Source organism: Saccopteryx bilineata, chromosome 2 (assembly GCF_036850765.1).
Source record: "Saccopteryx bilineata isolate mSacBil1 chromosome 2, mSacBil1_pri_phased_curated, whole genome shotgun sequence".
NCBI lineage: Eukaryota > Metazoa > Chordata > Mammalia > Chiroptera > Emballonuridae > Saccopteryx > Saccopteryx bilineata.
The window spans coordinates 333192064-333333716 of NC_089491.1; the positions used below are offsets into that span (position 1 = coordinate 333192064).

General features: G+C 45.0%; 5 protein-coding genes, 2 non-coding genes and 1 pseudogene across 9 annotated transcripts; 5 read left to right on the top strand and 3 right to left on the bottom strand.

The window, feature by feature from the left end:
- Positions 1 to 14363: 14363 nt before the first annotated feature.
- Positions 14364 to 14439, bottom strand: TRNAP-GGG (transfer RNA proline (anticodon GGG)). The gene has a single exon. It is a non-coding gene; the product is annotated as a tRNA-Pro (tRNA).
- Positions 14440 to 25078: 10639 nt separating this feature from the next.
- Positions 25079 to 27117, top strand: HILPDA (hypoxia inducible lipid droplet associated). Its single transcript, XM_066262241.1, is given in 3 exon segments — positions 25079 to 25301; positions 26204 to 26428; positions 26431 to 27117. Coding segments are annotated over 2 exon segments (189 nt in total). The 5' UTR covers positions 25079 to 25301; positions 26204 to 26271; the 3' UTR covers positions 26463 to 27117.
- A 13381-nt stretch (positions 27118 to 40498) lies between these two features.
- On the top strand, positions 40499 to 61481 carry GARIN1A (golgi associated RAB2 interactor 1A). The gene is made up of 5 exons (XM_066254532.1): positions 40499 to 40651; positions 47233 to 47417; positions 51577 to 51826; positions 53897 to 54015; positions 61286 to 61481. Exons 1-5 carry the CDS (start codon positions 40499 to 40501, stop codon positions 61479 to 61481), a joined length of 903 nt encoding a protein of 300 aa, XP_066110629.1.
- A 14286-nt stretch (positions 61482 to 75767) lies between these two features.
- GARIN1B (golgi associated RAB2 interactor 1B) lies at positions 75768 to 90190 on the top strand. Of its 2 annotated transcripts, none has more exons than XM_066255254.1 (7): positions 75768 to 76013; positions 77092 to 77276; positions 78778 to 79030; positions 81649 to 81770; positions 85044 to 85087; positions 87940 to 88107; positions 89083 to 90190. In XM_066255254.1, exons 1-7 carry the CDS (start codon positions 75768 to 75770, stop codon positions 89094 to 89096), a joined length of 1032 nt encoding a protein of 343 aa, XP_066111351.1. In that variant the 3' UTR covers positions 89097 to 90190. The 2 variants fall into 2 exon arrangements, with proteins under 2 accessions (XP_066111351.1, XP_066111352.1); XM_066255255.1 differs by having other exon boundaries at positions 85050 to 85087.
- Positions 90191 to 94649: 4459 nt separating this feature from the next.
- LOC136322604 (Y-box-binding protein 1 pseudogene) lies at positions 94650 to 95638 on the bottom strand (annotated as a pseudogene).
- Positions 95639 to 98387: 2749 nt separating this feature from the next.
- On the top strand, positions 98388 to 124641 carry CALU (calumenin). 2 transcript variants are annotated; one of them, XM_066262242.1, is made up of 7 exons: positions 98388 to 98496; positions 109341 to 109572; positions 114669 to 114862; positions 118980 to 119146; positions 120136 to 120196; positions 120930 to 121129; positions 122268 to 124641. In XM_066262242.1, exons 2-7 carry the CDS (start codon positions 109352 to 109354, stop codon positions 122370 to 122372), a joined length of 948 nt encoding a protein of 315 aa, XP_066118339.1. In that variant the 5' UTR covers positions 98388 to 98496; positions 109341 to 109351; the 3' UTR covers positions 122373 to 124641. The 2 variants fall into 2 exon arrangements, with proteins under 2 accessions (XP_066118339.1, XP_066118340.1); XM_066262243.1 differs by lacking the exon at positions 114669 to 114862 and adding an exon at positions 114936 to 115129.
- Positions 124642 to 127306: 2665 nt separating this feature from the next.
- Positions 127307 to 130407, bottom strand: OPN1SW (opsin 1, short wave sensitive). The gene is made up of 5 exons (XM_066255256.1): positions 130053 to 130407; positions 129621 to 129789; positions 129107 to 129272; positions 128449 to 128688; positions 127307 to 127484 (listed from the first exon to the last, which is right to left on the bottom strand). The coding sequence occupies exons 1-5, from the start codon at positions 130405 to 130407 to the stop codon at positions 127365 to 127367; spliced, it is 1050 nt and encodes a 349-aa protein (XP_066111353.1). The 3' UTR covers positions 127307 to 127364.
- A 9637-nt stretch (positions 130408 to 140044) lies between these two features.
- Positions 140045 to 140116, top strand: TRNAP-AGG (transfer RNA proline (anticodon AGG)). The gene has a single exon. It is a non-coding gene; the product is annotated as a tRNA-Pro (tRNA).
- The last annotated feature ends 1537 nt before the right edge of the window (positions 140117 to 141653 follow it).

A 141653-nucleotide genomic window follows, 5' to 3' on the forward strand; every position in this document is an offset into this window, starting at 1 on the left:
CCTCTACAAGAAGCTCTATTTGGTTAATCTGAAATGACCATCTGTTGCATACAACCCCAATGCACTTCATTTCTCTATCAATGTTTTAACAAACTCCCCCAGCATCAACAGAGAGGGAAGTTTACTACAACAAATCAAAGAGGTGTGTGTGACACAATGATGCAGTTAATACAGTCAACATTTCATCAGCAAATATTTACTGAGCACTTACTATGTGCTAGGCACCATGTTTCACAGGCCTTCCTTAAGAACCCTGTGTTATGAGAGAAATGATGGAAGTGATTGATTAAAGGTCTCAGAGAGACCAACCTTTGTCTCTAACATCTGTCTTCCTGACCACTTGAAAGATTTAGCACTGATTTTACTTCTTCAAACCCCTATTAAGAGTAACGCATTCTGTGGTGGCGCAGTGGATAAAGTGTCGACCTGGAAATGCTGAGGTCGCCGATTTGAAACCCTGGGCTTGCCTGGTCAAGGCACATATGGGAGTTGATGCTTCCAGCTCCTCCCCCCTTCTCTCTCTCTCTCTCTCCTCTCTCTCTCTCTCTCTCTCTGTCTCTCCCTCTCCTCTCTAAAATGAATAAATAAAAAATATAAAATTTTTAAAAAATTAAAAAAAAAAAAGTAACGCATTCTGAATGGGTCAAGATTCTAGGTGACACAGACTAGATCTGATATCTAACAGCAGTAGGAATTTCATTATCTGATCAACTCATCGTCTAGGAGCCATAAAAGACTTCAGTGGATCTATGAACACTAAAAATTAAGTGTTTATCTGTGCATGTTTCCGCCCCGGAGTTCTAGTTCAGGTACTATAAGAACTAGATTATGAAGATAATCTTCCCAATTATGAAATACCTAGAACATAACAAAAAAGTTGTACTCATTTATTTATTTTTTGTGCCCTGACTGGGGATCAAACCCACAACCCTGGCATATTGGGTTGATGGTCTAACCAACTGAGCTACCTGGCCAAGTCAAAAAATGTTTTTCAAAAATGCATAGCAAAGCCTGACCAGGTAGATAGAGCGTATCTGGGATGCTGAGGTTGCAGGTTCAAAATCCTGAAGTCACCGGTTTGAGTGCGGGGTCACCAGCTTGAGCATGGGGTCACTAGCTTGAGCGTGGGGTCATAGACATGATCTGTATGGTCGGGTCGCTGGCCTGAGCCCAAAGATTGCTGGCTTGAGCCCAAGGTCACTGGCATGAACAAGGGGTCACTGGCTTGGCTGGAGCCCCTGGGTCAAGACACGTATGAGAAAGCAATTGATGAACAATTAAGGTGCCGCAACTATGAGTTGATGCTTCTCATCTCTATCTTCCTATCTGTCTGTCTTTCTCTCTCTCTCAAAACAAAAAAATGCTTAGCAGAGCCAAAAGGTAATAAAAAGGGGATGGGAAATCTACAGGGGCATCAGATTCTTCACAAACATGTAAAGATTCATGGCCACGTGAAGACAGAAGCAGAAATCAGAGGCATGTTGCCACAAGTCAAGGAATGTGTGGGGCTCCCAGAAGCTGGAAAAGACAAGGAAGGATTCTCTTCTAGGACCCTCAGAGAGAGCACGGTCCTGCTGACATCTGTGGACTCGGGCCTCCAGAACTATGGGAGAATAAACTTCCATTGTTTTAAGCCACCCAATCTGTTGTAAGTACTTTGTTATGGTAGCCCTAGGTCACTGATCCAGATTGGGTGGAGCTGTGTGTCCATAGGGGATGAAGAGGATTCCAACACGGACTGACATCATTTACACACTTGCAGGAACATGTTCAGGCTAACTCATTTTAGGACACCAGAAAGCTGTGTGGGATCATGAGGAAGGGGATGGGAACAAGGCAATGGGGAGGGGGAGGGGATAGTGCTGCTGGAACACTAGGCTTCTAGGGGTTGAGGACAGCTGGGGCCAGACCAGGGCTGAGCTGAGAGCCAAGGTCCAGGGGATGTCACGGGCCTTAGAAGAGAAGCTTTGTCATCAGAATTATCCAAGAAGTGACTTTGGGGGCAGGCCACGCTTCTGGATCCCCCAAAGGGAGAGGTTCTCACTCTTTCACACCCAGGACTTCATTAATTAGCTTTTATTCATGCATCCACATTTTAATTTTGTCTTCAAAAACAAATTGCCTATCAAGGGATTCTGGAATAGAGGGTGTCCTTTTGAGTGGGACACTTGAAATTATGTCACATAATAAATTAAAAATTAAAATTAAAAAAGGAGAGATTCTAATTATCAAGTGAGAACTAATAATTATTTATTCATTCACTTCAACATTAACTGTCTGCCAGATTTGTGTTACTAAAAGGTGCTAAAACCTAAAGGAGTTACATTCTCTATTCCTCAGCAATCTAAACTTAATGTTAAAATTAAATCACTTGACATTTCAGTTAGCCTAGCAACCCTACTTGAGAGGGAGTGTATGGGTTACATCAGCCTTTTTTTGAAATATTAAAAATAGTTCTGTGTAAAGCCAGTAGCTGTGGCCACCATCCCAGCTGCCTGGCCTGTGCAGGTTCACATTGGATTTGGACAGATGGTAATGAAACAATGGAGCCAAGAACTGGTGGACCATTACCTTTAATCCTAGCTTGCACCCGGCAGGCAAGTAAAAACACAGACTGGGCTCCAAAACCCACTCATTCAGTGCTCACAAAGCTACTGACTTATCCGAGTTTCCTAGAATCAAAGGTTTCTACCTCACTAGCCTTATTCACCTCTGTTCCCCATCTCCTTTTCCCTACACAAACTCTGTACAAACTGGCTTCTCCTTCAGCACTCCACCATCTTGGCTGCCTCTCCTCTCCTCCATGTGGCCTTTCTCTGCTCTGCTCTAGCATGGGCTCCTCCTAGAACATAATCACTCTTCTCCCGGAACAACATGATCTCTCTTCCTTTTAAAACCTTTTGGCGTGAAAGCCCTCCCCCAACACATATTAACATAATCACACCCATCCCAAGCAAGAAGAGTAACTAATATCACCTGGGCGACGGGCTTCCACGTGGGCAGCGCGATCTTTAACAAAGTGAGCATAATATATTTTATCTGCCCAACACTCTGGGAACCTTTTTAGTGTGAATAAGGCTGATTTCCTAATTCTGAAGGATGAACAGAGAGCAAAGTCTTTTAGTTTTCCAAGCTTGTGAGCCCTACACAAAGATTATAGACCCTACAATACAAATAAGAGCAAGATTCAATGCCAACTGCCATAGACTGTCATACCCAGAGGCAATAACAAACAAAATAAGGGGGGGAAAAAAGGATAATAAGGGTTGATAAAAATGCAGAGAAACTGGAACCTTTATAAATGGCCGATGGTAAAGTAAATGATGTCCCTGCTCCCAAGGAAAGTTGGCTAGTTCCTCTAGAAGTTACACACAGAATTACTGTATGATGCAGCAACTGTACACTAAAAGAGTGAACCGTATGGTATGTGAATTGTACCTATCTCCATGCACTGCCCATCTTTAAATGTTACCACTTTTAACTGTCTTTGATGTGTCTTTCCAAAGAAACACTACATATCTATAAATATATAGGTATATAGATATTATTTTTTGTGCCATTTAAAATTTTCATACAAAGGAATATTACTCTGGACATTTCATATAAATGAATTATGCAATACTATATCGCCTCTTGTGTCTGGCTTCTTTCACTTAGCATAATGTTTTCAAGGTTCATCCATATAGCATATATCAGAATTTCATTTCTTTTATGTCCAATTAATATTCCATTGTATGGATATACCACATTTTGTTCTTCCATGCATCAGTTGATGGATTTTTGGGTTGTTTCCTTTCTTTGGCCATTATGAATAGTGCTGAAATGAGTATTTGTGTACAGGTTTTTATACAAACATATATTTTCAATTCTCTTGGGCATGTAAGAGTGGTATCACTGGTTTACATGGTAATTCTATGCTCAGTATTTCAAGGAAAAGCCAAACTGTTTTCTAAAGTGGCTCCATTATCTTACAATCCTGCTAACAATACGTAGGATTCTAATTTGTCCACATTCTTTTTTTAACAACGCATTCTTTTTTTTATTGATATATTTTTTAGAGAGGAAAGGAGAGAGAGAAAAAACATCCATTTATTGTTCCACTTATTTATGGATTCATTGATTGATTCATGTATGTGCCTTGACTGGGAATCGAATCCGCAACTTTGGAGTATTAGGGTGACACTCTAACCAACTGAGTTGCCCAGCCAGGTCCACATTCTTGTCAAAACTTTTAATTATCTTTCTTTTTTATTTTAGCTCTCCTAGTGGTTGTGAAGTGGTATCTTATCATGATTTTGACTTGTCTTTTCTAATGACTAATGATGCTGAGCATCTTTTCATATGTATATTAGCTATTTGTTTATCTTTTTCAAAGAAATGTCTATTCAACTCCTTTGGCCCTTATTTTTCAAATTATAAAAAAAAAAGTTTATTTAGAAAGTTACAGAGGTAGCAGAAGTAAGCCAGCTGGGCTGCATGGGCTCAGGAAACAAGTCACAGAAGCAAAAGAAGGGCCCTTGGAGCTCAGGAGGGAGAGAGGCAAAGGTAACGCACCTGGGTGAAGAAGGAGGAAAGAAGGAAAATACATGGGTGTGGTCCAGAGAAGGAAAGTGTCTTCTCTGCCTGCTTTTTAAATTATTTTTATTTATTTATTCATTTTAGAGGAGAGAGAGAGACAGACAGACAGACAGAAGGGGGGCAGGAGCAGGAAGCTTCAACTCCCATATGTGCCTTGACTGGGGAAGCCCAGGGTTTTGAACTGGCAACCTCAGCATTCCAGGTCAACGCTTTATCCACTGTGTCACCACAGGTCAGGCTCTGCCTGTTTTCAAATTGAGTTATTTAGCCTGACTAGGCGGTGGCGCAGTGGTTAAAGCGTGGAACTGGGATGCAGAGGACCCAGGTTTGAGACCCCAAGGTCACCAGCTTGAGCACGGGCTCATCTGGTTTGAGTAAAGCTCACCAGCTTGGACCCAAGGTCACTGGCTTGAGCAAGAGGTTACTTGGTCTGCTGTAGCCCCCTGGTCAAGGCACATATGAAAAGCAATCAATGAACAACTAGAGTGTCGCAACAAAAAACTGATGATTGAGGCTTCTCATCTCTCTCTGTTCCTGTCTGTCTGTCCCTATCTATCCCTCTCTCTGACTCTTGCTCTGTCTCTGTAAAAAAAAAAATTAAATAAATAAATTGAGTTATTTATCCTTTATTGTTAAGTTGTACGAGTTTTTTATATATTCTGGATTCTTTATCAGGTACATGGTTTGCAAATATTTTCTCCCACCAAAAAATTAGGAAATAGGATTACTTTAACAGAGCACCCTCTTTGTGGAGAAGGGTTGTTCAGGTGTGCTGGCTTCTGGGAATGGGGGCGATGGATGACAACTTCCCTTCTTTCCTGCCTTGGAAGAAGTAAAGGAGCTGCAGGCAGTCCGTGTTGACTGTTTACTAGGTGATTCAACCAAAGAACCTGAACTTCCTGCAGTGACAAACCCAGCACACAGTTTTACGCACACAAAAATACCAATAGTCACATGCCCCTTCACCCCTTCACCCAGTGACCTGCACCAGGAGGCTGTGAAAGCCACATGTGCAGGCACTCTGTGGCACCAGGAGTCATGCTGACAATGAGAACATCAACAGGTTCAGAGCCACTGACAGTGCCAAGGCTCCTAGTGTACACACACCTGCCCAGATATACACATACCAATTCCAATGTGCATACTCAGAGCCCCCTGGGCTCTACACATCCTATTTCCTGCCAGCTCAGTCTTTCGAGTAGCCCCCATTTTGAAGGAGTTCCAAAGCCGCTGGTTTTCTTTGCTATGAGAGAAGGTTCTCCACATTCTTCTCCTCTTCCTTCTCCTTGGCTTCTCCATCTGCAGAGAGAGAAGAGGCAAGGGACAGTTATGTAAGCTCATGACAGCAGCCCGAGAACAGGAAGCTGCCAGAGGCCCATGAAAGCATTGAGTTATAGAATCTAATTCACTAGAAGGAATGTTCGAGCATCATGGAGCTCAGTCAGTTTAAGAGTGAGAAGCTTGAAGCTGGAGAGGGGAAGAGGTTTACCCATTGCTCTGGGTTGGGCAACAGTTGAGCTTGAGTTTGGTGATGTGGGTGGGAGAGGTAGAGAGGGTTCCGGTTCAGTCTAGGTAAAGGTTTTAATAAATTCAAGGGACTTACTGACCTTTAGTGTTTGTGAATGAGAAGAGATTGTGAGAAGAGATTGATCAAAAGATAACCACTGAGCATCTAGTTTGTACAAGGCACAGACTAAAGGGATAATACACATATATTTGGGGGGGCAGTGATAATATATATTTCTAAATCTTAAAGTAACTCTTCCTTTCAAAGTGATTACAATCTAAAGATGGAGATAAATGAATAAAATGTTTGTACTAACTTCTTTTTTTTTGTATTTTTCTGAAGTGAGAAGCAGGGAGGCAGAGAGATAGACTCCCACATGTGCCCAACCGGGATCTGCCCAGCATGCCCATCAGGGGGCGATGTTCTGCCCATCTGAGGTGTTGCTCCGCTGCAATCCAAGCCATTCTAGTGCCTGAGGAGGAGGCCATGGCTCCATCCTCAGCGCCGGGGCCAACTTTGCTCCAGTGGTGCCTTAGCTGTGGGAGGAGAAGAGAGAGATAGAGAGAAAGGAGAGGGGGAAGGTTGGAGACAGATGGGCACTTCTCCTGTGTGCCCTGGCTGGGAATTGAGCCCGGGACTTCCACATGCTGGGCTGACACTCTACCGCTGAGCCAACTGGCCAGGGCCTGTAGTAATTTTTAAAAACAGCACAGGAGGTTCTCTTGACAGAGCGTGCTTATTCACTGAGAGACTTGAACGTTGAATCTATGACATCAGGAAGTGATACTTCAATATGCAAAAGAACCAGCAGTTGGCTGGGGAGTTTCCCAGAGCCAAAGGAGAGAGCTGCCAGCCTGGGGTACCCAGTGGTTTCAGTTGCCTTTCAGGATTGTCAGAGGAGGGGTTGGTGGGCGCAGGGCTCAGGAGGGACTGGGGAGGGGAGGATTCTGCCTGAAGAGCCTTTCCTGGAAGCAGCTTCTGCCATTGTTTTTTTTTTTAATTGACTTTTAGAGAGACAGAGAGAGGAAGGGAAAGAGAGAGAGGGAAGCATCCATTTATTGTTCCGCGTACTTGTGCGTTCATTGGTCACTTTATGTATGTGCCCTGACCAGGAATGAAACCCGCAACCTTGGTGTTTCAGATGACATTCTAGCTAACCGGCCAGGGCAGCTCCTGCCCTTCTTGGCTAGGATCAGGGGCAACAGGGCAGCCCCTGTCCTGGGCAGCCCCTGTCCTCCACTAGCCAACTACAAGCACAACATGGAGTTAGTTGTCTGGCGGCTGAACTGTCTGTGCATCTGTATCGGGGAAAAAGGTGGCAGCAGACCAGGGAGAGGAAGACGGAGCCCCTATGTACCCACGCATATAAATATAGGGTATGTATGTGTAGCCACACACAGAAGGGGGGGAAGAAGGAATTGCAATTATGAGTGAAAACATCGCAGAAGTCAGGAGAACGCCATTGCCTCCCAAGCCTTCTACAGCAACTTCCACCTCCCTGAGAAGGCAGCAAGACACCTGCTTCCTCCTGCAGTTCCCACAGCCTCTTGCTAAACAGCACAAAGCTCCCTCCAGGGTTGGTGGGTCAGTGGGCCTGCCCCTCCCCATGCTCAGGGGCTCACTGTCTTCAGGACGAGAGCACCTAATGGCTTCCTCTAGGTCTCAGCATTGAATAGTTCATGGTTCCATGAAGGAAGGGGAGCAAAGTGTCAACACACAGGTTTATCCTAAACTGTTGGGTGAACCTGACTTTGTTGACAACATAGAAAAAGAAAACTCTCTTAAATACATGTTTTGAGTGAATTTCCCTTTTTTTTTTTTTTTTTTTTTTTTTTGCATTTTTCTGAAGCTGGAAACAGGGAGAGACAGTCAGACAGATTCCTGCATGCGCCCGACCGGGATCCACCCGGCACGCCCACCAGGGGGCGATGCTCTGTCCATCTGGGGCGTCGCCATGTTGCGACCAGAGCCACTCTAGTGCCTGAGGCAGAGGCCACAGAGTCATCCCCAGCGCCCGGGCCATCTTTGCTCCAATGGAGCCTTGGCTGTGGGAGGGGAAGAGAGAGACAGAGAGGAAGGTGCAGTGGAGGGGTGGAGAAGCAAATGGGCGCTTCTCCTGTGTGCCCTGGCCGGGAATCGAACCCGGGTCCTCCGCACGCTAGGCCGACGCTCTACTGCTGAGCCAACCGGCCAGGGCTGTGAATTTCCCTTTTGATTCTTATTACCTACAGAAGACAGAGGGCTAGAAAGTCCCCAGCCCTTATCGAGGTAAGGAAATGGGCTTCTCCCACCTGAATTCTTCCTAAACCTTAAAAAAAATTTTTTCTTTATACATTTTTAGAAAGGGAGAGAGTGGGGGGAAAGGAAGCATCAACTCCCATATGTGCCTTGACTGGGCAAGCCCAGGGATTTGAACCAGCTACCTCAGTGTTCTAGGTCAACGCATTATTCACTGTGCCACCACAGGTCATTCCTAAACCTTTTTATCAACATGTTTTCTTAGAAAATTCATTGATTTTTTTCTGTGTTTTTCACAACACATGCTCCTAATAGGAGATCTGAAACTATCAGATATTATAAAACTAATCCATAATCCACCACCCATCTTTAGAACTTCCATAGGCCCTCGAGGTGCCTACTCAGGGATGACCCCATCAAATTATAGCATTCCCACATCCCATATTAAATATTAACAAGTTGAGTTGAATTGTCTAGTTGATACAATGTCATATTTTGTAGAGTGTTTCATATATGTTTATTAATTTTAATTTTGCCTTTAAAATTTTTTTGAAGACAATACATTTTGCTTTCTGTATCTCAAAACTTTTGAAAGTCATCAAAAAGTCTGTAGGTCCCAGGAACTGGTGCCTGTTGTGACTAATGAATAAAGGGGTTCTGCCTAGTGAACAGTAATGTTAATATTGTTACTATTTAAGAGTGTAACTCTTTATATATATTTAAATGTGTATATTTTAAGTATATATGTTATATATTATACTATATATAATGTACTATATATAATAAAATAATTTATTTATCATGGTTAACTTATTTGGCCCATATCATTTTGAATACTGTTTTTTCTACTTTGCATTGTTTACCCAGCATTTCCCAAATGGAGCTTGGGGACAGAGGTCAGTGGTGCCATCTGGACTCACACCCATACACACCCACCTGCCACACTAGCTACAGCTTCTTAGAGCAGGTTCTGGAAACACACACCTCTGAGGAAGGAACCCTTAGGGAGAGTTCATTTCCCTCCACCCTGTATTTCACAGATAAGGAAACTGACGCCTGGAGGTCAGTGGTTAGTTAGTACCAGAAGCAGACTCAGAATTAAGGCCCCTGGCCCAGGTAGGGGTGACGAAGGCTATTTGCCTTGGCTGCCCTCTACCCGCCTTCTAGGGCATGCGCTGCCTGCCGTGGGCACCTTCCCAGGCACTGCGTATCGCCATGCCTTCCTTCCCACTCCCGCCTCCCACAGCAGCTGCTGCTCTTGACCCAATTTCCCCATCTACATACACTTGGTTGTTTCCCCTTCATTGCCTATCTGTTGTTACAATATTGCGCAAGCAATTAATTTACAAGACTTTAGTACATTTTCATTTCTTTTACTGTAAAAGTAACAGATGTGTATCTGTTGTTACAATGTTACACAAGCAATTAATTTACAAAATTTTAGTACATTTCCATTTCTTTTTCTTTGACTGTAAAAATAATAGATGTACATGAAAGAAAATTTTGGGGAGTGCAAAAGGAAGCTTTTAATCATATAACCATTTAAACAAGATAACCATTGTTAAATTGTTAAAAATAATGTTGCAAAAACAAATACAAGTAAAATAGACTCAATCACTGAGCAGCTTTTTTTTTTTTTTTTAAGATTTTATTTATTTATTTTAGAGAGAAGAGGGAGGGAGAGAGAGAGAAAGAGAAAGAGAGAGAGTAGGGGGTGAGGAGCAGGAAACATCAACTGCCATATGTGCTTTGACCAGGCAAGCCCAGGGTTTCAAACCCACGACCTCAGCATTCCAGGTCAACACTTTATCCACTGTGCCACCACAGGTCAGGTGAGCAGCTGCTTTTATATATATACACTAGAAAGCCCGGCGGTCATACGAAATGACCGCTGTTTTAGATATTATAAATTGTAATTAAAATGATTTGTGCAAAGGTGTCTGCTAATTCAAACTGAATTACCCAGGGCAGGCAGCGAGGACGCCCCTTTGCTTCCTGCCCCACGGGGTTTCCCCCTTCTACTTGCTTAATTGCTTAAAGTAGAGTGCAATGAAGGAAACCACTGGCGGTACATTTCTTAAGAGCCACCGCTAGCTCAATAAATAAAGGTGACTTAAATAATAAAATGTTAATTCACATGTCAAAGATCTCTTTGTACACAACATTTCTTGTGTACATCTTTCCATCATTTTTAAGCTCACCTTGCAGAGGACCATCAATTATTTTTAATTTTACGTCCGTTCTTTCACGAACTCTTGAACAGGCAACATAAAGTTGACCGTGTCCAAATGTAGGCTCAGGTAAAAAAATGCCAACATGCTTAAGCATTTGGCCCTGAGACTTATTGATGGTCATAGCAAAGGCAAGTTTTACAGGAAATTGTCTACGTCTCAATTGAAACGGCAACCCTGTTTGAGACGGAGCCAAATCAATTCTTGGAATGACATGTATTTCACCTTTAGAGGAGCCAGTCAAAGACTTAGCTATTATGACATTATTTTTCAATTGGAGAACCTCTAGTCTTGTATCATTGCAAAGACCCCTTCTGGTGTTAAGATTTCTTAACAGCATAATAATTGCTCCAATCTTTAACCTCAATTTGTGAGGTGGCATGCCAGAAGGAGGGACTATTTGAATGCCGTGGCAACTTCACCCCATTGGTTAGTACAGTTATGCAAGCAACCAATAAGCTATCGGTGACAAACAGATACTTAAGCCGCATATAATAAAGATATATATAAAATATCTCAGATTTTAAAAAATCTAGTAGTCATTCATTCAATAAATGTTTGTTGAGTGCCCACTATATGCCAAACACAGCGCTGAGTTGAGGTATATAGTTATTGGACAAAATCATCAAAGTCCTCAAGGAGCTACTTTTAGTGCAGCAAGATAGATGATTAATATATAAATATAAAATAGGTTTGCTGTTATTGAATACTACAAACTAAAAATGAAGCAGAATAACAAAGATGGAGGGGATAATAATTAGGAAAGCCTCCCTGAAAAATAACATTTGATCAAGGTCTAGAAGGGAGTAAAAGATGCATTCATTCATGCATCCATTCATTCAACAAATGTTTGTTGAAAATGGTCCAGACTGAGGATACAGCAGAGAATGAAAGAGACATTCCTTTCTGGGACACTGACCCACTCTTTCACTGCAGACACTGCTCTGTCCTACCCAAGAGCTTGAAGACTGAAAAATTTAGGAAGGGAAGGAAGAAGAAGGGCTACCCTAAACTTTTTAATAAAGGCTTAAAATATCTACAATGAATCAATATCTACCTTCCTCCCAAATAAGAAGTCTTGTTCAACTTTCTCTGCTTACCACTTTCATCTTAATTTAAATGTTTACCAACTCTTTTAGTTCATGCTGTTATTTTTACTTTCCCAAAGTAGTCAATATCATTAAAAATAGTTTTAAGTAGTCGTAATTTGTTTAGGTTAACTGTATGTTTTCTAAATGTTTTCTCACTATGTCTTCTTGCATCTCTCTATTTCCTTCTAGGTTCAGTTTTTTTTTCTTCTTAAGCACATGTTCTAACACTTTCCTTAGCAAGGGTCTGTAGTGGTTAACTCCTTGTTTTTGTCATCTGAAGATGTCTTTAATTTGCCCTTCTTTTAAAAGAATAGCGGCTTTATTCAGGTATAATTGACATACCAGCATCCACCCTTTTAAAGCGTACAATTCAGTGGTTTGGAGTATATTTACAGAGTTGTATAACCATCACCAGTGTCTAATTTTAGACCACTTTCATCATCTCAAAAAGAAACCTTGTACCCATTAGCTGTCACGTCCCATTCATTCCCCACTCCCTCCAGCCCCTGGCAGCTACTAACCTACTTTCTGTCTCTATAGACTTGCCTATTCAGGACTTTTCATATAAATGGAACCACACAATATATATCCCTTTTTGTCTTACATCTTTCACTTATTATTTTCAAGGTTCATCTGTATTGAAGCATGTATCAGTATTTTGTGTGTGTGTGTGTGTGTGTGTGTGTGTGTGTGTGGTGTGAGAGAGAGAGAGACAGAGAGAGGGATAGACAGACAGGAAGGGAGAGAGATGAGAAGCACCAATTCTTTGCTGTGGCACCTTAGTTGTACTTGATTGCTCTCTCATATATGCCTTGACCGGGGGGCTACAGCAGACCAAGTGAACCCTCGCTCAAGCCAGCGACCTTGGGCTTCAAACCAGTGACCTTTGGGCTCAAGCCAGCAACTATGGAGTCATGTCTATGATCCTACGCTGAAGCCAGAGACCCCAAGCTCAAGCCGGCAACCTCGGGGTTTCAAACCTGGGTCCTCTGCATCCCAGTGCAATGTTCTATCCAGTGCGCCACCACCTGGTCAGGCTTTTTTTTTTATATATAAATAAATTTTTATTTTAATGGGGTGACATCAATAAATCAGGGTACATATATTCAAAGAAAACATTTCCAGGTTATTTTGTCATTTAGTTCTGTTGCATACCCATCACCCAAAGAGAGATCGTCCTCCGTCACCCTCTATCCAGTTTTCTTTGTACCCCTCTCCCTCCCCCCTCCCTCCTTTCCTCCCCCCACCCCCCGTAACCACCACACTCCTGTCCATGTCTCTTAGTCTCGCTTTTATGTCCCACCAATGTATGGAATCCTGTAGTTCTTGTTTTTTTTCTGATTCACTTATTTCACTCTGCATAATGTTATCAAGATTCCACCATTCTGCTGTAAGTGATCCGATGTCATCATTTCTTCTAGCTGAATAGTATACCATGGTGTGTATGTGCCCCATCTTCTTTATCCAGTCTTCTAATTTTTTTACAGTGATTAAAAGCCTTTAAGCAAACTCTTGGCCTATACAGCAAGAATCCATAAAAGAGTAGTGTCCTTAACATGTTCACCAAGTCCAAGTTGGCCCCATCACCATGCCAGATCCCTGAAAAATGCAACCCAACCACAGTTCAGTCTGTTAGGAGCTGTCACAGGGAGCAGGAGCCCAGGAAAAGTCCACATCCAGAAAAAGTCCGCATGGCACTGAAATTGTTGTCACCATTCTATACTTTGCAGCTCATGTCCAAGTCCCAGTGACCGCTGCTTCTAGCTGGTAATGGTTCAGTCAGGCTTTGTTTGTTTGTTTGTTTGTTTTTGTTTTTTTTTTTTGTTTTATTTTTTTTTTCTGAAGCTGGAAACGGGGAGAGACAGTCAGACAGACTCCCGCATGCGCCCGACCGGGATCCACCCGACACGCCCACCAGGGGCGATGCTCTGCCCCTCCGGGGCGTCGCTCTGCCGCGACCAGAGCCACTCTAGCGCCTGGGGCAGAGGCCAAGGAGCCATCCCCAGCACCCGGGCCATCCTTGCTCCAATGGAGCCTTGGCTGCGGGAGGGGAAGAGAGAGACAGAGAGGAAGGAGGGGAGGGGGGTGGAGAAGCAAATGGGCGCTTCTCCTATGTGCCCTGGCCGGGAATCGAACCCGGGTCCCCCGCACGCCAGGCCGACGCTCTACCGCTGAGCCAACCGGCCAGGGCCCAGTCAGGCTTTTTTTTTTAATGGCTAAATAACATTTTGTTGTACCACATCTGTTTATCCATCATCAGTTAATGTACATTTGAGCTGTTTCTACTTTTTGGGGGCATTTTTGAATAAAGCTACTATGAATATTTGTGTACAAGTTTTTTTGTTTTTTTTTGGTTTTTTTATATTTTTCTGAAGCTGGAAATGGGGAGAGACAGTCAGACAGACTCCCGCATGTGCCCGACCGGGATCCACCCAGCACTCCCACCAGGGGCAACGCTCTGCCCACCAGGTGGTGATGCTCTGCCCCTCCGGGGCGTCGCTCTGCCGTGACCAGAGCCACTCCAGCGCCAGCGCCTGGGGCAGAGGCCAAGGAGCCATCCCCAGCGCCCAGGCCATCTTTGCTCCAATGGAGTCTCGGCTGCGAGAGGGGAAGAGAGAGACAGAGAGGAAGGAGGGGGTGGAAGGAGGGGGTGGAAGGAGGGGGTGGGGGTGGAAGGAGGGGGTGGGGGTGGAGAAGCAAATGGGCGCCTCTCCTGTGTGCCCTGGCCGGGAATCGAACCCGGGTCCCCCGCACCCCAGGCCGACGCTCTACCGCTGAGCCAACCGGCCAGGGCTATTTGTGTACAAGTTTTTGTGTGAATATATGTTTTCAGTTCTCTTGGAGATACACACACACACACACACACACACACACACACAGGAGTGGAAATGCCAGGTTATATGGTAACTCTATGTTTAACTTTTGAGGAGCTGTCAAACTGATTTGCATAGCAGCTGCACCATTTTACATTCCCAACAACAATGTATAAGGGTTTAATGTTCTCCACATCCTCAACAATGTTTATTTTCTTAAAAAATAGTGCCTGACCTGTGGTGGCACAGTGGATAAAGCGTCGACCTGGAACACAGAGGTTGCTGGATTGGAGCCCTGGGTTTGCCAGAGTAAGGCAACAAGCAAGCAATGAACAACTAAAAGTGAAGCAACTATACTTCCCACTCACTGCTCCTTTCTCATCTCTGTAAAATCAATAAATAAAATCTTTTTTTTTTAAATCAACCCTAGTGCATTGGAAGTGATATCTCATTTTGTATGTCCTATCTTGTGAGTTGTGTTTTTTTTGTTTTTTGGGTTTTTTTACCGAAACAAAGAGAGTCAGAGAGAAGGATAGATAGGGACAGACAGACAGGAACGGAGAGAGATAAGAAGCATCAATCATCAGTTTTTCAGTGCGACACCTTAGTTGTTCATTGATTGCTTTCTCATATGTGCCTTGACCGTGGGGCTACAGCAGACTGAGTAACCCCTTGCTCGAGCCAGTGACCTTGGGTCCAAGCTGGTGAGCTTTGCTCAAACCAGATGAGCCCGCACTCAAGCTGGCAACCTCGGGGTCTCGAACCTGGGTCCTCCACATCCCAGTCCGACGCTCTATCCACTGCGCCACCGCCTGGTCAGGCAATCTTGTGAGTTTTTTTAAACACAAACTATAGCATACTATGCACACATTATATACTTGCTTTTTTCACTTAACAACATATTGTAGATTGTGCGTTAGTGTGTGCAAACTGTTTCTTGGCCTGACCTGAGGTGGCGCAGTGGAGAAAGTGTCAACCTGGAATGCTGAGGTCGCCGCCGGTTCGAAACCCTGGGCTTGCCCAGTCAAGGCACATATGGGAGTTGATGCTTCCTGCTCCTCCACCTTCTCTCTCTCCCCCCTCCCCCTTCTCTAAAATGAATAAATAAAATCTTAAAAAAAAACACCAACTGTTTCTTTCCTTCTTTTTTTTTTTTAAACTGCTCATACTTTTGCTGGTTTTATAGTAACCCACTGTCGGAAGCCAATGAACAACTGCTGGCTGACAAGGTCACAGCAGAAGAGGATCCACACCTGCTGGCTGACAAGGTCACAGCAGAAGAAGATCCACAGCTGCTGGCTGACAAGGTCACAGCAGAAGAAGATCCACACCTGCTAGCTGACAAGGTCACAGCAGAAGAAGATCAACAACTGCTAGCTGACAAGGTCACAGCAGAAGAAGATCAACGGCTGCTGGTTGACAAAGTCACAGCAGAGAAGACCAATGGCTGCTGGTTGACAAAGTCACAGCAGTGAAGGTCAATGGCTGCTGGTTGACGAAGTCACAGCAGAGAAAAGGTACAACGATACTTCCCCCTTTGACCTTTTGAATTAATTTGGCCTTTTATCCCCCCTTTTCTGGGTGTGTGCTATCATTTATGGCACAGGGATAATAGCACCGTGCTTTCCCTGTAGATTCATAGTAATTTCTTTGGAAATGAGATAGAGGGTGTGATTTCCACAGAAAAGCCTATAAGCCCCTTTGCCTGGGCTCCTAGACATAAGAGGTTGGCTATGATATCCCTCAAAAAGGGTTAAGTTTGTAGGAGAATTCCTTCTTATTAATCATGTTAGAAAAAATAGATTGTGACTTATGAATAGGTAGGAAACAGTAACTATACACAGAAGCACCTTTCAGCCTTTAATTCATTATTTTACCTCCCTAGCCTTTTCATGTGGTAGAGAAACTTTCCTTTCTTCTTGCATACTTGACCTGCAGGTGATGGGACACTCTGAGAAAAATAAAGTTAGAACTTAACTAGTGTATGAATATAGTAGATAAATAAAATTTGACTAGACAATAGGACTTTAGGTAAGGTAGAGTTATTTATTAATCAGTACTGACCTTTTAGAAGTTTGTACCAATATTGTTATTGCTGTTCAAGTTATTGTATAACTGTACTTTGAATGACTTACCACCTGATTTATAGCTTGTACAATAGAAATGAATTAACTGTTACCTAGAAATATGCAACCATAGTGAAACAAAAACAATGGTTAATCAATGTATTCTGAATACCATGTGATTGTAACTTAGTGTGTGTGTATAAAAATAAAGCTAGACCAGCATTTGGCAGAGATGCCTGGCAGTAAATGCTAAAGAGAAAAAAGAATTCGGCTCTCTCATTCGATTCGCGCTGACGCCGTCTCTTCCTGTGGGACCCCTGGATTCCACCCAGGGCTGGACCCCGGCAACCCACTGTTACTATGTGCATGTGATAAATGCATAGTCCTGGTATTGGTAATTTATTTAACCAGTCCCCTGATGATAAGCTCTTCTGTTTGCTTCCAATCTTTTGCTATTAAACAGTGCTGTGACGATTGCCTCCCCATACTCCATTCTCTGCCTACAGGAGTCTGTCTGCCATGATCGATCATTTCCCAGAAGTGGGATGTTAAGATCAAGGGCATGTGCATCCTTTTATTTTTATAGATATTGTCAAATTGATTTCCATAGTTCTTTAAATGGACCTTGGACCCTAACATCAAATTGTGAAGATATTGTAATCTTAGTAATTCCTGTGTGGGCTGACAATGGAATCACTTCTTTTGAGGGTCTTGGGAACAGGGGCATGGCTCATAAAGAGCTCTGCGTGGTGGGCAGTTCCCCTGAAGAAAATTGAACCTGAAGAGGCTTTGTCTTAGTGCCCTATCTACCTTTTCTTTGTGCAACAGTGGGTACTCTATTGAAGATGTTGGGTAAGGTAATCATATTTTCCATTTATTTCTTCAATCCAACAATTATTTATTGAAAGCCTACTATGGGGTGCTAGATGAAATGAAATTAAACCAGACCAGACACTCCTGTCATCGACATTTTGGGACTTTTGAGAAGAAGCAGACATTGATGCCATTAAGGGTAAGGTAAAAATGGGGAGGAAAACGTATATCATGTTACAGGAGGCTGTGGCAGTGGTCTGAGAGTCAGCAAAGCATTCCCAGAGGAAACTTGTTTGATTTGAGATATGAAACATGGGTCCAAGACTAGATGAAGGGAAGTCTCTTTTTCCTTTGATGGGAAAGTGTGCTTAACAAATAAAGAAGGGAGGTAATACTACCTTCCTCATAGGGTTATTATGAGAATTAAGTTAAATAATATATGTGATGCATTTAGCAAAATGCTTGGCACGTGTCAGTTACTTGGTGCAGGCTTCCTCCCACCCCCTCTTCCATTCACTTACCGCGGCTGTTAAAGGTCCAGGTCCCCGAGCACTGCCAGCCTAGTTAGGTTCTTATTCTGTATTTTTCTCCCACCCAGTCCTCACTCTCCATAGTTTCTGGACTCCCAAGCCCTGCAGTACGCCGTCTACCTTAGGAGCAAATAAGATTATAACCACCTTTTTTATTTCGCCCTTAAACTATACTAAGTACTTCACATCCATTATTTAATTTAATCTTCATAATAATCTTCATAGGTAAGAATTATTATTATTATTTCAATTTTATAAATTAAAATAAGAAAAAACAAGGCAAGCAGATACCAAGGACACTTGTTTGATTTGAGATATGAAACATGGGTCCAAGACTAGATGAAGGGAAGTCTCTTTTTCCTTTGATGGGAAAGTGTGCTTAACAAATAAAGAAGGGAGGTAATACTACCTTCCTCATAGGGTTATTATGAGAATTAAGTTAAATAATATATGTGATGCATTTAGCAAAATGCTTGGCACGTGTCAGTTACTTCAAACTCTAGGCTGAGTTTGAAATTTTTTCTAATTTCTTTCTTTCTTTCTTTCTTTCTTTCTTTCTTTCTTTCTTTCTTTTTTTACAGAGACAGAGCGAGAGTCAGAGAGAGGGCTAGACAGGGACAGACAGACAGGAACAGAGAGAGATGAGAAGCATCAATCACCAGTTTTTCGTTGCGACACCTCAGTTGTTCATTGATTGCTTTCTCATATGTGCCTTGACTGTGGGCCTTCAGCAGACCGAGTAACCCCTTGCTCAAACCAGCGACTTTGGGTCCAAGCTGGTGAGCTTTTTTGCTCAAGTCAAATGAACCCGCACTCGAGCTGGTGACCTCTGGGTCTCAAACCTGAGTCCTCTGCATCCTAGTTCGATGCTCTATCTACCGCGTCACTGCCTGGTCAGGCCTAACTTCTTATTTTTAAAGAGATGAGAATCCTAAGATTTATTTATTTACTATTGATTTTAGAAAGAGAAAAGGGGAGAGAGAGATACATTGATTTGTTGTCCCACTTCATTGGTTGATTCATGTATGTGCCCTGAGGGGGACTGTATGGCCAGTAGGCGCGGCCACCATCACAGCAGCCCGGCCCATGCAGGTTCCCATTGGATTCGGACAGATGGTAATGAAACAACGGAGTCAAGAACTGGTGGGCCATTAGCTTTAATCCTAGCTTGCACTTGGAAGGCAAGTAAAAACACACACTGGGCTCCAAAACCCACTCATTCAGCACTCACAAAGCTACTGACTTATCCGAGTTTCCTAGAATCAAAGGTTTCTGGCTCACCAGACTTATTCACCTCTGTTCCCCATCTCCTTCCTTCTCCCTGCACAAACTCTGCACAAACTGGCTTCTCACTCAGCACTCCACCATCTTGGCTGCTTCTCCTGCTCTCCTCCACATGGCCTTTCTCTGCTCTGCTCTCTAATGCTAATCTCAGGAACCGAGAAAGCAAGTTCCCGGTCTGCCCCACTTTATAGTGCAGAAAACCTTTAATCCAATATACAAAATAGGGAAGTCTCTAATACAAAGTCACTTATCTGAGGCATGATGGAATTGCACCACCCCACATCAAAAAGGGTGGGAAAGCCTGACCAGGTGGTGGTGCAGTGAATACAGCTTCGGACTGGGATGCAGAAGACCCAGTGTAAAGCCAGGAGGCATGGCCAGGGCCACTGTCACAGCAGCCGCCTGGCCCATGCAGGTTCGCATTGGATTCGGACAGTCGGTAAAGAAACCATGGAGCCAAAAACTGGTGGGCCATAGCCTTTAATCCTACCTTGCACCCCGCGGGCAAGTAAAAATACACACTGGGCTCCAAAACCCCAGTCACATTCAGTGCTCACAAAGCTACTGATTTATCCGAGTTTCCTAGAATCAAAGGTTTCTAGCTCACCAGACTTATTCTCCTCAGTTCTCCATCTCCTTCCTTATCCCAGATACAAACTCTGTACAAACTGGCATCTCACTCAGCACTCCGCCATCTTGGCTGCTTTTCCTGGCCTTCTCCACGTGGCCTCCTCCCGCTGCTGGCTCTATTCTCTCTGCTCTCTCATGCTAACCTCAGGAACCAAGAGCACAAACTCCCGCTCCGTTCCCATTTTATAGTGTAGAAATCCAAACCCTTAATCCAATATACATAATGGGGAAGTCTCTAATACAAAATCACTTCTATGAGGCATGATAGGATTGTACCACCTCACACCAAAAAGGGTGGGACAGGCTTAATCCCAAAACCAAGCCTCAGGCTACAACAATTCTCAACACACATTAATATCACCTGGGCAACGGCCTCTTTAACAAAGTGAGCAGCCTGACCAGGTGGTGGCGCAGTGGATAGAGCGTCGGACTGGGATGCGGAAGGACCCAGGTTCAAGACCCCGAGGTCGCCAGCTTGAGCACGGGCTCATCTGGCTTGAGCAAAGAGCTCACCAGCTTGGACCCAAGGTCGCTGGCTCCAGCAGGGGGTTACTCAGTCTGCTGAAGGCCCATGGTCAAGGCACATGTGAGAAAGCAATCAATAAACAACTAAGAAGTCGCAACGCGCAACGAGGAACTGATGATTGATGCTTCTCATCTCTCTCCGTTCCTGTCTGTCTGTCCCTGTCTATCTCTGCCTCTGTAAAAAAAAACAAAAAACAAAGTGAGCATAATACATTTTATCTGCCCAACACCCAGGTTCGAGACCCCGAGGTCACCAGCTTGAGCATGGGCTCATCTGGTTTGAGCAAAAGCTCATGAGTTTGGACCTAAGGTCATTGGCTCGAGCAAGGGATTACTCAGTCTGCTGACGGCCCACGGTCAAGGCACATATGAGAAAGCAATCAATGAACAACTAAGGTGTCGCAACAAAAAACTAATGATTGATGCGTCTCATCTCTCTCTTTCCCTGTCTATTCCTCTCTCTGACTCTTTCTCTGTCTCTGTAAAAAAAAAAAAAAAAAGGTGGGAAAGGCTTACTCCTAAAACCAAGGCCTGGGTTACAAGGATCCTGCCTGCCCACAGCCCGCCCCCAACACACATTAATATCACCTGGGCGATGGGCTTCCATGTGGGCAGCGCCATCTTTAACAAAGTGAGCATTATATATTTTATCTGCCCAACAGGGACCAAACCCTCAACCTTGGCATATGGGAATGACATTCCAACCAACTGAGCCAACCGGCCAGGGCATCAACACTGATTAATTTCTAACCATTTTCCTACAGTGCCTTGGGTTGCTAGTTCTTTTTTAGGTCTTATTTACCCAACCAGGTAATAAGGTTCTTTAGGATAAGAACCTGCCTTTGTACTTTTTTTTTTTTTCAAAATATAGAAGATTTATTTAGAAAGTCACAGAGATAGAAGAAATGGAGTCATGAAACAAGTTACAGAGGCAAAAGAATTGCCCTTGGAATTAAGGAGAAAGGAAGAAACATGGAGGGGGGATGGGAAATTTAGGCCTCAAGGGATTAATTAACTTGGCCAAGGGAGAGGCAGAACAAGAATCTGCTGTAAGAAAGCCTCCTAATGTACTCAAAGATAACAGTCAATAATATTTGTTGTTAATAGATGGGAAAGCACAGGGCTATAATCACCCAAACCCTGGTTATCTCCGTCTGGCATGACCTTTAACAATGACAGTGAATGTGGGGAACAGGGAATTGTTGGAGAGGCACCTGTCTCTTTTTGAGCTGTGTGAAAATAAAAATTTAGAGCTCACAATGAGCAGAGCCCAAAAGGCTATTGTGAATTCCTGTAGTCACTCACTGAACACAGGCTACAAAGAGCAAAATCAGTCATTGGAAGTTTTGTGGTTGATGATACAGATAGTAACATTTATGGCATGTTTCCTATGTGTCAGGCTCTGTTCTCAGTTCTTTTTTTATATTTATTTATTTATTTATTTATTTATTTATTTATTTTTACAGAGACAGAGAGAGAGTCAGAGAGAGGGATAGTGTAAAGCCAGCAGGCAGGGCCAGGGCCACTATCACAGCGGCCACCTGGCCCATGCAGGTTCGTATTGGATTCGGACAGTCGGTAAAGAAACTATGGAGCCAAAAACTGGTGGGCCATAGCCTTTAATCCTAGCTTGCGCCCGGCGGGCAAGTAAAAATACACACTGGGCTCCAAAACCCAGTCACACTCTGCTCACAAAGCCACTGACTTATCCGAGTTTCCTAGAATCAAAGGTTTCTAGCTCACCAGCCTCATTCTCCTCAGTTCCCCATCTCCTTCCTTATCCCAGATACAAACTCTACACAAACTGGCATCTCACTCAGCACTCCACCATCTTGGCTGCTTCTCCTGGCCTCCTCCACGTGGCCTTTCTCTGCTCTCTTCTGCTCTCTCTTGCTAACCTCAGGAACCAAGCCCAGTCCCGTTTTGCCCCCACTTTATACTGTAGCTTCACAACCTCTAATCCAATATACAAAGTAGGGAAGTCTCTAATACAAAGTCACCTCTGAGGCATGATTGGATTGTACCACCCTACATCAAAAAGGGTGGGAAAGGCTTAATCCCAAAACCAAGCCCCAGGCTACAAGGATCCCCAACACACATTAATATCACCTAGGCGATGGCCTCCTTGTGTCATCTTTAACAAAGTGAGCATAATACATTTTATCTGCCCAAAAGATAGACAGGGACAGACAGGAACGGAGAGATGAGAAGCATCAATCATTAGTTTTTCGTTGCGCATTGCAACACCTTAATTGTTCATTGATTGCCCTCTTATACGTGCTGTAAAGCCAGTGGCCAGGGCCACCATCACAGCAGCTGCCTGGCCCATGCAGGTTCGCATTGGATTCGGACAGTCGGTAAAGAAACAACGGAGCCAAAAACTGATGGGCCATCATCTTTAATCCTAGCTTGCACCCGGTGGGCAAGTAAAAACACACACTGGGCTCCAAAACCCACTCACATTCAGTGCTCACAAAACTACTGACTTATCCGAGTTTCCTAGAATCAAAGGTTTCTAGCTCACCAGACTTACTCACCTCTGTTTCCCATCTCCTTCCTCCTTCCTGCACAAACTGGCTTCTCACTCAACACTCCGCCATCTTGGCTGCTTCTCCTGGCCTCCTCCACGTGGCCTTTCTCTGCTCTCTCCTCTAATGATAATCTCAGGAACCAAGAGCGTAAACTCCCGTTCTGCCCCCATTTTATAGTGTAGCTTTATAACCTTTAATCCAATATACAAAATAGGGAAGTCTCTAATACAAAGTCACTTCTCTGAGGCATGATTGGATTGTACCACCCCACACCAAAAAGGGTGGGAAAGGCTTAATCCCAAAACCAAGCCCCAGGCTACAAGGATTCTGCCTGCTCACAGCCAGCCCCCAACACACATTAATATCACTGGGCAACAACCTCCACATGGGCAGCGTCATCTTTAACAAAGTGAGCATAATACATTTTATCTGTCCAACACGTGCCTTGACCGCGGACCTTCAGCAGACCAAGTAACCCCTTGCTCGAGCCAGCGATCTTGGGCTCAAGCTGGTGAGCTTTTTGCTCAAACCAGATGAGCCCTCGCTCAAGCTGGTGACCTCGGGGTCTCGAACCTGGGTCTCCTGCATCCCAGTCCAACACTCTATCCACTGCGCCACTGCCTGGTCAGGCTGTTCTCAGTTCTTTATGTGAATTAATACATTTAATTTCCAGGTAAGGACTGTTATTATCCCATATAACAATTGAGGAAACTGAAGTACAGAACAGTTAAAGGATTGGGGTCATGTACACACAATACAATGTACAGGTGATGTGTTGTAGAACTGTGCACCTGAATACTGTATAATTTTGTAAGCCAGTGTCACCCCAATAAATTCAATTAAAAAAAGGGTGAAAGGATTTGCTCAAGGTCCCCAGCTAGCAAGTGGTGGCATTTGAGAAACCTGGATGTGATTTCAGAGCTTGGGCCTCTTCTAATAACAATGTGGAAAAAAAAAGTCGCTGAATCGAGCACAAAAACAGACGAAATTCTAGTGTAATGAAGAACCAAAAATTCCTGCGGGCTGAGTAGAAAAATTATTTTCAGGGTGCGTGTCTGCCTGTCGACACGTTTCCAACCCAAACTTTCTCCTTTCCCGGCCTCCCCACCCCCTCTGACAGATGACAGAGAGCCCGATTGTAGGGGAAAGGTCGCCTTCGCAATTTGGCTCCTCCCTTCCTGCTAGTTCAACTCCATTTCAACAGAGGCCTACAGAGCCTAGGGATATCCCATCCAACCCCGACATCCGGACACGCGAATTGCTGTCCTAGAGCTCAGGGCACCTGCCAAGAGTCACCTAGCCAGAGCTTTGGCGCTCCGGCTGCCCCGCCTGCTCCCAGGAGGCAGGCAGTGAAACCGCCGTCAGCCTTCCCTTCCACGGTGGCTTAAAGATTCTTTCCCAGGGGCCTCCCGACTCCTAGCGTCTCCCAGGACTCTAAGTTTTGAGAGCCGCCAGCCATTAGGTACTCTCACGGCAGAACGTCTAAAATTTAGGGCGGGAGTTGGGAGGGGAATGCTCAGTAAGGCGTTCCAGCTCCCAAATCTGGGTTTAAGGCTAGACTGGAAGGTTTTAGCTCTTCGGTTCGATCTGAAGGCGTTCTTAAAAATCTCCTATGGCCACATTTTAGATGAGGACACGGGCCCAATGTGTGCAAAGTGACGTTCATATGCAGTTAGGCGCGAACACCACGGCCGGATGAGAATTTCACATTTCCTTAAACAACGTGAGAAACTCCCACAGCAATCAGAATTTATTAAATTAATCCTAAGGATTTTGAATGAAGGGTGGAGGGTGGCATCCGGAATCTCGTTATCTCTAGGAAGTGAACCTCCTAGAAAGCCAGATCTTCAGTCCCTGGAATGGAGAACTTGAGGGGGGGGGGGGGGTCTGGTGCCCTCTGCCAATCTGCGCTCCGTTGAAGAACCCATCCTCCGCTGCCCGTACGTAGGTCAGCCCGTTCCATGTGAGGGCCCTTGGATTGGGGCAGGTCAGGTGTCTTCACCGATTTCGTATTTGGGGCGAGGAGAATGAACTTTCTGATTCCTTCCAAAGTTTTCCGCAGCAGCAAAAGCAGCCGAAATTAATAAACGCGCCTAGTCACTGCTGACCTCACTGACTCAGAGACGCACGGCTGTGTGTTTTCCAAAACAGCTCTGACCAAGCAAGCGCCCAGGGACAACCCCAGACCCCTACCGCCTTCGCCGGGGGCGGGGCCGCGTACACGCCGCAGAGTGCGTGCGTGCGGACGTGCAGGCCCGAGGACGCGTGCGCGGGCTCCAGGGCTGGAGCGCGACTATAAGTGGGCGGTGCGGGTGGCCTTTTTCTGCCACTTGCTGCTGACTTCGCTCGTCTTTTAGGCTTAGTCTGAGTTGCGACGTCGCGGTCTGGTTGGCCGACTTTCCTTACAGCTTCTGCACGACCTGCTGTTACAGCGAGCGAGCCACTCCGGCCCTTCTTCCTGGAGGTGAGCGGCACTCTGGGCTTCCCCCCATCCCCCATCCTCCAGCCTGCGTGCCGGGTCCGGGTCCGGGTCCCGGACTGTGGCCGAGCTTTCTGGAGCTTTCCTCCTCCCTCCGCCCGCCTCTGGGTCCCCACTTAGCCATCCGGCCCTGCTTTCTCCAGGTGTGGCCCTAACTAGAATCCATGTGGCCCACTCCATGTTCTCTAGTGCTGGGTTAGTCGCCCATGCCGTGCCCTCCCAAAGCCCTGCTAGCATCTCCTTCCTGTCAGGACACTTGGCGTGGTGTCTGTAACTGCCTGTGTTCTTGCCTGTCGCCTCAGACTGTTAAAGAAGGCGGGGTTCATGTCTCTAGGGTCCTCTGTGGCCCTGGTAACTTCCATGGTGCTTAACACATTGTGGGTCATCAGGGTATATTTGTTACTATGTGAACTTGATAGAGTTGACTCTCTTATTAGAATAATTTTGACCTTCAAAAAGTTTATGATTAACTCGAATGCGAATGAGATGTGAGGGAGACTTCCCAGGCAAGTTGCCTTCTCAAGGGCATGTTCTTATAGTCCTGCTCCCCCCAAAAGGGACTCGGTCTTTACCTAAGGAAGGTTTCTGGTCCCTGGACTGTGGCATAGAGACTTTGCGTTGCACCTGGCAGGAGAAGTACAGGTTTTACTTTAAAAAGATATAAAAGTTTTAAGGAATGCTCAAGAAAAGAAGCAAGACTGGCTTCTCAGCCATGCAGTTGACAGTGTTAATATACTTTAGCTTCTACTGTGGGAAAACAGCCATGGGTCGGTATATCCCTGGCTGGCTGGGCCTCGCGGGTAGCTCCATGGGAGGATATAAGGGCCAGGGCCAGGTGCATGCATATTCCAGAAGGTTCTAGACTAACCTTGCCTCTCTTTCTTCAGGATCCAGAGGCCTTGTGGAAGCAGAAGGCAGCTCTACTGCTCTACAAAGGAGTGGGAACCTTTCAGCTATGAAACATATATTAAACTTCTATCTCTTAGGTGGGGTGCTGACCCTACTTTCCATCTTTGTTAGACTGATGGAGACAGTGGAAGGCTTGCTGGAGAACCCATCCCCCCGGAGCGCCTGGATCACCAGAGGTCAGCTAGCCAGCGCGGAAGCCCCTAGAGCCTTCCAGAACATCCATCCAGAGGGGTGTGATAAGACCTCTCTCCACCGGCTATAAACTTGGAACACTGGCCTAAACCTATCCAACCATATGTCCCAGTTCGTGGGCAGGCAGGCTCAGCATCAGTGTTAGAGAACTAACTGTTACTAAGCCCTTGAAGGGCCCCTCCGTCTGGATGCTTCCTGCCCTGGAAAAAGAACCTGTTTAATCGTTGTCAGAGGGTTGCCTATGGCTGTGATTCCACTCATCTCTGCAGAATCTGCTCTGTGCCTTGTTGTCCTTGGCAACATGGCTCTGATCTCTCTCAGATGAGGGCTTGTGCTACAACTTAAGCTGTTGGGAGATGATGGTGTTTTCAGGCCTCCTTCCTTAACATCTGCCAAGAATTCCTTTGGACATGGATGGCTTATGGTCAGTTTCTTTGGTGTTCAATTTCTCTTTCATGTGAGTGCCTCTGTATGGGTAACATTAAAGAGGTGTGTGAGCTGGCTGCAGGGAGGGGGAAGATGGAGTATTAGGTATCCAGTTCTCATTGTTTTACATTTTTAAGTCCTTCCTCCAGCATCGTGTGCATTGGTCTGAAGGGGGACAGTGGGATGACAAACCCTGCTCAGGACATGGGCATTTTAGCCACTATGTGGCTTAAGTGAATTTTTCTAATGAAATAAAGTTGAATATACATTTTCACTATGTGTCATGTTGACTTTTGCCCTTCAAATTTGTGCATAGGGAAGTGTCTTAATTCATAGATCTGAGTTTTAACATCTTAAAACTTGGGAGAATGAAAGTGCTTAAAACACAAGGTAAATGCTGGGTTAGAGCATCATCCTGATATGCCAAGGTTGCACGTTCGGTCCCTGGTCAGGATACATACAAGAATTAACCAATGAATGCGTAAATAAGGAAAATGACAAATCGATGTTTCTTTCAATTCAAAACAAAACTAATACTTCTCACTCGCCTCTTTCTCTCCTCTCTCTCTGTAAAATCAATAAATAAAATCTTAAAAATAAAAAGGTAAATGAATCTCTGGATTTGGAGGTGGGGTAGCTGGATCTGCATAGTCTGAGTTTAGGCCAAGACCATTACAGTCCTTTTCACTGTGTGCATCTCCAAAGTTGCTTCTGTGAACTCTCAAGCTCACTAATTCCTATAGTCTTTCTAGATCCCTTGTGTGCTTGCAACCTAGCCAGTTTTCCTCTTAGCTCATCTTGTGGTGCTTTGTCAATAGCAACCAACAATATTCAAGCTGCTAAAATTCTGTTCTATGACTCTTCTTTTTAGATAAATTAGATTAAGGTTATGTCTTGTTTAGTTACTGCAGAAAACTATTTTACCAAATACTCTGCTACTATACAACATGGGTTGCTAACCTTCCTGCTTCCATTAAGATGTCTTTACTGCCTTCCAAATAACCTGACGTCACACACTAGGGTTTTATTTTTTTAATTTTTTTTTTTTTAGGGTTTTATTTTTTTAGATATGCAACACTCCTAGATTCCAATCTCTATCAGTCAAGGATACAGGTTAGTTATGCTGCAGCAATAATCCTAAAATCTCAATTTAAACAGCAGTTGCCTAGGGGTACACTCCCAGGAAGCAGAATGGGGATCTAATCAAGGGACTTCCCTTTGCCTTCATCACATCTGATGAGTGGAATATCATAATCACTAGTCTGTCGTGTCCCCCATTCTAACCCCCTTTCCCTTTATTGCATTTATCCTGTCCCTATCCCACTAGTATTAGATGTGTGGGAACACATGGCTTGTGTTTTTTTAGTTTGTAGATTTCTGTAAAGCCAGTAGCCACAGCCACTATCACAGCTGCCTGGCCCATGCAGGTTCGCATTTGATTCGGACAGACGGTAATGAAACAACAGAGCCAAGAACTGGTGGGCCATTAGCTTTAATCCTAGCTTGCACCCTAGCTTGCGGGCAAGAAATACACACAGTAGGAAAACACTTCCCTTTCCATTCAGGGCTCCCAAAGCCACTGACTAATCCAAGTTTTCCTAGGATCAAAGGTACCTCACCAGCCTTAACCTCTGTTCCCCATCTCCTTTTCTCTGCACAAACTGCACAAACTGGCTTCTCCTTCAGCACTCCGCCATCTTGGCTGCTTCTCCTCTGCTCCACATGGCCTTTCTCTGCTCTCCTCCAGCATGGGCTCCTCTGCCCCATTTTATAGTGTAGAAATCAAAACCTTTAATAAACAAGGAAGTCTCTGATACAAAGTCACTTATCTGAGGCATAATGGGATTCCTCATGAGAGTGCACCACCCCACATCATGCAACAGTCAAGAGTGTGGGGAAAAGCTTAGTTTTGAAAAGATCATAGTATTAAAAGGGTGGGAACGGCATAAAGACACTGCCTGCTTACAGCCTGTCCCCCACACTCAATGCAAACTATAAGTGAGCAAACATATCATATTTACAAACTTATTTGACCAACAATCTCCATCTCAAGCCACAGCTGAAACTGGTCTAGAAACTTGTGCATCACTCAAATTCCTGAAGTTGGTGTGGCTGAATGGAATTCTTGGGTTGTCTCCTTTGGGGGAGGCACAGAGGATATATTCCACCTGCAGGAGGGATAGTGAGTTGCATGATTATTGACTAGCTGGTTGTTGGGCAGATAAAATGTATTATGCTCACTTTGTTAAAGATTACGCTGCCCACGAGGAGGCCGTTGCCCAGGTGATATTAATGTGTGTTGGGGGCAGGCAGGATCATTGAGCCTGAGGCTTGGTTTTGGGATTAAGCCTCTCCCACCCTTTTTGATGTAGGGCAGTACAATCCAATCATGCCTCAGAGAAGTGACTTTGTATTAGAGACTTCCCTATTTTGTATATTGGATTAAAGGTTTTGATTTCTACACTATAAAATGGGGACAGAGCGGGAGCTTGCGCTCTTGGCTCCTGAGATTATCATTAGAGGAGAGAGCAGAGCAGAGAGCAGAAGGAGGCCACGTGGAGGAGGCCAGGAGAAGCAGCTAAGATGGCGGAGTACTGAGTGAGATGCCAGTTTGTGCAGAGTTTGTATCTGGGATAAGGAAGGAGATGAGGAACTGAGGAGAATAAGGCTGGTGAGCTAGAAACCTTTGATTCTAGGAAATTCGGATAAGTCAGTGGCTTTGTGAGCACTGAATGTGAGTGGGTTTTGGAGCCCAGTGTGTATTTTTTACTTGCCTGCCGGGTGCAAGCTAGAATTAAAGAAAATGGTCTATCAGTTTTTGGCTCCATTGTTTCTTTACCGACTGTCCGAATCCAATGCGAACCTGCATGGGCCAGGCTGCTTTGATGGTGGCCCTGGTGGCTGGCTTTATTACACTGGTCATTAGTGGTAGTCATTGATGTTCTCCAAATATTTCTCCCGTTTCCTTCCAGGCACACGATAGAATTGCATTCCCTGAGCACTTTGTTGTTAGATGGGTCCATGAATTAGTTCTGGCCAATGAGTATGAGTAGAAGTGACTTGTGTCAATTCTAGATTGGAGCATTTAAGCACTGGTTCAAAAACCTCTTTTTCCTTCCACCACAATGACCAGAAGTGCTCCAAATGAAACTGTTCCATGAGTGTAAGTCCTGTAGTAGGTAAAAGGCAGAAACCATGTAACAAACCAAAAACATGAGGCTAGTGTGTTCCAAAAGGAAACTTTATTTTAAAAGCGCCTGGGTGCAGGCGAGCTGAGACCAGCAAAGGAATGGAGCCAGCCCCAAGGGAGGAATGGGGCAGGAATTATATGGATTTGTCAAAGGGCCTTCGGCAAAGGCAGTTGCAAGATAACTTCTGCTTGTGGTTGGTAGTGGTGCCAGAGTTCCTTAAAATCTTTTGCACTCTAATCCAATTGTCCCTTATCAGCATCCAGCTGCAAAGGAGTTCTGAGCCAGATTACTGACTAGGCAAGTCCTTCTTCCTCCTTCAGGTCTGCAATGTTCTTAAGAAAGATGGTGTGGCTGAGTAGCCATTTTATCTATCAGTAGGCATGCCATGGACCAGATTCCTCAGCTGATCTTTGAATTAAAAATTTTTTTTTTACAGAGGCCTGACCTGTGGTGGCACAGTGGATGAAGCGTCGACCTGGAATGCTGAGGTTGCCGGTTCAAAACCCTGGGCCTGCCTGGTCAAGGCACATATGGGAGTTGATGCTTCCTGCTCCTCCCCCCTTCTCTCTCTCTCTCTCTTCTCTAAAATGAATAAATAAATAAATAATTTTTTTAAAAATAGAAAATTTTTTTTTACAGAGACAGAAAGACAGAGAGAGGGATAGATAGGGACAGACAGACAGACAGGACGGAGAGAGATGAAAAGCATCAATCATTAGTTTTTTGTTGTGATACCTTAGTTGTTCATTGATTGCTTTCTCATATGTGCCTTGACCGTGGGGCTACAGCAGACCTAGTAACCTGTATGGCCAGTGGCCAGGGCCACTATCACAGCAGCCTGGCCCATGCAGGTTCGCATTGGATTCAGATAGTCGGTAAAGAAACAACGGAGCCAAAAACTGGTGGACCATCATCTTTAATCCTAGCTTGCACCCAGCAGGCAAGTAAAAACACACACACTGGGCTCCAAAACCCACTCACATTCAGTGTTCACAAAGCTACTGACTTATCCGAGTTTCCTAGAATCAAAGGTTTCTAGCTCACCAGACTTATTCACCTCTGTTCCCCATCTCCTTCCTTCTCCCTGCACAAACTGGCTTCTCACTCAACACTTCGCCATCTTGGCTGCTTCTCCTGGCCTCCTCCACGTGGCCTTTCTCTGCTTTCCTCTCTGCTCTCTCCTCATATGTTAATCTCAGGAACCAAGAGAGCAAGCTCCCGTTCTGCCCCCATTTTATAGTATAGAAATCAAAACCTTTAATCCAATATACAAAATAGGGAAGTCTCTAATACAAAGTCACTTATCTGAGGCATGATGAGATTGTACCACCCCACATCAAAAAGGGTGAGAAAGGCTTAGTCCTAAAACCAAGCCCCAGGCTACAAGGATCCTGCCTGCCCACAGCCCACCCCCAACACACATCAGTATCACCTGGGCAATGGCTTCCATGTGGGCAGCGCCATCTTTAACAAAGTGAGCATAATATATTATCATAATATTTTATCTGCCCAACATAACCCCTTGCTTAAGCCAGCGACCTTGGGTCCAAGCTGGTGAGCTTTGCTCAAACTAGATGAGCCCGCGCTCAAGCTGGTGATCTCCGGGTCTTGAACCTGGGTCCTCCGCATCCCAGTCCAATGCTCTATCCACTGTGCCACCGTCTGATCAGGCCTCAGCTGATCTTTGATGAACATGCAGTGTAAGAGAGAAATAAACCCTTGTTGTGCTAAGCTGTTGAAATTTGGGCTTTTTTTGTGTGTGTGTGGCAGAGACAGAGAGTCAGAGAGAGAGAGACAGATATGGATAGATAGACAGGAAGGGAGAGAAATGAGAAACATCAATTTTTCGTTGCGGCTCCTTAGTTGTTCATTGATTGATTTCTCATATGTGCTTTGATTGGGGGGAGGGCTACAGCAGACCGAGTAACCCCTTGCTTGAGCCAGCGACCTTGGGCTCAAGCTGGTGAGCCTTGCTCAAACCAGATGAGCCCACGCTTAAGCTGGCAACCTCAGGGTCTCGAACCTGGGTCCTCCACATCCCAGTCCGAAGCTCAATCCACTGTACCACCACCTGGTGAGGCGAAATTTGGGGTGTAAAGCCAGTAGCCACAGCCACCATCATAGCCGCCTGGCCCATGCAGGTTCACATTAGATTCAGACGGATGGTAATGAAACAACGGAGCCAAGAACTGGTGGGCCATTAGTTCTAATCCTAGCTTGCACCCGGTGGGCAAGTAAAAACACACACTGGGCTCCAAAACCCACTCATTCAGCACTCACAAAGCTAATGACTTATACGAGTTTTCTAGAATCAAAGGTGTCTACCTCACCAGCCTCATTCACCTCTGTTCCCCATCTCCTTCTCTCTGCACAAACTCTGCACAAACTGGCTTCTCTTTCAGCACTCTACCATCTTGGCTGCTTCTCCTGGCCTCCTCCACATGGCCTTTTTCTAATGCTAATCTCAGGAACCAAGAGAGCAAGCTCCCGGTCTGCCCCATTTTATAGTGTAGAAATCAAAACCTTTAATCCAATATACAAACAAGGAAGTCTATGATACAAAATCATTTATCTGAGGTATAATGAGATTCCTCATGAGAGTGCACCATCCCACATTATACAATCTGTCAAGGGTGTGGGGAAAAGCTTATTCTTAAAACTAAGCTTTAGGCCAGGGGTCCCAAACTACGGCTCGCGGGCCACATGCGGCCCCCTGAGGCCATTTATCCGGCCCCCACCGCACTTCCGGAAGGGGCACCTCTTTCATTAGTGGTCAGTGAGAGAAGCATAGTTCCCATTGAAATACTGGTCAGTTTGTTGATTTAAATTTACTTGTTCTTTATTTTAAATATTGTATTTGTTCTCATTTTGTTTTTTTACTTTAAAATAAGATATGTGCAGTGTGCATAGGAATTTGTTCATAGTTTTTTTTATAGTCTGGCCCTCCAACAGTCTGAGGGACAGTGAACTGGCCCCCTGTGTAAAAAGTTTGGGGACCCCTGCTTTAGGCTATAATCACCCTACCTGCTTACAGCCTGTCCCCACACCCAATGCAAACTATAAGCGAGCAAACATATATATCATATTTACAAACTTATTTGACCAACATGGGGTTTTTTTGTTACTGCAGCATGACTTGGGCTATTCTGATTGATATATTACAGCACCTACAGTAACCAGACATTGACTAAGATATCTACCTACCTCAGATAACATACATAAGATAGAAGGGGAGAATCATGTAAACAAATAAATTACATTTTGTGGTTCTATGAGAGAATACATGTATAGGATAGTGGGTACGTAAAGTTATTTGTGGGCAAAAGGTGGAAGTTCAAGAAAAGCTTCTTAGAGGATCTGAATTTTAAAAAATGCATAGGTGGACTAATTCCACAGGAGTGGGATGGCACCAAGAAATTGCATTTCTGAGGAGCTCCTAGGGGTATTGCTCCTGCTGGTTCCCAGGCCACACATGGAAGAGGTGTTATCTTGCTCAGATGTCCTGGAACAAAATGGTGAAGAGCCTTGAGGACAACAGCTATGGCTCAGTTGGAGCGAGTTGGCCCCAGGTGCTGAGGATGGCTCCATGGCCTCTGCCTCAGGCACTAAGAAGAGCTCGGTTGCTGAGCAATGAAGCAGCACCCCAGATGGACAGAGCATCGCCCCCTAGTGGGTTTGCCAGGTGGATCCCAGTTGGGGCGCCTGTGGGAGAAACTGTCTCTGCCTCCCCTCCTCTCACTGAATAAAAAAAAAATTGGAAAAAAAAATGAATAGGTGGTCAAGTTAGGGAAGAGTTTCCCAGTAGAAAGATCAGTAAGCAAGGGCATGGAGGTGAGCCTACGTGTAGCACATTTAGAAAATTCCAAGTACAAATTTTAAATCTGTGTTGACTATTAACTTGAGGCCTTAATGCTGATGCTACCTTTTCATTTTACTGCAGAGGCAACAAGACTTGGTGACTTAGACAACATCACTGGTCAGTTCCCAGCATGCAGCCCTTCTTTCAGGATTTTTTTTCTTTTTCATGAACTCTTCAGAATGCAACATAACAAAATATAGCAATGATAAGATTTTCATGTGACCAGTGGTGGAGCAATGGATAGAGCATCCACTTGGAATGCTGAGGTCCCCAGTTCAAAACCATGAGGTCACCAGCTTGAGCGAAGGGTCATTGGCTTGAGCACAAGGTTGCTGGCTTGAGCAAGGGTCACTGACTCGGCTTGAGCCCCCCAGTCAAGGCACATATGAGAAACAATCAATGAAAACTAAAGTGAAGCAAATATGAATTGATGCTTCTCACTTTCCTCCCTGTCTCTCCCTTCTTGTCTCACTACCTCTCCCTCTCTCAAATCAATAAAAAAATATTTTAATGAATTGCCTTTATTATGCTATATACCTGAATCTAATACAAAACAATGTTGAATGCAAACTGTAATTGCAAAATTAAAAATTCACTGACTTTCAAAAATAATGATAATGATGATGATGAACATTTTACCCCTGAAGTAATTCCTATGTAGGCACAAGAGACACTTCCAGAACAAGGTTGTGAGAGGTTCCCCGCGAGGGGGAATCAGAGGCTGTGGGTCCCCCAGCCCTCCTCACCATTCTGGCCAGCTCACTTCTGTCTTGGCACAACCTTGGGAGGGTCATTTCTTCCTGTTCGCAGGGAGGTTGAGTGAGAGATGGAATACAGTACCATATTTCCCCATGTATAAAACTCACCCTTTTTTGAAAAATTTGGGGTCTAAAAACTGGGTGTGTCTTTTACAGTGGTTGTAGATTTTTTTTACTTGTGTTTTCTGCTTTTTTGTGCTTGTTGTCTTTGTGCTCATTGTTTAATAATGAATAAGACTTGAGTGCAGCCTGACCAGGCAGTGGCTCAGTGGATGGAGCATCGGTCTGGGATGCTGAGGACCCAGGTTTGAAGCCCCGAGGTTGTCAGCTTGAGTGCGGGCTCATCTGGTTTGAGCAAGGCTTGCCAGCTTGAGCCCAAAGTTGCTGGCTTGGGCAGGGAGTGGGTCAGTCGGTCTTCTGCCCCCCCTTCAGTCAAGGCAAATATGAGAAAGCAATCAATGAACAATTAAGGTACCACAACAAAGAATTGATTCTTCTCATCTCTCTCCCTTCCTGTCTGTCTGTCCCTATCTATCTCTCTGTCTCTTTCTGTCTCTGTCACAAAAATAAAAACTTGAGTTCAATAACTTTATGTAATACTTTTTTTTTTCAAATTTCAGGCCCCAAAATTAAGGTGCATCTTTTCTTTCTTTCTTTCTTTCTTTCTTTCTTTCTTTCTTTCTTTCTTTCTTTCTTTCTTTCTTCCTTTTATTTTATTTTTTTAAGGTGCATCTTATACATGGGAGCTGTAAGGTATTTTCTGCTGAGGAAGAAAGAAGGACATAGCCACCAAGTGTGGACAAGCTAAAGCTTTATTTAGAGCACTCCCGAGCGAGGTTCACTGGTCTGCAAGACAGGGGCCAGGGAAGTCGCGCAGCTTCTCCCTCCTGGGGGTAATTTATAGTGTTGGTAGGGTGGTGGTGGGTGGTGAAATTTCATTGTTTCATTGGCTGACAGACAGTTGTTCTTTTTCAAAATGCTCCTGGGCCGTTTCTTTTGATGGGCATGGGTGTGGCCGTTTCTTTTGGCGGTCATGGATGTGTGTGGTTCCTCATGTGACATTTCCCCATTGCCAACCAACCTCACATTTCGACCTTTTATGTTACATAGGGGTGCCACTATTCATCTGGCTACTTCCTGCTGGTTAAGAGGAAGGGAGGTCAGAAGGTGGTGGCTTTAAAGGAAGTCGCATATATGGGTATAGGAGCATTTGGTTGACCATGATTCGAGAAACCTCGCGGATGTGGCCCTGAAGAATCTAAGAGAAAGAGGAGCAAACATGAGTAATATGCTGATAATTAGAAGAGGACCTAGGATAGGGGCAACCCAGGTGAGGATGGGTGACTGCTATCAGGAGTTAAGTGGGTTGTAGGAAGAGAGATCCTTGCACAGTTTCTCTTGCAGATGGTTGAGGACATTGATGTTTTCTTCCATCAGGCCAGTCTCATTGATATAGTAACAGCATTGCTCCCTGCTTTAACTCACTCTGGAGGCAGGTTCCCAGTGGGAAGGAGTAACAGGAGGATCTGCAGGGCCCAAACTTTTGGTGAGCTGAAGACCGGTGGAGCCCAGTGGTTCTGACTGGCAGCGGTCCTGTACAGGGGCAAACTTGAGATGGGTAATTATGAGTTTAAGGCCCTGTTGATGATTCGCCAAAATAGGGAATTGGGTCTAGATGGGAATTGGGAGGGATTCTTTAAGCAGATGTGAACGGGTGGGTGGTGGGTAGCTATTATAGGGGTATAAGAATCCCAGACTTGAGGGTTGACAATATCTGGTGGAATAGGGGGTGCAACCAGGTTAGGGTAATCTGTGGTAGTGTAGGAGAGCCTTCAGCCAGGAGTGGTAGGAGTAAGTGGGAAGATATTGTCAGCTAGGTAGTGGCTCTGAGACTTTGTAGAATGTCCCTACCCAGAAGGGGTACAGAGTATGAGGGCATAACTAAGAAGGAGTGCAAAAAGAGGAGTCTGTCCAAACTGCATGTCAGGGGTGGCGTGTGAAGGGGAAAAGAAGAGGTCCCATCCACTCCCATAACTGAGACCTGTGAGGGAACTAGAGGTCCAGAGTGTGATGGTAAAACAGAGGCCAGGCGGTGGCGCAGTGGATAGAGCGTCGGACTGGGATGTGGAAGGACCCAGGTTCGAGACCCCGAGGTCGCCAGCTTGAGCGCGGGCTCAACTGGTTTGAGCAAAAGCTCACTGGCTTAGACCCAGGGTCGCTGACTCGAGCAGGGGGTTACTCCATCTGCTGAAGGCCCGCAGTCAGGGCACATATGGGAGGGCAATCAATAAACAACTAAGGTGTCGCAACAAAAAAAACTGATGATTGATGCTTCTCATCTCTTTCCGTTCCTGTCTGTCTGTCCCTATCTATCCCTCTCTCTGACTCTCTGTGTATCTGTAAAAATAAATAAATAAATAAATAAATAAATAAATAAATAAATAAATAAAATGAAAGGAACTTAAGAGGCATACCAACTGTCTGCAATGTGAGGTCCTTATTTAAAAAAACAAAAATGGAGAAAGTAGCCCCCGTTGTCCACAAGAAATGAGATGGACTTACCTGCTACCTGCAGTGTTACCCTGGGCTCGGCGAGGGTGATGGAGGTCTTTGAGTCCTGGCCGCGTCAGTCGTTCATGAGACCGAGAAGTTTGAGTGGTGGGCCTGCCTGGCTGGCTTGGCCTCCCATTTGGGTGGCTTGTCATCTGCGTGGAGACTCCGAGGTAGAGCCTGTTACCCGAAGGGGGTAATCGCTCCGCCAGTGACAGGACTGCTTGCAGTCAGGGCAGGGCCTAGTGGGCGGCCTCAAGCAGGGGCAGTGACGGGCCCAGTGACGCCCTTTGTCACATTTGAAGCAACCTCCTGGTGGGGTTCCTCTTTGCTGCCCAGACTTGAGTTGGGTACCTCCTGTGCCTTGCCCTGTTGATCTGCGGGCCTCAGGGCTGCCACAAGAGCCTGGGTTTGAAGCGTTACCTTTTGCTGCATGCGGGCATGGCGAGCAGCCTTGGCCTTTTCCTCCCGACCAGTAAAAATGCTATATTCATCATGTCTTGGATAGGGGCTTGGGGGCCCTCTTCCACCTTTTTAAGTTTCTTCTGAATGTCCAGGGCCGATTGGGAAATAAAGTGAGTATCAATACAGTGGCCCCGGCATTGGAGGCAGGGTCTAGATGGGTATGGAGGACCATAGCCTCAGTGAGGTGGTTCAAAAAGAGGGCCGGGTTTTCCTCAGGCCCTTGAGTGATTTCTCTCAATTTGTCATAGTTAACCTTCGTGCTGTGCTCTGCATGCCAGCTATGACACATTCAATCATTTGGTCTTGTCGTCTCCTATCTGTTTGTCCCGTCTGGTAATCCCAGTTGGGATCCGTGTGAGGGACCGCCTGTACCCCAACTGGCATTTTGTTGTTTCTGAGGTGAACCTGATCTGCATGAATCCGTGCTGCTATCTAGATTCGGTCCTGTTCATCAGGGATAAGGGTAGAAGACATAATAACATGGAGATCATGCCAAGGGAGGTCATATGCCTGAGTGAGATATTGGAATTCTTTGGTATAGGCCAGAGGTCGGGAACCTATGGCTTGCGAGCCAGATGTGGCTCTTTTGATGGCTGCATCTGGCTCACAGACAAATCTTTAATAAAAAATAATAATAACTTTAAAAATATAAAACATTCTCATGTATTACAATTCATTTTCTACCGCTCATGTTCATGGTTGCGGGTGGCTGGAGCCAATCACAGCTGTCCTCCGGGACAACACCAAATTTTTATTGGATAATGCGTAAGGTCCACGGGTTGTTGTATGGCTCTCACGGAATTACATTTTAAAATATGTGGCATTCATGGCTCTCTCAGCCAGAAAGTTTCCACTCTGGCCACCTCGCGGAGAGGGCAGAGAAGGTTGTCTCCCTCTGTGGCTCAGAGCGAGATCTGATGTGAGCACTGACAGGGGTGGAGAGAGAGGGACTGGTATCTGCAGGTCAATGAGAAACAGGATCCAGCAAAGGGAGAAGAGGACCCTGATAGGATGAAGGGGGTCCTGCAGGAGGGGGAGAGAGTTACTCAAGGGGGTCGGCGAAGGAGGAAAGATCGGGAGTGGAGGGTTTAGCTGAGGTTTCTATGTCTAAAAGGACCTGTGCCGTAGAGCAGGGAGCATAGAGATTAGGACAGGAGCGCATATACCAGAAGCCCTGAATGTAAGGGATCTCCAACCATTTCCCAGTTCTCTGACAATAGTTTCATAAATCGATGAGGGTATTAAAGTCGAAAGTCCCTTCAGGAGGCCACCTGGTCTGGTTATCCAGTTGGTATCATGGCCAGGCCACAGTGGAGAAAAAGATCAGTTTCTTCTTCTTTAGGGAGGGATCTATGTTTGAGAGATTCCGGATAAGGCACCTCAGGGGTGTTTGAGAGATTCTGGATAAGGCACCTCAGGGGTGTTTTTGAGCCAGGTTTACATTCCTGTGCTCCCATGGCCACCCTCAGCCTCGGGGTGATCAGAGATGAGAATTGGTGTTCTGCAACTCAATCTCTGGCCACCGGACAGTCAGGCAGAGTGGGAGTCTCCACGGGCACACATGCACTCAGAAAGGGTAGAAGGTCCCTGACGCAGCTGCAATTACGGGCAGGGAACCTCGGAGTCAGAAAGAACTGAGGGGAGGCCAGAGGCAGGGGACTTACCGCACCATGTGCCGAAGTGGGTGGGAGGTCAGAGGTCCTGGTCTTCCTCGGAAGGGAAGGGGAGAGGAGCGGCCCTTGAGGACTCAAGCTCCACCTGGGTTTCAGCACCAAAGGTAAGGTATTTTCCACCTAGGAAGAAAGAAGGACATAGACACCAAGTGTGGACAAGCCAAAGCTTTATTTATTTATTTATTTTGTATTTTTTCTGAAGCTGGAAACAGGGAGAGACAGTCGGACAGACTCCCGCATGCGCCCGACCGGGATCCACCTGGCACGCCCACCAGGGGCAACGCTCTGCACACCAGGGGGCGTCGCTCTGCCGTGACCAGAGCCACTCTAGCGCCTGGGGCAGAGGCCAAGAAGCCATCCCCAGCGCCCGGGCCATCTTTGCTCCAATGGAGCCTTGGCTGCGGGAGGGGAAAAGAGAGACAGAGAGGAAGGAGGGGGGAGGTGGAGAAGCAAATGGGCGCTTCTCCTGTGTGCCCTGGCCGGGAATCGAACCTGGGTCCCCCGCACGCCAGGCCAACGCTCTACCGCTGAGCCAACCGGCCAGGGCCAAGCCAAAGCTTTATTTAGAGCACTCCCAAGCGAGGTTCACTGGTCTGCAAGACAGGGGCCAGGGAAGTCGCGCAGCTTCCCCTGCCGGGGGCGGGGCGGGGCGGTAATTTATAGTGTTGGTAGGGTGGTGGTGGATGGCGAAATTTCATTGGCTGACAGACAGTTGTTCTTTTTCAAAATGCTCTGGGCCGTTTCTTTTGGTGGGCATGGGTGTGGCTGTTTCTTTTGATGGTCATGGATGTGTGTGGTTCCTCATGTGACCTTCTCCCATTGCCAACCAACCTCACGGTAGCATCTTATACATGGGGGACTATGGTAGGTTTCATTACCACTAGTTTGCAGTGAGTAAGAAAAGGGAGAGAAAAGCCTTGCTCCTCCCTCATTTTCCCTTCCTCTTCTTTTTTTTTTCTTTCCTATTGTTGCCATCACATTCCTGATGTCATTCCTGCCATTGTGAGCCAGCAGGCAGGCCCTCCCAGCCTGGGGACAGCCTATAAGTCAGCGGCTGTGGAGGAGGGGGGGAAGCAGTGGTCACATCAATACCTTGGAGTTGGGCTCGATCTGCGTGGAGCCCCAAGGATGTCCCCCAGCCCATTCTCCCCAAGAACCAATGAACAAAATTAGGGGCCTCCCTCCTGAGGTCAGGGAACCAGGCCCTGGAGTGGAACTTGGGGTGGAAGATGGCCTTCTTGGTCAACTGATTCATTCTCCAGAATTCAACCTATTCTCCCACTCGGCAGTGTTTGAAAGCAACTTTAACCAGGTACCTTTGTGCAGCTCAGAGCTAGCTCACTTTTCCCTTCCAAAGCATTTTCCCAGGGTTTGGTCCAAATGCTATGGCCTTTTAAAGCCCTGGGGAGGAAAAAGAAGCTATTCCAGCCAGAAGCCAGGTCTCAAGTTCACCTGTTTGTGCCTATAGCAATATGGGGCTTTCCTCACTCTCCTCCCCTTCTGGAATTTCTTCACACAGTCTCCCTTCCAGGACTTAGAAACCTGTGCTGGCTTCCTCTATCTGAGGATGGAGGAATAGAATTTTAATGCCATTCATCTTTTTCATACTACTATGTCCTTTTTTAAAAAAAAATTTTTTTAACTCATTAATTTTTGTTGGAATTCGTGGGAGTTCAAAAGACCAGAGTAACAGGCTTTATTAAAGGGAAGAAAGAAACCCTGCCGGGCACTTCGCCTGGAGAGAAGAGCACCGAAACAGACTCTGAGGCAAAAATTTATTAAGGTGGGGAGAGCTTTGAGCAAGTGTGCGTTGAGTCTGCAATTCTGGTATGCTCCCTTCTGCAGTCCTACGATTTCAGCTTCCTGGAACACTTCTCCTTGAGCAGTCGACTAGCTTCCTAGAACTGTCCTGCTTCAGGGGTGATAGTAAGTAAGCAAGGGTGAGGTCAGATAGACAAGCGGAACAGCAAAAGGGCAGTTGGAAGTTCTGGTGAATTCATGTATCTATCATTTCTCAACTCTGGTATGATAAAAGAAAAAAGAGGTGGCCCTGGCCGGTTGGCTCAGTGGTAGAGCGTCGGCCTGGCGTGCGGGGGACCCGGGTTCGATTCCCGGCCAGGGCACACAGGAGAAGCGCCCATTTGCTTCTCCACCCCCCCCCCTCCTTCCTCTCTGTCTCTCTCTTCCCCTCCTGCAGCCAAGGCTCCATTGGAGCAAAGATGGCCCCGGTCCTGGGGATGGCTCCTTGGCCTCTGCCCCAGGCGCTAGAGTGGCTCTGGTCACGGCAGAGCGAGGCCCCGGAGGGGCAGAGCATCGCCCCCTGGTGGGCGTGCCGGGTGGATCCCAGTTGGGCGCATGCGGGAGTCTGTCTGACTGTCTCTCCCCGTTTCCAGCTTCGGAAAAATACGAAAAAAAAAAAAAAAAAAAAAAAAGAAAAAAGAGGTGAGGAGAAGAAAAGGGTATGGGGTTCAGGAAGGAGGTTTGTCTCAGATCAGCCATCTTCTGGAGCTACTTCCTGCTGTTGTCCCTATTGGGGGCCTTCTTCGTGAACCTCTCCCTGGGGCAGTTGGAGTAGGGGTGTTTTTATAGAGTTCCAGATTTTTTGTTTTGCGAGGGTAGGTTTTAGGGTTGGTGTGTAGGGTTAGATAGATTTTTCCAGTTTTCTGATTGGCGAAGGTCTGCATGTGGTTCTGTAGGAAACTAGTGAACAAATGTAAGAGGTAGGGTTCAAAAGTTAGATAAGTAAATAGGAGAGTGTGTGGACTAATGAAAGGCAATAGTCAAGACACCCAGTTTATGTGAAACCACTGATTCCATGTTTAGGAATTCTTTGGGCTTCAGAGAGAGAGAGTTGGAATAAGACAGGAAGTGGCCAGTCCCCCTGCCCCTAGACCTACTTCTGCAGAGATTCCTAAAGCAACAGAAGAGGGATTACCTGTACAGCTCATTTGGTCCTTAGATTGACAGGTAGTGTACTAGGAACTGGAAGAGGCTTATGGGGTGGGATTAAGTTGATATTTGGGGTGAGATAGACTAGGGAAAATTTTTCTGTCTAGTTAGTTGGGAGACACATATAGGTGTTGGTCCCACATGAGTAGAAAGCACCTGATTAGGTGAGGTAGGTTGAGAGGTGAATAGAGAATAAAAGGACAAGAAGTCAGTTTTGTTTCTCTGTTTCTGAGCTCCAGATGGTCAGGGTGGAGGAAAGAGTCGCCCTTAGCAGCATTGGAAGTTGTCAGGATCACGGTGTGTCGATCTGTCCACGTGAAAGTCAGTCCTTGGGTGATGTACTGCTGGAAGCGCCTCTTGGACAGTCTTTGAACAGTTTGCTGAGTAACTTGTAAATCCTTAGGGAATTTACCCTTACTTACTTGTAAGTACTTAGGGAAAGGGTGGTTACATTTCTACACTTTGTAGTTAGAGTTTAAGTCCTAGTGACCACTGCTTCTAGCTGGAATTAGCAGCAGGTCCCAGCCTACAATAGGTATGGGGCATTGAGACAAGAGGAATAAAGGAGATATTATACATTAAATAAAGCAACAAAATCAGACTGTCAATACCCACAGTAGAGATCTTCGAGAGATAAATAAAACTCAAATATTTAGGCAAGGCATAGTAGATGGCCCTTGTGTTTACAAGAAATGAGATGAGCTTATCTGCTACTTGGAAGAAATACCTTAGGCTAGTGAAGTATGTCCCTGGGCCTTCCAGTGGCAATTCCCAGCATGCTGGGCAAGGTCAGGTCACAGGTAGCTGGAGCAGGGCTAGAAGAGACTGAACCTTCCCTCATGGAGCAAAGGGGCAGCTTACCTTCTTGTGTCCCTTTTTTCACAGCAATGATGTGTTCCTTGATGGGGCCGGGAAGCCTGGCAGGCTTCAGTTCAATGATTTTTCTCTTACTCTGGAGTAGGGCCCTGATGGAATTCTATGAAGCCCTTTAGGGTGCTGGAGCCTTTAAGAGCGTATGCCAAAAGCTGGTATTTCCTTACTTCTTTTGGGCATTATTTGCCTTTTCTGTTACTTCCTTGGTCATTATAGACCTTAAAAGCCATGCTCAGAAGATCTCACTGAGGGGCTTGACTAAGAGAGCAAAATTGGGAATCCAGTGTTTATAGAAGCCTATTAGACTGAGGAAAGAAAAGATTTGATCTGCAGTGGTAGGTGGTTGGAGACTGTGGAGGGTCCGAGTTCGATCTAGGGTGAGATTTCAGGTGGTGGGGGTTAAGGCAATGCCTAGATAGGCTACAGACTAGGAGTGAAGTTGAGCCTTACCAGAGAAGACGTGATATCCCTTCACAGCAAGGAAGTTAGGAAGGGTGGCCGTGTGTCTCCTTGAGGCAGGCAGGGAGGGGCTGCAGAGGAGTAAGTCATCTACATATTGTAAGAGAGTACTAGTTTTTTGTTTTTTTATTTAATAAATAAATTTTTATTAATTTTAATAGGGTTACATCAATAAATCAGGGTACATATATTCAAAGAAAACATGTCCAAGTTATCTTGTCATTCAATTCTGTTGCATACCAATCACCCAAAGTCAGATTGTCCTCCGTCACCCTCTATCTAGTTTTCTTTGTGCCCTTCCCCCTCCCCCTCCCCCTCTCCCTCCTTCCCTCCCATCTCCCCCTGTAATCACCACACTCTTGTCCATGTCTCTTAGTCTCATTTTTATGTCCCACCAATGTATGGAATCCTGCAGTTCTTGTTTTTTTCTGATTTACTTATTTCACTCCGTATAATGTTATCAAGATCCCACCATTTTGTTGTAAGTGATCCGATGTCATCATTTCTTATGGCTGAATAGTAAACCATGGTGTATATGTGCCACATCTTCTTTATCCAGTCTTCTACTTTTTTTTTTACAGTGATTAAAGCCTTTAAGCAAACTCTTGGCCAATACAGCAAGAATCCATAAAAGAGTAGTGTCCTTAACATGACAACAACTCCAGTGCCATGTGGACTTTTCCTGGATGTGGACTTTTCCTGGATTCCTGCTCCTTGTGACAGCTCCTAACAGACTGAACTGGGGTTGGGTTGCATTTTTCAGGGATTTGACATGGTGTTGGGGCCAACTAAGAGAGAACTAGTTTTGAGATTGCATGCTGATAAATCCTGAGCTAGTGCCTGCCCAAACAGGTGTGGGCTGTTTTTGATTCCCTGGGGTAAGACAGTCCATGTAAGTTGCTGGGCTGCATTAGTGTCCGGGTCAGTCCACGTGAATGCAAACAGAAAGTAAGAGTCAGGGTGTAGAGGAATGGTAAAGAAGGCATTTTTGAGGTTTAGGATTGTGAAGTGAGTGGTTGTGTTTGAGGATTGATTGTGTTTGAGGGAATGTGTGACAGTAACTTGTAGAGATTAAGGCTACAGATGGAGGGGAACTACTGCCTCATTAATTAGGTGTAAGTCTGGTATGAGGTGATAAGCTTCTGAAGGTTTTTGTTTGTTTGTTTTACAGGAACAGAGAGAGGTATAGATAGGGACAGACAGACAGGAACGGAGAGAGATGAGAAGCATCAATCATCAGTTTTTCATTGCAGTGCCTTAGTTATTCATTGATTGCTTTCTCAATGAACAACTATGTGCCTTGACTGCGGGCCTTCAGCAGACCAAGTAACCCCTTGCTCAAGCCAGTGACCTTGGGTCCAAGCTGGTGAGCTTCTTTTTTTTTTTTTTTTGCTCAAGCCAGATGAGCTCACACTCAAGCTGGCGACCTTGGGGTCTCGAACCTGGGTCCTTCCGCATCCCAGTCTGACACTCTATCCACTGCACCACCACCTGGTCAGGCGCCCCTGAAGTTTTTTGAACAGAAAGGATGAAGGTATTGCAGGGAGAGTCCGTGGAGATGAGTAAGCCTGGTTTAAGAGGCAGGTAATTATTGGTTTAAGGCCTTAGAAACAGACACAGTTAACGAAGAGAGGAAGCAGAAGGACAGACAGTGTGAACAGCTTTGATGGAAAGAAGGAAGGTCAGAATTTACAGCAGGAGGAGGAGGATTGGTGGTGGTGCCACGTGGTCAGAGGAGTCAAAAAGATTTAGAGCTCTGAGAAGAGGGGAGAGGACGAGGGGTAGTGGAAGGCCGGTGGGGTGGGGGGATGGGTCAAAGAAGAAAAAGAGACAGAGCCACCTGTCTGTAACTAGTGAAGAGAAGAGAGGGGGCTTTCTGGAGGGAAGAGAGATTTGCAGAGGGACCAGAGAGGGGTCCCAAGAAAGGGGTACCATCAGGGGTCAGGCAGGAAGGGAGAGTTGGGAGTCTGCGGAGAAGGAGAGATTAGGAGTGGAGGTTTTAGGTGAGGTTTCTTTGGCCAAAAACGGCCTGCATGTAGAACAAGCAGCACAGAAATTAAGGACAGGAGCAAAGGGAGAAGAAAGCCTGCATGTAAGGAATTTCTGGTGCCCTTCCCGTCCGGTGGCAGAAATTGTCAAGATCTCTTAGGATATTGTAATAATAATAGAAAGCAGCTTGGCTAGGCGCCCAGACTTTCAAGGAAGTCTGTAAAAGCTAGCCACTTGAAGTAGAAACCTCCCAAACTGTGAACCTCAGAGAGTAGGGTGAGTCCCAAAGGAGTAGAGGAGTAGTCTCTGAGGCTTGAGATTGGGAGGAGCCCATGTTCTGAGGGGAGTCTGGCTGGATGGTTTGGACTGAGAGGAGCCCACAGTAGAGGAGACTGGTGAGAGAAAGGGGTGTCCCCGCCTTCAGTCACAGTTCCAAGAGGAGAAAATCTCCATAGAGAGAGAGTCTCAGACAGGAGGTTGTCTCCCCAAGGCTGAGATCCTGGGACGTAGGAGAGTGGCCTGGCTATGTGCGCCTAGACTTTCGTAGAAGTCCATAAAGGAGTAGAGGCAGACCACTCGTAGATATGGGGTCTGAAGTCAAAACCATCTGACCAGGAAGGGGTGTTTTTAGAGAGAAATTTGGAGGCCAACTGGGGAAGGGAGAGAGAGAAACTCCTTACCTTTCTGGTCCAGCAGGGTTCAGGACAGGGTTAGACTGCCAGCCAATCAACCTACAATTACACATCCAAACAGAATCAGGGAGTAAGCCCGGGATGAGCTGCCGCTGCCTATTGCTTCCCTGGTTGTAAGTTTGGATGGCAAAGAGGGATCATCCAGGCAACCAGTACCCCATTCCGGGTTTCGGCACCAAATGTTGGAATCCATGGGAATCTGAAAAGACCAGAATAACAGGCTTTATTGAAAGGAAGAAAGAAACCCTGCCGGGCACTTCTCCCAGGGAGAAGAGCACCGAAACAGACTCTGAGGCAAAAATTTATTAAGGTGGGGAGAGCTTTGAGCAAGTGTGCGTTGAGTCAGCAATTCTGGTATGCTCCCTTCTGCAGTCCGACGATTTCGGCTTCCTGGAACGCTTCTCCTTGGGGCGGTCGACCAGCTTCCTAGAACTGTCCTGCTTCAGGGGCGATAGTAAGTAAGCAAGGGTGGGGTCAGATAGACAAGCGGAACAGCGAAAGGGCAGTTGGAAGTTCTGGTGAATTCATGTATCTATCAATTTTAATGGGAGAGAGAAGGACAATAACATCAATCTGTCACTGTATGAGCCCTGACCAGGGATGGATCGAAGTGGCAACCTCTGCGCTTTGGGACGATGCTATAACCAACGGAACTATCTGACCAGGGCTAGTGCATCCTTTTAAAGTTAGATGATGCAGAGGACACGAAGAAGAGCAATACAGCGTTACTATTGCCAACGAGTTTGTCTGTTTGGGGAGAGCCACAAAAAAGGGTAGTGCAGTCCATGGCCCAGTCCAGAGTGCCAAGTACATGTAGAATCACAGGTGCTCCAAGCTTGTCACCAAGTTGAAGTGCTGCTTTCTAGCACCTGTATCTTTCTTCTCTTGTCTTTTGCTTCTCTGACCCAAGTTACCTGGGACTGATTTCTAGGTCACTAAGCTCGGGAACTGGATGAATGTCTGTGAAGGGCCAACCACCGTGATCCTTGGGATAACCTCCTCAGTGGCCTCCTTGCCACTCCCCAACATACTCCTGATGGCCAATGTCACCTGGCCCCAAGGTCAATTTTCCACCTGCAGCACGCCTGACTGTGCTCCAATCATCACCCTCAGAAGGTAAAGAAAGGCCTTAGGGAGGGGCCAGAGGGGTGGAATGACAGACTGCATTGTTTCCCAGTTGGGCTTCAGATGAAAAGGAAGGACAGTGTTCCTTAGTGTACAAACTATGTAGAACCTCATTCATTCATTTGACAAGCATTTACTTAGTATTTATATATACCCCATATTGTGCTTGGTGCTGTGGGTAGAGTTACCAGTCTGTTTCAGCCTAGTTTTTGAGGATCTTGGCTTTCTTCTTTATTTTGTTGGTATAGACTTGGGGGAGTGTTTAAAAAAGAGCAAAGTATACGAAAATCAAATGGCATTAATGAGGTGTTGAGATTGAAAAAATAAAAAATATTGGATGTGCAGGAGACATCCACACTTCTTACTCAGCAGAGTTAATCAGGATACAGGGCAAAGGGGAAAGGAAATGGAGTCAGAAAACCTTAGTCCCAGTTCCTACTTAAGACCTATACATGCAGTTTGGACGGAATCCCCTTTTTGCACTCCTTCTTAGTTATGTCCTCTGAAAGGAAAGGGGCTTCCTCACTACCAAGGCCTCTCCTATAATCAATACTACTCTTATTTCTAACCATGTCTCTCACCTCAAGCTTGCCCCCAAGCAGGACCACTGGCAGTCGGAACCAGTGGACAAATCACTTAGCTTCTCTGAACCTCAGTTTCACAATCTGTAAAGTGGAATTAATAATATTTGTAAGGTATTTTTCCCCGCCAAGGAAGAAAGAAGGGTGTAGCCACGAAGTGTGGAATAATAAAAGCTTTATTTAGTACTGCGCTTCCCAGACGATATTCCCTGGTCTGGGGGACAAAGACCAGAGAAGTCGCATGGGGTGATCCGCGTGGGGGATATTTAAAGGGTCTGTAGGGTGGTCGAGCTAATATGACGTGGTGAAATCTCACTGGCTGGCAGATGGTTACTCTTTTCCCTAAGACTCCTGGGAAGTTTCTTTTGGCACGCATGGGTGTGGGTTGTTCTAGCCAAGTTCCCGGGTCTGGTTTCTCACGTGACCTTCCCCCATTGCTGACCACCTTACATTCTGACCTTTTGTGTTAAATAGGGGCACTGCTATTTGTCTGGCTACTTCCTGCTGGTTAGGGGCATCGTGTGTGGGGGGGTGGCTTTGAGGGGAGTTGGGAGGAACATCTGTTTGACCATGACTCGAGAAACTTCGTGGATGTGGTCCTGTAAGGATTTAAAAAAAAAAGAGGAGCAATAGGAGGATTTTTCACCAATAGGGTCCAGCCTTTTGGTGAGTCGGAGATGGGTAGGGCCCAGTGGTTCCGACTGCCAGTGGTCCTGCTTGGGGGCAAGCTTGAGGTGAGAGACATGGTTAGAAATAAGAGTAGTATTGATTATAGGAGAGGCCTTGGTAGTGAGGAAGCCCCTTTCCTTTCAGAGGACATAACTAAGAAGGAGTGCAAAAAGGGGATTCCGTCCAAACTGCATGTCAGGGGTGGCATGTGAAGGGGAAAAGCAGGGGTCCCATCCATTCCCATAACTGAGACCTGTGAGGGAACTAGAGGTCCAGAGTGTGATGGCAAAACAGAGAAGGTAGCCCCCGTGTCCACAAGAAATGAGATGGATTTACCCATTCCTGTAGCATTACCCTGGGGTTTGGTGAGGGTGATGTGGGTCTCCAAGTCCGGATCAGGTCAGTCGTCCATGAGGTCTAAGAGTTCGAGGGGTGGGCCCACCTGACTGGCTTGGTCTCCCATTTGGGTGGCTTGTCCTCCACATAGAGGTGCTGAGGAAAAGCCTGTTGCCTAAAAGGGGCAATTGTTCTGCCAGTGACCGAGCTGCTTGCAGTCAAGGAAGGGCTCAGTGGGCAGCTGCGGGCAGGGGCCCTGCCGGGACCAGTGACCCTGCTTGCCATATTTAAAGCAAGCTCCTGGTGGGGTTCCTCTTTGCGGCCCAGACTTGGGTTGGGCACCTCCTGTGCCCTGTTGCTCTGCCGGCTTCAGGGCTGCCATAAGAGCCTGGGTTTGGAGCGTTACCCTCTGCTGCATGTGGGCCTGGTGAACAGCCTCGACATTTTTCTACTAGTTGCACCCATTAAATACTTTAAATGCCATGTTCACAGGTCTTGGATAGGGGCTTGGGGGTTGAGAATAAGAGGAAGGGGGCTCCTGGGGAGCCCAGCACCCAGATCCAGCAGGAAATGCTGGAGCCAGAGGCAGGACAAAGCCAGGCCTTCCTGCAAGAAGACCAGGGTTGGGCCGTGGGGTCAGGAGAACTGCAAACTGGCATAAGGGCCAATGGCTGGCGGAGGGTGACCTGACGGAGGAGGGGCTTAAGAACACAGTGGAGAAGGGAGGGACCCCTGGCCAGCAGGGGAGGAGAAAGAGAGAGTGGTATTTGCAGGTGAATGAGAAACAGGATTCTGAGAAGGGAGGGCAGGGGGCTCCTGGAGGAAAGAGACCTGAGCAGAAGAGGTCCACAGAGGGACCAGAGAGGGGTCCTGAGAGAGAGGCACCCCTAGGGGTCAGGCAGGAGGGGGAGAGAGTTGGTAGTCAGCGAAGGAGGAAAGATTAGTAGTGGAGGGTTTAGGTGAGATTTCTCTGGCCAAAAAGGGCCTGCGTGGTAGAACAGGTAGCACAGAGATTAGGATGGGAGTGCAAATACTAGAAACCCTGAATATAAGGGATCTCCAACCAGTTCCCAGTTCTTTTGGCAATAGTTAAATTGGTGAGGATGTTAAAATCGAAAGTCCCTTCACGAGGCTACCTGGTCCCATTATCCAGTGGGTTCTGTGGCCTGGCCACAGCAGAGAACAGTTTCTTCTTCTTCTTTTTTTTTTTTTTTTACAGAGGCAGAGATAGAGACAGACAGACAGGAATGGAGAGAGATGAGAAGCATCAATCATCAGTTTCTCGTTGCGCATTGCGACTTCTTAATTGTTCATTGATTGCTTCCTCACATGTGCCTTGACCACGGGCCTTCAGCAGACCGAGTAACCCCCTGCTGGAGCCAGCGACCTTGGGTCTAAGCTGGTGAGCTCTTTGCTCAAGCCAGATGAGCCCGCGCTCAAGCTGGCGACCTCGGGGTCTCGAACCTGGGTCCTTCCGCATCCCAGTCCAATGCTCTATCCACTGCGCCACCAACTGGTCAGGCCAGTTTCTTCTTCTTTAGGGAGGGAGAGATTTTGGATAAGGCACTCCAGGAGTGTTTTTGGATTAGGTTTAGATTCCTGTGCCTCTATGGCCACCCTCAGTCCTCGAAGTGATCAGAGATGAGAATTGGTGTCCCGCAACTCAAGCTCTGGCCACTGGATGGTTAGGTAAAGTGGATGTGACCAGGACGTCTCCACAGGCACACATGCACTCCGAAAGGAAAGGAGGTCCTTGATACAGCTGCAGTTTTGGATAGGGAGTCTCCGCAGAAAGAACTGAGGGGAGTCCGGAGGCAGGGGACTTACCGCACCATGTGCTGAAGTGGGTGGAAAGTTGGAGATCCTGGTTCTTTCTCAGAGGGGAAGGGGAGAGGAGTGGTCCCTTGCGGACTTCAACTCCTCCTGGGTTTCGGCACCAAATATAAGATATTTTTCCCTGGCGAGGAAGAAGGAAGGGCGTAGCCATGAAGTATGGAATACTTTATTTAGTACAGCACTTCCCAGATGATATTCTCTGGTTCTGGGAACAGAGACCAGAGAAGTCGCATGGGGTGATTTGCATAGGGGATATTTAAAGGGTCTGTAGGGTGGTCGAGCTAATATGACGTGGTGAAATCTCACTGGCTGGCAGATGGTCGCTCTTTTCCCAAGGACTCTTGGGAAGTTTCTTTTGGTGTGCATGGGTGTGGGCGGTTCCAGCCAAGTTCCCAGGTCTGGTTTCTCACGTGACCTTCCCCCCTTGCCCACCACCTTACAATATTTATCTTTCTTTCATCAAAGGGTTGTTGTGAGAATTAAAAGAGATATTATATACCAGTTACCAGCTTTTGTTATTGATGTGGGCAGATTCTTGATAACTAATATCAAAGAAGAGTCAGACTTTGTAATAATTCAACTCTCAGACCACACGCCCTTTCTCCTCTGTGAATCCCCAAGCGTAAGTGAAAGCCCAGTGTGACTGAGCCGAGTTCTAGGGGGGCACAAGCACGGTTAATTCAGATCCTGGCCTCCTTCTCTATGAGCTTCTTCCTGATTGTGTCCAGGCTTCTCCCCCTGAAGTTTGTGGAGCTAAAAATCTGTGACCGGCTCCAACGCATCCTGCGGATGAGGACAGTGACTGAAAAAATCTACTACCTGAGGCTCCATGAAAAACACCCAGAGGCTGTGTTTCAATTCTGGATCCGCTTGGTGAGAATTCTTAAGAACGGTCTGTCCATCACCACCAAAGACCCGAGAATCCAGTTCACCCACTGCCTTGTGCCCAAGATGTCCAGTAGCACCATGGAAACAACAGTAAGTGGGGGCCCTTCTGCCACAGTCTCTAGGGAGGGGGAAATGGGGATTAGAGACACAGCACCTCCCCTTGTGAGGACTGATGAATATTAAAGTCTACTGTCCCGGAGGGCATGAGAAGACTTTGTTTTCAAGGGTCAATGATATGCACACACCAATCAAAGCAAATTCTTTTTTTTTTTTTTAATTTTTTTTTGTCAGATTGATATTACTATATTATCAATTTTTTTATTTTTTTATTGATTTTTAGAGTGAGAGGAGTGAGAGAGAGAGAGAGAGAAGGGGGGGAGCAGGAAGCATCAACTCCCACATGTGCCTTGACCAGGCAAGCCCAAGGTTTCGAACCAGCAACCTCAGCATTCCAGGTTGATGCTTTATCCCACTGCGCCACCACAGGTCAGGCAAAGCAAATTCTTTTATTGGAGTTTGTACTGCCTGTCACTGTTGCAGCCAATAAGTAGAGACAGGACTTGAATCTTTTGGGGTACTTTATTCAGATGGTCAGCAACCTCAGGAGATAGGGGGTTATATTCCCAAATTATGTCAACCCCCATCCCTAGCCAACCTCTTTCTAAAGGGAAGAAAAGGGTTTAGAATTTCAAGGGAGAGTTAAGCAGATCATAGTCAAAGTTAATTGGATCATCTGTCCTTGGAGTACAAAGGGTTTGCTTGCAGTCCCCTGGGGCACAAAGACCACTTGCAGGTCACCTGGGGCACAAAAATGTATTACTTGTAGATCTTGTTAAGTAGTCCTGTTCAGGTATTTTAGTCCATGGAACAAAGCTTTAACCATTAAACCCACTGACCATAACCAAAGACACCATTATTCAAGCTAAAATTTTAACTCTTGAGTTTCTCCTATCAGAGATATAAGGTACTTAAAAGAGTTTTGTTTTTTGCTCCCCCCCCCCAGTATCATAAAGGAATAATATTCACTGAAGAAAATCAGAACATTACAGAAAAATCACCCTCCATTTTGCTTCAGCCCCAACTTGGAACACTTTGGCTTATTTCTCTCTAGTGTTTCATTTTAAATTAATTTTTAAAAAAGATTTTAATTATTCATTTTAGAGAGAAAGAGAGAGAGAGGGAGAAAAAGTGAGAGAGAGAGAGAAGGGGGGAGCAGGAAGCATCAACTCCCGTATGTGCCTTGACAAGACAAGCCCAGGGTTTCAAACCAGCAACCTCAGCGTTCCAGGTGGATGCTTTATCCACTGCGAGTCAGACCTCAAATTAATTTTCAATTTATGTATTTGAGAACATCGAATATATATATACATTTTTGAATAGTGCTTTTTTCAATTTAGATTACATCATAAACATTTTTCCATTAAAATTTTTTATTTTTCACCTTGGCCAGATAGGTCAGTTGGTTAGAGCATTGTCCCTGTGCACAAAGGTTGCGGGTTCCATTCCCCATCAGGGCACATACAGGAACAGATTGATGTTCCTGTCTCTCTCCCTTCCTCTCTCTCTAAGAGAAAGGAAGCACATACAAGAATCAACTAATGCCCTGGCCGGTTGGCTCAGCGGTAGAGCGTCGGCCTGGCATGCAGGAGTCCCGGGTTCGATTCCTGGCCAGGGCACACAGGAGAAGCGCCCATCTGCTTCTCCACCCCTCCCCCTCTCCTTCCTCTCTGTCTCTCTCTTCCCCTCCCGCAGCCAAGGCTCCATTGGAGCAAAGATGGCCCGGGCACTGAGGATGGCTTCATGGCCTCTGCCTCAGGTGCTAGAATGGCTCTGGTTGCAGCAGAGCGACGCCCTAGATGGGCAGAGCATCGCCCCCTGGTGGGCGTGCCGGGTGGATCCCAATCGGGCGCATGCGGGAGTCTGTCTGACTGCCTCCCCGTTTCCAGCTTTGGAAAAATGAAAAAAAAAAAAAAAAAAGAATCAACTAATGATGCATGGATAAAGTGGAACAACAAATTGATGTTTCTCCCTCTCTCCTTTTCAATCAAATCAATAAAAATAAATAAGTAAAAACTTAATTCCTTCAAGGTCCTGGCCAGAGGGGGCCATAGAACTACCAGGAAGCAGACCTGGTTCTTTGACTATCGTTTCTCTCTGCAGCTTGAAAGCAGTCCTCAGCCATCCCCCCAGCCCAGCAAAAACTCCCTGCTGTTGGAAGCAGAGAAGACCAGTGGCAGTTTCTCATGTTTCTCCCAAAGGTCCCAGCCCACGGCAGACAGGTGGGTCCTCTGTGCACTGTGCATGCAGGGAGTTCCAGCGCTCCTCCCCACAGCATAGAGCCGGGGTGGGGTCTGTGACACTGGCTGCCAGCCTATCTCAGTGTGTCTTTTTTTCTTCCAGTTATTGCCATGACCTTCCTCTCGGTGTTATTGTAAGCCTGTCCTTGGAAACAGGGTGGGGCAGGGAGAGAAAACAGGGTCTGTGGCTAAGTGATTTGAATAGGCTAGGCAAACCTCAGTGTTTTTGTATGGATAGTGCCCAGTAGAAGGAATGAGGGTAAGCTAACGAAGCAAGTGCATGGAGTACATAGTGACTATCTCCAGCCTCACCTGTGGTGGCGCAGTGGATAAAGCATCGACCTGGAACACTGAGGTCGCCTGTTCAAAACCCTGGGCTTGCCTGGTCAAGGCACATATGGGAGTTGATGCTTCCTGCTCCTCCCCTCTTTCTCTCTCTCTCTCTCTCACTCTGTCTCTCCTCTCTAAAATGAATAAATTAAGAGAAATTAAAAAAAAAAAAGAGTGACTATCTCCATCCCCAACCCACAAGCGTTCCTTAAATAAGACAATGTTCTCTCTGCCTCATCTATCTCTTCTCTAAATTGGAGAGACAGTAAGACCATAACCACTGTTGGTTCCAAAGTTTTACTAATTTATTTTAATTTTTTAAAAGATTTTATTTATTCATTTTAGAGAGGAGAGAGAGAGAGAGAGAGAGAGAGAGAGAGAGAGAGAGAGAAGGGGGGAGGAGCAGGAAGCGTCAACTCCCATATGTGCCTTGACCGGGCAAGCCTGGGGTTTCAAACCACGACCTCATCATTCCAGGTTGATGCTTTATCCACTGTGCCACCATAGGTCAGGCCAAGTTTTACTGATTTACTAAGTAATTGCTGTAGATTCTTTCTGTAATAAGTGATTGAAACCCAAAGCAAGGCTGTGCAGTCAATATGTTGAACAAGTTCAACGTGTGGGCATCATCTGCATGTGAATTTATGTTTGTCTTCCTTTATAATTTTTTTCAGTGGGAGAAGTTTTCCTCTTGACCCCAAGTGAAGGCTGGTTCTCTGGGCAGGCTCCATAGCATATGGACTCCCTCTTAGACTATGAAAGGTCCTTTGGTCCCTTGAAATAGCAAAAGCAGCATCGGTTCTGAAATTTAAAAGCCCAGTGCCTAAAAATTATCCAAACTCTGAACTGATCATATCTCCCTTCCCTCAGCCTAGTTTCACGTTTAGATGGCCCCTTGTAGTGGGGCCTGGCTTGTCACTCCTCCTCTCCTGTTTCCTAACTTTAAAGCTGACTTTTTCTCTTAGGCACTTTCTTGGATTCTTGGCTTCCCCGACTGCAACTCTGGTGATGTTATAACATCTTTCGTTCATCTGGCCACCACCCCTCTTAGATCCCGGCTCTGCAGAGGTCTATGTCACCCAGGCACTAGTTGTCAAAGTCCCCTCATCCCTTAAGAGACTCCTCTTGGGTAAGGTTTACAATGGCTCCAGGCTGGTGCCCTCTCTCTTTCTCTCTCTCTCTCTCTCTCTCTCTCTCATGCTGTCTGTCTGCATCCAGTCCTCATGTGATATCCTCCCAGACTTTGGCTGGCCATTGGAGAGGAGGACCATGCCCCTAGGACACAGAAGCGACTTCACTTCACCACCAAAGAAACCTATTCTCCCATCTCTCCTGCCTTCCATGTTTCATGGGCAGGAATTGCACCCCTGCCTACCAGGTCTCCCAGTTCCCAGGGACCAGAGCTGAAGTTCTCTGGATGGTCCCAGGAAGCCCTTCTCTTTCAGCTCGAGGGGAAAGAGGCAGCAGCTCATACAAAGTACTCCACACAGCCTCTCTCTCATTGCTCTCAGCCTCACTCGGTACGGTGGTGGTCATGCCCACTCAGTTTTCCCAGGCCATCATCTTTCCTTTATATGTACTTTTCAGACTTTGTTTCTTTTTTCTTTCTAATTTCAAGATAACATTTTCTTGGCCCTGGCCAGTTGGCTCAGTGGTAGAGCATCGACCTGGTGTGCAGGAGTCCTGGGTTCGATTCCCAGCCAGGGCACACAGGAGAAGCGCCCATCTGCTTCTCCACCCCTCCTCCTCTCCTTCTTCTCTGTCTCTCTCTTCCCTTCCAGCAGCCGAGGCTCCATCAGAGCAAAGTTGGCTCGGGTGCTGAGGATAGCTCCATGGCCTCTGTCTCAGGTGCTAGAATGGCTCTGGTCTCAACAGAGCATCGCCCCCTGGTGGGCATGCCGGGTGGATCCCAGTCGGGCGCATGAGGGAGTCTGTCTGACTGCCTCCCTGTTTCCAACTTCAGAAAAATACAAAAAAATAAATAAATAAAATAAAATAAAAAAGATAACATTTTCTTGACTTGTAATGTAAAATTTTCTTCTTTGGGCACTCTGATTATTGTATGTTGGATCCTTTTTGTCTAATATATGTCATTTTCTCTTTTTTATTCTTTAAGCCCTCCTTTTTTTTTATCCCTCTATTTTTTTCTTTCTTTCTTTCTTTTTTTTTTTTTTTTTGACAGAGAGAGGAACAGACAGCAGATAGACAGGAAGGGAGATAGATGAATGAGAAGCATCAATTCTTTGTTGCATTGTTGCGTCTTCTTAGTTGTTCATTGATTGCTTTCTCATATGTGCCTTGACATGGGGGGGTGGCTACAGCAGACCGAGTGACCCCTTGCTCAAGCCAGCAACCTTGGGCTCAAGCACCACCACCTGGTCAGGCTCTATTTCTCTTGAGGCAAAACATACTTTGCTTGTTTGCTCAAGTGTTCTTTCTGGTTTAGGTTTTGTTTTGGAAGTAATTGTTTTTGGGGTTTTTTAAGGTCTGATTGTTTTCTCAGTTTTATCATCGCATTTATAAATATTTTAATTCTGACTTACGTTGTTCCTCCCTGTATCCTATCCTTTTCTTAATTTATTTGAGCTTCTTCCAAAATGTTCGGTTGCAGTTTGAATTTGTTTTCCAGTGCATCATCTTGTTTTTATTTTTTGCAGTACATCTTTTTTAGTATGCTTTCATTTTAAGGATTTTTTATACTTCATATATTTCCTTTTTCGAAGGTTTGATTGATTGATTTTAGACAGAGGAGAGAGAGAGAGAGAAGGACTAGCACGAGGGAGGAGTGGGAAGCATCAACTTGTAATGGTTGCTTCTCTTATGTGCCTTGACCAGGCAAGCCCGGGGTTTTGAACCCATTACCTCAGCTCATATCTTTCCTTATATGATTTTGTGTGAGGTTTGATTATGATCCTTTTCTGATGCAATTTATTTTTACATGAAATGCTTTTTCTGAACCTTTGGAAATGACAGGCGGGTCAGGGTAGCTTTCTGGTTTGGGCTCTCGTGCTCCCTCTTGTGTTGTTTTTGTGACGTGTGAATGACCTTCTGGGACTGTGTTCCTCTCTCTTATCTTTAGCTGACCTTGCTCTTTCCTGTGCCTCTTTTGTTCCCAGACTACGCAATTTGGAGTCCATTTCCAGTGGTTTTCCCCACTGTGAGGCTGTGTCCTGCAAGGGAGAGTATTCTAATGGTTTTGAGTGTTCATAAGGCACATTCTGCTCCAGTCCCTTCAGAATTTACCGGGGAAGGACAAACCCTTCGCCCTTCCTTCCAGTTTCCTTCTTCTTGAGTTGTCCTGCTGCACTTCCCACTGAGAACTGGTGGGAGGTTTAGGAGTGCTCCTGTTCTCAGGTACCTCAGATGCTCCATTGCCTCTCTCCGCTTCCTCTCACACAGACAAGGATACCATGTGCATCTTGGAGCTGTCTGTACCTGTCATTTTTATCGTGAGCTTATCTCAAACAGGTTTTTATCTCTGGGATTCACATTGGCCTGAATTGGGGGTGGAGGGGTGGCCCCAAAGAACCATTGTAAGTTTGCTTCTGTTAGTTAACTCAGAGATATTACTGACTTAGAAGAAATTTTTTTATATTAGTTTCTCAGCTTGGAAATTCTTGGACCATGTGTCAGACCTCGAACCAGCATGACTACAGGCCCCAAGATAAGAATTTTCAGAAGAGGTTTCCCTTTTGACTCAGAATCCAGGTTGAGAGAGATAAGTTTGTGGCACTGAGTGGATTTGTTTCTGGTGTACCCTTTGGCCTAGAACAGGGGTCCCCAAACTACAGCCCGCAGGCCTCATGCGGCCCCCTAGGCCATTTATCCGGCCCCCACCACACTTCCGGAAGGGGCACCTCTTTCATTGGTGGTCAGTGAGAGGAGCATAGTTCCCATTGAAATACTGGTCAGTTTGTTGATTTAAATTTACTTGTTCTTTATTTTAAATATTGTATTTGTTCCCGTTTTGTTTTTTTACTTTAAAATAAGATATGTGCAGTGTGCATAGGGATTTGTTCATAGTTTTTTTTATAGTCCGGCCCTCCAACGGTCTGAGGTACAGTGAACTGGCCCCCTGTGTAAAAAGTTTGGGGACCCCTGGCCTAGAAGGTGCTTTGCAAGTCCTGGATTTCTGCAAATATCTCAGTAAACTCCCCACCGGGCTAGGGCCCAAGATTTTATCTCCTGTGTCACTAACCCCCGGTTACCAAGACTGGTAAGTCCAGGCATGGCCAACATGCAGCCCGCGGACCGGATCCGGCCTGCGTAATGAGTTTATGCGGTCCGCGATTAAATTTTTAATATTCTCCACTACTTTAAAATCTCAGCTACTCAGAAGTAGAAGCATCTTTGATTATTGAAAATCGAGATATTTAAGAAGATAGTCATATGCGGGGAAGAATTCCGTGTGTGACTAATCTAGGGTTAACTTCCAATCGAATGGATTTGCGATACTTCTTTATTTTTTAAAAAAATTCCATTATAAAGATTTACAACTTTTGTACTCGTCTGTACTCGATATGAACTGTTTGACGTTTAGTGGTGATGTGAAACCCACATTCTTTTAGGCGGAGTTTGCCAGTGCTCACCCAAGGTCAAACAATTCATTATTTTTGTGGTCAAGCATGCTGAATCAAGTGGCATTGTAGCATGGACAATAGCTGCAGTTGATAACTGAAAACGTGTCCAAGCTGTTTGCAAAACGAAATAATTGTTTTATTTGTGATATTAAGCTCATTCTATTAATTAAATATTGTTTCAAATGATTGTGATACAGTTTGGATATTTATACGGTATGTAATTATATTTTTATTAAAATATATTTTTAGTTAAATAATATTGTATATTAAATTTTTTACTCACATTTATTCATAAACAAATTACATAATAAAAATTTTTTTACTTAAACGAATCGTTTTTGTATTTAACATTTTTTAATTTTAGTATTTCATCCAGCCTGTGAAAAAACCTTTCTTTCTAATCTGGCACAGGGGCAAAAACTGTTGGCCACGCCTGAGCAAGTCCCTCAGGTAGTCCCAGCTTCAGTGAACATTTCACTGGTCATTAATTTTTGGACTATAGGATTTTTTTTTTATTTTTTGTGAGTTCAACAATGCATTTAAGCCTGACCAGGTGGTGGCACAGTGGATAGAGCGTCGAACTGGAACGCGGAGGACCCAAGTTTGAGACCCTGAGGTCACCAGCTTGAGTGCAGGCTCATCTGGTTTGAGCAAAAGCTCACCAGCTTGAGCCCAAGGTCACTGACTTGAGCAAGGGGTCACTTGGTCTGCTGTTGCCTCCCCCCCGTCCCGTCAAGGCACATATGAGAAATCAATCAATAAACAAATAAGGAACCGAAACGAAGAATTGATGTTTCTCATCTCTCTCCCTTCCTGTCTGTCTGTCCCTATCTGTCCCTCTCTCTGACTCTCTTTGTCTCTGCCACAAAAAAAACAGACAAACAAACAAACAATGCATTTAAAAATAGGTTAACTATATATTTTAATCTAAATTTCCAGGTGTTTTGTGGCAAAGAGTTTTTCGTTGTTGTTTTTTATTTAACCACATTGACGGTCTCTAGCTAAATAATTTTTATTTTATTTTTTTAATTTTTAAATTATTTCACTTAAAAAAGCAACAACACTCTGGTCCTGGATGACAGCTTGGTTGGTTTGAGCATCGTCCCCATGCAGAGAGGTTGCTGGTTTGATCCCTGGTCAGGGCACACTCAGAAACAGATTGATGTTTCTGTCTCTTTCTCTTTTCTTTCCTCTCTAAGGTCAATAAATAATTTTTTTTAAATAAAATATATTTTAAAAAACAAACAAACTGCCTTGGCCAGGTTGTTCAGTTGGTTACAGTGTCATCCTGGTATACCAAGGTTGCAGGTTCGATCCCTGCTCAGGACACATACAAGTTAAGTTGTTATTATTTTGGAGAACTGTCTGCAGGTTTACTTTGTACTCCTGCTGAACCAAGGCAGGTTATAGTGGGCATCAGGCAGGTCCCAGGGGGTTCAGAGTCTGCCTTTGAATCATAAAACATTAGGTTCTCAGCACATAAAAGCAGCACTTAAGGTTTGGGGGTGTTGTCCGTCCTACTTCAGCAGAGCAGGCCTTAGCTCCAACCTCCTGCTTGTCCTTCACGCAAGTCGTTCTTCGCTACATCATACCATAAATATGTATTGTCGCTGCCAGGCATTTCCACATTCACGCCTGTGTTCAGGGAATTCATGCTGGAAAAGACAGTTTCAAAGCAGTTTTTAAGTTTTAAAATTTTTATTTTTTATTTATTTAATTCTTTTTTTTTATTTTATTTGTTTTTAGAGAGGAGAGAGAGAGGGAGAGAAAGAGACAGAGAAAGAGAAGGGGGGAGGAACTGGAAGCATCAACTCCCATATGTGCCTTGACCAGGCAAGCCCAGGGTTTCAAACCGGCGACCTCAGCATTTCCAGGTCGACACTTTATCCACTGCGCCACCACAGGTCAGGCTATTTATTTATTTTTTACAGAGACAAAGAGAGAGTCAGAGAGAGGGACAGACAGGGACAGACAGACAGGAATGGAGAGATGAGAAGCATCAATCATTAGTTTTTCATTGTGCATTGCAACTCCTTAGTTGTTCATTGATTGCTTTCTTATATGTGCCTTGACCGCGGGCCTTCAGCAGACCGAGTGACCCCTTGCATGAGCCAGCGACCTTGGGTTCAAGCTGGTGAGCTTTCGCTCAAACCAGATGAGCTCGCGCTCAAGCTGGCGACCTCAGGGTCTTAAACCTGGGTCCTTGGCATCCCAGTCTGACGCTCTATCCACTGCGCCACCACCTGGTCAGGCAAGTTTAAAAATTTTAAGTTAAATTTTTAACAATGTGTTCTTTTTCTTCTGTTGTTTTCAATGACGCCCAAATTCCTGGGTTCCAACAGAAACAGACATACTGCCACTGAAATCAAAGATTCCAACTGGTACAAGACATCCTTGTTAGTAGCATCTCCAGCCAATCTGAGTACACCCATGAGAGCCGCCTTGAGCCACAGCCTCTGGGAACAAGATAATCCAGATGAGTCCTTCCTTCAGGCTCCTTTAGCCAGTTCCCTAGGAGAGAACTTCTTGGGACCCTAACACCTAGCCAAACAAGGTGATCTTCCTGGCTTTAATCAGTGCACTGGTTACAACCTCCTATAATGCCCTTTTCCGCGGTGGACCAAATGACCATGGGAGAAGATGGTATTTAAACAATGTGTCTCTGTACTCCCACCAATAAACTTCCAATGAGTCCCTCATTGTTGTAGGTTGTGCTATGGTGGGGGTGGGGGTGGGGGTTCTAGGGGAAGGACTGATTAGGAGTAGGAGCTCACTCCTTGGGAAATAAGTGGGAAAAAGTTTCTCCCAAAGCAGCCAAGCAAAGGCAAGAAAGCCAGTCCAGAGAAAAGGAGCTGGTGAGAAATCCAACTTCCTCTGGCAAATAGGCAAACAGGCAGGGCTGCTGAGAAGGATGGATGCCAACTGGGAAATAAATACCTTTGTGTTGCTGCATTACCTCAAGCAAGAAGGTGAGCTCCTACTGCCCCACTGCAAAGCAGGAAGGCTTACCCGGGGCCATGCAAACTTTGGCTGCTAATGAAGCCATGGCTCTTCTTACCCAGAACCTAATGAAAGCAAATGGGAAGACACAGTATCTGCCTCTCAGGGTCAGGGCAGGGGCCTTGGCCAACCTCTGGACAAGTGGGAACACTTACCTGGAAAGCACTACCGCAACAGTGAGTAAGCATTTATCAAGTGTCTGCTAGGTATCAGACACTGCGCTCGATGCTGAGTATACCAGAAAGAACAAGACAAATGGACAGGTTTCCTGCCTTTAGGAAGGGTATGGGAGTGATATCGAACTCTATGTTAGAGATACAGGATGACCATTAAGGTTGACCTGATGTTCTTTGATCAACAAATGAAGAAACAACAAGTACTGGCAAGGATGTGGAGAAAAGGGAACCCTCCTGCATTGCTGGTGGGAATGCAGACTGGTGCAGCCACTGTGAAAAACAGTATGGAGATTCCTCAAAAAATTCAAAATGGAACTGCTTTTTGACCCAGCAATCCCACTTCTGAGAATATATCCTAAGAATCCCGAAATACTAATTTGAAAGAATATATGCACCCCTATGTTTATTGCAGCACTATTTACAATAGCCAACATCTGGAAGCAACCCGAGTGCCCATCAGTAGATGAGTGAATAAAAAAGTTATGGTTCATTTACACAATGGAATCCTACACAGCCATAAAAAGAAGAAAATCTTATCTTTTGCAACAGCATGGATGGACCTGAAGATTATTATGCTAAGTGAAATAAGCCAGTCAGAGAAGGAAAGATACTGTACGATCACACTTATATGTGGAGTCTAATGAACAAAATAAACTGACGAACAAAATAGGAACAGAGACACGGATGCATGTAATGCACTGACTGCTGTCAAAGGGGAGGGGATAGAGGAACTGAATGACAGAAGGCAAAGGGATCAAGCAAAGTAACACATAGACACAAACAACAGCGTGGTGATAGCCAGAAGGCAAAGGGGGTGGGAGGGAGGTGGAGGTGGGCAAAGCTGGGGGGTGGGATGGAAAGAGATTCTGCTCGGGACAATGGGCTCTAGATGCAGCATGCAGATGATGTTTTATTGAGTTGCGCACTTGAAACCTGTGGCCCAATAAATTCAATTAAAAAAATATTTGTTAAAAAAGATTGATATGATGTTTGAACCACTCGGTCTGCACAGCGAGGCTGGTCGACTTGCTTTCCTATGGTTCACCCTACAGATAGGAGAGTGATGGAGGGAGAAGGAACATGCCCCCCCCCCCCGGGCTGGGTGTAAGTCCTGGCTAGCTGGGGTCAGAAAAAACATCTGACCTGAGGAGATGCCTAATGTTTGTTGGGTTCTTCCTGCCTCGAATAAAAATAAAAACAAATCAGATTACCTTTTGGCATGTTACAATCAAGTAAGCTGAACATGGTTGGTGCTGGTGAGCGAGAAGCTGAACCTAGAAGAGGTTAGTGGTTTCCGGGTGGGTTTGGCCAGTGAGATGCCCAGAGAGGTGGCCAGAGGGAGAGAGGAAAGTGGGGTCCACTATTTCCTCCCTTTTAGTCACATAGGCTGGCTGTGTCCCTTAAAAGGAAACTGCTCCTCTCATGGTGGTCTCTTCTAGTCAACGCTCTTTCCTAGTTCCACTATCCAACCCCCACTGTTACCCTTCAGATCCACTCACTGAATGGACTTAGCTAACTGAGTGCTCCTTCCAGAATTTTTTATCCTTTTGTTTGTTTGTTTTGTTTTTTTTTGTTTTGTTTTTACAGAGACAGAGAGAGAGTCAGAGAGAGGGACAAACAGGCAGAGACAGACAGACAGGAAGGGAGAGAGATGAGAAGCATCAATCATTAGTTTTTCATTGTGACACCTTAGTTGTTCATTGATTGCTTTCTCATATGTGCCTTGACTGTGGGCCTTCAGCAGACCGAGTAACCCCTTGCTCAAGCCAGTGACCTTGGGTCCAAGCTGGTGAGCTTTGCTCAAACCAGATGAGCCCCCACTCAAGCTGGCGACCTTGGAGTCTTGAACCTGGGTCCTCCGCATCCCAGTCCGACGCTCTATCCACTGTGCCACCACCTAGTCAGGTCAGAATTTTGTATTTGTGTGTGTGTGTGGGGGGGTGTATTTTTCTGAAGTTGGAAACGGGGAGGCAGTCAGACAGACTCCCGCATGCGCCCAACTGGTATCTACCCGGCATGCCCACCAGGGGGCGATGCTCTGCCCATCTGGGGCGTCGCTCTGTTGCATCCAGAGCCATTCTAGCGCCTGAGGCAGAGGCCACAGAGCCATCCTCAGCACCCGGGCCAACTTTGCTCCAGTGGAGCCTTAGCTGCAGGAGGGGAAGAGAGAGACAGATAGGAAGGAGAGGGGGAGGGGTGGAGAAGCAGATGCGTGCTTCTCCTGTGTGCCCTGGCCAGGAATCGAACCCAGAACTCCTGCACTCCAGGCCGACGCTCTACCACTGAGCCAACCGGCCAGGGCCAGAATTTTGCATCTTGAGCAGAGTTGTCGCTCATCCCCACAAAGATGTGGTCGTGGGGGCAACATCCTGACCAGGTGGTTCCAGCTCTGTGACAGTTGGTGGACTTCTATCCATCTTATTGCTTCTCTTTTGGCTGGTTCCCCTAAATTTCAGTTGTTGTCAAGACCCCCAATAGTCTTCCAATAAGTTCTATTTGACTTGGGTTGGCCACTAACTTTTTGTGTTTACAACCATGAAATCTAGTTGATGTGGTGCTGTTCCCAGAAAAATGGATGCTGTGTTGGCAATCATGGCAACCATGAATATCTTATTGGTTTGTGTATTCGCCAGTGCTGGATCCTACTAGACACCCAATCAAAGTTTGTTAAATAAACCCATGTCTGCTATAGCCAGCTCTGATTGCCCCTGCATAGTCAACCCCACCCTCCAAAAAAGGAAAGAAACTACATTTCCCAGAGACCATTTCTTATATGAAAGTACCAACACATAAGGGATTGGTAAACCTTTTAACTGCCAATAAATACATCATTTAAAAGAGAAAAGAAACAAAGCATTGTTATCCAGAGTCAGTTAGAGCCCACCAGGATGTGACATTTGCAAAAAACAATCCCTCCCCAAACAATGTAAGAAGGCATCTTAAAGTTTCTGAAATGGAATTCAAAGACAATTCGTCAACAAATAACACCAAGATGGATCCACTTAAAATGTGTGATAGGGTTAAAGCTTCATGGATGTCCTTGTAAGTCAAGAGAAAAATAATAAACAGCTGATCAATTAAAATCCTAGTGGTGTTACCCTGGCTGGGTAGCTCAGTTGGTTAGTTGTTCCTATATGCCAAGGTTGCAGGTTCAATCCCCAATCAGGGCACATACAAGTCAATTAATGAATTTATAAATAAGTAGAATAACAAATTGATGTTTCTCTCTCCCTCACTCTCATCAATAAAATTAAAGAGGCCCTGGCTGGTTGGCTCAGCGGTAGAGCGTTGGCCTGGCGTGTGGGGGACCCGGGTTCGATTCCCGGCCAGGGCACATGGGAGAAGCGCCCATTTGCTTCTCCACACCCCCCCCTCCTTCCTCTCTGTCTCTCTCTTCCCCTCCTGCAGCCAAGGCTCCATTGGAGCAAAGATGGCCCGGGCGCTGGGGATGGTTCCTTGGCCTCTGCCCCAGGCGCTAGAGTGGCTCTGGTCTCAGCAGAGTGACGCCCGGAGGGGCAGAGCATCGCCCCCTGGTGGGCAGAGCATCGCCCCTGGTGGGCGTGCCAGGTGGATCCCGGTCAGGCGCATGCGGGAGTCTGACTGTCTCTCCCCATTTCCAGCTTCAGAAAAATACAAAAAGTAAATTAAAAAAAATTAAATTCCATAAAGGGTCAAGATAAAGCCAAGAATATGATATCAGAAGAGGGAAACAACCACAGAGGCTGATAAAGCTTCATAAAATTAGTATTTAGAATGAAATCTAAGTATAAATATTAAGGCTTAGGCCACTTACAGGAACTGTAGTTTGAAACAACCAGACATATAACAATCTGGGAATATTCCGAGAAGGGGCAGTTTGGGTTTTGCTCAGTGTCTGATTCCTGCCTGACTTAGGTTTAGTCAATTTCCCCATGAAGATTTAGGTTTTTAATTAAAATATCACTAAAAATTTAATTATCCCCAAACAAAACAGTTTTTGAGTATTAATAGCCGCAATAGTAACCAGAAACCTACCATGTGTCCAGGACAAAGAAATAGTCATAGATATTTTATTCTGAATTGCTTTTAAAGACTCCCTAAAATCTCCACAAAGTCTTCCATAAGGATGGAAAGGAATTTCTGTCACATCCATCCCTCCCCTCACTGCCATCGAAGGGTCGTATTTAGACGCAAGAATAATGTGGCCACTAGAGGTATGGGATTGTCACACACGCATGCTCGAGACATGCCATTTGTAAATGCTTTGCATTTTTAAAGTGTCTTCATATCTACAATTTAATGTGATTCTCCTAAGTGTGCGAGAGAGCTGTTGTTATGACCTATACTTCTGAAAACCCTGAGAAAGAAGATACCTACTAAAAAGGGCTTCCAGTGACTAGCAGACTGGTGCAACCAGAGGGGCTTGGCCCTAGGGCTGTGACACAGCCATGTTGTGTCACAATTGAGCTGTTTTGCACTGAATAAAGTTTCCTTTTTATTGCACCCCAAACTAGGGGTTCCTGTTGGTGGTGAATTAGCGCCAACAACCTTTGCTTGATACCTCACAGATGAGAAAAGTAAAATCCAGAACAACTTCGCATGGGCCTGAGGGCAATGCCATCAGGGCCTCTTCTCACAGAAGTCTGTCCCCATTGTGTACATTCCTGTCGGCCATCAACACTAACACTTGATTGCAGGCTCTGCCCAGCCAAAGGGTCCCAATACAGTCTCCGAGATCTGATTCTTTCACAAGCCTGAGTAAGCAGAGCAGTTAACTGCCACCAGGTGGCGCCACACAGCAACTGGACAGCCAATGAACGTATTGACTACACCGCCCAGGCCCTGGCTGAGCCAGCTAACCCCAAGGATTTTAATTAACTTCATAAAGTGCCACACCATCCCAATTGACTATTTGGTACCCCACTTATCAATGTATAGTGGAATTTTATTGTTTCTGACTAGCCGATTCAATAAACTTTAAGGGGATTTTTTGTTACTGTATTCTGAGTACAAGCTTGATTAGATTTCATTATGACTTCTAACAGTCATGCAAAAGCACATATATTGGAATATATCTTTTTATTATACTCCTTCCCTTTTATAATAGAGTTGGGCAACCTACTGACTCTTAACATGTATAGGTGGGTTATAATCACTGAATTTTATTTCAAAATTGTAAAAGAGGTGTTACAAAATATTTGTCATGAAAAGTTGAGACCCACTATATTGCAGTATTGACCTCCTGGATACTGCCCTCTGGACTTTGATGGGACATTTTAGCCTCCTTTGCCAAAAGTATGTCCACTGTCTTCTACTCCTGCCTCATACGGGACTGCTCCTGGAGGCTCCTTTGCACCTTCTCCTTAGCTCTCAAGGAAGCAGGTCCCAGAGAACATCACCTGTGCCCCAATACAATGCCCAAGTGCCTTTTTCCAGGGTTGTCATGAGATGTCAGTGAGATGGAAAAGGTAAAAGGTGATCATGGTTAATGGGATGCTTCTGTTAAACTGCCTCTTCAGCCTGGCCAGGTGGTAGTGCAGTGGACAGATCTTCAGGCTGGGATGCTGAGGACCCAGGTTCAAAACCCCAAGGTTGCCTTGGGCGTGAGCTCACCAGCTTGAGCCCAAGGTTGCTGGCTTGAGCAAGGGACCACTCGCTTTGTTGCAGCCCCTTGGTCAAGGCACATATGAGCAAGCAAGCAATGAACAACAATGCAGCAATGAAAAATTGACGCTTGTCGTTGCAACCTGTTTTTTCGTTGCAACCAACACTTCAGTTGTTCATTGATTGCTTTCTCATATGTGCCTTGACCGTGGGGCTACAGCAGACCGAGTAACCCCTTGCTCGAGCCAGCGACCTTGGGTCCAAGCTGGTGAGCTTTGCTCAAACCAGATGAGCCCATGCTCAAGCTGGCAATCCCGGGGGTCTCGAACCTGGGTCCTCTGCATCCCAGTCCGATGCTCTATCCACTGCGCCACCGCCTGGTCAGGCTGACACTTCTCATCTCTCTCACTTCCTGTCTATCTGTCCCTCTCTCTGTTTCTGTCACAAATAAATAAATAAATAAATAAAAAACAGCCCTGGCCAGTTGGCTCAGTGGTAGAGCATTGGCCTGGCGTGTGGAAGTCCCGAGTTGGATTCCCAGCCAGGGCACACAGGAGAAGTGACCATCTGCTTCTCCACCTTTCTCCCTCTCCTTTCTTTCTATCTCTCTCTTCCCCTCCCTCTCTCTCTCTTCCCCTCCCACATTGGAGCAAAGTTGGCCCGGGTGCTGAGAACGGCTCCATGGCCTCTGCCTCAGGCGCTAGAATGGCTTCGATTGCAGCAGAGCAACGCCCCAGAGGGTTCGAGCATCGCCCTCTGGTGGGCGTGCCTGGTGGATCCCGGCTGGGCGCATGCAGGAGTCCGTCTGTCTGCCTCTCCCCCACTTCTCACTTCGGAAAAATACAAAAAATAAAAAACAAACGGCCTCTCAAAATTAGCTGGGTTTGTATTTGTTACTTTAGTTAAATATGTGTCATAAATTTTTGTAGGCAATTTGAAAGAGTTTAATCAAAGTGGTTTCACGTACTAAATGAACGTTTTGATGAGAAGTCTTTTAGAGATCCTGATGCCCTGTTTATCATTAGGGAAGGTTATTCCTGGAGATGAGTACTGAGGTTTAGCTAGCTCTTCCCCTGGTAAGAGAACTAAAGCTTGGAGGTGGTCTTTTTGTAACAATCTGGAACGGAAGAAAGGCAGGCTGAGTGTGGGGAGGGGTGCCTCAAAAGATGTGGTTAAAGAAGTGTTAAGCAAGGTTAATCATCCAGGGAAGGGTGAAGAATGCAACAGAAGTTAACATGAGCAGAAGGGGTATTGAGAGGTAATAAAGATCCTGCAAGATTATTTTTTTTCAAAATGAAAAAGAGGCCCTGGCCGGTTGGCTCAGCGGAAGAGCATCAGCCTGGCGTGCGGGGGACCCGGGTTCGATTCCTGGCCAGGGCACATAGGAGAGGCGCCCATTTGCTCCCCCCCCCCCCACCTCCTTCTTGTCTGTCTCTCTCTTCCCCTCCCGCAGCCGGGCCTCCATTGGAGCAGGGATGGCCCGGGCGCTGGGGATGGCTCCTAGGCCTCTGCCCCGGGCGCTAGAGTGGCTCTGGTCGAGGCAGAGCGAAGCCCCCGAGGGGCAGAGCGTCGCCCCCTGGTGGGCAGAGCGTCGCCCCATGGTGGGCGTGCCGGGTGGATCCCGGTCGGGCGCATGCGGGACTCTGTCTGACTGTCTCTCCCCGTTTCCAGCTTCAGAAAAATACAAAAAAAAAAAGAAAGAAAAAGAAAGATTATTCTGTATTTACCGTGGATGCCAGAGGGTGTCTCTGTGACATAACCTCTTTGCAAAGGCTGATGATTATCTACCAATAGCCTTCATCCTTAAATAATAAATAGAATTCCCAAGTTTGGATTGGCTCATGGCCACCCAGCTAAAAGCTACAGTGCCCAGCTTCTTTTGTTGCTGGGTGTGGTCATATGACTGAATTCTGACCAATAGGATGTGAACAAAAAATGATTATGCCGTTTCCAGGCCACGCCCCTTAAAGAAATGCGTGTGCAGTCGTCTTCCCTTTCCCCTTCTCACTGGGCAGGTTACAAACATGATGGCAGGAGCTGGAACAGCCACCTTGGAACCCAGAGGTAGAAGCCATATGTTGAGAATGGCAGAGACACTACCAGCTCTGGACTACTATGTAAGAGAGAATCAAACTTCTGCTTTGTTTAAGTCACAGTATTTTGGGGTCTTTTGACGACCTGGACTATATTCTGAGTAATATAGCTTCATGCTATACCTATACCTAGAAGACAATACTTCTGCATGTGTTCTTATTTCAAATTTTATGTATTATGCTTTCCTTTTTAAATTTTAAATTGTTAGCTATTGGCTCATCTAATTTTCCTTTTTTCAAAAAACCAGCTTATAGATTTATTTATTCTCATGTAATTAGAGTTTTAAGATAAAGATAATTTTTTGCTAACTTCACCATTGAGTGAATTTCTAGCCATTTATGGAATTATTGAGTCATATCCTTTCCCCAGCAACATTCTTTCTACATTGTTCTATTGTCTTACATGCCATCTACAACTGCTGAAAAGGAGTCTGAGGCCAGTCTCATTTTATTATTCCCCTTGGTAGATTGTCTGCTTCTTCTAGCTGGATGTCTGTAGTAAGGGGCTTATTATCATAAGAGTTTGGAACTTTCTAAGACCTATTCTGGTCTCAGTGGCTTCTTTGCTCAGTTGACCTGGATTCCTGTTCATTTGCAAAATTGTGTCTTTTTGTTTCAGAAATGGTTTTTTTCTTTTATGTGTTTGATTACTTTTTCAATTCCATTTGTTCCCTCTTCATCAGGGACTCTACCTATCTGTTCGAGCAACATAAATATCTTACGTTCCTTCCAGTCCCTACATCACTCTGCCCTTCTTCACTGTGTTCTGTGTGATAGGCTCAAGCCTGTTACCCATGTCACTGACTCAGTTTCATGTCTACTTTACTTCCTATGAATTCTAATGTTGCTTTTAGATATTTCATGGGTTTTTCTTCTATTTATTTCCTTATCTTCCCAAATCTCTTTTCATCTAATTTTAGTATCTTTGATTTGTTTGTTTGTTTCATAGGGTTCTATATTGTATTTAATTTTTTTTTTGTATTTAATTTTCTTGAAGGGACACAAAAGACTCTTTTTAAAGACTTTATTAGCCTGACCAGGTAGTGGTGCAATGGATAGAGCGTCAAACTAGGATGCGGAGGTCACAGGTTGGAGACCCCGAGGTCGCCAGCTTGAGAGCGGGCTCATCTGGCTTGAGCAAAAAGCTCACCAGCTTGGACCCAAGGTCACTGGCTCAAGCAAGGGGTTACTCGATCTGCTGAAGGCCCACTGTCAAGGCACATATGAGAAAGCAATCAATGAACAACTAAGGTGTCGCAACAAAAAACTGATGATTGATGCTTCTCATCTCTCTCTTCGTTCCTGTCTGTCTCTATCTATCCCTCTCTCTGACTCTCTCTGTCCCTGTAGAAAAAAAAAGAAGACTTTATTATACCATATTTTTCTCTCCATAAGACACACTTTTTTCCCTCCAAAAGTGGAGGGGAAAATGCCCATGTGTCTTATGGAGCAAAAAATACAGTATTTTATTGAATATTTTAACACACCATTTGGTCCAGAATATTTTTTTCTTATTTTCCTTCTTAAAACCCTAGGTGTGTCTTAAGATCAGGTGCATCTTATGAAGCAAAAAATATGGCATTTCCTGAATTCATTTTTTTTATCTGATATGTATTTTTTATATGTATTTTCCTAAGTGACATTCTTTGGGATCCCATGGTAGCTTCATACTAAGAAATTGTGACTATTTTAATTCAAAAAATAATCACTTGTATCTAGCAGCCCTATAGATATAATTTCTGTTTCACAGGAAATATAGGTGCTAAAGAAGCAAGCTAAATACCACAAGGAATCAGCCAAGAAAATCTGGAAGGTGGGACATTCTGTAGGACAACTGACTCAATCACTTCCACTAGTAAGTGTCCTAAAAAAGGAACTGTACTAGATCAAAATAAACATGGGGGAATACGTAGTCCTGGGTTGGGTGTTGATTTGGATAAAGCATGTAAAGGAATAATTGGAGCCCTATCCAGTTGGCTCAGTGGTAGAGTGTTGGCCCAGCATGTGGACGTCCCAGGTTCAATTCCCAGTTAGGGCACACAGGAGAAGCACCCATCTGCTTCTTTGCTCCTCCCCCTCTTTTCTCTCTCTCTCTCTCCCTCTCTCCCCCTCCTACAACCATGGCTCTGTTGAAGCAAGTTGGCCCCAGGTGCTGAGGATGGCTCCATGGCCTTCTCCTCAGGCACTAAGAAGAGCTTCATTGCTCAGCAATGCCCCAGATGGGCAGCGCATCACCCCCTAGTGGCCTTGCTGGGTGAATTCCCCTCAGGGTGCATGCAGGAGTCAGTCAAGAATGTTGGCTGAATAAAACAGATTATAAAAGGTTATAAAACATTTTTTAGAGTATGATCTCATTTTGGTAATACACATAGGTGGTTGTTACGGTGATATTTTCTGGGAGGTAAGAATATGATGTTTGTTTTCTTATTCTTTTTAATTAATTAATTTTTTTAGAGAGAAAGAGTCAAGAAGGGAGAGGGAGAGGAATGAGAGAGTTGCGGCACGTTAGTTCTTCATTGATTGCTTCTCATACGTGCCTTGATCAGGGGGCTCAAGCCAAGCTAGTGACCCCTTGCTCAAGCCAGTGGCCTTAGGCTTAAGCCAGCAACCTTGGGATCATTTTGATGATCTTGTATTCAAGCCAGTGACACCACACTCAAGCTGATGAGCCATTGCTTAAGCTGGTGATGTCAGGGTTTCAAAACTAGAACTTTAGCATTCCAGGTCAACAGCTGAGGATGGCTCCATGGCCTCACTTTAGGTGCTAAAATAGCTTGGTTGCCAAGCAATGGAGCAACAGCCCCAGATGGGCAGAGCACCCTGGTAGGGAGCTTGCTGGGTGGATCCCAGTCGGGGTACATGTGGAAGTCTGTTTCTCTGCCTCCCCACTTCTCACTTTAGAAAAATAAAAAATAAAAATAAAAAAATTTTATTATATTTTTAAGTTTATTAATTTGAGAGAGAGAGAGAGAGAGAGAGAGAGAGAGAGACATTGATTTGTTGATCCACTTATTTATGCATTCATTTGTTGACTCTTATATGTGCCCTGACCGGGGATCAAACCCACAACTTTTGTGTATTGGGATGATACTCTAACCAACTGAGATACCAAGCCAGGGCTTTAAATTTTATTCTTTTATGTTACAGTATTTTTTATTGTGGTAAAATATACATCATAAAAAAGGTACTATAATAACCATTTTTAGGTTTACAGTTCAGTGGCATTACATACATTCACACTGTTGTGCAACCATCATTACAACCTATTTCCGGGACTTTGGCTTCTTTTCAAACCAAAACTATACCTGTTAAACAACTCTCAATTCTTCCTTCCCTCTTGTCTTTTTTAAAAAAATTAATCAATTTATTTATTTATTTTATTTTATTTATTTATTATTTTTGTATTTTTCTGAAGTGAGAAGGGGGGGCAGACACAGACTTCCACGTGCACCCGACTGGGATCCACCCGGCATGCCCACCAAGGGGTGATGCTCTGCCCATGTAGGGTGTTGCTCTGCTGCAACCTGAGCCACCCTAGCGCCTGAGGCAGAGGCCAAGGAGCCATCCTCAGTGCCTGGGCCAACTTTGCTCCAATGGAGCCTTGGCTGCAGGAGGGGAAGAGAGAGATAGAAAAAAGTAGAAGGGGCAGGGTGGAGAAACAGATGGGCGCTTCTCCTGTGTGCCCTGGCCTGGAATTGAACCCGGCTTCCACATGCCAGGCTGATGCTCTACTGCTGAGCCAACTGGCTAGGGCTTGTCTTTTCATTTTTAAAAGTCTCTAAAATTGTACAAGCTTTAAACACAAAACCTGGGTCCAGTCCCAATTGACGACCCTCAGATATGCTGGTCACTCCTGAGCAATCCTTGGAAATGATACCTGAGTTTCCCAAAGTGACTTTAGCTTCAAACCAACTGACAATCAACACAGTTGAGGAGACTGTCACCAAAATGTTCATCAACCAAATGTGCAAAAGACAAGAATTGTGGCAGCATCAACATCACTGAATTACATGGGAAGACAAAGGCAGTGAGTTTCTCATATTATTGGAATATATAGTTATACAACTTTCACCAGAAGCTAAACCTTTGTCATTCTTAGGGTCCTAATTTCTCATAACTTAACCATAATTTCTTTACTGCTTAGTATTATTGATAAATAGTACCGTCATTTCCTGTAAAATTAGTCCAGAAGAGTAGATAATAGTTTTATGTAATTGTATCAACTAGTTTTAAGCCTGGCTTAATATAACAGAAAACCCTAATTTATTTCTCTCATACTTAAAAGAAGTCAGGAGGCACACATTCAGACTAGTATGCTACTCTTGTGATCATCAAAGAACTGGAGCCCTTCTCCCTTGCTATGCTACCATCCTTAGCATCCTGCTCCATGACCCAAAGGGCTGCTCAAGCTCCAGCCATCAAGTCTGCATTCCAGTCAAAAGGAAAAAGCAAGGAGTGAAAGAGAGCATTCCTCCATCCTATAATAGTTCCTCACAGAAATCGCACCTAACACTTGAGCCTACATCTTTTTTTGCCAGAACATATTCGTGTATTCATTGCCATTGTATTTGTACTGTGCATTTCTGGGGTAATGTAAACCACAGGATGTGGTCTCTCACCCCCTCTTTAGAGAATGTTAGCATGGAGGGCATTTTTCCCACATGGTAAGCATGAGGAATGTGAGTGCAGAAGTTGCTTTACCAACCAGGGAGCTATTACAGGTGCTCGAGCAGGAGTACAATAGAAATGACCAGGTGAGCCGTGGCTGGGTAGCTCAGTTGGTTAGAGTGTCATCCTGATACACCAAGGCTGCAGGTTCAATCCCTGGTCAGGGCACATACAAGTACCAACCAATAAATGCATAAATAAGTAGAACAACAAGTCAATGTTTCTCTCTCATTCTAAAATTAATAAATATTTTTAAATAAAAAGAAAACAGAAAAAGCAACAACCAGATGAGGGGGACTGATGGACTCAGATGACCCCATGACCTCATGACCTTTCAGCCTTCTACCTGACTTAATAATGAAATACCAAAATAAATCTTCAAGCTTGTCCATTGCATATATTTGTTGTCAAATTGTTTTTTTAAATTGATCACATTTGACCTTGATGGTCAATACATTAATGAACTCTGAAACGTTGTCTAAATCAGGGTACAATTTCTCCCTGAAATGGACTTGAATAGTGGTCAGTCGGCTTGGTTCTTGGCCCCTGCTCTAGCCACCCCGGGACTTGGATTCTTTCTTCCTCTGGCTCAGGAATGAGGACACTGTCACTCTGAAAGAGGGAATGGCTTGCTGACCCAGCAGAGCTGCTCATCGAGGTTCTATTCGTCCCAGCTGGCACCACCACTAAGCCAGCCTCTGGGTAAGAAACCAATTATTCTACTGCTCCTTCAGTTTGACCTCCTGAGGGACATAGGCCTGTGGAAGTAACCAGCCGGCCGTAGCAGACAGAGGGGCACCTATAACTCCTTCCATAACCAGAAAAAGCTATTGCAGATACACCATGGTGTGTGGGGGCCACATTGTGCAAAGCATGGGAAGGCTGGGTTTTAAATAAACAGTCCTGAAAACTCTTTGGCAAGTGGGTTGCATTAAAAGGGAGCATTGAAAGGCAGGGAAGGTATTTTCCTCTTAGCAGCAGAAGGAGCTTCCCAACTGCCTTCTTTTCTTGCTTTCTGCCTGGCTCCCACCTTCTCAGAAAGTTCTGGGGGAGCCATGTCCTCGGGGTCCAAGGAGGGCTAGAGAATGTCAAGGCACGAACTAGCCAGCAAAGCACCCTAGAGGAAAAGGGAGGCCCCCTCTGCATTTCCCTTTCCTGCAGTCTTGTCCTGGTTTTTCATGACGTCATCCATTCATCATTGTGAGCTGATTGGCAGTCCCAGGCTTTGGGCAGCTGCCCAAGGCCAAAAGAGCAGAGAGAGATCCCAGGACAAATGTGCAGCAAGCCCCTGAGCATGTACGGAAATGTGGCCATCAGTTCCACCTAGAAAGACTTGGTGGAAATCGAAGACAGTAAAAGTCACAAGATCTTATCCAACTTTTTCTTCCCTGGATGCCTGGGAAGAATTCAGGGGCCTCTTGCCTGTGGATGGAGAACCAAACCCTGGAGTGGACCTGGGTGTGGAGGAGGGGCTGCTCTGCCAGATGGTTCATTCTCCAGAGTTCAACCTGTTTCCTGACTCCGTGGTGTTTGAAAGCAACTTTGTCCAGGTACTCCCGGAGTCACTCCGCTAGCGTCCCTTGATTCTTCTAAACCTGTTCCCAAGATGTGACCAGCTCCTGTCCCTGGAACGGGATGGAGTGCAGTGAGAGCAGAGGCAAGGAATGGTCACAGCCACCCCCACTTGACCCTGGCTTTGCAGAGCCCCAGGCACGGCTTCTCCTGCAGTAGTTGTCACCCCCAGTGAGAGAGGCCAGGTGCTCTCAGCTCTGAGTGGAGGACCAGGTATCAGAATCCAATTCACTTCCTCCTCCAGGCTGTCAGCCCAAAGCGGACGATCAGAGAGTCAGTGAAACTAGACGCCCTTTGAGGGTTTGGAACAGAAATGCCGATTTGTGAGAAAGCAGAAGTTGGACCCCCAGAGAGACCTGGGCACAGTGCAGTCCACTGCCTTCTCATCAGGGGGTATCACTGTGCAAGTGACCTGCGTACCCTGAACCTCAGTGTCTTCTGATGTGAAAGGGGTTGGGCTGACAGGAGGATTATATGCAATCATGGGAGGCAAAGACCTTAGTACAAGGGACCTCCAGTGCATTCTTATGCCCCGGCCCGGGCTCACAGACCTCGGGAGTTGCAAGGGACCTTGCAGTGCAAGGAAGGGCCCCTCAAAGAAGGGGGAAAGGGTGTTTTTCTAAGAAAAGCCAGGAAACAGTCTAGGGAGGATTCACGGAACTGTGACACATGCCAGGGAACTCCTGGGTCATAGTTCATGTGGGCAGCTGCTAACAGTGGGTAGTGTAAATACTCTGACAGTTGTTAACCAATCTAAGTTAAAACTGTGGTTCGTGGCTATGATTTTCCCTTCCAAAACCAGGGGACACTTAGCAGTGTCTGGAGATATTTTTTGGTTGTCACAGCTTGGCCGGGGTAGAGGGCAGCGCTATTGGCATCTTGAGTCAAGGGCAAGAATGCTGCTAAACTTCTTAGAAGGCACAGGACAGCTCCCACCCCAACAAAGAATTACCCTGCCCGCAGTGTGAATATTGCCAAAGGTGAGAACCTCTCAGCTGAAGCCATGCTGCTGCTTCTGCCAAATGCTCAGGCTCTGCCCATGGGGCTGTTTTGCAGGTTAAAAGGGGCAGGAACTGGATTGACATCTACAAAGCCTCCTACACCATGGCCCTCGGGGTGACCTCCTCTGTGCCCTGCCTGCCCCTTCCCAACATCCTCCTCATGGCCAGAGTCAGATGGTGCCAGGGGCAGAGCCAGACATGGAACAGACCATCTAGAGCCCCAAACATCATCCTGAAGAGGTAAGCAGCACTCATGGGAATGCAGGGCTAGCGGGGGGGGGGGGGGCGTGTGTATGTGTGCACGTGTGTGTGTGTGTGTGTGTGTGTGTTAATTGATTTTGTTAGAGAGAGAGAGAAACATCAATTTGTTGTTCCGTTTATACATTCTTGTGCATGCTCTGACCTGGGAACGAACCCACAATCTTGGCATATCGAGACAATGCTGCTCTTAACCTGGCCAACACAAAGGCTGATTTGTGACTAAACTCAAGGTGGGAGAAAGCAGAGAAGTCATCAGCAGTGACATTAATCTTTTTAGACCAACAGTAACCTGAGGCAGGGGGCACACTGGAAGCATCTTGGTCACGTGGGGTAAAGGGAGGCATTGTATGGACAGGGATGGGGATCCAGTCTACACGCTCCTTTTTCTTCTTTTTTTTTTTTTTTTTTATTGATTTTTTAATTGATTTTTAGAGAGAGGGGAGAGAGAGAGAAGGGGGAGGAGCAGGAAGCATCAACTCCCATATGTGCCTTGACCAGGCAAGCCCAGGGTTTCGAACCGGCAACCTCAGTGTTCCAGGTCGACGCTTTATCCCACTGCGCCACCACAGGTCAGGCAACACGCTCCTTTTTCTTCTTGCTGCACTTCCCCCACCCCGAATTCTTAGTGAATCTCTGCCAAGGCACAAGGAAGCAGTGCAACCCAGCAGAAGGAGCTCAGGTTGGTATACAACTAAAGAAACGCATATCATGCTTGAGTGGTAAGTTACTTGCTACATCTCAGTTTTCCTACCAATGAAATGAATGGAACTAGATATCATTAGAACCATAACATGTAGTGACATTATGCTTGTCTAAAATGAAACAGCCCTATTTAATGTTTAGGTCTCTTCAGGTAATCTGTACAATATTCAAGAATCTCTAGAATTTTCCAGAAATCCGGGTAAACCCTTCACGTCTTCTTATTGACTCAGTGATCAGCACCTCCATTATGTTTCATTATAGCAAGTACAGTCCAGCCCCCGCTGACTACTCTTCAACTTAAAGCCAGCTCCCCAAACCCTAGCTCCTTTGGGAAGAGAAATTGAGGCAATAGTGTCAATGACTGGACAAGCTGGACAGTGGAGCAACTCTGGCAGAGGAGGGGAGCTCCCTTTGTGCTATCAAGAAGGCAACTGAAAAACCCTTTGACCGCAGCTACCTCACCCCTAGGCTGTCTCTCTCAAGCGAGATTCTGGGACACCAGCATGAAAATCCTGGCAGGATGGGCGGAGGTTAAAATGCAGATTTCAGAGACACACCCCAGACCTAAAGAATCTGAGGAGTAGCTTCAGATGGTTGCATTTTAAACAACCTTTCAGGGTGAATAGACTCTCCCTAAAGTCTGAGCACTATTCTGCTAAGCACTCGTTTCTACCCCCCCCCCCACAAGCCTTGAAGGAGACACTCCTCAGTTTAACGAAGACAGGGTTGGACCAGAAGTAATGGGGTTGTCAATGTGTGTCTTCTCTCCTACCTCCAGGATTCTCCCGTTGAAGTTCGTGGAGCTCCAAGTCTGTGACCAGCTGCAGCGCATCCTGCGGTTAAGGACGGTCACAGAGAAGATCTACTATCTAAGACTCCACTCTGACCATCCCGAGACCGTCTTCCATTGCTGGATCCGACTCGTTCAAATTCTGCAGAAGGGCCTGTCCTTCACCACCAAAGACCCTAGGATTCTTGTCACTCATTGTCTGGTGCCCAGTAAGAGCTGCAGCCCCTCAAGAGACTCTGAGGTAAGGGGGCACCATCGCCACCTCCAGCCAAGGCCAGAGCTGAGGGGTAGAGTTTAGGTGGGTTGGTATGTGAACACCGTGTGAAGATGATCCCTGCCTTTTATTGAAGTATAATGTACAACCAACGGGAAGAGTCACCCATTGTAAGTGTATATATAATTCAACACTTCCAGTAAATGTATAGAGTTGTGCAACCATCACCACAATCCAGTTTTAGAGCATTTCCATCACCCTAAAAAAATTCCCTTGTACCCAATTGCCATCATTCCCTGTTCCTATTTCCTGCCATAGGCAGCCATTGGTCTGTTTCCAGTCTATATAAATTCATATTTCTTAAACATTTTATATTAAAAAAACCTACAATATGTAGTCTTTTGTGTCTGGGGTTTTTTTGTTTTGTTTTGTTTTGTTTTTTTACCCAGTGTCATTTTTTCAGGTTCACTTGTATCATAGCATGGGACCAGCTCGGGCAGAGTAAAGGGCTATCAATCAGAGTTACAGGCTATCGATAATTTATTCCTTTGAGTTGCTGAATAGTATTCCATTGTATAGATATGCTACATTGTGTTTATCCATTCAGCAGTTGATAGACATTTGGAAAGTTTCATTTTTGGCTAATATGAATAATGCTGCTGTGAACATTTGTGTAGACATGGTTACCATTTGTCATAGGTAGATTCCAAGGAAGGAAATTGCTGGGTCATGTATTAAGCTGATCTTGAAACTAGCAAACTGTTTGCAAACTGGCTACACCATTTTAAAACATTACTATCATTGCCTGACCTGTGGTGGCGCAGTGGATAAAGCGTCGACCTGGAAATGCTGAGGTCCCCGGTTCAAAACCCTGGGCTTGCCTGGTCAAGGCACATATGGGAGTTGATGCTTCCTGCTCCTTCCCCTTCTCTCTCTCTGTCTCTCTCTTCTCTCCCTCTCTCTCTCCTTTCTAAAATGAATAAATAAATAAATAAAATTAAAAAAAAAAACAAAACATTACTATCATCAATGCATCAGTCTTTCCATTTTTCCACTTAGTTGCTCACTGCTTGCTTTTTGTATGTGCCTTAACCCGGCTGCGGCGACCTGAATGTTCCGGGGCAACACTCTAGCCACTGCGCCCCCACAGGCCAGGCCTAACAGGGATTTTTGTAGATGCCCTTTATCAAGTTGAGGAAATTCCCTTTTATTTCTTATTTGTTGAGTTGTATTTTTTTTAATCAGAAATGGGTAATGAATTTTGTCAGGTGTTTTTTCTGCATCTATTGAGATGGTCAAGCGGTTTGCTCTTTATTCTATTAGTATAGTATGTTACATTAATTGATTTTTAGATGTTTAATCAACCTTGTGTTCTTGCGATAAATTCCACTTGGTCATGGTGCGTATGTATAATGCCTTTTCTATGTTACATGATTCAACTTGCAGTGTTTTGTTAAGTATTTCACATCTGTGTTCATTAGAAATAGTGGTCCATAGTTTTCATGCACTATCCTGACTTTTGATATTAAGGTAGTACTAGCTTCATTGAATGATTTGAGAAGTGTTTCTTCTACCTCTATTTCCTGGATTTATGAATAATTGGTATTATTCTTTAAGTACATAGTTAATGGAATTCACCAGTGAAGCCACCTGGGCCTTTTCAGCCCAGGCCTTAGAGTGTGATGTAAGACTGACTTGAGCTATGGCATAAAGTCCATGGATTTTTTTTTTTAATGAAGTGAGAGGCAGAGAGGCAGAGAGACAGACTCCTACATGCACCCCAACCGGGATCCACCTGGCAAGCTTACTAGGGGGTGATGCTCTGCCCATCTAGGGGCCCCACTCTGTTGCTCAGCAAACGAGCCATCTCAGCACCTGAGGTGAGGCCATGGAGTCATCCTCAGCATCCAGAGCCAACTTGCTCAAACCATTCTAACTATGACCGCAGGAGGAGAAGAGAGAGAGAGAGAGAGAGGAGAGGAGGAGTGAAGAAGCATATGGTCGCTTCTCCTGTGTGCCCTGACCAGTAATTGAACCCGGGACCTCCACATGTGGGCCAACGCTCTACTGCTGAGCCAACTTGCCAGGGCTCAATGCAGGGATTTTTTTTTTTTTTTTTGGTATTTTTCCGAAGTTAGAAGTGGAGAGGCAGAGAGACAGACTCCCGCATGTGCCTGACCGGGATCCACCCGGCATGCCCACCAGGGGGCAATGCTCTGCCCATCTGGTGTGTTGCTCCGCTGCAACCGGAGCCATTCTAGCACCTGAAGCAGAGGCCATGGTGCCGTCCTCAGCACCCGGAGCCAACTTTGCTCCAAGGGAGCCTTGGCTGCGGGAGGGGAAGAGAGAGACAGAGAGGAAGGAGAGGGGGAGGGGTGGAGAAGCAGATGGGCACTTCTCCTGTGTGCCCTGACCAGGAATTGAACATGGGACTTCCACACACTGAGCCAACGCTCTACCACTGAGCCAACCGGCCAGGGCCAAATGCTGGGATTTTTATCTGTCGTCTTCACTGCTCTATCCCCAGTGCCTGGCACACCATTGACATTTAAGAAAAACTCTTTAGAGTCTGGACAATGATATTAGGAAAGTACAGAGACCCTTGGGTCTTCACTGCCGGGTTTTGCCTTTTTTCCCCCATCTAGTTAGTACAGAAGAAACCCCAAGCCTGCCAGCTCAGCGAGAGCCTCATACAGCTGATGGCCAAGGAGGAGAATGAGGCCCTCTCTCGGATTTTTGCCGACTTGCACCAGCACAACCGGTTCAGGTACATGACTTAAACCAGGCCAGCCTGACGTCACTTTCTGTGGGGCAGATGGTCTGGCTGCAAAAGCCAATCACCAAGTAACGTGGTTAATGAGCTCAGGGAGGGACATGAAACCCTGCTACTCAGGATCCAGTGTTCCCCCTGACGTGGGGGAACCTTTCCCCAGTTCTCTTTGCCTAGTCCCTTTCTCCATGTAGCAACCATAGCACACTTGATTTCAGAGGAGAAACTTGATAAAAAATTAAAAGTAACAGTCTAATAAGAATGAGTTAGTATAAAAAGGAAAAAAACAAATATATTAGAATTCACAGGCAGAGGCTAATAGAGCAAAAAAAATTTTGTTTTTTAAAAATAAATGATTGCCTTGTTAATATATATATTATTATTATTATTATTATTATTATTATTATTTTTTGTATTTTTCTGAAGTTGGAAATGGGGAGGCAGTCAGACAGACTCCCGCATGTGCCCGACCGGGATCCACCCGGCACGCCCACCAGGGGGCGATGCTCTGCCCATCCGGGGCGTCGCTCTGTTGCCACCAGAGCCACTCTAGCGCCTGAGGCAGAGGCCATGGAGCCATCCCAGCGCCCGGGCCATCTTTTGCTCCAATGGAGCCTCGGCTGCGGGAGGGGAAGAGAGAGAGAGAGAGAGGAAGGAGAGGGGGAGGGGTGGAAAAGCAGATGGGTGCTTCTCCTGTGTGCCCTGGCCAGGAATCAATCCCGGGACTTCCGCACACCAGGCTGATGCTCTACCACTGAGCCAATCAGCCAGGGAATATATATATTTTTAAAGAATAAGTAATGCAGGTGAAAAAGCAAAATCTAATTTCTAATCCAGTTCCTAGTCCTACAGAGAAACAAACAAAACATTGTTTAAAACACTGTCTATTCCTTTGGTTCCTTGACTTAATTACTTTGCTTCTGCTTGGACTTCATGGAGCATGTCTGGCCATTTTCTCAATGGATAATCTGTCTGGAAAGCTCCATTGTGCAGGCCTTTTTCTCCATGCTTGAGGAAATGTCCCTGTATGTATAGATGACTTAGGGTGTAAGTTTTTTGTTTTGTTTTGTTTTTGTTTCTTGAGAGAAAAAGAAAGTGAGAGAGAGAGAGAGAAGCATCAATTTGAAGTTGCTTCCACTTTAGTTGCACATTGAGCTTTTCGTAGGTGCCTTGACCGGGGCCATGCCAGTGTCCCCTTGCCCTAGCCAGAGACCTTGGGCTTTTCATGACAGAGACCTTTGGCTCAAGCTAGTGAGCTTGGGATCATGTGGACTATTTTCCTGCTCAAGCCCCCAACCCTACACTGAGGAGCCCACACTCTGAGTAGTGACCTCGGGGTTTGGCAACTGTGACTTCAGAGTATCAGGTTGACACTTTACTCACTGTGCCACCATTGGTCAGCCCGGGTTTGAGTTTTAAGACTGGTTGGTATGAGAGAGACAGAAACTGAGAGTTGCTTCGACCACTGGGCACCACATACCACAGAGCAAAGATTAAGTGGGACTCAGGGTCCAAATGAACTTGATTTCTGGTTTTAAAAAAAAAGTGAGAGCAGAAATGAACTGTAAATATCACCAGAAAGAGAAAAATGAAACCTCAAAGAAGAGGTTTTCATCACAACAGAGACCAGCAGTTCAGAGACAGACAAGAAGAAGAAAAGTTTCTTTTGGAGTGTTGACTGTAAACTGAAAAGCACAGAGAACGGTGCCTGAGTCACTGTGAGCCCATGGTCATTGCTTAACCTTCTAGGCCTCAGTCTTCAGGTCTGTACAATGGAAATTATGATTGTCCAACCTCATCCTGATATTGTTAGGATTAAGTGAGCTCAAAAGTTTGAAGTGCTTGACATACTCCTTAGTAGATCTAGTGGCAGATTTAAGTAAACCCTCAATAAGCATTACCTTGTATTATTCAGTCTGCTTTGGGCTGGAAGTAGAAAAGTATTAACACAAAAAACTGGTTAGTTGCCTGCTGTTAAAGAATTTATAGTGAGGTTGTCATTCTGCATATCATGTAGAAATCTATAATTAAGAAATTTTGTGGGTAAGATGTACTGCTGAGCTGGGAGTGCTGGAATCTAACAGAATGAGATATGTTGAAGTAACATTTTATCTCAAAATATTTTTAAAAATTTAAATTTTAAAATAACCATTTGAAAGATGGCTTCTGTTTATATTCATTGGCCACAATTCAGTCATATGACCACACCTAGCTGCAAGGGAGGCTGGGAAATGCATTCTCTACTCTGCATGTGGCCAACACAGAATTAGTTGCTTGCCCTCAAGACAGAAGGAAAGAAGAAATCCTGGGGGCCTATTGGCACTCTCTGGCACAGACAGCTTTGAATATTTCCAGAAGGCCAGAGGAGCCTAGAACCTAAAGGAGAAATGGGCAACTAGCCAGATAAAGGGTAAAGAACCTTATGTGGGTTAAGGAAGCAAATGAGTGTAAGAGTGAGGCTTCACCTTGAGGAAGAATCTTGGTGAGTTTGGAGAAAGGGAAGGAAAGCCAGTATGGGAAAAGGGGTGGGAATAGAAGGACATCAGTAGACGTGGCAGGGACCAAGCCAGGCAAGACCTGGGAAACCATGCAAATAAATTTAGACTTTAAGTGTAATGGAAGCCTGAGTGCCAATTTTAGCTGGAAAGTAACATGATCCAATTTACATGTGGAAAAGGCTGTGCTGGCTGTTGCAGTGACAGTCGCTATGGAGAGAGGGGGAGTAGGAGTGGAGAGACCAGTCAGGAAGCTACAGCAACCCAGTCTGGGCTGTCACGTACGAAACAGACCAGAGGGATGTGAGAAACAGAAAATTTAGTTTACTGTTATCTCAAGAATTGCTTTGTACACGTTTAGTGTCTTGTCTTTACTCCCCCAGAATGAAGCCCTGAGTGGTGACTTTTCTCCTCATTCAGGCAGTCTCTAGTCTGGTTGCAATCATAAAAGTTTTTGCATGTTGGCAACAATATGCCACTTACAACAAATAAAATAAATGGCTGAGATACAGGATGGAGCAGATGGAGCCACACCCACTGCGCTTCAGTAAAATTGGCACACGGGTTCTGCTCCCCACCGCCCCTCCCCGTCCCACCTCCCGCACACCCACCCCATAGAGCCACAGCTGGCCTTTCTCAGGTTTCTGTCTGCCTTAAAAGCTTTAGTGTCAGGAAAAATATAACCAGAAACAAGATTTAAAATGAGACTTTCATGATTTATTTTTTTGTTGTTGTTCTTTTGACCTTTATTTCCCTGATCCTGAAATGGCTGGAGTTCCAGGAGCAACAAAAAGACCAAGCCTAAGAAGGACATCTCAGGTAAACAGGGTGCAGCACCTGTGTCTCAGAGGCCCTCTACCCTGCAGGTGTAGGGATGGGAGCCGCTCCAGCTCCGACCCCAGGTTTCCCAGATGTCAGTTCGTCCTGCCATACCTTAGTTTGAGATCTTCTAGGCTCTTTGGTCACCTATTCAAGTTGGCATCAAATCCTACCAATTTCTTTCTTTGAAATGTTTCATACACTTTTACTTCATGTCCACCCCCACAAATCTTACCCTAGCCCACCCTGTCACCTCTTGCCTGGACTACTTCAGAAATCTGCCCACTCACTCATTCATTTCCTCATTCAGAAACATGCCCTGAGCACTCACTTGGTCAGTGCCAAACACTGTTGAAGGCTTTGGAATCCCGATGAAGAAAAAGACACAGTACTCCTTCAAGAGGTGTAGAATTTGGCTGTCAGATGAGTAAATCCCCAAAGTACAAAACCTCGTCCAGGCAGCATTCCAAGCTCACGTCTGGGTCCTCCAGGGGCACAAAGACAGAGGTGCCTCACTTCTCCCAAGAAACTGTCCGAGAGGTCTAGGGTCTAAGCCAAGTCACAGAGGATGAGGACAAGGGGGCGGGTGGCAGGGGATGAGTCAGGCATTCTGGGAACAGCAGCTGGCTCCTCACTTGTTTCCAGGTTCTGGTTGACCCCAAATTGACTCATTTTGGCAAACATGACTCTACATTAGCTCCCCCCTCTTTTACCCATCTCATCTGGTCACTTTCTCCGCCTCATTTAGGGGCCCTCTGCCTCATCGCCTTCTCCAGCCCAGGTCTGCTCTAGACACACGCTGTCCTTTCCTATGCCTTATTCATCCCCCCCCCCCCACTGCCCTGATGTACTCTAAATCCTCCCTGCCTTTACAGTATGCCTCACAACACCTTTCTGCCCAGATGAATCTTTCTTGGTCATAACCTCTCTTACATTATTCCCTAAATGTTTCATAAGTTGCAATCTCATTTCATCAACCGATACTAAATCTGTGTGTGTGTGTCTCTGAATCACCCACAGTGGCAAGCACCAGGCTGGGAACACAGTAGGAGTTCAGTAAAGATCTGGGCACCATGCTGCTAATAAATTATTCCTCAAAATTGGCTCAGGAGGAAGTTTCATGTTATATTTAGAAAATTAAGAGGAGTATGTAGGTCCCAATACTGCCCATTTTCATCCAAACCAGGGATCACAAACTCAATTGTCTATAGGTGGTATGAATGGGGAAAGAGTCTACATGGTATGAATCTAAGAAATGCTTGAGTTTTCTCTTAATTCTATCATAAGAAGAACAACAGCTGGGCTGACACTTGGTTTCAGCGATGAGGAGACAATAAGAAATGGCAAGGACAGTGGCATTGAGGGAGTGAAAGTTTCAATTAAAGCTTCAATTAATTGTTTCCATGTTAGAACACAGTCTGCTATTGCAGAAACTCTGATTTTTCAAGAGATGCCAAAAAGCTGGGTTTTTATGTGACGTGTCTTCCCCCCCCCCCCCGCCATAAAATATTAAAGCACAGTATAGGTCAACATTTAGTGGGCAAACAAAACATATCCACAGGCCAAATTCAACCTAGGGGCTGCCAGTTCCCAGCCCCAGCTCTAAGCGGTGAACGGAGCTGACGCTGGCCCACATGTTCTCCAAGTCTGTGAGGCTTTGTCATGATGTATAACTGACAATAGAATAAACATCCGTTTCTGTTTTTATACATACATTCACATTAACACACACACACCATGAGGTCAGGTCTGAGGAAAACAGAAATAGAGATTATTTCAAATATATTCATATATTTTGGGGACTTCAGAGAATGGCTAGACTTTCAGAGTCATAGGGTATCTGGTGTCACAGAAACAACTCCCAAGATGTCCCAGGCTGATTTTGATTAATCATCCTGGACTCTCCTCAGACCTTTCCCTTTCCTGGGAGCTGAAAAACCCCATTTTCTCTTTGGGCCACATAGTGTACCATTTCAGTCAGAAGGACAGTCACACCCCAGCCTGTTGAAACTTTCGAAGGAAAAGAGAAAAAGAGCTACATTTGAAAAACCCAGCATCCCAGAGCTTACCCATGTGGCTGAACTTACCTCCCCAGCAGCAGGTGGCGTGACCTCCTGGACTGCTTCCTGAACTTGAACGTGCAGACCGGGGGTCTTGTCAAAATGCAGAATCTGATTCAGGGGCTCTGGGTGAACCTAACACTGTGCATTTTTTTTTCTTAAAAAAATTTTAATTACATTTTGCATTCAACACTATCATATTAGTTTCAGGTCTATAGCATAGTGGATAAACATCTGTATAGGTTACAAAGTGTTCCCTTGAAACTGTATTTCTAACATGCTCCCTGGTGGTGCCAAAACTGCTGGGCTGCGAGCCATCCTCTGAGTAGCCGAGGCCAAGTGGACCAAGAACAGGCTCTGGTGTAAGGCATCTGGGTTCAAGGCCATTGCCAGTTCAGCTAGCTGAGTCTCCTGGGAAACTTCACTCAGTTAACCTCTCCGGGCCACGTAGCTTCCCTCCTTTTATTGGCATTGCCTTGTTCACATGATGTAGTAGTAAAAACACGGGCTCCGGAGCCAGGCTGCCTGGCTTTGAATCCTGGCTCTGCCTTCTCATTATGTGGGCATGGGTAAGTAACTTAACCTCACTGGGCCTCAGAGTCCTCATCTGTAGAATGGGACTGTGGCAGTATTGACCTCTCAGGGTAGTTGTGAGGTTTGAATGCGCATGAATGTACTTAATTGTTTGGAATAGTGCATGACTCATGATAAGCACTCCACAAATGTTGGCCATAATCTGTGAGCGTGTTCTGTGAACTAAGTACAAACAAATTAATTCCCTTTTTGACCTAGAAAAAGGCACTTCCAGTGAAGACAGCATCCCTTGCACCTGCGACCTCAGTTGGAGGAATTCCTTCACCTGCGGAGAGTGGGAGAGAGAGAACCCGTCTAGGCTACAGCCCCTCTCCCTCCTCAGCACTTTGGCAGCCTCCACGAGGCCACAGCTGGCCCTGTTCCTAGGTACGGTCATGGGATTAGTCTGGCGGCCTCCACGGGGTAGAGCTGGAGTTTGACCTCAGGCATGGGTTCAGATCCTACGGTAGGGAGTTGGGGGTGCCAGTCACAAACAACCCCCTGAGCCCTTTTCCTCTTGCCCTGTTCTTCTTTACCTCCAACTGTGCTGAGTGAGACTCTAATTATGGCTCCTCAGGAGCCCCCAGGGGCCCTTGGGAGTTCCTACAAAGTGCCTTTAAGGGGGCAGACACTAGGATGACACTGTTGTCACTAGGGCTGCTTTCTCTGCTGGTTGGAGATGTGAAGGCTGCCTCTGCCTGGGCTCTTCCTTTGAGAAGGGAGGGCTAACTCTCCCTTTTTCCTTCCAGAGCTCTTGGGGAGCCCCAACCAGCTGCTGAAGTGAGAATGAGCTAGGCCAGCAGAGGTGGGGAGGAGGGGGGTCAACCTTCCTGGTCCTTATCTCCAGCCCTTATCTCCATGCTCCAAGACCCAGCCAGCCAGCCATGCATTCCTTCTGCAAACATTCGTTAACTACTTCCTATGTGCCTCTGTCTGACCAGAGACAGGTAGAGCGGTTTAAGTTTCCTAAAGTAAAATATTATTAATAAACCACTAACTCTTACAAGATCCTTGTAATTTTTTTTTTTTTTAAAGTATATTTTTATTTATTCATTTTAGAGAGGAGAGGGAGAGACAGAGAGAGAGAGAGAGAGAGGAGAGACAGAGAGAGAGAAGGGGGGAGGAGCTGGAAGCATCAACTCCCATATGTGCCTTGACCAGGCAAGCCCAGGGTTTCGAACCGGCGACCTCAGCATTTCCAGGTCAACGTTTTATCCACTGGGCCACCACAGGTCAGGCAAGATCCTTGTTATTAATAGTTGGTCATTTAAAAAATTAATAACACAAGTATCGTTGCACCTACAGATGACCCTTTTAGGCATGTTATATCTTACTGGATATTCTTCTGTTTTAAACTAACAGGAAATTCTATCTGAGCCACCCTTCCACACTGGGAAGGATCTAAGCAGCCCTCACCAACACTACTCCGCAGCCTTCAATTTTCTGAGGGACTCTATCTGCATGGAGAGAAGGAGGAAGCTGTGACTAAGGAAAAACGAGAATCATCTCACGCTGGTAGCATCGCTTTTCCTTGGAGGCCCATCTGGGAGGATGGCTTCCAGTTGAGAAGCATTGTTCCAGCCTGTCACTTCATGATCTCGCCCCCACACATCACCGCCCTTCACCTCCACTCTCCCACCAGGCAGGCACAGGAAGATACGCCCTCCGAAGATCCAAGACAGAGAGACGGGAGGAAGGAAAGGGCAGCAGGACCAGAGGAGAAGTGGAAGAGAAAAAAACGGAGGTGACGAGGAACATGGAAGGAGGAAGCCAGTGAAGGAGTGAGACCCAGAGAGGTGGTGAGAGAAGGCACCAGAAGAGACTTGACAGAGAAGTTCAAGAGGAACAGGAGAAGAAACACATCTCTGGGAGATGCCTCACCAAGCTTTTATTTATCTAATTTAAAACTTGAAAGTAAGGCCATATACTGAAAAAGAAATGTTTTCTTCTTGGCTCAGACTCCTCTGGACAAGTAATGAGGGGTCAGATATGAATTCTAGTCAAGAACCTCTCCATTTCTCTTCCTGCCAGTCTGTCTTGTGAGTCCCTCTTTTCTGATTCAAGTTTTGGACCTTCTTCCTTAGCCCGTTTCTTCACTTGGACTCGCTAGCCTGGCCCCCGTTGTGTTCCAAGGGCACATTTGGGTTTCAGACTGCACAAAGGTCCTACAAGACAAGGTGTGTGCAAGAGGGGAAATCTCTCCTTTTTGTTCAGACCTGCTCAATTGCCTAATGTCCCAGCCCTACAAACACTGGCTCAATTTCTTTTGCATATGACACACCCTTGAAATGTCATCACACTTGTTAGTGCTTATTAAGTTATCAATTCTAAACAGAAGACATATATGCTCAAAGCACAGGTATAATTAGAGCTTCATAATTATAGATCAAGAGAGTCATTAAGGAGTGTCTGTCAAATGGCCCATGGACCAGCCTCTTTTGAAAATGTGCAGTATTTCACACTAAATAAAAACCAGACTATGAGTATTTCAGAATGGCTGCCCAGTCTTCCAATTGGAAAGTGTTTTTGGACGTCTTGCTTTGACTTAAGATTTCCTAGGAGGATCTTTTTCTTCACTGAAGTGGTTTTCAGAGTGAAATTGTTAGAAGGTTAAGAAGTGAGCTCCTAGATCACTGTCACTCTTTCCAAGAATAAGTCAGATTCTAATTCTTGGTGATTTCGATATTCACATAGATGATTCTTCCCATGGTCACTGTTCCTTGCACTGCTGCCCAGTGGTTCCATCTTCCCTGCTCCTCAGCCACTGGTTCCCCTGATTTTACCCTAGAGTTTGTCAATAACTATTCCCCGATCCATCATTCCCATTCTCCAGCTATATCATCCCTTATCTTTCCCCCTGAGTTCAGTAATCTTTCAGCCCAATCCTACAATCTATAGCTCCCTCTGGGTTTTCACTGTCTCTCACTTTCATCATGTCCTCATTCCTCTCACCTCCAGCGTTGATTCCATGATGAATCATTATTATTTATTATTATTTTAGGAGAGAGAAGGGGAGACAGTGAGGCAGACTGCACTCTGACCAGAATACACCTGGCAACCCCATCTGAGGCTGATGTTTGAGTATCGAGCCATTTTTAGTGCCTGAGGCTGATGTGCTTCAGTGGAGCTATCCTCAATTCCTGGAGGCCATGCTTGAACCAATGGAGCCACTGGCTGTGGGAGGGGAAAAGGGAGAAGAGGGAGGGGGAGGGGAGGAGATGGTCACTTCTCCTGTGTGCCCTGACCAGAAATCAAATCCAGGACATCCAAACTTATATGTACCAATTACTCCCAAATTTATATCTCTAGTCCAGACCACTGAGAACTCTAAAGATATGTATTCAGCTGCTTATTTGAAATTTCCATTTGAACATCTGATAGGCATCTTAACATATCTAAAACTAATTTCTCAATATTATCCTTCAAAACTTGCTTCTCTTAAAGTCTTCTCCATCTCAGTTTTCTAGTTCCTCAAAACCTTGAAGTCATCCTTTACTACTCATTGTTTTCTTCACCCCATTTCAATCCATCAGGAAATCCTTTTAAAATACTTTGAAAATATATTCAGGGCCCTGGTTAGGTAGCTCAGTTGGTTAGAGAGTTGTCACAATACACCATGGTTATATATATTCAGAATCTGACTCTTCTATTTCCTGATCTCCTGATTATTACAAAAGCCTCCTTAGTAGGCTCCTTGCTTCTGTATTCAACTTACCCAGTCTAATGTAACCCTTTTAAAATCTTAGATCATGTCACTTCTCTGCTTCCTCTCTGTAGTAGGGTAATGCTAGCTATGTAAGAGATAAAACCCCAATATAGCAATAGCATAAAATAACCACTAGAAGTTCATTTCCCACTCACGAAGTCTAAAAAGCGTGCTCCTGTGCAGTGAGTGGCTCTTTAACAGGAACCTGGTTTCCTTCCATCTTGTGACTCTGCCACCTGTGCTACATGGCTTTTGGGGTGGCCACAGAAAGAGAAAGAGCACGGAACAATCACATGTGGCAGGTTTGTATAGCCAGTATTGCAAGCAGTGGACACCACTTCTGCCTTGGTTCCTTTGACCAGTGCTCAGTCACGTGGTCACACTGAAAGGGAGGCTGGGAAATGTTGTCTAGCTGTATTCATAGGAGATGAAGATGATAACAGTTTGGTAAATAGGCAGTCTCTTCCAAACCATCTTATTCATGATAAGAACCAAAGCCCTTACAATGGCCTAAAGGCTCTACACAGTCTCCCTCCTCCCCTGACCCCATACCTGCTACTACTCTCTAACCTCATGTCCTCCCTTCCCCTCCCATCCCCTCTCCTCCCCTCCCCTCTCCTTTCCTCTCCTCAGTTATTGCATTGCAGCCATGGTGGCTTCCTGCTGCTCCTCCAACCCCCTGAGCATGCTTCAGCTCAGGCCCTTTGCCCCCGCTGTTCCACTTTCCTGGAATGTTCTTCACCACCTTCCAACGTCCACTCACATGTCACCTTCATGAGCCTCCTCCCTTTCTAAGGTTGCAGCTCTCCTGACAGTCCCTTTTCTCCTCCCTGCCTTATTTTATTCCTTAGCACCTATTACCACTTTATTGTATATATTTTGCTTTTTAAATTTTGCTTATTGGCTACATACCAGCATAGATGTACCAGAGATAGTTTAGTCCATTTTGGTCACTTCTATATCCCCAGTGCCTAGAAGAGGGTCTGGAACACAGGAAACAATATGCTCATTTGTGGAGTGAATGTTTGGAGCACCCAGGAGAGGAGTTGGCATGCTTAAACTTGAAGAACATCAGCCGTTTCAAGTTGACATCATTCAGTGTTCCCAGAGACAGAATCTAGGACTAAAAGGCCTTGGGTGAAGTTGAAGTGACATTTCTCAGGAGTGTCAGTCGCCCAAGTCCTTTTCCTCCTCTACCTACCTTCTCTCTCTGGTGCCACCAGGAGGCTAATCTGTTCTCTCCTCAGAAATCTCATTTGTTTTCATAGTTTCATCAGCTGTCCTTGGCCAATGACCCTTCTAAGTACTGTATGTCCTCCAGCCTATTGGTTCTTCTCTCTTTTTTTATTTAAGACCTTTTTTTAATTTTTTTTATTTATTTTTTATTTATTCATTTTAGAGAGGAGAGGGAGAGACAGAGAGAGAGAGAGAGAGGAGAGGAGAGGAGAGGAGAGGAGAGGAGAGGAGAGGAGAGGAGAGGAGAGACAGAGAGAGAGAAAGGGGGGGAGGAGCTGGAAGCATCAACTCCCATATGTGCCTTGACCAGGCAAGCCCAGGGTTTCGAACCAGCGACCTCAGCATTTCCAGGTCAACGCTTTATCCACTGCACCACCACAGGTCAGGCTATTTAAGATCTTTTTTAACAGGTCTTTTTTTTTTTTTTTTTCTTGTGGGAGACACAGAGAGAGTCAGAGAGAGGGAGAGATAGGGACAGACGGACAGGAAGAGAGAGAGATGAGAAACATCAATTCTTTGTTGCGATTCCTTAATTGTTCATTGATTGATTGATTTCTCATATGTGCCTTGACCGGGAGGCTACGGCAGACTGAGTGACCCCTTGCTTGAGCCAGCGACCTTGGGCTCAAGCTGGTAAGCCTTGCTCAAACCTGATGAGCTTGCGCTCAAGTTGGCAACCTCAGGGTTTCGAACCTGGGTCTTCCGTGTCCCAGTTCGATGCTCTATCCACTGCGCCACCGTCTGGTCAGGCTTAACAGGTCTTGCAGTTGTTGACTCTTGAAAAAAAAAGGTTGTAACCTGACCTGATAGTGGTGCAGTGGATAGAGCATCAGACTGGGATGCAGAGGACCCAGGTTCAAGACCTCGAGGTCACCAGCTTGAGCGCGGACTCGTCTGGTTTGAGCAAAAGCTCACCAGCTTGGACCCAAGGTCGCTGGCTCAAGTAAGGGGTTACTCGGTCTGCTGAAGGCCCACGGTCAAGGCGCATATGAGAAAGCAATCAATGAACAACTAAGGTGTCCCAACGAAAAAACTGATGATTTATGCCTCTCATCTCTCTCTGTTCCTGTCTGTCTGTCTCTGTCTATCCCTCTTTCTGACTCTCTCTCTGTCCCTGAAGTTGTAAACTTTTATTACAAATTAAAGATGGGTTTCTTAAAAATCTCAACGTAACCAGATATGAAACAACTTAAACACCTTTAAAGTCATATTGAGGCCCTGGTCGGTTGGCTCAGCGGTAGAGCGTCGGCCTGGCGTGCGGGGGACCCGGGTTCGATTCCTGGCCAGGGCACATAGGAGAGGCGCCCATTTGCTTCTCCACCACTCCCCCCCCCCCCCCCCCCCGCAGCCGAGACTCCATTGGAGCAAAGATGGCCCGGGCGCTGGGGATGGCTCCTTGGCCTCTGCCCCAGGCGCTAGAGTGGCTCTGGTCGCGGCAGAGCGACGCCCCGGATGGGCAGAGCATCGCCCCCTGGTGGGCGTGCTGGGTGGATCCCGGTCGGGCGCATGCGGGAGTCTGTATGACTGTCTCTCCCCGTTTCCAGCTTCAGAAAAATACAAAAAAAAAATAAATAAATAAAATAAAGTCATATTGAGAAAAACCTAGCTTTAAAAAAACAACAACAACAGGGCCCTGGCTGGATAGCTCGGTTGGTCAGAGCATCGTCGCAAAGTGCAAAGGTTGTCAGTTCAATCCGCGGTCGGTCAGGCACATACAGGGACAGTTCTATGTTCTGTTTTTCTCTCTCTCCCTCTCTGCCCCCCTCCTCCATTCCTCTCTAAAAATCAATCAACAAAAAGAAAGGGAAGGAGAGAGGAAGGGAAGGGAGGGGAGGAAGGAAAGACATCTGTCATTACCAAAGGAAATGTCTTTAGGTAAAAATAATAAAAACCCATGTTGCACAGATAATGCAATAGTTCTAGCTTTCTGGTCAACTGGCAAGAAGCAGACACTTAGTGTCTTCAGCTCCAATCTTTTGTTCGTTTCTTACTGCTGGAACTTCATATTCATTTCTTGTTGGATGAGTAACCCGATGATGGTAGAGAAGGTAAGCCGGCATTTACTCAGCCCTCCCTGCTCAGCCTCAGCAGACGAATTCTCAGCCGGTGGATCACTGCTTTTGTCTCTCTGCCTTTTTGTGGTTTAGGGTTTTCTGGGCGTCAGGGTGGGTAATTGAAGTTGCAGTGATACCGACATTGAGGGGTTGCTAACCTTCCCTCTCATCTCCTTGATTGTCCTTAACTTCTTCATTGTCTTCCTCTCCAAGCTGTGTCTAGGAAGGAGGGCCCCTGGGAATCGTGGTCTGTACCTGATACATACTCTGTGCCACTGTCTACCTTGTTCTGCATCCTAGTTGTCTGAAGCCTCCATCACTTCTCCCTGCTCAGGAGGGCTGGAATACTGCGGTCGAGGCCCACAGGGCCTCTGCAGGTAGTAAGGTGGGACCCATGGCCTGCCCTAAGGGCAGTGCTGGTGCTGTTGGGCCTGACTTTGGGGTGCACTCTCCGATCCCTCCCTCTTTCCCCACTCTCTCTATTCTGGTAATTCTGCGTGTCTTGCGAGGAGGACCCCCGCACGTGGACAGCATCTCTACTGGCTGCCGTCCGCTGCACGTGTTTCCTGCCTTGCACCGGAGCTCCACCCGGGCCTGTGCATTTGCTGTCTCGCACCTTTCCTCCAGCAGCAACGTCAGACTCCACTGTCTCTCCGTCAACACTGCAGAGATACCTCCTGGAGCTGTTCTACATGGCAGTCTGGTGTATTAATACAAGTACATCCTCCTTGGTGTCGTTCCTGTTGAGGAAACCATGCCTATTTCTTACATGGAACCATTTTACTGTTCCCTAAACCTTCGTCAGGATAACCCTGACCCCACTGATGGGAGGCTGCTGGGGCACTGCCGGGGGGCGGGGCTTGGAGTCGGCAGCGCTGAGGGTGGGGGCACAGGGCTGCTGGGTCACAGCCTGACTGCTCATGGTTTGTGGTGACAGTGACAGAGATGGGGCAGCTGGGGCGGCTGCGGCTCTTCCTGGGGTGTGTGTGATGGTAACTACCCTGGGGTGGGGGAGCTGCTCAAGGCTCTCCCGATCCAGATCAAACTCTTGGTTCTTTCTTTGTAGATGTTCTGCTATCATTTTGTACCTACCATGTCTTGAACTCAGCTCATTTCCCTCATTGTCCACTCATCTCGCTTATTCTCCCGGTTTCTTATGATTATAACATTACATTTTTTAGTGCTCTTTTTTTATTCAAGCAGTCACTAAATCCAGAATTTGTTATTCCTACTTTAAATTTATTTTCTTGTATGTAAGTCGTCCTCTCCATTTCCTTGCTCTGCCTAAGCCAGTTCCTTATCGCCAGGAATATCGGGGTCAGAGAGCCCTCCTCTGGCAGATCTCACTTTAGCCAGCCTCCTGTAGGACATGTCCCAGATGGGTGGCTCTCCCACTAGGCTGTTAGGTGGGGGCTGGCCAGTACCTACCACAGTGCCTGACTTCAAGGAGGCATTTTAAAAATAGTTTCTTAAAAACCTCCTGACACAGCCTATTCTATAGTTAATCCCCAAAAGAACTACTTTAAACCTCACTTCACCTCCCCCATAGACATAAGCTTAGAAACCTTCAAAAGAACCACAATCCCCATTGCCTTCAGATCCGACTCCTAAGATTATTAAGACCTTTCATTACCTATAGAAATTTACCATCTATACTTTCTCTTCACGGCCTTCCCCCACCTGATTTTTTTTTTTACCTCCCTCATTGCCTGCCTGGCCTGAAAATTTACCTCCCACTCTGTCCCCCACTTGCCCTTGTTCCTGTTACTACTCTTGTGAACATTTCATTCCAGACTTCAATAGTCTAGCCTGAGTCAGACCTTCTTTGCAAGCCTTCTCTGGCTACCACAAAGGATCACTATCCTTTGCATTCTAAAAGCATTAGTTGTCAACTTCTAATCTCAGCGTTTAAAAGTAAATTAACTTATTTTGTGTTTAACTCTTTCATGAGCATCTACTTGTCTCAATGAGATTTTAAAGTACAGAGGCTTTATGTGCTAAGAACACAGCAGGTTTATATTCCATTTGTCTTGCAAACATAGTAACCCTCATTTAATACTTGTTTTAATTTCACAACATGAAAATGAGCAAGTGACTAATTTTCTGTGTTTCTCTTATATCAGGGACATGCATTCTGTTCTCAACATTACTGAAGCAGTAAACAGCACTATAGATATAAAAGGGAACAAGGCAGATCTCCATCCTAGAGCTTAGTGTGGAGGAGGACATTTGGATAAGCAGAATTTTATACCAAAATCTGGCAAACTGTACTAAAGATAAAAGTGATACAAAGGCCAAAAAAAAATTTTTTAAAGGGAGGACTTATTGCCTAATGAGGTCAGGAAAAGCTTCTAGAGCTAACATCTGAACAGGGATGTCTACGAACTGAAACTTCTACTGTCATTCACAAGGTAGAAAATCTGGAAAACGCACTCAGTCCAGGCATAAGGGGCCGCTTGAAGATGCAAGACCATAAAGAGGTGAAAGGGCAGGCTGTTAGGGAACATGATGCTAGACAGACAACAAGATATGTGAAAAGGAGTGGTGGCAGATAAAGCAGAAGGATACACTAGAGCCAGCATAAAGAGCCTGCCATAGGCTACCGCACCATGGAGGTAGTGCTAAAAGCAAAGAAGTGAGAGTTGTTCAATACAATTAGTGATTGATACTGTCGACAAAAGAAATGGTCAAACCTGTAAAGAATTTTTATGAATTTATTTGAGCCAAACTGATGACAATTGCAGGAAAGCAAAATCTAAATGAATTGAGAAAATGCTCTGGAGAATGGCAGTTTTGCAGCTTATTTTATGCATTAGAATAAAAGGCGGAGATGTAAGGAAGGTTACATGAAACCCCTTGGGGTAGATGAGGGTGGTGGGAGAAAGCAAAGCTGGGAAATCTCTAGGTAAAAGGCAAGATGGAGAAACGCTTCTTCTAAATTGGTGGGTTCAGAATAGTCAACATTTAGGACACACAGAGATGGTATGTGGGGAACAAGATAACAATGAAGATCTCTGTGGTCTCCTGCTCTGGTGTCCACAGTTGTGCATGGGGTGGGGGTGGGGGGGCAATAATCTGGGAAAGATGGCTTTGAAATTTCCAAGGTATGTTATCTTAGATGCAAAAAGAAAAGAGGCTCACTTAAGGTAAAGACTGAACCTCGTCAAGGAAGCTACAGGTCTAGAACATGACCACCCACCTAGACCCACCACTGTTGGTAATTTTTAAGTTCAGACCACCTTATGTGGTTACTTTCCATTTCTGAGTTTGTAAGGCCCTCCAGGCCGGCTTCACTCTGGTTTAGCATACAGCCCCTTTTTCATTCACAATACAGTGGGATTAATTCAGCCCTAAAATGCTCTTGGGCAGGAAGATAGCCAGCAAGATAATCCAAGAAGCCCTGTGGAGACCCAGTCACGCGCTGGGAACCAGGACGTGGCAGACCGGCGGCCGCACCCACTAGCTGCTGGGAGTAGGGGCTGCAGCCAGCCATCCTCGTAGGAACCTGGACCGAAGTTGGGCGGGAATTCGGTCCACGCAACTAGGCGCGCTGGCGGGGACGTGGCGCTTTCCAGCCAATCCCGGCCACGCGGTTGTAGGACCAATGACTTCCCGGGAAAGCTCTGCGTCAGCTGCGGGTTTGTTGTTGATTGGTCGAAAGGCCTCCGCCAGGCAGATAGAGGCGGGGCGCGGAACTGCTTCCGGTTAGGCGGTGCTTGCGCGCGTGAGCTGAGCCGGTGGGAGAACGGCGGCTGCGGCACCTGGAGCGCTACAGGAAAGGTGAGCAGAGCGGAGCGGGGCCGTTTTTCTGCAGCCTTGTCCTTTTTCGCTTTATTTTTGTCGTCAGGCCGAGCTTCCGGCGCGGCAGTGATGTCCCTCGTTTCTGGCCTGTGTTTCTACTAGTTCGGGGACCTGGGGCCTGAGCCGGCTCGCGACCCTATGGCCCTCGGCACGCAACCTGGGTCGGAGGCCGCCGCGCGCGCCTGGGGAAGGGGCTTCGGTCCCGGCGAGGTCCGGTTCCCGGCTTTACGTCCAGTGGGGTGTTCTTGTGCCTAGTTTGCCACGTCCTCGCCTTCCGTCCCTGGGCCCCGAGCCCTGGACTAGACGGTCACTCTTGTTTGTCTCCTGAAGGTCAGAGGCCAGGGGTAGTGTTATTGTAACAACTCCCTTCCACCTTCCCCACGCGAGCCTGCCCGTGTCCGCCGACCCCGCCCCAAGGCCACAGCCCCAGAGCGCGGCGCATCTGCCTGGAAAGTCGTGTTCGCTGACACGGGAGACAAGAAAGCATGGAAACACTAGGTGGTCGTCTTTTTTTTTTTTTTTATTTTAACTTCTTATAGTTTTAAAGAAAAGCCCAATGTTTTGAGCTTCCATGTTTAGTTGCATACTTAAGGCAGCCACGGGAAAAAGTTTTTTAAGCTTTAATAAGAAACTATGTTTTTACCTTGTCTTGTTTTGCCCCTCGCCCCAGCCCCTAATCCCGGTTTTTAGCATGGTCCAAGTAAAAACCTAGTTCCCTACAACTGCCCTGCTTACGAGTACGGTAACGTAGTTGGCAGTTTCGAAAACGGCTTTTGTCTCAAGGCGACATCTCCTTGGGTCTCCTGATGAAACTTTCATGGCCTTCCATCGCAATTCCTAAATATATAAACTCCCAGAATAGTGTCTTGAGAATTAAATTCCATTTACTTCCTGGTATGGGCCATAAAGTCAACATTAGTTAATAAGTCGTAAATAAGGTTGCTGGAAGGTAGAAAATTGTCATCTCTGATAAATTAGTCCTTGTCGTAGAATGGAGCTTGACATAGGACAGAAGCGTGTTTGACCACATTCAGAAGACTTAGTTAACCAAGTACCGCATGGTGGCAGTCACTGAAGAACTTGTAGTACTGAATAGTGTGCAGATGCAGGTCTAGATGTGTTGTATTTGTGTGTAGAGAGGATGAGTTTGATTAGGCATAATCTGAGTTCTTCCGGGATTCAGGGGTCTTCAATAGGCTCCTTTAGAGAATCTCAACTGGGAGAATCAGGAACTGACAAAGGTGGACTATGTCTGAGTGGATGGTACTCAGATACAACTTTGAAATCAACTCATCATTCTCAATATGGTCAGTTGCTTCCATTCATCCAGTGTTATGTCAAGATACTTATTGATGGTGTTTTATGTACATTGCACCAGTATAGATCATCAGTATGTTGATATTGACAAAGATTTTTCTGTTAGGTAGGTGCACCAGGGTTGTCGGAAGGACAGAGTTGTAGCCAAGGGAAAGCCATTGGAGATGCTTTCTAGGCCATAAGGTCCTAGATCCTCTCCGCACTCTTAAATATGGATGTTGATGTAGTAATTTTTGTGTTAGAGTTAAGACCGCTGAAAACAACACTATTGCCGGTTGCTGGCTGATGGCCACATCCGGTCAGGGGAATTGGGGGTTGGGGAACATCGGCAGGCAGGAACTATATTGCTGCCAAGTACCGTCCAACAATCCAGTAAAATGTATTGGTATATAAAAAGTGCAGACAGTGGCCCTGGCCGGTTGGCTCAGCGGTAGAGCGTCGGCCTGGAGTGCGGGGGACCCGGGTTCAGTTCCCGGCCAGGGCACATAGGAGAAGCGCCCATTTGCTTCCCCCCCTCCCCCTTCCTTCCTCTCTGTCTCTCTCTTCCCCTCCCGCAGCCAAGGCACCATTGGAGCAAAGATGGCCCGGGCGCTGGGGATGGCTCTGTGGCCTCTGCCCCAGGTGCTAGAGTGGCTCTGGTCGCAACATGGCGATGCCCAGGATGGGCAGATTATCGCCCCCTGGTGGGCAGAGCGTCGCCCCTGGTGGGCGTGCCAGGTGGATCCCGGTTGGGCGCATGCGGGAGTCTGACTGACTGTCTCTCCCCGTTTCCAGCTTCAGAAAAAATGAAAAAAATAAAATAAAATAAAATAAAATAAAACATGTAGTACCTATTTTGTCAGTAGTACTGACCCCTTTTCCCTTAGATTACCAAATGAAAAAAATGACAACCAACACAATAGCCGTCCAGTATGAATGAATCAAAATTGTACCTATATTTCTTTGTCAGATCAGCAGAAAATAATATATTTTTGGTGTGTCACAGAAGTTTAGTAATTAGTTTGTGTGTCATGAAATGAAAAATGTTGAAAGTCACTGGTTTAGAGGAATGAATGAGCACAGATCGCTTCCAGCTGGAGTGATCATATGAGATAGGCCTTTCCATCTACAATTAAAACATTATTTATAGACATTTGGCACTGAACGAAGGTTGAGTTAAAATAACTACCAAATTATCAAGGATTGTATGCATGCTACATGTGCACAGCAGCTAGCAATCAAGGCTCTTCTCCCTTCATTTTGCAAAGCATTCCTATGGCAATTAATTATGTATTAAAGTTTTACTTTTCTTTAATGCAAGGAAGCCCTTTTAAAAATTTTTTATTTTATTCATTTTAGAGAAGAGAGAGAGAGGGAGAGAGAGAGAGAGAGACAGGGGGGAGGAGCTGGAAGCATCAACTCCCATATGTGCCTTGACCAGGCAAGCCCAGGGTTTCTTTTTTTTTATTTATTTATTTATTTACAGAGACAGAGAGGGAGTCAGAGGGATAGACAGGGACACAGACAGGAATGGAGACAGATGAGAAGCATCAATCATTAGTTTTTCATTGCGCGTTGCGACTTCTTAGTTGTTCATTGATTGCTTTCTCATATGTGCCTTGACTGCGGGCCTTCAGCAGACTGAGTAACCCCTTGCTGGAGCCAGCGACCCTGGGTCCAAGCTGATGAGCTTTTGCTCAAGCTGGCGACCTCGGGGTCTCGAACCTGGGTCCTTCCACATCCCAGTCCAACACTCTATCCACTGCGCCACCGCCTGGTCAGGCAAGCCCAGGGTTTCGAACCGGCGACCTCAGCATTTCCAGGTCGACGCTTTATCCACTGCACCACCACAGGTCAGGCAAAGTTTTACTTTATTAATTAAAGTTTTGCTTTAGTTACAGAACTAATGAAGTCTGAGTAACAGAAGTTTGTCATTCTCAAAGCTTTTCTTCTGTAGCCAAATTTTATACTTTTTTTGTACTCCACTGTCTTCTAAATGTATGCCCTCACACAAATGATTAAAATGTATAAACTGTAAATTTACTCCACAAAACAAACATTGAATAAATGATTTGTCATGTCATAACTCTTAGCAAATTATAAAGGATGACATTATTACTTAATTATGATAATCTATTGGTAGTACTTGTACCAAGGTTTGTAAGTAAAGTATGTCAGATAGATAACCAAAGAGCTTTAATTTCTAGATTTCATAACATGGACCTTGGTATAAATTGCTATCAGGCTGCCTTGCCCTCCCCCCCCTTTAACCTCGCCCCCCTATAATTTAAGTGGACACTTAAGCAATGAGATTCTGCTTTTGCTGCATTATAGGGGAATGCCTTTTCCCCCTGAATATCCAGCTCAGAGAACTGGAATTTTATCACCACACCCATTTCTCACACTTGTTAACATTGAGCAATGGGTCTTTGGTCAACCAGAATAACTGGGATCACTCAGTGCTAATCATTTTGAGAAGCTGAATTTAATCCAGGCATCTAAATTTCCCTGAAACAATTTAAGTGTTCTGTGACCAACAGATTATTATGAAAGACTTTTCAAGGAAATTTTTGAATGGGTAATACAAACTGATTCTTAAAGCTCATTGTTGTTATTGAAAGAAATTCAAGCTATGTCATTAATCTTTTCTTCTTATAAATGTACTGGAGCAATTCATGGAAATAACTTTAGAACAAAATTATTGATGACACTGTAAAAGGATGATAGTTAATTGATATCTTTTCTAGCCCTTTTGCTTGTGTCTCTAACATGGAGCTATCCAACAGAAATATACTACAAGCCACATATGTAATTTAAGTTTTCATGTGAAAGTTTAAAACAGGTTAAATTAATTTTAATTTAATCCATCTGATACATACAAAATTCCCTTTGTTTGCTAGTACAGTATAGTACTTATACCACATTTTAATTTACACTAGCCACGTGGACAGTGCGAGTCTAGATTTTTTTTCAAATATTAGATGTTATCCTTGATAAAGGAGGGACAGTATTTTAGAGAACAACTTACAGGTCATTTGAGAAGTGGGAAGTGGGAAGATGTTTTTTTCACAACCATTGATTTACCTACTAGATCATGTGGTGGAAGCTTATACAACCAAGTCCTTCACTTATGCATATCATATGTCTTCCTAACATCCTGTTATCCATTGATGTGTAGCTGTGCTGATGGGAGCAGAAAGAGCAGGATCATTTGGTTCAGTTTGGTTGAAAAGAGAAAGATGCTTCAGAAATAACTGCACTGGAGTTCTTCAAATGCCTGTGTGAAAAGTGGTTTGTACTCTTCTCACATCTTCCCACATAAAATGTCTTGCCTTGAGAAATATCTTTTGTTTCTACCTGAACATTTTTATGTGTTTGGATTTAGATAAATCTAGTACAGTTTTTTTTATTGTCTGTAACCATAAAACAAGGAGCCTTTTGTTAAAGTTTCTAATAGCTAGGAATTGGTATATTTGTGGGCACATAGAGTGGAGCTTACATATATGTATGTATGTAAATTTTATGTGCAATATGTTACTTAATATATATATTAAGTGCAGATTTCTCATTGCCCACTGCAAAGATGAAGGTAGGATCATTGACTTTGTCCATCAAGTGGTCCTTCATGATCCTACTAGGCAGTTTTATCAGTGGTAGATGACAGATTTCAGGGTGACAGTATGTTGTGAGGACGCAGCATGGACAACTCCTAGAGACTGTGGGTGAAGGAAAGGGAAGAGCAGGTGGAGTCTGGGAAGGAATGACTTGGGATTGTGGAGACCTGCACAGTGTTGACTGATGGAAGGGAGAAGCATATAGAAGGGTGGGACTGAAAGTTTGAAAGAGGGGACACAGAAAGAGGGAGGGATAAATAATAAAACCAGATCACTTGGCTTTTACTGTGGAATTCTCTTACTCTGTATCAAGATGCTAAGCCTAAAACTTAAATGTACTTTTTCCCTTTAAATCACAGTGTACCAGTCTGTTATATTTCTTATGTCACATGTATCAAAACTTTGTGCAGTATCTTTTCCAGGCCTTGATAATGTTGCAGGGCTTCAGCATTTATTAATATTGTAACATTTGAGGTTTGCTAGTGTTGTTAGAGTATCAAGCAAGAATTGTTATGGTATTATGTTCTGGGAATGTATTTAATCATTTATAAAATTTTTCTTAATCTGAAGTCCCCTTATTAATAGGCATAAGGAAAATTCTCTGTTGCAGTGACTCGTGATTTTACTTGATTCTGTAAGCCTCTAATATTATAGAAATTATTTAAATATATCACAGAATATCAACAAGAAATGTATAAATTGCCTGACTAGGCGGTGGTGCAGTGGATAGAGCGTTGGACTGGGATGTAGAGGACCCAGATTCGAGACTCCAAGATCACCAGTTTGAGCACGGGCTCATCTGGTTTGAGCAAAGCTCACCAGCTTGGACCCAAGGTCGCTGGCTTGAGCAAGGGGCTACTCGGTCTGCTGAAGGCCCACAGTCAAGGCACATATGAGAAAGCAATCAATGAACAACTAAGGTGTCGCCATGAAAAACTGATGATTGATGCTTCTCATCTCTCTCCATTCCTGTCTGTCTCTATCTATCCCTCTCTCTGACTCTCTCTTTGTCTCTGTAAAAAACAAAACAAGACAAAAAAAAGAAATGTATAACTTGTTACTTGTCTTTTAAGAGTTTTATTTGTCTCCTCTCTCCCTCCCTCTTTCTCAAAGGGTAATATAGAGGAATGTGAGCTCATTTACAAACAAGAGATTACATAATAAAACAATATTAAAGTTCTCTCCACCCCAGCCCACCGCTTCTCTCTTGAGTGTAGGGGTTAAACAAGTAGATGTTTATCTTCCCACACCATTTTTATGAATGAATATTTTATAACATATAAACAACCTGGTGAGGTAGTCTGGTCTTGGTTTTCACATAAATGGAGATCTTGACATTGCTTTTGCAACTTGGATTTTTGTTTTCTTGGATTTCGTTTTGGTTGGTTTGGGAGTTATTTTGGGTAGAGGGTTTTTTTTTTTTTGTATTTTGTTCACTTAAAAGATCGTGGTGCCCTGGCCGGTTGGCTCAGCGGTAGAGCGTCGGCCTAGCGTGCGGAGGACCCGGGTTCGATTCCCGGCCAGGGCACACAGGAGAAGCGCCCATTTGCTTCTCCACCCCTCCGCCGCGCTTTCCTCTCTGTCTCTCTCTTCCCCTCCCGCAGCCAAGGCTCCATTGGAGCAGAGATGGCCCGGGCGCTGGGCATGGCTCTGTGGCCTCTGCCTCAGGCGCTAGAATGGCTCTGGTCGCAATATGGCGACGCCCAGGATGGGCAGAGCATCGCCCCCTGGGGGGCAGAGCACCGCCCCTGGTGGGCGGGCCGGGTGGATCCCGGTCGGGCGCATGCGGGAGTCTGTCTGACTGTCTCTCCCTGTTTCCAGCTTCAGAAAAAGGAAAAAAAAAAAAATAAAAATAAAAAAAAATAATAAAAAAAAAAAGATCGTGGTAAGTTCTCAGATTCAGTGCATATAGATCCACCTTATTCTTTTTCATTGCAATGTAGTGTCCCATAATATAGATTTATTTATTTATTTATTTTCAGAGACAGAGAGAGGGATAGATAGGGACAGACAGACAGGAACAGAGAGAGATGAGAAACATCAGTTCTCTGTTGCAGCACCTTAGTTGTTCATTGATTGCTTTCTTATATGTGCCTTAACGGGGGGGGGGGGGGCTACAGCAGACCGAGTAACCCCTTGCTCAAGCCAGCGACCTTGGGTCCAAACTGGTGAGCTTTGCTCAAACCAGATGAGCTCGCACTCAAACTGGCGACCTTGGGGTCTCGAACCTGGGTCCTCTGCATCCCAGTCCGACGCTCTCCGCCTGGTCAGGCCCATAATTTAGATTTAATGTGTATTTAGTAGTTCCTTGGTTTAGTTTGTTTTTCTTTTTTAAAATTAAAAAATTTTAAATTATAGTTAATATTTAATATTATATTATTTAGTTTGAGGAATACACCGTAATGGTTAGACATTTATATAACTTACAAAGTAATCCATAAGTCTGGTACCCACCTGACACCATACAGAGTTATTATAATATTATTGACTATATTCCCTATGCCAGTGGTCCCAAACTATTTTTGGGCCACAGACTGGTTTAATGTCAGAAAAAAAAATTTTTTTTTTTTTTTTTTCATTTTTCCGAAGCTGGAAACGAGGAGGCAGTCAGACTCCTGCATGCGCCCGACTGGGATCCACCTGGCATGCCCACCAGGGGGTGATGCTCTGCCCCTCTGGGGCTTCGCTCTGCTGCATCCAGAGCCATTCTAGCGCCTGAGGCAGAGGCCACAGAGCCATCCCCAGCGCCCGGGCCATCTTTGCTCCAATGGAGCCTCGCTGCGGGAGGGGGAGAGACAGAGAGGAAGGAGAGGGGGAGGGGTGGAGAAGCAGATGGGTGCCTCTCCTGTGTGCCCTGGCCAGGAATCGAACCCGGGACTCCTGCACGCCAGGCCGACGCTCTACCGCTGAGCCAACCGGCCAGGGCTTTATTTTAGTTTTAAAAAATGTTTCCATTGACTTGAGTTGGGAGAAGGGAGGGAGGGAGGGAGGGAGGGAGGGAGAGAGAGAGGGAGAGAGAGAGAGAGAGAGAGAGAGAGAGAGAGAGAGAGAGAGGAACATCAACTCTTTGTTACTCTTAGTTGTGCATTCATTGGTTGCTTCTTATTTGTGCCCAGAACAGGGATTGAACCTGCAACCTTGGAACATTGGGACAAAAGTCTATCCTCTGAGCTTCTCAGCCAGGTCTATAATTTGATGCACTTTTAGAAACTTTAGCTGAGTTCTAACATTGATGGGAACAGCTTAGGAGAAGTGCCACCTTCTTCCCCGCTCTCAGGTGTCCCCAGGTTTTGCTTTCACCTTGCTTCCTTTCATGGGTTTCGTCAGTCTTAACAACCATCTATTTTGAGAAGGGACTGCCTCCCGTTACCTCTTTTGCTGTTTCTGTTTGTCTTTTTGGCGCTGTCCTTTTTGCTTTCCTTCTACTTTTAAGGAATCTTGATATAACATATTCATCATTAACTGCACTTAGCATTTTTTAGTTTATTGAATCCAAAGGACTCTATAAATCCAAGATAATACAATGTAACTTCCTTTAGTTACTAATTGGGGTTATAACAAAAGTGGATACAATGAAATGTTTAAACTATTGGTATATTTAATTTCCTTATCCCCTGGCACAATTCACTCTTTATTCTAGTTCCCAAACTCTGAGGCAGGATCAAGCATATGCAGTCTTTTTAAAAAGTATACTTTCAAGTCAGATTTTTTTAAGTTATTACTATTGCTGTTTGAGAGTTTGGTGAGAGAATACTGGCTCTTAATCTGACTTTTTTTTTTAATATTAATAGTTAGAATTTACATATAAGATGTGAGCCCTTAGACTAGACTGTTCCATTATTGACAGTCTGGAGAAGGTGAAGTCTGTGATTCGTTTAATCTACAGCTTTTAGGACAAGGTAATGCATTTAACTTACATGTGATTCAATGTTCCTCTGTACTGTAACCTTGTGTTAGTGTCCTAGGGCTGCTGTAACAAATTACCGCACACTGGGTGGCTTAAAAGGACAAATTTATTCTCTCCTAGTTCTAGAGGCTAGAAGTTAGAAACCAGCAAGTTGGCAGGGCTGCCTGGAAGGATCTATCCTTCCCTCTTCCCAGTTTCTGGTTTCTGGCTTATAGGAGCATCACTCCAGTCTGTGCCTCTTCTCATAACGTGGCATTCTCTTCTCTGTGTCTGTGTCCAAATCAGCCATTGGATTGGAACCCACTGTAATCCAATATGACCTCATTTTAACTTAATTACATCTGCAAAGATCCTTTTCCACATAAGACCACATTCCCAGGTACCAGGGATTAGAACTTCAGCATATCTTTGGGGAGTGCTATTCACCCACAAGTTTCATGCCTATTAACCACCTGTCCGTCTAGGAAGGGAGCCATTGGTCCTAAAGGGAAATGAGAATGTGAAATTGCATTACTGCAGGGGAGAAAGTATTCAGAATTTGTGTTCTGATGAAGGATTAATTAAAATATGAAAGCCTGGGGAAATCTTCCCCTTTGATTTTTAATTTTACAGTTTTTTCACTAAGACCTTAACCTCTGTGGACAGTACCCTGGGGTGTCTGTAGAATGTGCCAAATAGGTTACTATCCTGAAGGTTCTCTGCAAGAATCACCTGTGACTGCAGAGATCCTGAAGGTATGGAGTAGGGCCTTGGCATCTGTACTTGAACAGTACCCCAGGTGGTCCTTATGCCTGGAAAAGTTTAGGAAACACAATATATGAGTGATAAAGCAGTTATTCATCACCATACCATTGGATTGGTTTGCTCTTGCAGGGGATTTAAGATCAAGCCTGGACATGGGAGTGGCTTGTTGCTATAGGGCAGGACCACTGCTCAAGTGTTTCACTGGCTCCCAATCTCATGGTCATCCGAATCATCTGAGAAGCATTTGAAACTATGAATGCCTACATTCAACTTCAGAAATTCCAATTCAATAGGGAAAACTTTTTCAAAGCTTCCTAGGTGATTCTAATAACCAGCCACATTTGAAGACCAGACCATTGATGCATCACAAAGAGTCAAGTGTTGGAGACAGCAGGTCTGGATTTGAATCTTGGTTCTTTCACTTTTAAGTTTTACGAACTTGGGCAAAAGGATTAAAGTTCTACTTTGGTGTTTTTAAAGGGAGATTGCTTACAAGGTGGATGTTTTAACTATAATTCCTTGTCAGCCTATAGTCAGATGAAGGAAATCAGTGAAAAATTTTCACTGTAATACTGGAAAGTCTGTTATTTTTGGATAATTAATATTTAGGATAATAGCAAACCATTAATTTAACTGGGTGTGAGCTTTTTTTACTATTTTTTAATTTTTTAGATCTTATTAATTCATTTTAGAGAGGAGAGAGAGAGCGAGAGAGAGAGAGTGGAAGGGATGAGCAGGAAGCATCAACTCACATATGTGCCTTGACCAGGCAAGCCCAGGGCTTTGAACCTGTGACCTCAATGTTCCAGATCAACACTTTATCCACTGCGCCATCACAGGTTAGGTGGGTGTGAGGTTTTGTTTGTTTGTTTTTTTCCCACAGAGACAGAGTCAGAGAGAGGGATAGACAGGAACAGACAGACAGGAACGGAGAGAGACGAGAAGCACCAATCATCAGCCTTTCATTGCAACACCCTAGTTGCTCATTGATTGCTCTTTCATATGTGCCTCGACCGTGGGGCCACAGCAGACCTCGTAACCCCTTGCTCGAGCCAGCGACCTTGAGTCCAAGCTGGCGAGCCTTACTCAAACCAGATGAGCCCGCGCTCAAGCCGGCGACCTTGGGGTCTCAAACCTGGGTCCTTCACATCCCAGTCCGACGCTTTATCCACTGCGCCACCGCCTGGTCAGGCAAGGGTGTGAGCTTTTAAATTTAGTAAGCATAATGCCTCCTGAATTAACCACCTTTCTTTTTCTTTAAGCTCTGATTAACATGGACCTGCGACAGTTTCTTATGTGCCTGTCCCTGTGCACAGCCTTTGCCTTGAGCAAGCCCACAGAAAAGAAGGATCGTGTACATCATGAGCCTCAGCTCAGCGACAAGGTTCACAACGATGCTCAGAGTTTTGATTATGACCATGATGCCTTCTTGGGTGCTGAAGAAGCAAAGACCTTTGACCAGCTGACCCCAGAAGAGAGCAAGGAGAGACTTGGGTAAGGTGTCAGCTCTCAGGGGGCGAGTTCACATAATGACATCTCTTTAGAAATCAGCTCATTCTTTTTTTTCCTCTGGATCATTATGCAGTAATGCTGTGTTGTACTACATTTTATGAAAGCTAATCACAGAATTGCTACCACTAAAATTTAATTGAACACTTATTTTCATACATTTCTCTATTGAATAACAGTTTTTACCTCATTCTACAAAGCAAAGTCATTTTTGTGTAAAAGTACCAAATATTAACCCAGCTTGATCACAAAGGAACATTACATGGTAGGGGGAAGGGGAGCATTCTAATTCCTGTCCCTTTTGATTTTTAAAAACTATTCATAACCTATATTCACTGTTGCCCAATCCAAGGCTTTGAGTGGATAATAAACTGCAAATTAAATCTCTGGACTAATTTCTGTAAAGTTCTTGATTTCTGAGAATGTTCTTCACTCTCTGTTTTCATTCTCAGATATTTGCTTAATTAAAAACAACCAAAACAAACCAACCTTGCCTTTTAGAAGATTGTAAAGGTAATGGTCTTAATGTCAGCACTGAGTCGCTGGGCCTTGCATGGTTGCATGGCTCTCTAGGCAAGCATCTTTTTACCTAAAGCATTGGTTTCGTACATCCCAGTTGATTATTTCTATCTAATTGGGGATCTAAGAATGTTTTTGGCTCTTCCAAAACCTTGCTTTTTAAGGAAATGCAGGTTAATTTAACGACTATTTTCTCCTCAGTAATTACAGTTGGTGTTACTTTCTGAACTACATTCAAGAGACTTGTTGGAAAGTTGTACCACATAGGAACTTCCAAAGATATTTTGCTGTCATGGGTAGTTTTATGCTTAGGAGACATTACAGGGTTTGCTTTGAGTGATACTTCAGGGACAATTTATTTAATTCTTTCTGTAACAGTTTATTCTTGAATACTAACAAATAATAAAAAGACTTTGCTATGTAGAATGAGAAACTATACTAAAATATTTGAAAGTAAATAGAGAAAATAAATATATAAAGGAATCAGTCTTTTGTTAGGTTGCTTTTCTAACTTTGAGAGACCATACTCACTTTTAATTTTAATCTTACAAATGTGCTAACGTTCCCAGCTGAAAACAGAGCTGCATGCGGGAGTTCTCGGTCTTCATGCCCTGCTATTAATAACGTGCATGTCCCACCCACATTTTGTCTGCCCATCTCTCTTCACAGAATCACTCTCAAATAATGACGTGCCCTTAGGTTTGGCGTCAGTCAGGGTCTTCTGGCTCTGCTCAGGTAATGCAATAGCTCTGCTCGCATTACTCAGTAGAAAGGAAATATTGAAAATACTTTCTTCTTTCATCAGTAAATATCAGAAGTTGCACATATGAGGGGACTCTATATTTGATTAGAATAAGATCATATTTTTTATGGAATATATGAATGAATCAGGTATGATTTGCTTCTCCCAGATTTTGGAGATAGTGACAAATATCCCATTTGTAAGGTGACATATACTGTTGGAAGCAAAAATTCCTGGTGAACTTTTTTGTTTATGTAACTTAATCACTGTGGCATTTCTAAACGCTGTTTTGGTAGGTGACTGTATACCAGATGTTGGAAATGACAGATTCCTCCTCTTTTCCATCTATTTTAGAAGGCAAGTCATTATTAGGAGACAAAATCATTGTGTATATCTGTACTTGTAAAAATTCACTACTACTTAAAATCTTTAATAGTAATATCTAAAAGACCACAGAAGCATTTTAAAACAGTTTTAACATAGTTTTAAGTTTGGTTTTTTTCTTTTTAAGAATGTTGACAAGTAGAATTTTTTTCTTATGTGTTCTCAGCATTCTTACCACCTTCCTCAACGAAGTCTAAATATCCTTAATTTTCATTTACGTGTCCTTCCAGTGAGGGTTTGAGATAGTGGTTGTTAGCGTAAAAAAAGGAATTCTCACCATTGACATAGAAATGAACTAGGGCAGTTCATCATCCTTTTCTGGGTCCTAGCCCCAGTCACGTTAGGAGTCTAATGAAAGCTAAAGACTTGCTCAGGAAAGTGTACACATGAATAGATATAAAATTCTGCATGCTGAAAATTTCAGGACAATTACGAACCCTACTGAAGCCTACTTATAGACCCGGGTTCTTAAAAAAAAAAAACCAAAGGATTTGTTTTATGACTTGAAATGTAGGGGCATATGTTACTTCTTAGAAATAACATAAAGTCTACTAAGTGCATTGTGTTTGTCCTGGAATAATTAATTGAGTGGTGTCATACCAGCATCTTTGGTGTTCTCCAGTGTCATAGCAATACAACACCTTTAGCTTCAAAAATTTACACAGGCTTTTAAAGATCAGACCTTAGAGTAGGGGTCCCCAAACTTTTTACACAGGGGACCAGTTCACGGTTCCTCAGACCATTGGAGGGCCGGACTATAAAAAAAAACTATGAACAAATCCCTATGCACACTGCACATATCTTATTTTAAAGTAAAAAAACAAAATGGGAACAAATACAATATTTAAAATAAAGAACAAGTAAATTTAAATCAACAAACTGACCAGTTTTTCAGTGGAAACTATGGGCCTGCTTTTGGCTAATGAAATGGTCAATGTGCTCCTCTCACTGACCACCAATGAAAGAGGAGCCCCTTCCAGAAGTATGGCGCGGACAAATGGCCTCAGGGGGCCGCATGCGGCCCGCCTTAGAGCTTTGTGTCCCAAATAGGATGTGCCCACTTCCAGTATACTTTCACAACTGCCTGCAGGGTGGATGGCCAGTGAGATTAGAATGGCTTTTATATTTTTGTTTTAATTTTTTTTCCTGCTTTTCTTGCTTTATTATTTATACTTCCATGGCCTCTTGGAAAAGTAGACTGAGGCCAATAAGATTAGCTGGCCCAGGTGAACAGAGGACAGTGGCTGGGGAGCCTGGCTTTTATATTTTTAAATAGTTGTGTTTAAAAAAAGGATGCAGCTACCTGTATGTGGCCATCAAAGTCAGAAATACATATATACTGTCTGTCCCTTTTCAGAAAAAGGTTACCGTCCTCTGGATTAAACCATTGGGGATATTTCTATTGAAGTAAACTTCATTGAGAAAGCTCATCTTGAACAGTCACATCTTTTTTTAATCTGAGTGATCCTTCTTTTTAGACTACTTACAGTAGTTAAAATTTTTCTTTTGGGAGTGAGAGGAGTTCTGATACCTTGCCCCCCCCCCATTTTTTTTGAATGGTAGTTAACACTCTTGATAGTCAATACCATTTTGACACAAGCTGGACCCTTTATAGATAATTAAGAATTTTTTAATACTGGTGTAACATAGTGGCCCTGGCCAGTTGGCTCAGCAGTAGAGCGTTGGTCTGGCTTGTGGAAGTCCCGGGTTCGATTCCCAGTCAGGGCACACAGGAGAAGCGCCCATCTGCTTCTCCACCCTTCCCCTCCCCCTCGTTTCTCTCTGTCTCTTGTCCCCTCTAGCAGCCAAGGCTCCATTGGAGCAAAGTTGGCCTGGGCACTGAGGATGGCTCCATGGCCTCCGCCTCAGGCACTAGAATGGCTCCAGTTGCAACAGAGCAACACCCCAGATGGGCCGAGCATCGCCCCCTGGTGGGCATGCCGGGTGGATTCCAGTCGGGCGCATGTGGGAGTCTGTCTGCCTCTCCCCTGCTTCTAACTTCGGAAAATACAAAAACAAATTAAAAATAAAAATAATCTGTATTTGTATTGACATTAAAAAAATACTGGTGTAACCTGATTTGTTTTAGTAGTTATAACTGTCCAGGGTTAAAGTTGCAAATAATTTTTTTGTCCTATGTTCTTGTGGATAGAGGAAGGTATTCAAGAGGTGACTTCTTACTGAATTACCTTTTCTATCATTTTAAATCAAGAGCTACAAGATTACACATTGTCTGAAGGAAAATGCCTAATTATGAGATTAAGTTATGCCTAACACCATATCAACATCAAGGTGAATCTCTTCTCATAGCGCTGCTCATATTCTGATTTTAATCACTTTCCAGTGTGTTCATGAAATGTACACAGACTGGGAAAAGACATTATTTGCTATCAAGTGAGTCTTTTTTATTTTTCAGTCCTGCACTTAGTAGAGCCTGGGAGTATGCTACAATTTCAATTCTGTTACAAGTTTTGATTTAAAGTTCCTATTCCAAACTGGGCCACTTACTTATGTGACTTTACATATGTTGTCTTAGCCTCTATGAGTAGGTGATTGCATCTTTAAAACAGGAGTTTTCATATCATGTGCATATTTTGAAAACCTTAAATTAAGACAACAGATGGAGAGAAAAGCCTGTAAAGGATGAAGTGTACTGATTCTTGAGCTTTGTGGTTCTGATTTATCATCTGCATGCTAACCCTTCGCTTATTAACATTCTCATACTCAGAGATGCGTCCTTTCCACGTTACTTCTTCAGTTTCCTGGGTTTTGTGCTTACATGTGGAAATCCAATTTGACATAGTGTATAATAAGCTGCTGGCCATTTTTTTTTAATAAGCTTGCTTCTGTCTTTGTGGACCTGTTTTGTTTTCAAAGTAATTGTGACTTGAGGTATAAGTGATCCCAGAACTATTTTAGATATCTTTAACAAAAGTGTAATCTTTTTTTAAAAGAAACTGAATGTTTTCAAGTCTGGTTTAAATTTTTGAATTTTTAGAAAACCATGTCAATGGTTGTGATTATTTACCAAGAAATTGAGATTCTCCTAAAAGCAATTTTAAAAACAAATGTAAAGATTTGCATGTTGTCTGATACAAAGAGCGGAGAACCCAGACAGGAGTGGATATTCACTCCTGAATACTGACGGTCCTGTGAAACCACCTCTGGAGGGACTGGCCAGGTTTGCTTTTGGATCCAAGTGAACCAGCCATGGACTGTGCGTGCCTTTATCCAGATGGCTCATCACAGACCACTGAAGGGGCACTTAAGAGAAAAATTTTCAGTTGCCTGTCTAGAAGATTTGTTTTAGGGACAATTTTTATTTCCATATTTTAACCTTGGGCAAGTACACCTGTGGTCACAGCACACACCTGGCTAATAAGTCCAGAGCCTTGTGTCCTTTTAACTCTGCTGGATTTCTCTGCATTTTCTACAGAAAGATTGTAAGTAAAATAGATGGCGACAAGGACGGGTTTGTCACTGTGGATGAGCTCAAAGACTGGATTAAATTTGCACAAAAGCGCTGGATTTTCGAGGATGTAGAGCGGCAGTGGAAGGGGCATGACCTCAATGAGGACGGCCTCGTTTCCTGGGAGGAGTATAAAAATGCCACCTACGGCTACGTTTTAGGTAGGTCCCTACTGTCTGGGGGAAAAAGCTTTGTGGAGCCGGCACCTTGAAACGTAACTGTTTTGTCTTGTAGAGTGATTGTAGATAAAATAGACGCGGATAAAGATGGGTTTGTGACGGAGGGGGAGCTGAAATCCTGGATTAAGCACGCCCAGAAGAAATACATATATGACAATGTTGAAAACCAATGGCAGGAGTATGATATGAATCAAGACGGCTTAATCTCCTGGGATGAGTACAGGAACGTGACTTATGGCACTTACCTGGGTAAGGGGCAAGATGTCAGCCTACAGAGACCATGATCTTGAGTCAAAGAAACAAATGGGTTACACAGTGAAGGAAGGGAAGAAACTGCTTATTTCCATCCATTGCTGAGCTGATTTCCCTTTATTTTATTAATTTTAAATTTGTGTTTCACGTATTTTTTAAATTAGTTTAATTTTGGTTTTCAAAGGTCTGGCATCTGTTACATCTTTAGCATTTCAGATATATTGTACCGTTTTTCTTTCTGTCATCCCTCGCAGAGACTCTTGGAGTAGATCTCGTTTAAAAGGCTGTGTTGTCCCACCAATACAAAGCAAGAGGCTTTGAGATTTCTCTTGATAAGGTCACACTAAGGTGTTGGACCTGAAACTCAAACCAAATGAGAGCCCTTTGTAACTGTGAGACTAGGAGGAAATTAGTCTTTCCTTAATAAAATAAAGATCAAATATAGCTTTCCTTGATTTAAAAAAAACAACAACAAAACAAAACCATTTCAGTATGTCTGCTTACTGAAGTTTAGATATGAAAATTTCCCATTTGTTTTCTCTGGCACATGAGTTTATCGGCCTGCTTTGCAAATGCTTCAAGGCAAATAAATGTGACTTTGACTGTTTTCTGTTGATTTGGTAGCTGTGTGCTTGGGCTACCTATTAGTAATTTTCTTCTACTTATTACACTTGCCTGCATCTGAATGCTAGGTGGCGACCTTACTAAGTTGATGATTTAGGGTGTTTCTGTTAATGAAATTCCTGTACTGTATACATGGTTACAGTTTGAGGCATGAACCATAAGTGTTGCTGCTTGCATTTTTATCCCAAAAGTTGGGCACATTTCTGGGTTAAAGCAGGCATTTTTCCACCCCTAATAGGCAATGAGTGTATAATGGTCTGTTTCCCTCACTAGATAACCAGCTGTCCATGTTAATTACAAGACCGCATGCGTTTCTTGTGAAGGGACTTTTATTTCTGTGTCAGCGTGCTCTCATTCCTGAGACTAAAGTGGCAGTCCCTCTCCGAACTTGACACTTAGCCAAGAACCAAACATAGACTTCACCCAATTAAGAACACGTGTATTAAAAAGTCAGGGCAGATGGAAAGGCATTCGTGCTTGCTCTCTGACTGGGACCCAACACCCTCCTGACTTATTTGGAATTAATTATAAATACAAAACAAAGGGTACAAATGGTGTGTTAATAAATCTCAGCTCAGACCTAGGCACTCACTGTCTGCTCAAAACAAATCTTAAACTCTTTATATGATTATGTGCATAAAAATCTGTTGAAAGCTGTTAGCTCACTGGGCAAATGATTCATTGTAATGGATATTTCTACTGCCTGAGAGTCTGTATAAGCCGAGCACTGGCTGGAGAAGCCATGTCTTTATAAGGCGTCTTTTCCTGGAGGCATGTGGGTAGACAGCAAACGGGGGGTGATGAGTTGTCTTACAGAAGTGCTGAGGAGTGTTTTGGGAGTGAGCTCTTGATTCAGTTCAGAGTTCAGATATAAATCATCCTAGCTTTTAATTAAAATCTGTCATAATGAATCTGCTCTCCACAAAAGGACCAGTCCCACTGTCTCTGCCAAAAGTAAAATATGGGAAACAAGACCCACCATGCCAGTACCAAAGCTAGATTGGGAGCCCACCCAGGGCTGTGTGCGGCCAGGGCTCAGCACCGTTAAAGCTCTCCGAGCTGTGCTGACAGGCACATGAGTTTAGTCACTGAAAATAAAACTTATCTTCTTTACTCATCCATATGAATGCGCATGCTCTCAGGCCCCTTCGTGCCGGTCACCACGCCTTACCAAAAAGAGGAGAAGAGGAGGGCTGTTAGCTCAGAATCTCCCCGTACTGTATAGTTGTCTTCTGTTACCTTTCTTATCTTTGTTATAGAGTTGGTATATAACTTAGCATCTGAGAAAAGTGATTATTTTCCTTTAATTCTCCATCTTCAGCCTATTGGGACTTTGAATATACACACACAGGGTTCCCAAAGCCTTATGACTCAATAAGCTGTCTTACTGAATTTTGACCCTCAACGAAGAATGAAGCTTCAAGCTGCTCAGTTCTCAAAATAAAGCAATAGCCTTTTGTATGTGTGTGAGAGAGAGAAAAAAAAAGAGAAAGGAAGGGAGAGAGATGAGAAGCATCAACTCATACTTGCATCACTTAAGTTGTTCATTGGTTGCTTCTCATATGTGCCTTGACTGAGGGGCTCAAGCTGAGCCAGTGACCTTTGGGCTCAAGCCAGTAGCCATAAGGTCATGTTGATGATTCTGTACTCAAGTTGGTGAACTTGGGGTTTTGAATCTGGGACCTCACTGTCCCAGGACAATGCTCTATCCACTGCTCCACCACCAGTCAGGTGCAGTAGTATTTTATTTTTTTCAGCTGTGCTTAAAATATAAAAAGACTGAATTACAGTGTCAAGTTAGCAGCGTGATGTTATTGTTAAAGGGACTCTGTGTGTCTTTTTATAAAACTAGTACCATACTTTTTTTTATTTGGTCAATATGTTGCAGGAACAATCATTCCTTAACTTTATCGTGTCTTACTTTCAGAGTGGTGATATTCTATTGCTTGAATCCAAGTAGCCTACAATGGACTAGAAGGCCTTTTTTTTTTTTTTTTTTTTTTTTTTATATATTTCTGAAGCTGGAAACAGGGAGAGACAGTCAGACAGACTCCCGCATGCGCCCGACCGGGATCCACCCGGCACGCCCACCATGGGGCGATGCTCTGCCCACCAGGGGGCGATGCTCTGCCCATCCTGGGCGTCGCCATGTTGCGACCAGAGCCACTCTAGCGCCTGGGGCGGAGGCCACAGAGCCATCCCCAGCGCCCGGGCCATCTTTGCTCCAATGGAGCCTTGGCTGCGGGAGGGGAAGAGAGAGACAGAGAGGAAGGCGCGGCAGAGGGGTGGAGAAGCAAATGGGCGCTTCTCCTGTGTGCCCTGGCCGGGAATCGAACCCGGGTCCTCCGCACGCTAGGCCGACGCTCTACCGCTGAGCCAACCGGCCAGGGCTAGAAGGCCTTTGATACCTAGCTTCTTAATGGGAACCTAATGTTTAATAAAAATAGAAATAACTAACCTTTATTGAAAGCCAACTATATGCCAAGAACTGTTCTAAGTACTTAACTTAGATTTATTTGCTCATTTAAACCTCATAACAGTCCTGTGGGGCAGAAACCATTATCTCCATTTTGCAGATGAGTAGATCGAAGCACAGAGAGGTTACTTGCCCAAGGTCACACAGCTAGGAAGTGGTAGAGTTTGGATTTAAACCCAGACTGTGTGACTTTATTTATTCATTTTTTTAATTCTTTATTTATTTATTCATTTTAGAGAGGAGAGAGAGACAGAGAGAGACAGAGAGGAGAGAGAGATAGGGGGGAGGAGCTGGAAGCATCAACTCCCATATGTGCCTTGACCAGGCAAGCCCAGGGTTTCGAACCGGCGACCTCAGCATTTCCAGGTCGACGCTTTATCCACTGCGCCACCACAGGTCAGGCCAGACTGTGTGACTTTAGAACCACCACTGTCCCTCAGATATGACTAGCGACTCAAGCCCTCACATAGCCTCAACCCCCAGTAACGGTGAAGAATGTAATGGGTTACACAGTCCAGGAGCCAGGGTTCCATGTTGAATGACAAACATTTACATTCAATTCAGACCTGACTTTGAGGTGTTTGATTACCAGAACTGAATGTCTACACTGCTGCATTTATACCTATGTAATCAAGAGTTAATTCTTCATTGTTTGGTTTATCTTTCTTGGAAATTGATTTCTCAGCCCACACATTTTCTTATTTTCTGGAAGTCTTTTAAGATTTAACCTAAATTTTTGTTTTCTAGATGATCCAGACCCTGATGACGGATTTAACTATAAGCAGATGATGGTGAGAGATGAGCGGAGGTTTAAAATGGCAGACAAGGATGGAGACCTCATTGCCACAAAGGAGGAATTCACAGCTTTCCTGCACCCGGAGGAGTATGACTACATGAAAGATATAGTGGTACAGGTGGGTGAGAGTGAGGGTTCTCAACAGAAATGTGGTTCTCTTTTCGTTGCTTATGCTGTCTTTCTCCTTTTGCCTCTCCTCTGTGTTTGGATGAATGACTTGTTATATACAAGTGCTCGCCAGATTTGAATCTAGGCACTGCAACTGTTTTTCTGTGATCAAGTCATTTACCTTTGGTGTCTTTGGCTTTCTCTTTAGTGTGACAATGCTTATCAGATAATATATTTTGCCATTTCATTGGTGGCTTTATATTATAAGCATGAGAGGGAAGTCCTCTATTTTTAAAAATATCCCCTAGCCAGCCTGACCAGGCAGTGGCACAGTGGATAGAGCATCGGACTGGCATGTGGAGGACCCAGGTTCCAGACTCTGAGGTCGCCAGTTTGAGCGCGGGCTCATCTGGTTTGAGCAAAGCTCACCAGCTTGAGCCCAAGGTTGCTGGCTCAAGCAAGGGGTCACTTGGTCTGCTGTAGCCCCCCGGTCAAGGCACATATGAAAAATCAATCAATGAACAACTAAGGAACCGCAACAAAGATATGATGTTTCTCATCTCTCTCCCTTCCTGTCTGTCCCTATCTCTCCCTCTCTCTGACTCTCTCTGTCTCTGTCACACACACACACACAAAAAAATATTCCATGACCAGTAGTAATCAGATACTGAATAATAAAAATGATACTGAATAATTCTCACTGAAGTCAATTAGATGACTTCAGCCTGACTGGAGCTGTCAGATCATCATGCTTAGTGGACAGTTCCTTGTTAAGCAGTGCCAGTGTTCTTTTAAGAAGACTCAGTTATTTTAGGTTGAAGCATAAAACATTGATAGTATTTTATCATTTCTAAGATAGAAAAAGAGTAGTTCCATATGATTTAATCATACACATAAACATGCATTTGTATATATCTGTATATTTTAATGAGTAATAAATAATTGCCAAAACTAATTCATCCAGATACTAACTTTAAAAGTTTATTCTCTTCTGTGTAGGAAACAATGGAGGATATCGATAAGAATGCTGATGGTTTCATTGATCTAGAAGAGTATATTGGTAAGTTTGTTTCCAACGTTTCTCTTAGAAGAGGCCAAGAAGCTTTGATGAATATATCCACCATAGAAACAGTTTACCCCATTGGTCAACTGTGAGCACCTCATTAAGCCAGACCAGTGTGAGGAATAGAGGGATGTGGTAAAGTGTCTTTAACAGCACTGTCCCATCAAAAGGGAAATGTGAGCAGTGAGTGTAATTTTAACTTTAACAGCCACATCAATAAAATTAAAAGGTAAAATTGATTTCAATAATGTTTTATGTAAGCGAGTTTTATAGAAGAGGCAACATGGAAAACACTGTAAAATATGGTTGTATTTGTAATTGGTTGGTAGACAGTTTGGACATATAACATACATTTCTCAAGTTTCCTTGAGAATGTATACCTTTCTGAAACCAGCGGTCGAGTTTAATTAGTTACCTTTGAGTAAAATGGAATATGTTAGTCTTTATCTATCTTGATGCTAGTCATCACCCTTTATTTCTGCACTTTTTAAGAGATAAGGACTCTCTTTGTTCTCACAGTACTCAAAATCAACAGCTGGAAATATTCTTGTTGCAAGATCAATTAAGTCTCAGGAAAATACCTTGTTTTCTAAGTTCTCTGTGACCTAAAGCCTTGTAACTGCAGTAAGGTTCCAAACATTGGGATGAGGAAAGAGGGTTAGACTAGATTAGCGTGGAACAGTCTGGAAAAAGGCAAACCCATGTTATCTAAGTATGTCTGTGCACACAGGTGACATGTACAGCCATGATGGAAATGCTGATGAACCAGAATGGGTCAAGACAGAGAGAGAACAATTTGTTGAGTTTCGAGATAAGAACCGTGATGGGAAGATGGACAAGGAAGAGACCAAAGACTGGATCCTCCCCTCAGACTATGATCATGCAGAGGCAGAAGCCAGGCATCTGGTCTATGAGTCAGACCAGAACAAGGTATGGCTGGCCAGGCCCAAACAATCGAGTAGTAATGGAAGTCTATTTCTAGGGGATTGCCTAAAAAATTCCTATTAAGGTACATAATGCATTTCTGGTCTTAATTAATCTAAGTCTGTTACATACCTAAAGTTGGCAGTTGAAAACTCACAAGGCAGAACTAGCTCCCTGATCTCAGTTTAGAAGTCCCTTTGCCCAGTACACACATCATTGGAAGAGTCCAGGCCTCAGGAAAGCGCCGTTGTATGTGATCTGTGCCCAGTTCGCACTCTGGATCCCAGGAAATTTTCTTTGCTTTTTAATTTTCTTTGTTCTTTTACCTATTACAGGCTCATTGTGCCTAGTCAAAGCTGACTGTTTCCTCCTGAAATCAAATATGCTTTTTAAAATTAGGCCCTTTCTAGTAAGTTATAAGTAAGCCTTTTCTGGAGCCTGTTCAAGTTGTCCTTGATCAGTTATCTGAGGCATTTGATGGTTCATTAAAAAAAAGTGGTGTTATCCATGTAAATTTGGGGATTTTTAGTACTCTGAACATTCTTTTATCTAGGCTAATCTTCAGTTTGATAAGCAGTTTCTTATCCTCAAGTCTTTTAATGGTTATTCTGTTGAGTTCTTGCTCAATTACTTCAGTAGTGGGGTTTGTAAGAAAAGGAAACTCATGTAATCATGAGCTAGATAATATTTGAGATGAATGTCTGGGTCTTCATTGGGGTGTGTCTGGAATCTAATTGGTAGCTAGGGCACAATGGAGGCGGGACTGTGTGCTTGATAGTACAGTCTCTTGTTGATCTAATTTACTCTGAAGTATTTTACTCAGTTCTTGACAACCCATATCTAGGAGATATCTCACATGTTGCTTGAAACGGTGTTTTCTCAAGAAACAAACCTGTATCTCTAGCATTGAGTTACTGAACTATATTATTTTTATGAAAAAGGTATTAATTGCTATTTGTCCCTCTCTTTGTGCATGTGTACAGGCCAGAGGGGTGGGGTGGGTAGGGTGAGGGTAGAGTTCACATTTAATTTATTGAGAATTAAAATCTTAAATCTATTCAGACCATTGTTGATTGTTCTATAGTAGTATTTCTAAATTTGGAAAGGGAAATATATTTGCCTCATTTCACTCTTCTAATTTCAGGATGGCAAGCTCACTAAGGAGGAAATTGTTGACAAGTACGATTTGTTTGTGGGCAGCCAGGCCACAGATTTCGGGGAAGCCTTAGTACGACATGATGAGTTCTGAGCTGCACAGGAGCCCACGTTTCTTCAAAAATAATTTATTTTTACAGCTTCTGTTTTCACATGAAATTGTTTGCGCTACTGAGACTGTTATTACAAACTTTATAAGACATGAAAAAACGTAACGAGAACCATCCATCCCTGTTCCTCCTTGCTTAGGGACTGGAGGACTACCGTGCTTCTGAGGAACAACTAATTAGTACACTTGTGTTTGTAGATTGACACTTTGTATTATGTGTAACATGGTGTGTTTATTTTTGTATTTGTTTTCTGGGTATGATACAAAGGATCAAGGTCCTCAGCTCATACTTGTGACAGAAATTAGCCATTCACTCTTTTGCAACCCTTATCGTGTAATTTTTATAATTCTACTTAACTAATTTTTTAAAGCCTGAGATCAATAAGAAATGTTCAGAAGAGAGAAAAAAGAAAAAATGTACCCCACAATTTCTACTTAGATAACAATCTTGCCTATTGTAAAGCAGATTTCATCAGTAGTAGGGGCCACATATCCTGTTCAGTTGCTACAATCCAGCAGCTGACCCTGGCATTATGTATGTGGGCAAGGACAGAGCCCTGTGCTGTAAGGAAGCTTGGAACAACTTGATTACATTCATCCTTTTTTTCCCCCTCCCCTGTAGGACTAACTGTTTACTAATTTTGTCAAGCACAGCTGTGGTAGGAAGAGTTAGGGCCAGTGTCTTGAAAATCAAGTAGTGAGTGTGGTCTTTTTACAGAGCTATACATAGAAACAGCTGGAAAGCTGAAGGAAGAATGCGAGTGTTTTCAGGGCACACGCTTCATTCTGGGTGTGCATCTGCTGAAGTGCTCGCAACTGTCTTGCCGATTGACTCACTGTAAGTGCCCTAGTGGGCTTCAGTTCCCCACTGTTCCCCAGGGGTCCCGAGGCGGTCATTGTGTTCACTGCAGTTACAGTGTGCTCCTTTCCAATCATGTCCTTGAAAGTGCCTTTAACAAAAGACATGGTCACTGAATGAGCATTCTCTTAAGATACCCTAAGATAAAATAAAAGAGAAGGTTATTTGTACGACCTGATATGAAAGCTTAGAACCTCCCATTGGTGGGATTTTTTCTCTTCTCTTTCAGACAGTGGTTAAATAGCAGTATTAGGAGCTCAGTTACAGTGTTTTTATTTTGTGGGCTGGTTTCCAAAAACCACATGCTGCTGAATTTACCAGGGATCCTCATACCTCAGAATGCTAACCACTTACTACCAGGCCTATTTCTGAGTCTGCTGGAGAGCCAGAGCTCAGACTCCGAGATGAGAGAGCCTATGGAGAGGGCTCTTTGGTTTGAGGACCATTGCTACCCTTCCTGCCTTTGACCTGCCACCCCCATTTCCCCCCACTGCCAAAATAAAAGTTCATCTTGGATCAACAGATCGCCAATCTTTATAAAAGAGGGATGTTGAAGAAAGAGCTGAAGAAACCGTCCTCTGTTCCCAACTCACTTTACCCCTATTTTACATAACATGAACTCTTGTCTTTTTGGTCCCTTTCTTACAGATGGGCCTCTTTTGAGAGAATTTATTGTATTCCAAGTTCTTAGCCCTCAGGTTACTAAGATAAATATGTATATCTAACCATTATTATTTCATATATCTTTCTGGATAATACTCGGGTGGTGCTGGGTGATTATTATAACCTGAATCTAATGTATCCTTTGGTCTTCCTTGATCGTGTTGATGTGGGCTCCTTGGGCTGATGAAAAGCCAGGTGTCATGGAACTTCACCCCAACCTTTGCATTGAGCTCTTGAGAGTGAATACACTTCTAAGTTTAACACCAGTATAGGGGACATGGAAATACTCTGCCCTCCAGAATCCCCATTTTTGTTGTTAAGAAGACCAGAGATAGCTAACTATGCCACCAATTCGGGCTTAGAGAGAACACATCATGACTGGCAGGAGCCTCGCAGCTCACTAGGGACAGAGAACCCAGGCCTTATGTAAAAGTCACACACTTAGAATGCAAACCTTCATCTGCTAGGACAGCAACTTCTGGATGCTGGCTGCTCAGCAGTAGGCATTGTACTCAAATCTCTAAGGATCCCCTGCATTATTTTTTTGGTTTAAGCCAAGCTTGGGGCTGGTGGATAGTCGCTGCACACCCACATCGTGTGTCCTGTGAATGCTGGCTCTCTTGAGTTTGGATGTTGGTTATTTTTTATGGAGTGTAAACCAAGTTTTATATTCTATAATGCAAACAGGTACCTATCTGTTTCTAAATAAAACTGTTTACATTCGTTGTGGGGTATGTGTGGCCTTTATTCTCTCTTTCTTAGCGCGCGAGACAAGGTTGATAAGAAGCATCCGCTTGTAGTTGCGGCACTTCAGTTAACTGACTGCTTTCTCATTCGGGCCTTGGCCAGGGGCTCTAGCTGAGCCAGTGATGGTGGGGTCATGTCTATGATCCCACACTCAAACCAGCAATCTTGCAGTTTCAAACCTGGGTCCTCAGCATCCCAGGTTGATGCTCCAACCACTGTGCCACTGCCTGGGCAGGCTATTTTCTTAAGACGGGTCCCCAAACTTTTTACACAGGGGCCAGTTCACTGTCCCTCAGACCTTTGGAGGGCCAGACTAAAAAAAACTATGAACAAATCCCTAAGCACACAGCACATATCTTATTTTAAAGTAAAAAAACAAAACGGGAACATACAATATTTAAAATAAAGAACAAGTAAATTTAAATCAACAATCTGACCAGTATTTCAATGGGAACTATGCTCCTCTCACTGACCACCAATGAAAGAGGTGCCTCTTCTGGAAGTGCGGTGGGGGCCGGATAAATGGCCTCAGGGGGCCGCAGTTTGGGGACCCCTGTCTTAAGAAATGGAATGCTTGCCTGACCTGCGGTGGTGCAGTGGATAAAGCATCGACCTGGAATGCTGAGGTTGCCAGTTCAAAACCCTGGGCTTGCCTGGTCAAGGCACATATGGGAGTTGATGCTTCCTGCTCCTCCCCCTGTTCTCTCTCCTCTCCCTCTCCCTCCCTCTCTCTCTCTCTCTCTCTCTCTCTCTCTCTCTCCCCCCCCCCAATAAAAATGGATAAATAAAATCTTTAAAAAAAAAAAAGAAATGGAATGCTTGCTTAGAATTATGAGTGCTAAGCCTTGGTGGGCCAGGTAGCTCAGTTGATACGAGCATTGTCCCCAGTATGCCAAGGTTGTAGGTTTGATCCCAAATTGGGACACACACAAGTCAACCAATGCTTGTAAGAACAATAAATCAATGTTTCTCTGTAAAAATACATTTAAAGAATTATGAGTGCTATAAAATGTCACAGAAGTTTTCTAGATGTTTATTATACCTCCTCAACCCAAAGAAGTCACTGCTTTCTAAATTGGTTTATTTTCTTTCTGTTCCTAGAATCTAACATCTTCACAACAGCTATAATCCTCTTACCTTAGGCTATATCCATGTAACTGCTCATTACACAGTTGTCTAATACAACACACAAAACATTCCCACTTGTGTACATACTTATCTTGATTTTTATTTCTAAATGGCTCTTTTCAGAGGGTTGAGGTGGAGGGCATAAAGTATAAGGTAAAACAATTTTTTGAACATTTTGGCATCGCTTATAAAATGGTATTAAGATGTACAATTTTATTTTGAGAACATGAAGTGAATTAAACTTTAGTAAATACACTTTTTTTTTTTTTTTTTTTTGTATTTTTCTGAAGTTGGAAACGGGGAGGCAGACAGACTCCCGCATGCACCCGACCGGGATCCACCCGGCATGCCCACTAGGGGGCGATGCTCTGTTGCAACCAGGGCCATTCTAGCGCCTGAGGCAGAGGCCATAGAGCCACCCCCAGCGCCCGGGCCAACTTTGCTCCAATGGAGCCCTGGATGCGGAAGGGGAAGAGAGACAGAGGAAGGAGAGGGGGAGGGGTGGAGAAGCAGATGGGCGCTTCTCCTGTGTGCCCCGGCCGGGAATCAAACTGGGGACTCCTGCACACCAGGCCGACGCTCTACCACTGAGCCAACTGGCCAGGGCCAGTAAATATACATCTTTTTTTTTTTTAAATAATTATTTTTATTTTATTTTTTTACAGAGAGAGAAAGTCAGAGTGGGGGATAGACAGGGACAGACAGGAACGGAGAGATGAGAAGCATCAATCATTAGTTTTTCGTTGCGCATTGCGACACCTTAGTTGTTCATTGATTGCTTTCTCATATGTGCCTTGACCATGGGCCTTCAGCAGACCGAATAACCCCTTGCTCGAGCCAGCGACCTTGGGTCCAAGCTGGCGAGCTTTTTGCTCAAGCTAGATGAGCCCGCGCTCAAACTGGCAACCTCGGGGTCTCGAACCTGGGTCTTCTGCATCCCAGTCTGACGCTCTATCCACTGTGCCACCGCCTGGCCAGGCGATATACATCTTAAGACATATAGATTTAGCCAAATCGGAGGGGAGAGGGAAAGAAAATGCCTGGGATAACTCGTGCTGCCACAGGGGCTTAATGGGGTGCCTGTCCCTGCCAAAGCTGGAGCAACTATTGGCATATCTATGACAGATTCAAACTCATTGGGGACCTACTAAAGGTTCTGTTTCTTGGTCACTCCCATTTCTAAGGTGTTTTCGCAGAATTTGTCACCTCTGAAGAGACCCCCAGTGGGAAAAAACATGAACTGAAAAGAAGATAATTGTTAGCCATACACTGTAAACACAGCCGTACTCCTTCCTAGTTGCCTTGTATGTAGAGATCAGTTCAAGTGCTGTGACTCTTGCCACTTGGGAGTAGAAAGGATAATTGTTGAGACAGCCTTTGATGTGCTCTGGGGTAGACCCAGATGGAACAGTAGCTTTATAAGGAGGGAGTAATAGGAAAATAGAAAAGTGTTCCCCAAATTGTCATCACTCCCATTCCCATCTGTTTTCTGTGTTGTTAGTAGTTTGGTTTTGGGCAAAGAAAGTAGAAATTTCCTTAAATGGAAAATCCAGTTGTTGCAAATAGCCCAGTATGGTGCCTTAGTTGGGGCCAACTCGGCTAGAAGAGAGAGTAGAAACCTCCGTTTTCTGGGAGCTGGACATGTCAGACTCATCTGTCATGGACTTCCCACACACCATCTCCATTATGCAAGCCCGGAACTGGAGGGAAAAGGCAGAGCTGGAAATACCCCCTTGGCAGACCAGTACAGAGGTTGTAACATCAGGAAGTATGGGAAAAAAGACATCAACCTTTGTGTCCCCAAAGTCTCCAACAATGCCTCCCTTATGCCCAGAATTTCCTCAGGAGGTAATGAGTATATTTTCCCAATCCTCTCATTGCTCCCAGTCTACAGTAATCCCTACACATTCTGGCTGACTTGGTGACCTTGCAGTTGGGAAACCTCATTGACTAGCCTGCGTCCCAGGAGCACTGTCAGAAGCAGCTCTAGAGTAGATCCACCCACCCCTCTTCTTCATTCCTAAAAGGTCCTTCCGATGAGGAAAGGACTGCCAGTTCTGTTTTCATCCAGGTTTCACATTCATTTGAATCTGGGATTGAAGACACAAAAACAGTAATCCTCAAAGCAGAGCGTTTGCCCTACAGACAGGAACTCTCCTGGATTCAGCTGTGTTTGGTTTTATTTCTTTCTTTTTAGCTCAGATTTGGGATCTGGGGGATTAGCCACCTGGTACCTTCAGATGATAAGCTGCTTTAGATTTTTGTGCATGTGAGGTGATTTCTGTACTTTGCAAATGCTCCTGCGGGCTAGATGTTGAATGGGAAAGGACTAACTCATGAATTGGAAGAAGTAAAATGTAGGGGAACTATGGAGCTGTCAGTTTTTCAATAACACAGAAAACCTTTTCACCTATCCTGTCCTTTGGAGCAATTTGATTTTTATGGCTCAAGTTCTGTCTTCCCTGGGTTCTCTGATCTGTGCGATGATCACAACTTCCTCCCTGTGCTTATGAAGGGCTCCCCAGACTACTAAGGATTCCTGTAGCTTCCCTTGTCCACGCCCAACCCTTTGAGCCGAGTCCAAGGTACCCTGAGCGGGAAGTCATCGGTGAGAACCAGGTCTATGGAGAAGGGTATTATAGGAATGTAAACGGGGAACTTTACCTGCTTGTTCATAAAGCAGTAGATAATGGGATTGTAGACGCATGCACTCTTGGAGAAGAAGGCAGGAATGGTGACAAGCCGTAAATCTAGCCCATGGTTGCGGTTGTTCACCATGTACATGGCCAGGGCAGCGTAGGGCACGTAACAGAGACAAAAGGATCCCACCATGACCACGATCATGCGGCTCACCTCCCGCTCAGCCTTCTGGGTCGAAGCTGACTCCTGCTGCTGGGCCGCAACCTGGGAAGAGCACAGAGAAAACATCACGTCCTCTGCTCCCAGATCTCTGCACAATTGTTTTTAACATGAGGACACCTGCTGCAACTGCCTCTCTTCTGTCCCAGTTTCTGGCCTAGTCCCTGTGGCTCTCCCTCCTTGAGGAAGGCAGGATGGAGGCGGCTCTCTGGTCTCTCTGACATTGGAAGGGATCACATGCATGTCTTAACACCTATATTTGAGCAGGGATGACTGACTCCATCTTTTTCTTCATTCCATTTCATCATCTGCCTGCCCCCACTTCTTTCAGTGCTCTTAGCTATCCCCCTCTACCCGGCTATGGCCTTTCCAGATGTCTTATGTTCTAGAACACTCACCTACTCTTCCCTGTCACCTGGAGGCCCCTGACCCCTCCTCCCTGACCCTCACAAAAAACACTCACAGCTCGGAGAGCCCCCAGCAGCTGAGAGTAGGAGAAGCAGATGAGGGAGAGAGGCACAACGAAGCAGAAGATGAAGAGGAACCAGGTATAGTACTCGCTGTGATATTTGGTGCCCACAGTGTACCAGTCGGGGCCACAGGAACATTGCAGGCCCTCGGGGATGAACCTGTAAGGAACCGAACACTCACCCACTGGACCAGCACTTGCTCATTGCGGGGGCTCACCATAAGAATTAGTGGAGCGAGAGCTGAGATTCCTGGATTGTGTTCATGGAGAGCCCAGAGGATGCCCAATGACTGGTCAGGGAGGGTTTTCTGTTCTCACCAGCAGAGAGCACAGCAATTCAAACTGCAGAGTAAACGTTAAGACTTGCCTCCCGCAACCCTTTCTCTCACCTACTCCACCAGTTCTTTGAAAGGTAGAAGTCAAAGATGAAAAAGGTTATGCCCAACTCTTTCCACCCCCACCAGCCTGAGCTCCCAGCCAGGTCAGCATCACTGCGCTGTGCACTCACCGGCTCCATCCAAAGAAGGGGGGGATGGAGACGCCAATGCCAATGGCCCAGGTGGCCAGGACCACCATCAGTGCGTGCTTGGAGCTGAAGCGGAAGCCGCCGAAGGGCTTACAGATAACGATGTAGCGCTCAAATGCCAGGAAGGCCAGTGACCAGCCTGTTACCAGACCTGTGGTGAAACATAAGGGTAACAGTTCACCCAGCTGGGCAGTCGGAGTGGATTACAGGGCAGGGCGAGCACCAGGAGACAGGCTGGACTGATGGCCAGAGTAGAGTTTGGGACTCAGTGGGTCAAATTTCTAGCCTGGGCTTTGTACCCCAATATGCCCAAAAGCATGAAACTCCTCTAGACTCCTCTCTTCGGATACACTCTAGGTCAATAGCCTGGCCCAGTGTCTTTTGCCTCCCCCCAACCTCCTTCTTCTGCAGTACCTGCTGTAGAGCCCAGGAAGGCCTCCAAAGCGCAAACATGGCGGCCAAAGATGAAGTAGCCCCGACAACTGGCAACGAAGACAGTGAAGACAGAGAAGATGCAGAAGAGGAAGCCCCCAAGGGACACATTGACCAAAATATAGTTGAGCGGCTGCCTCAACTTTTTGTAGCGCAGTGTGGCCACCAGAACTGTGGCATTGAGTGGTGTACCTGCAAAGAAGACAAAACCCATGAAGGCTGCCTGGAGGTGGAAGGCCCAGACAGGGGCAATGTGGTACTGCGGCCCATCCCACGGTCCCACCGAGGAGATGTTCTTGAATAGGTAAAACTCTTCCTCCTCTGTCATTTTGCTCATGGATGTCCCCCACCCCCTCTGATCCCTCTTATAGATTATCCTTCCCCCCCACTTCTCCCCACCCTGCTGAGAAGCCCTCCCCCTCTAAGAAGGCACCTTTTGTTTCCCTGAATGAGCAGTGCTGAGCCTAAGCCTCCTAAGAATAAAGTTTGGGATTAGAGACCCCCAAACCCCCACCTAAACCTCATTTTGCAGCTCCAAAGCTGATTATGTGTTCTTCAGAGGATGAAAGATTGGGCTCAAGGAATCTGATGTGCAATATTAAGTGCTGGAGTGAACAAGAGTCAGCCCATGGGAGATGCTGTCCCATGTTTAATAAAGATGCTTCGGCCATTTTTAATATCCCCCTAGAATGGAGCTCACAAGGGCACTCCTCTCCGTTTGCCCTCTGGCACCACTCCATCCTTATAGGTGTCTGCTCCTCATCTGCCCCTTTGTGGAAGTTGCCCCCTAAGTCACCCTCCCCAGAGATCTTGGACTCTCAATCACCCTGGGGACCAGCCTTAGGCTGCAGGAAGGAACAGGGAATGTCCTCAGAGTGCCTTAGGAAACAGCCTTTGTGCGGGAGGGTGCAGGCCAACTTGACAATGCCTAGAGGTCTGTGGCCTCCCGGCTGCCTCTGTCCCTTCGTGTTGAGCCTGTCTGCCGGAAGAGTACACCTTTACTGCTCAGACATCCCAGCCAGGTTGAGGTTGGTTTGCTCACTGTCCCTCTCCCACCATGGTCATGCCTGTCCCTGTCCTTGGCTCAGCAGTGCCCAAGCTGCCACAGTCTTCCACTGTCTACTCACCCACATCCTGCCCAACCTTCATAGCCTAACTCGCCAAGACCCCTTCTGCAAAGCCCACCCCAGTGGAAGCTGCCATCTCCACCTACACTGATACTCAACACTCAACACTACACTTCGGCCCTTACGACTGATCTTCCCCATCTCAGTAAGCTATAAACACGCAGATACAAGTGACACACTTTGCATATAGGTAAGTAAAAAGTGGAAGGATGGCTCTGAAATGGCAGAATTGTATGTATTAGATGAATCCTCCCCACCCATAGGTAAAAATCATAAACTCTGGACAAAATATGGAAAACAACTACTTGAAAGCATTATAAAGTACCCCAAAACTGGCAGAAACAGAAAGGACTCAACCATTCGATGAAAGGAGCCATCTCCATCTACATTTATTTTTTATTTATTCATTTATTTTTTAAATTTTATTTAGATAATTTTAACAGGGTGACATTGATCAATTAGAGTACATAGATTCAGAGAAAACATCTCCAGATCATTCTGACATTTGATTATGTTGTATACCCATCACCCAAAATCAAATTGTCCTCCATCACCTTTCATTTGGTTTTCTTTATGCTCCTCCCCTTCCTTTGCCCCCACCCCATCTCTCTCCTCCCTTCCCCTCCTTCTGGTAACCACTGCACTATTGTCCATGTCCATGAATCTCAATTTTGTGTCCCACCTATGTATGGAATCATACAGTTCTTAGTTTTTTCTGATTCACTTATTTCACTCAGTATAATGTTATCAAGGTCCAACCATGTTGCTGTAAATGATCCGATGTCATCATTTCTTATGGCTGAGTAGTATTCCATAGTATATATGTACCACATCTTCTTTATCCAATCTTCTATTGAAGGGCTTTTTGGTTGTTTCCATGTCTTTGCCACTGTGAATAATACTGAGATGAACATGGGGCTGCATGTGTCCTTAGGTACCAATGTTTTTGAGTTATGGGGGTACATACCCAGTAGAGGGATTGCTGGGTCATATGGTAGTTCTAGGCTTAAGTTTTTGAGGAACCACTATACTTTTTTCCACAATCATTATACTACTTTACATTCCCACCAGCAGTGAATGAGGGTTCCTTTTTCTCCACAGCCTCTCCAACACTTGTTATTACCTGTCTTGTTGATAATAGCCAATCTAACAGGTGTGAGGTGGTATCTCATTGTAGTTTTGATTTGCATTTCTCTAATAGCTAGTGAAGATGAGCATCTTTTCATATATCTGTTGGCCATTTGTATTTCTTCCTGGGAGAAGTGTCTGTTCATGTCCTCTTTCCATTTTTTTTATTGAATTGTTTGCTTGTTTGTTGTTGAGTTTTGTGAGTTCTTTGTATATTTTGAATATTAGGCCCTTACCTGAGCTATTGTATAAAAATATCATCTCCCATTTATTTGGCTGTTTGTTTGTTTTTTATTTTTTGTTCTGTTTTGTTTTGTTTTTACAGAGAGAGAGAGTCAGAGAGAGGCATAGACAGGGACAGACAGACAGAAACGGAGAGAGATGAGAAGCATCAATCATCAGTTTTTTGTTGCAGCACCTTAGTTGTTCACTGATTGCTTTCTCACATGTGCCCTGACCATGGGCTTTCAGCAGACCAAGTAACCCCTTGCTCGAGCCAGCGACCTTGGGTCCAAGCTGGTGAGCTTTGCTCAAACCAGATGAGCCCATGCTCAAGCTGGTGACTTCGGGGTCTCGAACCTGGGTCCTCCGCATCCCAGTTCGACGCTCTATCCACTGCACCACCGCCTGGTCAGGCTGTCTGTTTTGTTGTCAGTTTCTTTTTTTCTTTTTCAGAGACAGAGATAGAGTCAGAGAGGGATAGGTAGGGACAAACAGGCAGGAACGGAGAGAGATGAGAAGCATCAATCATCAGTTTTTTGTTACGACACCTTAGTTGTTCATTGATTGCTTTCTCATATGTGCCTTGACTAGGGGATTTCAGCAGACCGTGTAACCCCTTGCTCAAGCTATTGACCTTGGGTCCCAGCTAGTGAGCCTGCGCTCAAGCTGGTGACCTCGGGGTCTCAAACCTGGGTACTCCGCATCCTAGTCCAATGCTCTATCCACTGCACCACCGCCTGGTCAGGCTGTTGTCAGTTTCTTTTGCTGTGTAAAAACTTCTTAGTCTGATGTGGTCCCATTCATTTATCTTTGTCTTCACTTTCCTGCCTTTGGAGTTAAATTCATAAAATGCTCTTTATGGCCAAGGTCCATGAGTTTAGTATCTGTTTTCTTCTATGTAATTTATTGTTTCAGGTCTTATATTTAGTTCTTTGATCCACTTTGAATTAATTTTAGTACAAGGGGACAATAAAACTGAAGACTTTTCTTCTAAAATCAGGAAAAGATAAGGCTGCCCACTCTCTCCACTCTTATTCAATATAGTGCTGGAAGTTCTATCCAGAGCAATCAGACAAGAAATAAAAGACATTCATATTGGGAAAGAAGAAATAAAGGTTTCACTTTTTGAAGATGATTTATATGATCCTGTACATTGAAAACCCCAAAAACTCCACAGAAAGACTATGAGAAACAATAAACCAATACAGTAAGGTTGCAAGATACAAAATTAATATATAGAAGTCTATTGACTTCCTACTGCCACAATGAAACAAAAAATTAATCCCTTTTATGGTTGTGACAAAAAGAATAATATACCTAGGAATAAACATAACAAAGAATGTGAAAAAGAATGAAGCTGGGGGCATTACAATACCTGACTTCAAGTTATATTATAGAGCCACAATAAGCAAAACAGCATGGTATTGGCAGAAAAATAGACAGTTAGACCAATGGAACAGAACAGAGAACCTAGAAATAAAACCATATATATATGGTCAAGTAATCTTTGATAAAGGAGCCAAAAACACACAATGGAGAAAAGAAAGCCTTTTCAATAAATGGTACTGGGAAAACCGGAGAGCCACCCGCAAAAGAATGAAACTCCATTGCAGTTTGTCCCCTTGTACCAAAATTAACTCAAAATGGAACCATCTACATTAAAATGGGATTTCCCCCAGGGCACTGTCTAAATGACAAGGGAGAGCTGGAACTCAAGCAGAAAGCCCTAGCTTTTATTAGCTTGAAGAGTCCAAGGACAGAGGCTGGGGAGTCCAGAGCAGCTGAAAATTGAAGGTGGGCTTCCTGCTATCAAGGAGGCCACAGAAAGGGAAGCCTGTGATCTGCATGTAAACTCCCCTCAAATGCTAGGCCGAATGCTGTGCTCTCCGTGGAGCCTCTGGAAGGGCCCCGGCAAAGGGCGGAGCTGGTCTGAAGGCTGAGCAGAGGTGTGGGCTGCTACCCACTGCTGCAGAGTCTGAGCTTGCTTCCCACCAAGCTAAAGGAGCCCGACAAACACCCCTGCCTTTCCACCTGAAACTTCCACAAGGCCACACCTTATGACTAAAGTCTATGTTCATTGAATCCTGAGCTAGAAAGGCTAGATGGAGATTTGTCAGCCACTTCTGAAAGACAGATGGTTCTACACACACACACACACACACACACACACACACACACACTGCACATAGACACTCACCCACAGGTAGGATCTTTAGCAGAGATCCAGCTAAGGGTCCAGGAATTGGGAGACCACTTGGCCTCCGCCTGTTTGCCTGAGTCAGCACAACCCTTGCCCTGAGCAGGCCCTTAGGACCAGGCCAGAGGCCAGCCCTGAAGGCAGCGTTGGAAGTGCCTATCCCCGCTGGGTACACGGCCCCTGAGCTGAGTAGAGTTGAGTCAGCCTTAGCTGTCTGCAGGGCTCTGCTGAGGTGCCCACCTCTGCTAATAGTTTTGACAGGAGCCTGCAAGGTCAGCCCCTGGGCTTGGGCTCCCACCCAAACTAATATAGTTAAAAGACACCCCAGGCCTTTTACTCCATGGTCCAGGCCTTTTTACTCCATGGTCCAGAATGGGTGGCCGCTCTTCAGGCCTCTCCTGTTCGGACACCCAAACAGTCCCTTCTCACCCCAGCCCAGCCCGCTTCCAAGTTAGCGGCAACCCAGTCCCAGCTAAGAAGGGGCATTATAAGTCTATTTAATATATATAGTGCCCTTTTCAGATTTTAAGTCATTTTGTTAATTTAAGAACATGATAATAGCCCTGGCCAGATAGCTTAGTTGGTTAGAGCGTCTTCTGGAAGTACAGAGTTGCCGGCTCGATTCCTGCTCAGAACACATACAGGAACAGATCACATTCCTCTCTCTTTCTCTCTCTCTCCCCTCCCCACTTCCTCTTTCTCTGAAATTAATAAATAAAAATTTAAAAAAGAAGAACATGATGATACATTAAGGTTTCACAGAAGATCATGTTAAGTATACCATATTTCCCCCATGTATAAGAGGCACCTTTCTTTGAAAAATTTGGGGGTCTAAAGACTGGGTGCGTCTTATACAGTGGTTGTAGCTTGTTTGTTTGTTTTACTTGCATTTCTCGCTTTTTTTGCGCAGATGAGGAATTGTATGAATTTTATGATGAATAAAATTTTAGTTCAATGACTTTATGTAACACCTTTTTTTTTTTATTTCAGGCCCTAAAATTAAGGTGTTTCTTATACATTGGGGGCATCTTATACATGAGGAAATACGGTACTTAGACCAGCATCCCCAACCTCAGCACCAGGGACATGTCTGATCAGAAGGTCCTTTGTTGTGGGGCTGTCTTGAGCATTACACGATGTTTAACAGCCTCCCTGGCCTCTGCCTGCCAGGTGCCAATAGCAACACCATCATCCCAGTTGTGAAAACCCAAAATGTCTCCAGACACAAAAGTCCTCTGAGAGGCAAACCCACCCCCTGTTCCCTGCCCCTCTTGCTGAGAAACCATTGGTTAGACTTAGACTTCTAAGTGCCCAGGACTGAATGGAAAATTCAAGAGAACAGTTGACTTCCTGGTCACTCTAGCTGTCCAGAAAAAAAGAAAAGTCCTAGAAAAAGAGCATATTTTCTGAAGCATTTTAGCCCCCCCCCCGCCATTTTCTAGAAGTTTGCTCCAAGAATAGTTTATATCCAGGAATAGTTTAAAGGAGGCATGAAGGACTATCAGGGCCATAAGAGGAAATCATGCATCAAATGTAGGAGCAAAAGAAGAAAGAGAAACAACAGAGAAGAGAATTCAAGAGACAGTAATGATACTGAAATCTGACCCCCCTAGGAGGTCCTTAAGGCTGGACCACACATTCAGTGCTTTCTAGCAGCTACTCATTTACATAATCCAGCTCCAGAAAGAAAAGGCAAACCAAGTAATCTTGGGGACGTGACAGACAATAACACCGCCCCGGGCACTTCACAGTGGAGACAGTGGTGTGGTATAATAAACAATGTCCTCAACAATTTCCTGAGTAGACACAACCTGTTTCACAGGATTGGGTCAGCTACTGATTATTGCCCCTCAGAACGGACTTGACACAAAGCAGAGCCGTCAGGAGGGGGCCCGCTCCCGCTCGGCTGGGCTGCTCTGATCCAGGGCACATTCAGCTCTCCGGAGGCTTGAAATGCATTTCTCCCTATTCGTGCTTAGTATTGCTTCTCTCTGCTTAGGTTTTAAATAATTTAATTTGTTTTACGTGGATTATATATATATGCCCAGGGCTCAAAATGTAAGTACGAATGAATAGACAGTGGAAAGGAAGTTTCTTTCCCAGCCACCCAGTTCCCCTCTCCAGAGGCAACCTGCGTTCACTTTGTGCTGTGTTTTTGATGTGTGTGTTTGTGTTACATGCCCTTGAGTGGCACGACTCCTGGTGACCCTGCGAATGAGTGATGGCCACAGTGTCCCATCCTTAGCAGCCCTGCCCAGCTCCTGCTGACTCATGCCTATGGCTTCTGTTATGAAGCCGGTCCATCTTGCACTTTGGTCCTCTTTTTGTCCTGCTGCGTCCTATTTCCCCAGCATTAGTCTTCTCCAAAGAGCCCTGCCTTCTCATGATGTGCCTGAAGTAGGACAACTTTAATTTTGTCTTCTTTTTTTTTTGCCTCCAGGGATGTTTTAGGTTTAATTTGCTCTAAAACATCCAGGGTATCCACAGAGCTCTTCTCCAACCCCATATTTTTGTCCTATCCAACGTTTCTCACTGTCTAACCTGTGCAGCCGTGCATAGTAATTGGGAGAGCGAGGGTGGGGGTGATCTCAGCTTTGGTCTCTAATGACACATCTCTGCTCCTAATGATCTTTCCTAATTCTTCCATCGCTGCCCTTCTGAGTCTCAACCTTTTCTTGATTTCTTGGCTGCCTTTCTGATGACTGAATGAAGAGGAGCAACATCTCGAACAATTTCAATCTCTTCATTGTCTACGTTAAAGTGCTCACAGTGAGCTTGAGAGGATGTGTTGTGACAATGTTGTCTGTTAAACACTGACCCATAGGCTCTCTGTCTAAAGTGATGAGATAAAAATGTTCACAGCTCTTGTGAAAATCATTGGAGAGTTTCCTCATTGAAAGCCACCCTCATGCCTGGGAGGAAAATGGGGAGAGTCTAGAAGTCGAGCCACGATTCTCCCCAGAGAATTCCATTTGTGGCTTTTTAAACGCAGAGACAAACAAATCATTTCAGGCCTGAAGTTTCACTGCCTAGAACAAGGACACAGTCATTTCAGCCAGGGCAAAAAAATGCATGGTAGGGGCCAATGGATATCCACCACCAAGGCAACACGCCACCTCTCCCCGGAAGCCCACATCCATTTGGAAGTTTGTGTTGGGGGGCGGGGTGGGGTTATGGCTGACACAATAGCGCAGGAGGGATTACTGGTATTTAGTGGGCAGGACCCAGCTCCACAGTCACACAAAGAAGAATGCTCTTGCCTCATTCCAGCAGCACCCCCCAGAGTGAAACCCTGGCTGGGACCCAAGCCCGGTCTCAGCCTTGAAACATTCTCAGTAAAATCCCCCTAGGAGCTCTCGCTAGGAGCAACCTCACTCCTTGGCACACCCTCCATGAGGAACAATTTAGGGAATGTCTGCTGAGGTAATGGAACACGCCTTGAGTGTGCTTTTATTTATAAGCCGCTTTTACGCCGGGGAACGGCTACCCAAAAAAGACGCTTTGGCTTTAGACTAGATGAGCTGTTGTTGCGTTTCTCTCTAGCCATGATTAGTTAGCAGAGCCAATTGTCTGCTCCAGATGCTCCTGGGTAGAGAGAATGAAATTTCATCCCCTGGGTTGACAGAGGAATGCTGGCCGACCCACTCTCTAAATCAGGGCCATTCCTGCTGCCGATCCAAGAGAGGGATGGGCTTAGTCTTAGGGAACCTGCTTGAAAGGATGGCGGGTGGGAGGGTTTCTTCAGGCTTATGGCTTCTACTTCAAGCCAAGTGATGAGGTTCACCTGAATATCAGTTGTACTAATGGCTTTTTGTATAGACTCCTGATATCTACTCATTCATTCGTTCCACAGACATTTGCTAAGTGGTGTCTACAACAATGGCTGCACTGTGGGGATGAAATGCGAGTCTCCTGGTAAAGTGCCTACACAAACACCAGCACACAGAAATGCTGGGAAATCTTTTGTATCATCAGCAGGACTTCGGGTGCAGGCCACAGGGCACAACCCAAAGGGTCTCTGCCCTTGGAGCTCCCAGCCTCATGGAGGACATTTCCCCTGGAATCAAAGGTCCCCGGGGTGTGACGGGTGCAGTCCAGTGAAAGCAAAAAGAGAGAGAGAACAGTCACTGGCTGGTGACACAGTGGATAGAGCATTGTCCTAGAGCACCAGGGTCGCCTGCTTGAACCTGAGGTCACCAGTTGAAACCCTGGTCAGGGCAAGTATGAGAAGCAATCAGTGGGGCACACAAGCAAGCGGAACAACGAATTGATGCTTCTCTCCCTTCCTCCTTTTCATAGAGAGAAACTGAGAGACAGAGTCTGGCCAGCCCACAGGGTCTTTTGAGGCTGACCTCCCAGTCACTCTCATTTATTTATTTATCAATAAATAAATCAGGCTGGGAAACTCCCAGACTGAGGGACCCTCAGCCAGGCCACCCTGTTAGCAGGACTTTCCCTGCAGCCTCCATGGGCAGGATGAGCAGCGGAGAAAGTGAGGGCATTTACATTACAGGATATATTCCCATCTTTGCTTTTCTAGGAAGTCTGGGTAGCAATGGGAACTGAATTTAAAACAGGCTTCTGATTCAAATCAATGTGCCTCTTCTAAGCTAAATCGAAGCAAGTTTGTTTTTCTTACACTGGGGATGACAACTTCACAAGGTGGTTAGAAGGTTAAAAAAAAGATCTGTGCAGCCTGGGACACAGTGCCCAGTCCACAAGTGGCAAAGCTCTCCTCTTGTGTGTTTTCCCCTGCCCTCACGTGGTCTCACTGCATCTTCAAATTATCCTCCCTGTCAGGCAGACAGGGCAACTGACAAATGAAGAAACTGAGTAACTTAGCAAACGTCACCTAGTGAAGGTAACCTGGAACAGCTTTCTGTGTCCACACCTACTGGGTTTGGAGGGTGTTTCTGGAGGCCTGATCATGAGGTAAGAAAGAAGTGTGGTTCTTTACTGGGTGCAGGAGATGCCAGACAGGCCCCGTGAGCCCCGGGATGCCCTGGGAATGTGGAAGGTGCTGGAGCCTGGCTTCTGCCCCTCCCCGGCAGCACCCCCAGAATTCTGCACTAGTCCTGGGGGAGATTGGCTGATCACGGGGAAGAAGAGGCCCTGCCCTGAACACCAAGTATTCGTGGAGCCCCACAGTGAGACGGGGGGGGGGGGAGCCTGGGAAAGCAGCAGCTGGCCTGGGCTAGGAGCCAGCCTGGAAGAAGAGACGCCGCCTCTGAAAACCACAAATTATAGCTGAAGCTGATGTGGCAGGGAAGGCACACATCTGGCAAGGGGCAGTTATAACAGGCTCGTTGGTCTAGGGGTATGATTCTCGCTTAGGGTGCGAGAGGTCCCGGGTTCAAATCCCGGACGAGCCCTTCTTTTCCTGGATTTTTTTTTCTTCTGTTCCCTGCCTCACACCTACACACTGCCTGCCATTTCTAGAGTAGAAGCAGGTGGCTCAGCTCCCCATGTAAAACCCAAGCTATGAAATGCACAGGATTCAAAGTCCAAAAGCTAGGATGAAAGTTATGATTCTGCCGGGTAAAATGGGAATGGTAACACTTATTTCTCAGACTTGTTGGGGGAATTAAGTCAGAAACTATGTAAAATCCCTTTGCAAACCAGAAAGCACCATGCGGACACATAGATTGTTAGGAATAACTGTGACAGAATCTAGAGCAGTCTGGGGACAAGGCAGACTGAGCTAATGTAACTATCCCCTCACCTGGCACCCCTAGAACATACATGGAAATGCTGCGTAAAATAGAATTTAAAAATTAAAATACAGACAATTGCAAAAATGTATATAAAAAGAAAACCCAGATATTAGAATTAAGGAAGAAATACAAAGCCAAATAAAAGAGAAGAGGAGGCTGTCACAGTGGCCCAAGGACCTGGAGCTGCATTTTTTTTAAAAAAGATTTTATTTGGCCCTTGCCAGTTGGCTCAGTGGTAGAACGTTGGCCTGGCGTGCAGAAGTCCCAGGTTCAATTCCCGGCCAGGACACACAGGAGAAGCGCCCATCTGCTTCTCCATCCCTCCCCCTCTCCTTCCGCTCTGTCTCTCTCTTCCCCCATAGCTGAGGCTCCATTGGAGCAAAGTTGGCTCAGGCGCTGGGGATGGCTCTGTGGCCTCTGCCTCAGGCGCTAGAGTGGCTCTGGTCACAACAGAGCGACGCCCCGGATGGGCAGAGTATCGCCCCCTTGTGGGCGTGCCGGGTGGATCCCGGTTGGGCACATGCGGGAGTCTGTCTGAGTGCCTCCCCGTTTCCAGCTTCAGAAAAATACAAAAAATAAAAATAAAAATAAAAAAATATTTTATTTATTGATTTTACAGGGAGGGGGGATTGAGAAGTAACAACTCATAGTTGCTTCACTTTAGTTGTTCATTGGTTGAGCTTCCAAGGTTGCAGATTTGATCCCTGGTCAGAAATCAACAAGTGAATTCGTGAACAACAAATCGATGCTTCTTTCTCTCTCTCTTCTTTCTCTCTCAAAATCAATAAATAAAAATAAAAAACATTAAGAAATTAAAGGCATACCATTGAAATTACAGACTCAACGATGTATTAAACAATAGACTACATCCAAATGGAAAGAGAATCAGTGAATTAAAATTATTCAAATAGTGAATGAAGAAATCATTTAAAATGTAAATGTGTGGGAGGTTGTTGGTGAGATAGAAAATATGAAAGAATAGTTAAAAGACACAAAGGAAAGATGAGATATATATTTATAGACATGGCATGTAACACCTCTATATAAAATGGAAGATCCTGCAAGAGACAGAAATAATGGGGGGAATGTAATATTCCAATAAATAATGGTTAAAACTTTCCAAAATGGAAGAAAAACACAGTCCTCAGGTTGAAGAGTCCTGAGCTTATAAATACATTGTAATGAAACTACAGAA

Bases quoted from the DNA above. Each gene is read 5' to 3' on its own strand.
- GARIN1A (XM_066254532.1), top strand. From the start codon at position 40,499: ATGAACAAAATTAGGGGCCTCCCTCCTGAGGTCAGGGAACCAGGCCCT. The intron at 47,418-51,576 runs GTAAAGAAAGGC...GATTGTGTCCAG, and splicing joins CCAATCATCACCCTCAGAAG to GCTTCTCCCCCTGAAGTTTG. The intron at 51,827-53,896 runs GTAAGTGGGGGC...TTCTCTCTGCAG, and splicing joins GTAGCACCATGGAAACAACA to CTTGAAAGCAGTCCTCAGCC.
- OPN1SW (XM_066255256.1), bottom strand. From the start codon at position 130,407: ATGAGCAAAATGACAGAGGAGGAAGAGTTTTACCTATTCAAGAACATC. The intron at 128,689-129,106 runs GTGAGTGTTTTT...TGCTCTTCCCAG, and splicing joins TGCTGGGGGCTCTCCGAGCT to GTTGCGGCCCAGCAGCAGGA. The intron at 127,485-128,448 runs GTAAAGTTCCCC...TTTTCCCTCCAG, and splicing joins ACTGCTTTATGAACAAGCAG to TTCCGGGCTTGCATAATGGA.
- CALU (XM_066262242.1), top strand. From the start codon at position 109,352: ATGGACCTGCGACAGTTTCTTATGTGCCTGTCCCTGTGCACAGCCTTT. The intron at 109,573-114,668 runs GTAAGGTGTCAG...CATTTTCTACAG, and splicing joins GAGAGCAAGGAGAGACTTGG to AAAGATTGTAAGTAAAATAG. The intron at 119,147-120,135 runs GTGGGTGAGAGT...TCTTCTGTGTAG, and splicing joins TGAAAGATATAGTGGTACAG to GAAACAATGGAGGATATCGA.
- GARIN1B (XM_066255254.1), top strand. From the start codon at position 75,768: ATGTGGCCATCAGTTCCACCTAGAAAGACTTGGTGGAAATCGAAGACA. The intron at 77,277-78,777 runs GTAAGCAGCACT...TCCTACCTCCAG, and splicing joins CCAAACATCATCCTGAAGAG to GATTCTCCCGTTGAAGTTCG. The intron at 85,088-87,939 runs GTAAACAGGGTG...TTTTTGACCTAG, and splicing joins GCCTAAGAAGGACATCTCAG to AAAAAGGCACTTCCAGTGAA.